This window comes from Dipteris shenzhenensis, chromosome 3 (assembly GCF_047967505.1).
Source record: "Dipteris shenzhenensis isolate YYH24624 ecotype China chromosome 3, Dip_SZ_1.0, whole genome shotgun sequence".
Classification (NCBI taxonomy): Eukaryota; Viridiplantae; Streptophyta; class Polypodiopsida; order Gleicheniales; family Dipteridaceae; genus Dipteris; species Dipteris shenzhenensis.
The window spans coordinates 44574729-44718907 of record NC_141598.1 but is presented as its reverse complement, the minus strand read 5'-3'; the positions used below and the strand labels follow the sequence as shown (position 1 = coordinate 44718907).

The 144179-nt window shown below is 41.9% G+C and overlaps 2 protein-coding genes across 3 annotated transcripts; both read left to right on the top strand.

Annotated features, from left to right (window-relative positions):
* The first annotated feature begins 13096 nt into the window (after positions 1-13096).
* On the top strand, positions 13097-14631 carry LOC147903866 (calmodulin-6). Its single transcript, XM_087401766.1, has 2 exons — positions 13097-13511; positions 14012-14631. Exons 1-2 carry the CDS (start codon positions 13436-13438, stop codon positions 14383-14385), a joined length of 450 nt encoding a protein of 149 aa, XP_087257892.1. The 5' UTR covers positions 13097-13435; the 3' UTR covers positions 14386-14631.
* Positions 14632-59616: 44985 nt separating this feature from the next.
* Positions 59617-120181, top strand: LOC147903865 (PHD finger protein ALFIN-LIKE 1-like). Of its 2 annotated transcripts, XR_015543957.1 has the most exons (6): positions 59617-59941; positions 60101-60133; positions 60410-60632; positions 97451-97577; positions 118364-119013; positions 119313-120181. XR_015543957.1 is itself a non-coding variant. In XM_087401755.1 (5 exons), the coding sequence occupies exons 1-5, from the start codon at positions 59851-59853 to the stop codon at positions 118604-118606; spliced, it is 717 nt and encodes a 238-aa protein (XP_087257881.1). In that variant the 5' UTR covers positions 59617-59850; the 3' UTR covers positions 118607-119276. The 2 variants fall into 2 exon arrangements, 1 of the variants encoding a protein (XP_087257881.1); XM_087401755.1 differs by lacking the exon at positions 119313-120181 and having other exon boundaries at positions 118364-119276.
* The last annotated feature ends 23998 nt before the right edge of the window (positions 120182-144179 follow it).

Genomic DNA, 144179 nt, shown 5'->3' with positions numbered 1-144179 from the left:
GATGATTTTAAAAAACAAGGTAAATACGTTTTTTACATTTAAATAAAAACTTCACTAACTTAAATAATATAAAACCTACCTTAAACTCTTATTTTCTTTTTTTCTTAAAGATGATTTTTAAAAATAAAATTTGAATGTTTTTTTACATTTAAATAAATACTTCACTAACTTAAATAATATAAAAGCTACCTTAAACTCTTATTTTCTTTTTTTCTTAAAGATGATTTTTAAAAATAAAATTTAAACTTTTATTAAAAAAACTAACATAAAAACTACTTTAATCTCTTTTTTTTTTAATAAATGATTTTAAAAAACAAGGTAAATACTTTTTTTACATTTAAATAAAAACTTCACTAACTTAAATAATATAAAACCTACCTTAAACTCTTATTTTCATTTTTTCTTAAAGATGATTTTTAAAAATTAAAATTAAATTTTTTTTATTTAAATATAAAAAAAACTAATTTGAAAAATAACATAAAAACTACTTTATCTCTTTTTCTTTAAATAGATGATTTTAAAAAACAAGGTAAATACTTTTTTTACATTTAAATAAAAACTTCACTAACTTAAATAATATAAAACCTACCTTAAACTCTTATTTTCTTTTTTTCTTAAAGATGATTTTTAAAAATAATATTTTAAACGTTTTTTTATTTAAATAAAAAAAGCTAACATAAAAACTACTTTAATCTGTTTTTTTTTATAGATGAATTTAAAAAATAAATTTTATGTGTTTTTTACATTTAAATAAATACTTCACTAACTTAAATAATATAAAAGCTACCTTAAACTCTTATTTTCTTTTTTTCTTAAAGATGATTTTTAAAAATAAAATTTAAATGTTTTTTATTTAAATAAAAAAAGCTAACATAAAAACTACTTTAATCTCTTTTTTTTTAATAGATGAATTTAAAAAATAAATTTTATGTGTTTTTTACATTTAAATAAAAACTTCACTAACTTAAATAATATAAAACCTAACTTAAACTCTTATTTTCTTTTTTTCTTAAAGATGATTTTTAAAAATAAAATTTAAATATTTTTTTAATAAATATTTTTTATTTAAATAAAAAAAGCATTAATTTAAAAATTAACATAAAAACTACTTTAATCTTTTTTTTTTTAAAGATAATTTTAAAAAATAAAATATATACATTTTGACATTTTAAATAAACACTTACATAATTAAAATTTTAATTTTAAAAAAGTTTAAAACACATTTGAAATTTTGAAATATTTTATAATGAAATTACAATTCATATAAACTAAAATTTAAATAAATTATTGCAAAAAAAAATGCTACATTAAAAAAACCTTACCTAGAATCTCCCGCTCTATCCATCTCCGTCGCTCCGTCGGTCCTTGTCCATCGCTCCTGCAATTCCGTCGATTTCAATGAGGAGGAGCTCGATCGAGGTATGGAGAATGAGGGGGGGTCCCTCTCTTTATATACAAAAATTTAGGGTTTCAATACCACGATCGAGGTATCGGGATGCCACGTACCTCGATCGAGGCATTGGACATGCCATCATCCATCGGTCCAGCATAATACCTACGAAGCCATATACCTCGATCATGGTATTTCACATGCCACATGCACATCGCTCCATCATACCTCGATCGAGGTATAGACATGCCACGATACCTCAATCGAGGTATTTCAGCTGTGATGTTGGATGCCAAATACCTCGATCATGGTATTTAACATGCCGCATACACATCGGTCCAACATATCTCGATCGAGGTATGTCAGCTGCCATGTCGGATGCCATATACCTCGATTGTGGTATTTGACATGCAGCCAAGTCATCGGTCCAGCACACCACGGTCGAGGTTATTGGACTTGCCATGCTACCTCGATTGAGGTATGTCATAGGCCATGTCGGATGACCTATACCTCGATCGTGGTATGTGACACGAGCGATGTCATTTGTCCACGATACCTCGATTGAGGTATAGGTGGCTTGCCACAATACCTCGATCGAGGTATAGGCTCGGTTCAGTGAAAGTAAGTCTACGACCTCGATCGAGATATTGGCTTGGTTCGGTTGTCCTCGTGTGCGAATTTCATTGGAGATGACACCTTGATCGAGGTATTTCACACCGAAGCAAAACCTTTGTATTTTCACTTGAGGGGGTGTCATACTCACCCGCAAGTGGTCCGAAAGTGGACACCCTTAGCTTGCTACCTCCCAAGCATTCTCCCTAAAACTTCTTCTTGCTGCTCCTCTTATTTTTGTCACCACTAGTAGAGGACTCACCTTTGGTGGAGGAACCACCTTTGCCTTTCGCAGTAGCAAGGAATGTGGCATCCCCATTGCCGCCTCCATCTCGAGCTTTAAGCCTCAATTCCTCCTCCATAGGACAATGGTTGGTGTCTCACTTGAGTGTTAAGTGCTGTTACCAATCCATCAAACCTTGGTGGACAAATCCGAAGACACCGTCGAGCTACCTCTTCGCTAGTCTTTTGTATCCCAACACCAGCCATTTGGTCACGCAGATTTTTGATTCGGGTTATGAACGCCTCCGCTGTCTCTCCTTCATTAAATTTCTCAGCTGCGAATTAATTCTCCAAGTTCTGGATCCTTGTTTGATTCCACGTCTCATACTGACTCTTCAATATGTTCCAGGCCATAGTTGCCTTAGTGAATCATGGTCAAAACACTATCATTAGTACTTGTAACCAAGGCACACAAAGAATCTACGTTCCTACATTTCCAAGCTCATAGAAGGTCAGCATTAGGAGGTATCATACTCCCCTGATTTGCTGGGTCGAGGGTTCCTTGTGGTTCTGGGTCACAGTCCCCAGTAGTGCCTCAAGAAGCTCATATGAATCCAGAACAGCAGTAATTTTAAACTTCCACAAAGTGTAGTTCGTACCATCTAGATTGCCTTCAGAGAAGGTTGGTGGGCAAATCCTCAATGCCTGGATTATTGGTGCAGTAGTAGTTGTTGAAGTCAAGCTGCTTCATGTTGAGCTGCTTCCTATTGCCATCACTCCATATGCTATTGAAGCACTCGCCTCTCTTTTATTCTTCGATCCTTAGAGCTGCCTGTGCTCTGATACCATGTTAAATTACACGGCGCAACGGAACAAAAACTGAACAAAGAATAGAGAGTACACAGCAAACTAAAGATGAACAAAATTTTCCTTCAATACTGATGTAGTACAGATGATGGCTTCATCCACCCGCGTACTCCCACAGTGGAGCTTAGATGGTGATTTAGACAGATACTAGGTGAAGAGCTACTAGCTAGAAGATCTGATCTGATGCAATGGACTGGGGAGGTCGCCTCTTTATAGCTATGAGGGCAGTAGTCGAATCGACGTAGTCAGTGGAACCAACTAGTCAACCTAGTCGGTGAAGCCAACCAATCAACCTAGTCAGTGGAACCGACTAGTCGTCCATGGAATATTCAGGGAATATTCACTATACCATTGCCTCAGGGGCTCTCACCCCCGAACCCCCACCAGGGGGGCCGCTGGCCCCCAGGCCCCAACAAGAATAAGGGGCTCCCATACAATCACCTTTCTACCATCAATGGTCTCATTGATAGACCTCATCTAACATGCAAGTGAGGATCCATCCAATGTCCTGGGCTCATACATGGCTTCTCCTCATATGGGGGCTTATAACTTGAGCACCTTAGACCACTGGTGGTTACCAGGAGGGTGGGGCATTAAGCATATCTAACAAGTTCATTCGGCAGCATGATGGAGGTTTGCTTTTGCTAGATCTAGAGAGCCAACAGCTTCTATTGATCCAATCAAGCATTACAAATTGGTACCGTATTTGGGAACTATCAGCAAAGTCTTCAGAAAATGCCCTCTCCACCATACAAAAGCTCTCTAGAGTCATTGGTAAAATCATATCCAATGATAAGTCTCAATACAACGACTACAAAAAGAAGTCTAATTGTGTTATCAAAGCTTTTTACTACACTATCACAATACGGAATACTTAGTAAATAATAGTGGAGGAAGAAAACGTAACGCCACTGTTACACCCTTTTATTCAAAAATGCACTCCCTTATCCCATTTGAAACTTCATCTCAGGAAGATAGGGATATCCTTACATAGGACTTTCCCACACTTGATACCATGGCCCTTAACATTAAACATGTCTCGGTAAATCCTCTCATCCCAAGGAGGATATTAGAGGGGACATTATCACATCAAGTTGACCATAAACTATGGTCTCTTAATGACAAGCATCTTAGCACCAATCACCTTTGAGATGTGGGTTGTCCTGGCAGAGATCACTGAAAATTTAGATGGTGTGAAACAAGAATTCAAGAACATGGCTATTGAAGGAAGACCAGCACATACGGATACTATTATAATACCAGAGCTCTTTGCACTAAATGAACTCGAGGAGTCTTTTTGCAGTTTAAAACAAGGAATTTTTTGTAGTCACAAACCTCTACTACCCGCAAAAAAGGTACTAGATGTTTGCAATTACATGTGGCCCTATCTAAAATATAACTGCAAAAATATGGATATACAATGTCCAAACAAAGTAATGTGGTTTGACCATGCAATATGGTATACAATTAACCACATACACCAGTTTATGAATGGTAGTACACTTGCTCTCAAAATGTACTCCTTCATTTGTTGGTGCTCTTCCTTTCTTTTATTCTCAGTTAAGCAAGCTATGGTATTTTCGTGCTACCGAGATTTGGTCAATGAAGTTTTCAAGTCTACATTTAATTATCTAGACATGGATCCTTTTCAAAGGCTAAGTGGAAAAGGAATAAACTTTATGGTCAGACCCTAAACCCAAAATGGGCTAGAAACATGGGTGACAGACATCCCAGAAATTCTACAATTCGGTACTAGGCGGGAGACGCAGTGGGGTACCAAGGAGAGGTGGATATCAATCCCCCTTAGGAAGAGGGAGAGGACAACATTCCGTGGACTCATATGGATTCAATAGAAACAATGATAATAGCAGGAAATGGGATACTGTGGAACCCACCCCAAGTAGCTCATCCATAATGGATAGCTCTAGGCATGGGAGTGCGAGATATAACTCTGAAGAAGGAAGTAGGGTCTCCTTGAGAGTTACTCTATTGGAAGAAAACGATCCTACTAAACAGATACTTTTTTGATGAGCAGGTTCACAGATGCATATCTTTATCAGTTCATGGAAGAAAGATACTGAAAAGTACAAGGGAACGTGTTTTTTTCGCACTTCATACATGTTCTTTTTTATAACCCTTTACTTGAGAACATGATTTTGAGAGACTTTTCTTACCAGGCATGTGTTTTGTGTAATGTTGTTTTAGAACAAACAATCTTTGATGATATCTTTTTTATCTGAAGGCTCCATAAAAATATTTTAGGGTTTGTTTATTCTCTGAGGGATACCTTAAATTGTACCAATGCTGAGTCACATTGCTTATGCTATAAGTATGAAAGGTTTATCATTCAGTAAGAAATGGAGTCATGTGGTTAATTGTAATGTAGGGATTGTTGAGTATGAGCCACTGAGATCAGAACTCATGAAGGGACTAAACCACATCCCTACTAAAAAACTTATGTATGCTTGATGCTCAAAGAGCACTAGAACTAGCATGGATTGAGTTGTGCCACTTACTTGGCATATCCTTACCTTCTACATTACATGTGTTTAGAAAGTTTTCTTATGATTGGTTGTGGGACCATTACAGGAAATTACCCTTGCATAAGAAATTTATGAAGAATGTATGGGGTGATCAACATTTTTGGAATAATTTGGATACTCTACTATATGGGTATTTGCTCACTGATCATGCCGATCATATACATATGTAATAATCCTAGGCAAGCAGCTTATGAGTGTCAAAACTTTTCATATGATTTTCTGAAAAGAGGTGCAATAGCATAAGGTTTAAGAGGAATGTGTACAACTATCTCAAAAATGATTTTCCTAGAACAGTGATTTGTTTGAATGTCATTTCTAAGGGTGGGACCCCCTCCCTATGAGGGTGCATGGTGATCCTCATAGGGTGTGGGATTGTGAATGTGCAGGAGGATGCTTGGGCGCATGCACACACACACACACATGCGCGCGCTTGCTTTTTATGATAGTGTCAGATGGGCAAGCAGTGATGAACCTTGGTAGTGGGGTATTGCTATTGAGCATCCGATAATCCATGATATGCTAGGGAGACAAAAGTACCTATTATATTGGGTTTGGCAACCTATGATACATAATGGAAAACTAGTCATCCAGATCGGTGATAGTTAAATACGGATTCATAAATTGGTAGGGAAAACCTTTGGATAATACGTTTTCTATGAGTCCAAAGTACAATAGGGCATGGGTGTGGAAATGTTCATTTGAGTGAGTGGCATTCATGATTAAACCATGCATTTTAAAAAAATCCATGGGTCTTTGCATGGAAATGCGTATGGGAAGATATAAGGATGCATGAATATAGACCGACTAGGTCGGCCTCCTGAAAGCGCTGATGGCTATATAAGCCTCCCACTCAAGCCATAGCGACTCAAAGAACAGCTTCATCGTTTAGGGATAGGACACGGTGCTTGGTCTTTTCACTCTCTCAAACGATAGCCTCATAGTTATACTACCACTAGTAGTCTTGTTCTCCCTTAATTGAGATTGGTAGTGGAGGAGGCAAGCTACATAAACTCGTATTCGGGTAGACTAAGAGCTGCTAGTGAAGATGCCCAAGAGACCTCTTAGCTCTTATGAGCATAGGGAGGATCTTATTCTCATGCAAAGGTTAGATAGCAACCATGGAGGGATAACCGGGTGCCTAATTGACAAGGAAGATCCATTTACAAGGACTTGTGAGACGATCAGAAAGATTGTTGGGTGACTAAACTATTGATGGATAGAAAGTGGTACGTATAGTTTTTGAGCGATAAAGTCATGCATGTGTAGAATATAAAAGCACTATAGCTACATTTTGTGATGTGTACAGAAGAAGCTGTAATATACAAGCTCTTCTTAAGCACTGCATACAGGGTAGAAGTTAGCCACCCACCGATCGAGTGGATTGGTCACACCAAGGCATACAAGTATCACTGATAGTAGCTCGACAGGGACGACGGAGCTCCAAAGCTCTCATATGTAAAGACAAGTAATGCAGAATATGGCTCTTGAAAGACTCCACAGCTAGTAGCACATGCAGGGAGTTTTTTAAACGTGGTTGGGAGAACTTACAAGATAGACTATACCACGAGTAAGTACCTTTATATCTTCTGATCAAGGTTATCCCACAAATCAAACTATTAATGGTTCTAAATAATGCCTCTACATGTACCATCTTCACATCATACTCTGACTTTGGTTCTACGGGCCTAGCTGCAAACTATTGAGCCAGGATAGGCTCTCCATCTAAGGATTAAAATATCAAGTTGATAGGTATTCTCTAATAAGTGACAAAGTCGATCTTGTCCCATTCGTCAAGGTAATTCATTTTTTTTGCAAAATGGCAACCTTTTAAAGTTGATACATACTTACACTAAGGATTCTAGTTTGTTAAACTGTCGGTTATGATGGTTGGATGCACTAAATATATATGGGGTATGTACCATAAATAGATATGGTGCCACCATGCTTGTTGTTCTATATAGAAGGTGATTCATTATACACCTCGGTAGAATAGCTTGCCATGATATGATTAAAACTACTATTTCTTTAGTGAGTATGTGTGTTATTTAAAGAATGATGAAAACAAGACCTATTACCTATAACTTATGGTATAATGACTCCCACCTTACTTTATGGGAGATATCTGACTGAAGATGACTTGGAATTTTTTGTCAACCCCTTACTTGGGTCCTTCTGAGTATTTGTGTTCTAGAAAAAGGGTGAATTAGCATGCACCATCCACATTGAGTATTTGGATACTTGTGATTTAAATATTGAGGTGCCATAGGATGCACCACTAGCAAAGGTTAATATAATTACCAATATATATAACCTATGATGATATGACATCGATAACAAGTGGAGCTGTGCTTTGAAGCCTGCAATCCCACATAGAAGGGTGATACTTCTAACTTGACCTTGTTGTGGATGGATATAGGTGAGTGGAGCTCTTTCAGTATCATTCAGTATTTATATGGCAAAAGTTATTCAATTTTTTTAAAATATTGTGTTATCGCTTCTTCATAAAGTTTATCTTGTTGCTTTAATTGAAAAGAGTGAGATGGAAAAATGTTTGTCCTGAAATGTGCACACACACACACACACACACACACACGTGCACGCATGCATGCACACACACCTCCACACACACACACACACACACAAATTTGAGTTTCAATCAAGGAATACTTCTAATGCAAAACATGTTCGTTGGGTTCTTCTTTTCAAGCCTAAGGTAAGATTTCTAGAACAAAGATGAGTGATGATATTTGATTATAGTTTATTCTCCAACAATGAAGCTTTTGTAGCTTCTAAATGAAATGGAAGATAAGAGGAATGTCTAGGAAATCTAACAATAGTAAGGATATCATTAGATGTAGGTATTTGGTTTAGAGGAGTCCTTGGGATAATATATTAATTTATGGTATCTCAACTAGTTAAAACCATGTCCCTGAAACTAAGGTTGTCCTATGCAATATCCCTTCCACTACATTTCCCTGCCTAAAGAGAATAAGTTGAAGGGTTTTAGCTTTTAGATATTTAAGGAGCATTTATGCTTCTCCCTACTTTTTCATCCTCTTCAATGCATAGAGGACCTATATAAGAAATGTTGTAGTGTACCTACATGTTTAAATCATGATGAGGAAACAATTGCATCTAATGAAAGGAAGCAGATGATGTTTAAATCATGATGAGGAAACAATTGCATGTGATGACAGGAAGCAGATGATGGGGATCTAGGCATTTCTATATTAAAAGTGAAACTTGGAAGGATTGCAAATGGATTGGTATACTTGTCCCCACACTAATTCACAAACATAGTAGACTTACATTGGTTTTCATGATCAAAGACAAAACTCAAGGTGCTTGTAAGGATAGTCTTAGGTGTCATGTGTGAGTATGGTTTCTTGGTATACTAGCTAGCACAATGATCATGTGCTTTTACGACATGGAATTGGAAGCTTCTACTATTTCTCCAAACAATCAAGCAATTCTTTTACAAGTAGATGAAGATGCTTCATGCTAAGTGTGAGAAAAACTGTAGGGTGCTAGAAGTTTCCTTCTATAAGTATATGCCACTAGCAAAGCTCTAAAAACAAAATCCATGTGTGGTTCTCTTAGGGCTCTTAGACCCATTATTGCTCCTACTTTTCCATTTTGGGATTACGTGTACCTTTTGGCCTACTGCTAAAATATTGACTTTTTCGAAAAGCTACTAGAAGTTGAGTACTTGTTGTATGGATGCACAACAATAGTCTTCAACTACCCAAAATTCTCAAGTAAACAAAATACAACTTTGAATGACCATGCTATGACCATGTGACATGTGATGCAAAATAGGTACTTCACTTAATGTGAATGGGCCGTGCACATGTGACAACTATGAATGACAATGAAGGGTAGCCAAATAATTCTATATCATTCTCAATTACTCCATTGGTTTACAGTCTACTCAGGATGCTAGTCGATTCTATTCAAGGACTTATACATATCGTCGACCCATCAATCTCCTTCAAACTGAGGAGTCACAGAGAAGATTATCAAATGGTTCACTTATTGTGATTTCAAATTAGTTTGTCTTATGCTCATCCCATACCCTTGGGGCACCAACTCCCTTTAGTAAGAAAACCTATCAAAATCTTGAGTATGAGATGGATTTAACAATATGTCATGATCAGAAATTATTCAAATTAACATGGTTGTGTTCTGCACTAAAAGACCTTCAAATATGTCTTTACACATTGAAATTTGGATATTTTAGTGTATTTTTTGTTTTACTGGCTCAAAAGACTATTATAAAAAATAGACTACTTTGATGAGTCAAAGCTAACAACAATTTACGGTGAGAATCAATCGGCTCAAGCATTAGCTAAGAATCCAGTACATCACTCCAGGACAAAGCACATTGATGTTAGTAGAGCATCTAGGGATGAAAGCTCATAGTATTACTTGCAATTTGTTGTGGCCAACCTTGAGTTTTAAGCCTAGGGTCTTAGCAAACAATATAATAACTACAGATATGGATCTTGTCAATCATGCATGCAATAATAACATAAGGCCATAGTGCTACTCTTTGGCCCTAATTAGATATTATTAGATGTTGGTTGTTTTTCTCTAGTCATGGCCTAAAAGGACTATATTGAAAGCTAAATATGGCTAACATTTAGGTTAATGATAACGTAGGAATTAGCTAGTGATTGAGGTTGGATTTAGTGATTGAGGTTGGAATTAGCTAGTGATTGAGGTTGGATTTAGTATTTAACGTATCACAAATGTAGTGATTATTTAGACTAAGGATTTAGTAATTTAGGTATTAGTTTGTGATTGATGTTAGTATTGAAAATGTATGACAAGGGCTCCACTTCTAGATTCCCTAACTAATAGGCCCTTCTCTCTTCCCTTAATTGCACCTCCTTCCTTCCTCTCCTCCTTTTGACCCCTCTCCCCTTTTAATAATTAATGGAGTCCATTTTATTTCATTCTTTTAGAGAATTTGGGGACATTATAGCTTTAAAGACTAATTGAATATTAAAATTAATCAGTCATATATTTAGTAAAGCATAAATGCAATTACATGACCAATCACAAATAGCAAGGCTAGAGCAGTATCGCAAACTTGTTAGGGTAATTCTTTAATATGCATAAATAAATCCATAAAGTGTTTAATATTAAGATGGCACCTCCCATTAAATCATAGAGACTTGATACCTATTATTCTACAAATATATTAATACATCCATAAGTAATCAAAACTCTATGTCTTCAAAGCCCTAAGCTTGTTGCTTGTGGGGGCCTTTGAAAATTTACGTAGCACAAAACTTGCCAGTCGCATATGCTTTTGACTAGAAAGGGCATCTACTATCATCCCTTCTTCTTGAGATGGGGGTTTGCAAACTTGGGCAATTGTAGAGGCACTAATTGACGATATTCAAAGTGTCTCTCCAATGACAAGTGAATGTTGAATGGATCAATAGTAGCAACAACTTGTCATCTAAATTCCCACATGGCTACATGAGATTTCTTTAAGCTCATAGCCTCTATTTTGGAGTATTTTGTGGGTGCTTGAACTAGTTGAGTTTGTTTCGTATTCTAAAGGGCTTAGAGTCCCTTTATTTCTTATTTGAAAAGCCATGTGCTCCCATTTTTAAAATTTCTTATTACGTAAGGCTTATACCTCCCATTGCTTCTAGATGCATTCTTATAGCTCATATTACTAACTACTTACATCTTTTGTGTAGAAAAGTAGTTTTCAACTTATTGAAGGAAAATTCGATCGGTCCAAGTAGCCATGTGTTTTGCACATAGATATCTCAATTAATTGCATTGTGGCACATATTGAATCAAGGTTTTCCACTATTTTGGATTGCTTCAAGAAAAGTGCCAATACTCTAGTTGTCTTTTATTTTGCTTCTACTAGCCTTAAGGTCAAGTCATATTCACTACTAGTTGAGGCCACACATTTGGAATGATAAGTGGGTGAGAGTGATGTTATTGGACCCATGGTAGTTAGGTGAGTAATGGCCTCGGATGATCAAAGGCCTAGAAGATCTAGAGGTCTTGGTTGGCACTAGAGAGGTAGTTCTAAAGACACCAATGTGATATGTGGAATTCATGTCAACGTAAGTTTTATTCCCAAATGTAACCCGTTTATTCCTTATATTTGAGAGGAAATTCTCTCTTTTAAAATTAAAGTGACGTGATAGGAGGTTTAATACACATTTGCTTTGCAAGTTTGCACGGGCAAAAAGTTGGGTGGAGTAGGCCCCACACGGAGTCTCCCTAAACAGGTGGAGTACAAATATTCTATGAATAATAAAAAAACAGGTTAGCGTGGATCAAATATTTTGAGCAATTAAAAAATCAAGCGGTTATATTAAAATTTAAACAGGTTTTATCTATTGAGTTGGATTCATTGAATCTTGCAACCAATGGCGAGTAGTATTATGATAGTAGCATGTGAACGAAATCAAAATGGAGATTTTATGCAAGAGACAGCTCCGTCAGGAAATCGGTATGAGATCAATCAATCGGTATGAGATCAATCATTCAGTCAGAATAGAGGAGGGTTAAGGGTCTAAGCATGTGGTTGAGCAGATCGAGATAGAGATTAAATTAAAACTTCTGGAAGTTCGATGCAAATCCACGGATAGTGCTCTTTCGAAATTCGTTTCAGATTCAGAATTACGGAATCATAGGGAGGGTTTAGGTATTAAGGCTTCATTAAGCATCTGGTTGAGCAGGATTACAGTAAATCATGCAAAGTTCACTGCAAGTCCACGGATAGTGCACTTTGCGACGTACGTTTGACAATCAATCAAGTCGAGAGGACTAGAGGTCGAATCACGTAAAACACCAACAATCGGGTAAGTTGGTAGCATGCCATCCATGATCGTCAATGGTCAGTCATTGCTCATAACGTCTTTTAAAAAAATTAAAATAATTGAAAGTGGAAACAGTAATTTCAATCAATCGAAGCAACCAGAGCGGCGGTCGAATCACGTAAAAGAGCAATAATCAATTTGGCATCTACTCTTGTCCGTGTACTGAAAGATAGATCGGCAGCAATGAGCAGATCCATGATCTTTATCTTCTTCATTCAACCAAAAATAACCGACGTCGTCGTGTGCAGCAGCAAATTGCACATGCCCACGCAGCCTCGAAAAGCATGCTGCTTCTAACTAGTTCTTCTATTGTTTTCCATTCTGGTCCATGACCTGAGGCTTGATAGCATTTCCTGTCACTGCTTCCGCCATAGCTGGAGAGGCTTTCATTGTATGCCGCACCTCGGCCCCGCCGTCCCCCAGCGGCCAGAGTTTCATCTGAAACTTGCTGCTGTCTCACGCTACAACGCTGCGTGTCGGGCCCCCTGCACAGCAGCATACGCGTAAACGCAACCCAGTGACAGAATACGCGTTAGCCTCTCAGTTCCGGACCCAGTCACATAAAAAGCTTTGCCTCCCTCTCTCTCTCTCCATCTGCTAGAAGCAATTGACTCTCTCTCTCTCTCTCTCTTTCTCTCTCTCTCTCTTTGTACACATGTTAGTTTCTCCTCAGCTGCCAACAGTTTGCGGCTGACCCATGTAGTCCTCCCCTTCCTGCTGGACTACACCCACTCCAGTTTCTACCCCCTCCAATCCCAGATTTGCACAGCTCATTCTCTAGAGGTTCGTCCCTTCGTTGCCTTTTGGGCATACCTGCCGTGCCGTAGGCTGTATCCTCGCGGCGCGGAAAAACTCACAGCCTACAAGCGGGTCGTCAGTTGCCGAGGGCTCAACGAAGGTCGGTCTCGACTGTTTGCGTACCTACCTTATCCAGTTTTACTATGGCAGAGCAACTAACCGAGGATCAGGTGTCCGAATTCAAGGAAGCTTTCAGCCTTTTCGACAAGGATGGAGATGGTACGATCTGCGGTGTCTCCAAGCTTCTTCGAACTCTATTGCCTCTTCGTTCGTTGTTTGCCAGTGTTTTCTTTCCAACTGCTGTACTGTCTTTGCGTTTTGCGTAGTCGACTACGTTTTCGGTACTCCGGTAGTCCGATGTCTGCATGTCTGTCTTTGGGCGCCCTCATATGCGGGTAGCATTCTTTCGTGGGCGCTGGAGTTCCACTTCCCAGGCTATTTTTTTGAGGGGTGGATGCTACTCACCTGAACTTCAAGCCTTCCCTTCTGACTCCAATCGCCCTTAGACTGCCTGATAAACTTCCAATGGGCTTCCTTGGACATTGGCGCTGTGTCTTCCACGGTATTAGATTTTACAGGAGGAAAAGGGAAAGCGGTGCTTTGATTATCAAGGTTATCTAAGTATTTGTGCCCCTGCATCCCTCAAGGTTGGCTTCTAACGTCTTTTCCTATTAAGATTGGTCGGCCTTAGGGTCTGAGATCTTGACATTGTGTTCTAGGTTGTATCACCACCAAGGAGCTTGGAACCGTCATGCGTTCCTTGGGGCAAAATCCCACCGAGGCCGAGCTTCAGGACATGATCAATGAGGTAGATGCCGACGGTAATGGCACGATCGACTTTCCAGAGTTCATCAATCTTATGGCCCGCAAAATGAAAGACACCGATTCGGAAGAGGAGCTGAAGGAAGCTTTCAGGGTTTTCGATAAGGATCAGAACGGCTTCATCTCTGCTGCAGAGCTGCGTCATGTCATGACAAATTTGGGAGAGAAATTAAGCGATGAAGAAGTGGATGAGATGATCCGTGAGGCGGATGTCGATGGAGATGGGCAGATCAACTATGAAGAGTTCGTGAAAATGATGATGGGGAAGTAAGCCATGAGCATGCTTTTCTGTGCTCTTGTTGCAAAATGTGAATGAAGGACTGCGTTGGTAAGGCGAAGGTGTCTCGGCCTCATCAAAGAAAAGCTATCAATGCTTGTAGGGCGCAACGCCTCCCGTCTGCAATTGTATTTGGGGAAATTTAGTTCTTTTCGTTCAACGAACAGCTAAACAACCTGTGTTTTCTTTATTCCACAACCACGGAAGTGGTATATCTATGGCATTGGTTATTTTCCTGAAGTCTTGAGGCTCTATTTTACCATTCTGAGTTGTTGAGATGTGTAAGAAAGGGATGTCATTTGATCTTTGACATTTGATTCTCTCTAGGGTGTGTTGCCACATATAGGAAATTCGTAAATCCTTCTCTTGAAATGGAATTGTTACTCTCCTAGAAATATGTAGGTTCATATACTTGGTTGAGAGAGTCCCATGGCATAGGATGGGAGGTGGTGAGCTTTAAGAAACAATAAGTTATTAGTCTAGATGTGTCCCAAATCATATAAGTGTTCTCCCATGTGTATACAAAAATTACTTTTTTTTGTTCTCTTAAAGCATTGTGTTGCTCCTAAAATGGCATTTGCAAATACCCTGAGAAGGCGATGCATGTGTGCTTCTATATATGTATAGTTCTCATTTTGTCGAGAATTATTTGGCATTTGAAGCACTGGCCAAAATGAGGTTGCATGGGTGTTTTTTTTATTATGAGAAAAGGTACTATTTTATGCTTGAAAAGATGCCATACAAATAAGCAAAAACCAAAAATACGGTGTTGACCATGGGAAAAGTAGAGAGTTTTTTTTTTTGCGGTAAAGTTTAATATATTAAAAGAAAGGAATATTTATAAGTCACCTTCTTGTAAACCCATAGCCTTGTCAAGGCATTACAAGCTTCCTTTTTTTGGCCAAAAAGGGTAGTGAGCGCTTGAATTTCCTCAAAGCATTTATCTATTGGGATACTAGATTTTGGTACTCTATGGAAAACTATATCATTCCTATCTTTCCATATGGCAGTTAGCACTAGGGCTCTAATCACTTGGATCATCTGATATATTAGATCATTGTGCTTTTTCTTATCCCCTAGTAAGGCAATTTTCCATCTGCTCGACTTGCACATTCATTTTTGCTAATCTAGTCTTAGTTGCCTTCCATAGTTCCTAAGAAATCGAGCATTCCCACAGTAAATGCATGTGTCTCCTTGAAATTATTGCAGAACGGACAAAGTGGTGAAATTCTCGGGCTCCACTTGGCAAGTCTTGCTCTAGTCGGGAGCTTGCCCATTAGAACCCTCCAAGTCAAGAAGTTCAATTTGAAGGAAGGCGTCGACTTCCAGCTTCTCCTTAGCCTCATTTTTCGTGTCGCTTCTCTCTCCATGGGTGCATGGAATTTCCAAAGAGCCTTTGCTATCATCGCAGCATCGCTGCCTTGTCTGTCATTGAAGTCCTTTAGAGTTAGTTTAGGATATTCTTTACCTGTCCGCCATAAAAAGCCCTTGAAATCCTGAGCCCCCTTGAATACATGGCTCGTTGGCCAATCTAGTTTCAAGTTATTGATTAATCCTTGCATGAACCTCCCTTCCGCTCTGGATTGTTAGTATCTTCTGGTTGGCTGCTCCACTTCTATCCATTTCTCTCCTCTTGGATCCCATATTTGCCTGAAGGTAATTAGCCCTTTACCAAAAATCTGTGCTGCCATTCTCGAATTAGCTGTTGCATATGTTGGTGCATCTTTTAACGTCTAATTAGTCAGCCAAAGGGATCTTCCCAACGAGGCGTCACCCTGAAGTTTTCTACTTCCTCCCCAGTAGCTTCCCTCCGCTTTAGTCTTCCACAGTAGAATCAACTTTGACAGCATTTTCAACGAGGAATGACATATCCAAAGGCTAATGGTTTTAACAAGCTTCACGCAAACAAAAGAATATCCACTAGAAGAAAAACTTATATAATAGGGGCATCCATGTTCAAATACCTTGCTCTTCCAAGTAGAAATTTAACTAAGGCTATTCCAATAGCATGCCGACTCAAAGGCAATGTGATTTTCATAATCAAAGTTCTACACCGATTTGGAGGTAGATTTGATCAATAAGGAACCATTCAAGAGGTACCAACAATGTTCCAAGTAGAGACTCGAAGATAGAGTGTTGGACAACTACTACAAAGGAAGGGAAGATAACATAGAAGTTAAGATACAATTCTCCAAAAGAAATAAATTGAAACTTGGCTATAGCTCCTCAAGGTGGGCCATCTCACCTGACTGTGAATTCGTGCTTCCGCTGAGACAAATTGAGATAGTAAATCTTCATGCATCTTTTAATATTGGACACTTGAGAGGAGTATTCTCCACACGGGCCACTCTGGATATGTTCTTCCATTAAGACAAATCGAGATAATACATCTTCATGCATCTTTTAGTATTTGACACTTGACAAGAGTATTCTCCACAAGGGCCTCTCTCCACCAAAATAATGAGTCCAAACTTGGAACCCCTCTCAAATAAGGCTAACCAGCCCAAAGAGTGGTGTCTTAAATTTTCCTCTAGTAAGCTTTGATTAGAGTTTGATCATCATACAAAGTACATCTATAGCCTTAAAACAAAGAAACTTAGAGATAGGCTTGCATTTCTAGCACCGCAAGGGCAACTATGATGCCAAGTGCATTAAGTACTCTTTGAGTAGAAACCTACTAGAAGTAGTAAATTGTATTTCTAGATGAAAATGTCCCAAATTTACTATAGTTAATGGACTAAGGGGAACAACACCTTGTGCTTGTATATGTACTCATTTTCTCTTGATTTGGTTGTATTATATAACTACCTACATGTGTGTGCACTCCTCTCCTTTCCTCTCTCACTAATCCTCCTACTTTGACATGGTATCAAAGACTTCTCCATGAGGCTATGGAGTTTCCAAAGCCTTTGTGAGGCAAGGAATTTCACACTTGTGAGTGTGCATGTAGCTATGAGCTATGATGAGTTTGCATCAGAGTGAGAGTGACTCATTTTTTGAGCTTTTGTAAGTGGTTTTTTCGTCTTATACTATGATGAGTATCAGTGAGAGTGTGAGAAATATTGTTTTTGGAGTGATAATACTCCTCTACACAAGGAAGAGATAAAGGTGGAATGGTTAAAGGAGTATAATTATTGGATTCTTATAGGGCAGCATTCGATTTATGTTGCAAGGTGTTTATAACTAAAGCACATGGAGAAGCCTTCAATCAACTAAAAGGTTTCTATACACAGAGGAAGGCGAGAATTGTTGTCAATCTGCCAGTTGAAGAAAGTTGTTGGAGGCACATACCATTTTGAAAAATCATCCATATATCAATATCTTGCAACACCTAAGGGCGCAGTGGGTTGCATTTAGACGACCAAAAAAACCAACCCAAGGCCTTGTCAAAGGGCATAAAGATCAACAAAGTTCATTTTTAGATGTTGTCTAAGTGATTTTGAGCAACTATTCATGAGTGTTTCTAAGTGACAAAAAGAGTGAAGAGATCTTGTTTAGTCTCATACAACTCCCATGATTGTAAAATTAAGATATTTACTTCATATTAGCAATAGATTGGTTAAACAAGTTTGAGTTGAGAGATGGCATCCTCTAGTGATGGTAGGGATAGGACGTCTCTTAGCGATGGCAGCAACAAGACCTCCAGTGATGGCAGCAAAGATAGGGTGGGAGTTCACCCTACCAAAGTAATCCCCCTCTACCCGATTGGGCTAGAGTTACCGATGTTGAATCATGAGGACAATAGCAAAATAGATCTCATCATGCAAGATCTCGAGCGAACCAAAGAGAATGCTAAAGATGGTACGAAATTGGACTTCACATTCCATGTGGAGGGTTGTGACATGTAGAACGCCGATGGTGCAGCTTTCAAAGAAATTTTGAGCTCTCTCAAAACTGCCTCTGACAACCGCCCATAGTCTTCAAGAAAGAAAACATTAGAAAAGTCCAAAGGTGTTGCTTTTTCAGCACCAAAAAAAGCTAGACAGACCAATGGATCAAGACAAAATCTAGTGCAGCAGACACAAGCAGGGGCACCCATGCAGGACGTCCAGAGAGGACTGGGAAAGCTCTCTAGCAAAGATAAGCTTTCGATAGTAAAGGTTCACAAGGGAATGCTAAATGAAGCAACAAAATGGCTTTGTTCTTATGCAGTAGTTGGTTAGATCCCCGGTCGACACCGTCCTGCGATGTTTCTTGAGGGGTGGATCAGGAACTTCTGGTCGCGCAAAGGATTAAACATCATGAGTATTCATTTCCTTAGAAATGGTTATATTGTTTTTATCTTTGAAAAGGCAGACATGGTGACATAAAGTAGTGCAGAAAGGTACATGGACGATTAGAAACTAACCCCTCTCAATCTAGATGTGGGAGCCTTCCTTCAATCCTGACTCACCTCCGCCCACTAAAGCGCCCATCTGGGTTGAGTTCCCAGATCTTCCCCTGTCGCTCTTTCCATAGCTAGAGGTGCTTTGCTTACCCCTTGGCTAGTTTCTAGGTGTAGAAACTGATAGATTCATAAGTCATAGAGGAAACCCACTAGCTTATGTGTTGATGGACCTGTCCATAGATCCCCCCAATGCCATTCGGCTACTGAATAGAGATGGGGCTAAGTTGATACAAAAAGTCTTCTATAAAAATACCCCAAATTCCTACTTTCTCTGTGGATTGGAAGGACACTTCATTAAATATTGTCTTGCCTACAACAATCGTGGTAAAGAGAAGAAAACAGAGAAGATTAAGGAGACAGAGATGGTGGTGGTCAAGCCAAGGGTCAAGGAACCTATCCTTTTGCCATAAGAAGAGGAGCCAAAACAGACTAAACAAGGTCTGGCTGATCTAGAAAGTTAGATAAACAGATAATAGAAGAAAGAACCAGCGAAGAAAACATGGAAGATAGCTCAGAGGAAGAGGAGTTTGTCCCCAACACTCAGAACTTTGAAGCTCAGCTAGAGCAAGCAGAATTCGAGACCATCTCCTAGGATGAACAACCGTTCACCATAGTGAAGCGGAAAAGAGCCACCCAGCTTGAAAGGAAGATGAGCAGCTCCCACCTAGACAACTCGACCAAGAAGAGTCTAGCAAAAAGGGAAAAGAGGAGATTATCTAGAGGATTCGTGCTATCCCCTCAAATGATCCCAAACAACTTCAAGAAGTTGAGGAACAAAAGCTCCACCCAATGACGAGTCAAAAAAATTTTGTGTCTTTCAGTTAATGTGCAGGGGTTAACAAATGACTTGAAGCCCCTAGTTTTCAAGAGATGAATGAGAACAAACAAGATGACCTCTGACTTCTTAGCACTCCAAGAAGTCAAAGTTGGAGGAGATAAGCTCCACTAGCAATTAAAATAGATCGATGATAGCAGATGTTGGTACACACCTGACCACGATGAAGGGAGAGGTGGAGCTGCTATAGGTGTAGCTAAAGACCTGGCTCAAGGAGTAGGGAGTGTTCTTTAGACTTTTGGCAAATTTGGGGTAGGGGTGGAATTTCGCCATCCAAATCTCTCCTGCCAAGTCTTCTCATTGTATGCCCCGAATGCGGCTAGGGACAGCAGAGCTCTGCTGTGGGAAACCATCCATCTGACAGATAACGTGCTTCTTCTCGGAGACTATGATATGGTTGAGAGTAGAGGGGACAAGTGGGAAGGGATAGGTAGTGTAATAAGAGGCCACGAGCTAAATACGTGGTCGAATTTTAAAGAGAATTGATTGCTTGGATGGGTGGAAGGGCTCCTCCGTCCACTAAAGAATTTATGTGGGCAGGCCAGACTGAAATCTTCCCTATCCCCATCTTTGTTGAAGGGTAGGAAGAGATATTAGCTCAACTGAATTGGAGGTGGTTGAGAGCAGACTCGGAAAGAGTGGATCAAAAGATTCGAAAGAATGTGGGACAGGGAACTTCTAGAGAAAGAGGCCTACCTCTTATGGCTCATTATGTACAAAGGCATCTAGACAGTGGAACAAGCACTTATAATAGGACAAGGAGATGGTTACTACCAAAGATGTATCAGAGCTCAGGAAGATATCCCCCACCTGTTTCTAAACTGCAGATCTTCTCTAGAGAAGTTTGGGACATTGTGCACAAACAGTTTGGCTTTTTCTCGATCAATTATGCTTGCCTTCTGCTGGACGACAGACCAACAAGGTCCCTCGATTCTTTGGTCTCTATGGACTCAAAGATGTGCTAAGGTTTTTGGTAATGTCTCTATTTGTACTAAATAAAATCGTAATGAATGTATGTAGGAACACAGGAAAGAGGCACAAATCTTGAAAACATATCACGACTACAGCAGCAAATTCAGGATTGTTACAAAAAGGATGGACATTTCTCAAAGAAAGAGACCAATCTACTGACCCAGCTGCAAAAATAGGCAAAAATAGGCTGGAAAATAAGAATTCCCCAGGACCGCCGTCACCCCACCGATGGTACCTTCTCATGGCCAGGCAATGCCGATGGTCAAAGTTCCTATTCTTTCTTACCATGTGCCTTCGGGTAAATTGTTCCCTGTCTCCCTACGACGCAACCTCTCTTGCCACCTCGGCACCCCTACATGTCTCGCCGACCTGTGCTATGCCTTGTCCATTAGCACCCCCTCCCTTGGTTCTATACAAAAGACCGGTGTCACGGAATGACCCTACTAGAATTATCTTCAAGATTCGTAATGAAGTCACTTCTCCTCCCGACTTCAAGCCTTCGGAGCCTAGACCATGAACCAGAGTCCGAAAGCCATGCCCCCATCCTCGCATCCCAGGCATGATTATTCTACAGGTGGTTGCACACTTGGGGCTACAGGAGGAGCTGCAAGAGATGGCCTAGTTCACTGTTCCTCTCTATTTCTTTTACTACCAGTGGGTTTTCAGCTGAACAGATGGTTGCTGTTATAGGTAGAGGTGGCACCTTTAATGACCAGAACTTTTGTTGGAAGTATGTTGGTCTTTTTGGACTATTGTAAATATATTTGACTCCATAATAATAGAAACCCGCATTTTCAACCAAAAAAAAGATTGGTTCAACCTATAATAGAAGAATAATAGCCCAAGCATCAAGTTTTGCTCATCATATGTCTATATATTTTTAAAGTCCACAAACAACACAGCGAGCCATGAAAAATGACAACGAGTCATGAGTTGTCGTTTGCAACATGTTATCTAGATTTTTTGATGCTCTTAAATTTTAATCAATTTTACAATCTTTTGCTGACATTAAAGAGAACTAATTTCATAAATTTTGCAAACTTATACTTTTGATTATTATTTTTTAATGTACATATTGCTAGTTTAAAGGTGCGATTTTTTTCGGTTTTCATGTCAAACAAAGAAAAACTTAAAAACCAAGTTAATGGCATGATCTAATATTTTAAGAGCTATTAGTAATTCATGCATGAGTTCTGGGGCACCAACTCAATATGTAATATGTTACTACCCTCGTCCAAAATCCAGGGTATGGGATGATAAGGTCCATATATAATATGCATGGATTTCCTTTTTAAAAATCATTTCCTTTTTTAAAATCAAATATGCAAGGGAAAAATTTCATGTCCCCCCTCCCATAAAATATAAGGTATGTACCTTGAAAAGTCTGCAAGATTTTTAGATTTGTACATATTTTTCATAATATGTGAGGCCCAAGGGGGGGTCTTTTGGATGAGGGGAGGTACAACAAAAATAACACTAAAATATCAAAACCCATCTCCTTTCAAATTAATGTACCTTTTTCATGTGCTATCCCAATTTCAACGTGTAAAGACATATTTGAAGCTCTTTTACTATAGAATACAAATCATGGCCATGTAATGGATGCACAAGAATACTTCTGCTACTATGCATTATGGTTCTATCATGCATGAAGTTAAAGTATGTTTCTTTCATGTCTTGTGTTTTGCCCTACCTCTCATCTCCCTTGTCTCAGGCCCCCCTCTTCAACTCTGTCACCTCTCCCTTGACTTAGCCCCCCCCCCCTTCCTCCACTCTGTCTCATCCTTCATCCCCTCTCCTCTCCCTCGACTCCCCCTCAACTCAGCCCCTCCTACTCAGAACCCTCTCCTTTTTCTCTCTCTCCTCTCTCTCAATGTTGCTCCCTTATTCCACTCCCTCCAACTCAACACCCCTTCCTCCATCAGCCCACTTTGCCTGCTATACAAGAGGGAATTACTACTTAGCTATGCTTAGTGAGAGGATCTATGGATAGGCACATAGGCCCCTTACCCCCGAGTCCCTCTCCCTCCATTCTACCTGCCCTTCTCCCTTTATAGGAAACTTAGGTTATACTTAGGTAATTTTTCCCATGATCACGATGCTACTAATACTAATGGACTAATAAAACTCATCATGGGAAATTATTGTGTGAAAGTACGTTTCTACTTTTACATTAGTGAGATAGCTAGAAAGTATAAAAAGCTCGAAGCTCGAACCAAATTGACACTCTCGACACAATGAGTTCCAAAACTTGCCATGTAGCCACTTTTCCCCAATGGATCCCTGTGTCTCACCATCTAGCCCCTCCTCCATAATGGATCCCTCTAGTGCACCATCCAAACCCTCCCACCTTGAAATCATGAGACATAGTCCCATCCAGCTTTCCTCCAATCTAGAAATCATGAAACATAGTCCCATCCAGCTTTAGATGCTCAATCTAGGTTCTCTTGTCAACTTCACCAATATGATGAAAGAAGTGAACATGAAGGAGGGATATATTATCTATCATAAATCAGAAAGTTTCTATCTATGAAAGCCTTATTGAAAAGGTTCACAACATCCCTAGAGGCAGTTCACATCCTCGAAGCTCAAATCAGTAGAGATGGTGGAGTCAAGTCTTCAAGCTGGCCAACAAATGTTCATGTTGTTTTAAAGGAGACAATCTGACATGAGAGGAGCCGTGAAGTTTTGACAAGTTCAAGTAGCAATAGAGCAACTGAATGAATGTCCGATCTCTTTCTCAAGGATGAGCATGCTAAATAAGTTGAAGAATGTAAAGAATGGAAAATGCTTGAAATTGACATCTAAGACCCCCAGAGTTGGAGTGCACCTCATGGGCACTTGCCTCAAAATAGTCATTTATGAACATGAGAAGGAGATGAAGAAGCTTCAAGTGGAAGCCACCCATGCAACACTGACAATGGGGAGGATGTAGAGGCCAAGATAGAGCTGGTACAAGATCTACTAGAGGAGGAAAAAGTGAAGGATGTGTAGGCAAAACAACAAGTTGAGGCTGTTTAGGACCAAAAAACAAGCGAAGATTAAAAATTGACCGACAAGGAAAGGAATAGAAAAGAATTTGCAGAGAGGTAGGTCAATCACTTGCATCATCAATAGCTAGAAGACCATGAATGGGTGAGAACTAAGTAGAGGCCAATCTAGCAAAAATGAAAGAAGCTCAGAAAGAAGAAAAGGAAGTTCTTTAACAACAGATCTACAACATGAAGAACGCATTGAACATTGAGAAAGATGATCATATAGCTCACTTGAGAAGAGACAATGCACACATTGTGGTAGTGATGCAGGGGTTGTAAGATAGCCTTAAAGCCAGGAAGGATGCAGCTCTAAAAGAGAGTAGGAAGGAGGCAGATTAGGTAGAGATTAGGGAGCTCATAGAGAGAATGAGAATGAGAAGGTGCAATATGAAAAGAGAAGATACAATATTGGGAAAAAAAGTGCAATGCCCTACAATTAAATTACAATACCATTCTAGAGGAGCATGCATGGATCTTCCTTTTTTATGCCCGAAGTACTATTGTAGTCTTGAGAAAGGTCTACACTAAAGCTGCTAAAGTATTTCAAGAGGTTTGATTGTAGATGGTAGAATGAGATACTGTTCTTGCCATTAGTGAGAACCAAGTGGAGGAGCTGAAAGATAACTTCTACACTCTCAAGATGAGGTAGGAAGGAATCAAGAAACAACTTGCTCATGTGCAAGGTGGGACTGTGATATTGATAGCTATAATAGTTAAACCAGAGGAATATCCTCTTATGATGCAATAGGGTTGTACATGAAAACTCTACCATGGTCACATTATAGGTGAGTGCCTAATTTGATGGGCCCACTGTGGCCACCCTATGCATGTGTTTTGCTTTGGGGTATTTGCACATGCAACATCTGTGTGCAAATATTGTTGCATGCCAATGCTCAAGACATGAAGAGACCATGTGTGCTTATTACAATTATCTATCTACAGAGAGCAGAGGTGTCATGTGCATTGACCACAAAAAGAAAGGCTCCCTTTGATGAAGGGAAGATACAACTCCCTAATGAAAGGAAGGAGAAGCCCCTGTTTGATGAAGGGAAGATAAATCCCTCTAACGAAAGGAAGAAGAAGCCCATTGATGAAGAGAAAAACCCGTCAGCAAAGAAGAAGACCCTATTTGATGAAGGTAAGATACAACTCCTTGGGGAAAGGAAGAGGAAGCTCATTGATGAAGGGTTCTTTCCATCATCTCATGGATCATTCTAATGGTTTTACAATACTTTTTGAAGATCTTCTTGACCACTATTTAGCACTTTCAGGCACTATGAGCACTTTTGGGCAATTTTCTAGCACCATTTGATTAATATCTAGCACTTTTTTAGCACTATTTGACCACAATAAGTCTACAATTTACTAGATAAGTGTAACTACAACCAACAGGATGGTTTTAAAAGAAACTTAAACAATAATTTTAAACACATTGTTCCAACCGCTGGACTATCTCTAAACATTAATTTTAAACTACTAATTAAATTATAACAAGTTGCAATCATTGGGCTAGTTCAACCATTGTGTGGTGGTATACTAAGATCATGAAATATTAAACTATTTAAAAACATAGTTGACAAGCAATGGTTTTAAATTATTAATTACACCATCATTTCACTATAACAAATTCTTTTCCAACCGACGGGTTAGTTTAAACAATAGGTAAACAATGGGCTGGTTCTAAATTTGTCTGATGGCACGCTAAGAACATAAATTAACAATTGTTTCAACCACACTGGAGCTAAAAAAAGCAAAGAACGTCAATCAAATTATAACAAAGCAAGAGATATGTGACATAGATGGCTCTTTATTTCTATCAAAGTGTGAATACTACCACTAGACATATATGGCATGTAGATATGATCCTTTTGCCCTAAAGGGGACCCCTCAAGGGCCATTTTGACTATGGTACTATGTAAAAATCAGTAGAGTGACAACACATGATGCAAAATATATGTGAAATTTGTATATATTAACAAGCTTGTATAAATTATTGTAGGTGTTGTGTCCCACATGAATCACCGTGATGGTCAAGCCCACCAACGAGATCCATGGAAAACATTTTTTGAACCCCTTAAGGCTAATCCTAAAAAGACATTAAGGGCAATCTTAAAGCTTAACCAAGATTGTATCCATATAAATATCATGATTTTTAAAATAAGACCAGTAAGTATTTGAAAGATCAAAATTCATAACCAATTTATATATATTAACAAGCTTATATTACAAAAAGGTGTTCTGTCGATACAAAAATGCATAGCTGAGCAAGTGCTTGAGTTTCTTAACTTCACAAAAATGCTCTGCTCACCTAGTCAGCTACTCAACTTAATCTTTATGAAGATCGATCCATTGCTCGACATTACAAAAACTCCCATTGTAAAAAAGGGGCGTATGCACTTTATGTTGGCTGATCACATGTCCCACATTCTCAATGGAGAACCAGCAATAGGACTGGAAGATGATCTTTCAGATGCCCCACCTATGCCTTGTCGATTTAATTCTGGAATGGGCCCAAGATATCGACCACTTCTTAGTAGGCAATCGATTCCCTCAAGACAAGGCCCTAAATAAAGATCGGGCAGGAAACTCATTAAGGACACTACACCATATCAACTAATAGCCGACCAACTCTTTCACATGGGAAAGGATGGTATAATGCACCCTTGCATCCATGAGGATGAATTTGTGGAGGACTTGGACAAAGCCCATTTGAGCATCACAAATGGTCATTTTACTAGGGAGCTTACAGCCCATAAGGTATTGCAAGTAGGATTGTGGTGGCCAAATCTCTTTGCAGATGAGGCAAAATTTGTTAAACATTGTGACCCCTACAACGAGCCTCCATCCCCCACAACCAGGAGTATATTCCCCCTGACATATCAGCCCTTCAAAAAGTGGGGTATAAACTTTGTAGGTCCAATGAGTCCACCAACCAAAGGGTATGGGTCATATAGGAAGCAAGTGCATGCAAAAAGAAACAATTCAAAATAGTGTTGGATTTATTAAAAGATCTTTGTACATGCACAAATTGGATATTTTTAACTTCTTCCATTTTAGGGTGAATCTAGATACCATTCTAGGGTGAAGCTAGATATGAGTACTAATAGCTATCAATGTTTTAAGCCCACCATGCAGTAGTCCCACTAGTGTGGATTCCAAACTTTTAATCCGTTTGGGTTTTCAACAAATCAAAAAAAGTTTTGGAGCGTGCCCATTCCTAAGCAGCTACTCCAAGATCTCAAGGTTACTATGAGGGTAAGAGTATATCTAGGTAGTGAGATCAAGCCTGCAAAATCATCCGATGGCAAGGTAGCAATAGTAGCACAAGAACTAGCCCCTAACATAGGGGTACAATCACAAGAACCTACCACATCAAGGAATACTCACACCAAGGCAAGAGCGCAAGAGACTTCATGAGTCCTTATGCTACAAGCAAGGCCAGTGCCCACAACTGCAATAGAAACACAAGAACATACTCCTAAAGAGGGAGCAATAACACAAGAACCTACTATCATAGTGGGGAAAGCTAAATCCCAAGGCTCGAAACTCCCCCAATGGGTGTTGAGATATGGTTCCATGAGCACATAGATTGAAAGGCAAAGGTATGTGATAAGGAAAGTATTAACGTAGCCACCCTAGGATGTGGACTACATGATGTGGAGATGTGGATCAAGGATATCCATAAGGAGAGATATGGATCAGAGGATCCCACAAGTGTTGACTATTCTAAGGGCACTCTCTATAAAGAGGCCTATCATGTATTGTTGAGTATAAGAGAGAGAGAAATGCACATTCACTCAAGATTCTGTTTATGAGTCCAAGCTAATCTATCTTGGAACCTAATTGACTTGAGGTACATGTCATGAGCATTCTTTCATCATGTTTCCACATAGGTTCCATCCACCTTAGAGCGCTCCATAGATCCTGAGGCATGCATGTTTTCACAATGGGTGGCCAAGAAAAAGTCACTAAGTTTGGCCTCTCATTCTACTCCCACATCGACGATGGTCATAGTGGATACACAAGAACCTACTCCTAAAAAAGGGGCAACACCACAAGAACCCTTTAGTGCCCCTATAATGCCCCTATAGAGAAGGTACCAACCACATGTACCAACATTTCAACAAGTGCCACAAAGTCCCAAGCACTAGCTCAAGTTTATCAGGACCTTCAAGCCATAGTGCTTTCGGTAGATGCCGATGCCCAACCCATGTAACTTGACATGAGGATGTCATCCATTTATAACTCCAAGTCATAGCTCTTTGCCATCTTCACTATGCACTCAACAAATATGCAACTCGGAGAGACACCAGGTAACCATTTACACCTCCAACTATTCACACTCATAGAGCACCTTTGGTGAATAGGTTTCATCCCCCTGTTCATCAATTTTATGTACAATCATCGAAACCATTAGGGAGTCCCTAAATGATCACACCCCTCACTAATCTGTCCCTACACAAGCCAAGTGGTTACATCCCCGGTCCATGCTGTCTTGTGATGTTTCTTGAGGGGTGGATCAGGAACTCCTGGTCGCACAAAGGATTAAACGTCATGAGTATTCATTTCCTTAGAAATGGTTATATTGTTTTTATCTTTGAAAAGGCAGACATGGTGACATAAAGTAGTGCAGAAAGGTACATGGACGATTAGAAACTAACCCCTCTCAATCCAGATGTGGGAGCCTTCCTTCAATCCTGACTCACCTCCGCCCACTATAGCGCCCATCTGTGTTGAGTTCCCAGACCTTCCCCTATTGCTCTTTACACAGCTAGAGGTGCTTTGCTTACCCCTTGGCCAGTTTCAAGATGTAGAAACTGATAGATTCATAAGTCCTAGAGGAAACCCGCTAGCCTATGTGTTGATGGACCTGTCCATAGATCCCCCCAACACCATTCGGCTACTGAATGGAGATGGGGCTGAGTTGGTACAAAAAGTCTTCTATAAAAATATTCCAAAGGACACTTCATTAAAGATTGTCCTGCCTGCAACAACCATGGTAAAGAGAAGAAAATAGAGAAGATCAAGGAGACAAAGATAGTGGTCTTCAAGCAAGGGCTCAAGGAACCTATCCTTTAACCACAAGAAGAGGAGCCAAAATAGACTAAAGAGGATCTGGCTGATCTAGAAAAGTTAGAAAAACAGATAATAGAAGAAAGAACCAGTGAAGAAAACATGGAAGATAGCTCAGAGGAAGAGGAGTTTGTTCCCAACACTCAGAAACTCCAAGCTCAGCTAGAGCAAGCAGAATTCGAGACCATCTCCCAAGATGAACAGCCATTCACCATAGTGAAGGGGAAAAGAGCCACCCAGCTTGAAAGGAAGATGAACAGCTCCCACCTAGACAACCCGACTAGGAAGAGTCTAGCAGAAAGGGAAAGGAGGAGGTTATCTAGAGGATTCGTGCTATCCCCTCAAATGATCCCAAACAACTTCAAGAAGTTGAGGAACAAAAGCTCCACCCAATGATGAGTCCAAAAAAATTTACATGTCTTTCAGTTAATGTGCAGGGGTTAACAAATGACTTGAAGCCCCTAGTTTTCAAGAGATGGATGAGAACAAACAAGATGACTCCTGACTTCTTAGCACTCCAAGAAGTCAAAGTTGGAGGAGATAAGCTCCACTAGCAATTAAAATAGATCGTTGATAGCAGATGCTGGTACACAACTGACCACAATGAAGGGAAAGGTGGAGCTGCTATAGGTGTGGCTAAACACCTAGCTCAAGGAGAAGGGAGTGTTCTTCAGACTTTTGGCAAATTTGGGGTTGGGATGGAATTTTTCCATCTAAATCTCTCTTGCCAAGTCTTCTCGGTGTATGCCCCGAATGCGACAAACCCTCTACTTTGGGAAACCATCCATCTAACAGATAACATGCTTCTTCTCGGAGACTATGATATGGTTGAGAGTAGAGGGGACAAGTGGGAAGGAATAGGTAGCTAAATACGTGGTCAAATTTCAAAGAAAGGGCCGAGCTCTTAGACGTTTCAAAAGATACTGCCTTTACCTAAACAAACAACCAGGTGGGGCCCCTCCACAGGAAAGGGCGGCTTGATAGAACTTACTACTTGAAGGAATTATTGAGGAGATGTTGTGTATTAAGATCAGAGCATTGGGTACCCTTCCCTTCTCGGATCATAAACCAATATCCATAGTTTTGGAAAAGGAAGAAAGGAGCATTGGCTGATCATGGTTCAAAGCCAATCCATTCCTTTTTCAACTCCCCTATGTCAAGGACAAGATAGATAAAATATGGATCAATGCCTTTGGGGGAATAGCTAATGCAACTGATAAGTGGATCAGAGCCATCCAGAGGAGCTTCAGGTCAGGAAAAACTGGGGACAGTCAGAGTAAAACTCAGGGCAGAAACTGAAATAGTAGCCAATCATGCTAGAATTTACACTAGATATTGGTGGGCCGGAAGAGGAGACAATGCTAACAAAGATATGTTTAAAAGCCTGAAAGAAAAACACGCCCAAGAATCCCTTGATGCCCTTCTAGTTAGCAACAGGCACATCCAAGACCCAGAGGAAATCCTTGAAGTTATTTTAGAACACTTTAAACAGTCTCTTGGAGAAGAGGAGGTCATCACAATAGAAAAGGTTATAGCCCGTGGAAAGTGCTCTAGAGCGAGAGAAAGAAAAGTCTCTGTGTTTGATAGCATTTACTTGGATACAGATCTCTCTCTAGAGGAATTAAAAGGGGCAGTATACCAAATGGGGAAGGGCAAGACCCTAGGAGAGGATGGACTTCCTATAGAGTTCTATCAAGTCTTTTGGGAAATGGTAGGCCCCTTCCTCATGCTACTCTGGCAAGACTCCAAAGCAAAGGGCTCTTTCGACCCAAGAATCAACATAGGCATGATAAAACTTATTCCTAAAGGTGGACCAAAAGAGGAATTGAAAAATTGGAGACCGTTGACTATGCTGAACAGTAGCTACAAGATCTTTGCAAAGGCACTTGCTATTAGACTCAAAACTAAGATGCAATGCCGAATCAGGGAGGAACAAAAGGGATTTCTACAAGGAAGGCATATCTTGGAAGCCATTCTCACTTTGTGGTAAGGTCTTGAACTGATTGAGGAGATGCAATAGGACATCTACTTCCTCAATATAGACTTCGACAAGGCATATGACAGAATGGAGTGGGGATTCATCTTGTCTTCCCTCAAAGATATGGGAGCGGGACTTGGCTTTGTGTCTTTCGTTGAAATTCTTCTATGTCAAGCTAGAAGCAAAGTTGAAGTAAATGGCAAAACGACACAACCTTACAAGCTTAAAAGATCTATTAGACAAGGCTATTCGCAAGCCCCTCTACTCTTCGCCATAGCTACGGATGCCCTTGGTTGGCTCATCAAAGGTGAATTAGAAAAGGGTACGGTGAAAGGAATTCAGGTGGAAGGAGACAGACAGATTATGTGTCAACAATTTGCAGACGACACAAATCTAATGCCACACAATGATGAAGAGTCAGTTTAGGTCAGACTGGCTTGCCTAAACACCTTTTCCATGGCCTCGGTATCCAGGATAAACCATGATAAAATAGGTATTTATGGTACTTTGAGCATTCCCCCCCTTTTTTTATATACTAAGGGGTGCAAAGAAATCAGAAAAGGAGAGGTCTTCAGAGTACTAGGAATTCCTATGGGGTTTGGTTGCACTATGCAAGATAGATAGGATTGGGTATTTTAGATAGGGTCAAAAGCAAGGTGAACACATGGGAAGGATTGCAACCAACCCTTGTAAGAAGAAAATTTGTCCTCAACCACTACATCTACCCCTCCATTATTTACTACATCTTCTGCTGGTTCCCAACCAAGAAGTTCCTGAGACATATCAACAATTTGTTCAGATCATTTCTTTGGGGAGGGGATGAGGTCAACCACAAGGTCCCTAAAGTTAAATGGCAAACCTACACAAAACCAAAGGCTATAGGTTGACTAGGAATAGCAGATGTTGAAAAATCTGTGGCAAGATTCATGGCACAATGGATCATAAAGGCAATGCAAAACTCGGATAAAATTTGCGCCTACTTAATCCTTAGAAATATAAGTAAGGTAAAGATTATCAAGTGTAAACACTGGAAGCATCTTCCAGTTGGGTCTGCCCTCTACGGAAAAGAAGCCTGCATAGTAAAGGGCTCAGACCTTTGGAAAGGTATGTGGTTAGCTTGGGAGTCACTAAGACCATATGTGATCAGGAAAGGGTTCTCTAGGAAAACAGGCACTTTCATGGCCAATGATTCAATTTGGTTTCCAGCCATCTGGGTAGCCACCCCGCTTAGGGACGATGAAATCAAAAACACCATGTGGATCAACAAGAAAGGGATTCAGGTTTGGGGAGCTATGTGGGATAGAGAGCAAAGGAAGGAGATAGAAAATGACAAGTTAAAAGCAAAATTTAATCTGAACAGATTCGACCTAGAGATGCTAGCCGTGAGACATACGCTGTGGGATAGAGAATTGATTGCTTCGATGGGTGGAAGGGCTCCTCCATCTACTAAAGAATTTATGTGGGTAGGCCAAAGTGAACTCTTCCCTGCTCCCATCTTTGTCGAACAGTAGGAAGAGATATTAGCTCAACTGAATTGGAAGTGGTTGAGCACAGACTCAGAAAGAGTGTGGATCAAAAGATTCAAAAGAATGTGGGACAGGGAACTTCTAGAGAAAGAGGCCTACCTCTTATGGCTCATTATGCACAAAGGCATCTAAATAGTCGAACGAGCACTGATAGTAGGACAAGGAGATGGTTACTGCCAAAGATGTATCAGAGCTCAGGAAGATATCCCCCACCTATTTTTAAACTGCAAACCTTCTAGAGAAGTATGGGACATTCTGCACAAACAATTTGGCTTTTTCTCAATCAATTATGCTTGCCTTCTGCTGCACGACAGACCAACAAGGTCCCTCGAAAACTAGAACACTATGTGCAACTCCATTCTTTGATCTCTATGGGCTCTGAGATGTGCTAAGGTTTTTGGTAATGTCTCTATTTGTACTAAATGAAATTGTAATGAATGTATGCATGAACACAGGAAAGAGGTGCGAATCTTGAAAAGCTATCACGACTGCAATAGCAAATTCAGGAGTGCTGCGAAAAGGATGAACATTTCACAAAGAAAGAGACCACTCTACTGGCCCAGCTGCAAAAACAGGCTGGAAAATAAGAATTCCCCAGGACTGCCACCCCACAAATGGTACCTCCTCATGGCCAGGCAATACTGATGGTCAAAGTTCTTGCCATGCCCCCATCCTCGCATCCCAGGCATGATTGTTCTACAAGTGGTTGCACACTTGGCGCCTAAGGAGGAGCTGCAGGAGATGGCCTAGTTCATTGTTCCTCTCTGTTTCTTTTACTACCACTGGGTTTTCAGCTGAACAAATGGTTGCTGTTATAGGTAGAGGTGGCACCTTTAATGACTTGAACTTCTGTCGGAAGTATGTTGGTCTTTTTGGACTATTGTAAATATATTTGACTCCATAATAATATAAACCCGCATTTTCAAAAAAATATATATTGGTTCAACCTATAATAGATGAATAATAGCCCAAGCATCAAGTTTTGTTCATCATATGTCTATATACTTTTAAAGTCTACAAACAACAATGAGCCATGAAAAACGACAATGAGTCATGAGTTGTCGTTTGCAACATGTTATCTAGATTTTTTGCTGCTCCTAAATTTTAATCAATTTTACAATCTTTTGGTGACATTAAAGAGAACTAATTTCATAAATTTTGCAAACTTATACTTTTGATTTTTTTTTAATGTACATATTGCTAGTTTAAAGGTGAGATTTTTTTTTCTTTTCATGTCAAACAAAAAAAAACATAAAAACCAAGTTAATGACATGATCTAATATTTTAAGAGCTATTAGTAATTCATGCATGAGTCCTCGGGCACTAACTCAATATGTAATATGTTATTACCCTCGTCCAAAATCCAAGGTAACTCAATATGTAATATGTTACTACCCTCATCCAAATCCAGGGTATGGGGTGAGAAGGTCCATATATAATATGCATGGATTTCCTTTTAAAAAATCAAATATGCAAGGGAAAAATTTCATGTCCCCCCTCCCACAAAATATAAGGTATGTACCTTGAAAAGTCTATAAGATTCTTAGATTTGTACATATTTTTCATAATATGTGAGGCCCAAGGGGGGGGTCTTTTGGATGAGGGGGGGTAGAACAAAAATAATACTAAAATATGAAAACCCATCTACTTTCAAATTAATGTACCTTTTTCATGTGCTACCCAAATTTCAAGGTGTAAAGACATATTTGAAGCTCTTTTACTGTAGAACAGAAATCATGGCCATGTAATGGATGCACAAGAATACTTCTACTCCTATGCATTATGGTTCTATCATGCATGGTGTTAAAATATGTTTCTTTCATGTCTTATGTTTTTTCTCACCTCTCATCTCCCTTGTCTCAGGCCCCCCTCTTCAGCTCTGTCACCTCTCCCTTGACTTAGGCCCCCCCCTTCCTCCACTCTGTCTAGTCCTCCATCCCCTCTCCTCTCCCTTGACTCCCCCTCAACTCAGCCCCTCCTACTCAAAGCCCTCTCCTTTTGCTCTCTCTCCTCTCTCTCAATGCTGCTCCCTTATTCCACTCCCTCCAACTCAACACCCCTTCCTCCATCTACCCACTTTGTCTGCTATACAAGAGGGAATTACTACTTAGCTATGCTTAGTGAGAGGATCTATGGATAGGCACATAGGCCCCTTACACCCGAGTCCCTCTCCCTCCATTCTACCTGCCCTTCTCCCTTTATAGGAATCTTAGGTTATACTTAGGTAATTTTTCCCAATATCAAGATGCTACTAATTCTAATGGACTAATAAAACTCATCGTGGGCACCTATCGTGTGAAAGTACGTTTCTACTTTTACATTAGTGAGATAGCTAGAAAGTATGGTTTTGTGAAAAAACTATGATACTTTGCGGGCTTGTGGAATTGGTTCAATAATACAAATATGCCCCCTTTGATGATATGACCTTGAAAGCTTGAAGCTCAAACCAAACTGACACTCTCGACACAATGAGTTCCAAAACTTGCCAACTAGCCACTTTTCCCTAATCGATCTCTGTGGCTCACCATCTAGCCCATCCTCCAAAATGGATCCCTCTAGTTCACCATCCAACCCCTCCCACCTTGAAATCATGAGACATAGTCCCATCTAGCTTTCCTCCAATCTAGAAATCATGAAACATAGTACCATCCAGCTTTAGATGCTGATCTAGGTTCTCTTTTCAACTTCACCAAGATGACAAAAGAAGTGAACGTGAAGGAGGGATATATAATCTATCATAAATCAGGTAGTTTCTATCTATGAAAGCCTTATTGAAAAGGTGCTCAGCATCCCTAGAGGTAGTTCACATCCTCGAAGCTCGAATTAGTAGAGATGGTGGAGTCAAGTCTTCAAGCTGGCCAACAAATGTTCACGTTTTCTTAAAGGAGATAATCTGACATGAGAGGAGCCATGAAGTTTTGGCAAGTTCAAGTAGCAATAGAGCAACTAAATGAATGTCCAATCTCTTTCTCAAGGATGAGCATGCTAAACAAGTTGAAGAATGTAAAGGATGGAAAATGCTTGAAATTGACATCTGAGACCCCCAGAGTTGGAGTGCACCTCGTGGACACTTGCCTCAAAATAGTCATTTATGAACATGAGAAGGAGATGAAGAAGATTTAAGTGAAAGCCACCCATGCAACACTGACAACGGGGAGGATGTAGAGGCCAAGATAGAGTTAGTACAAGATCCACTAGACTATGCGAAAGTGAAGTATGTGTAGGCAAAACAACAAGTTGAGGCTGTTTAGGACCAAAAAGACATGCGAAGATTAAAAATTGACAGACAAGGAAAGGAATAGAAGAGAATTTGCAGAGAGGTAGGTCAACCACTTGCATCATCAACAGCTTGAAGACCATGAATGGGTGAGAACTAAGTAGAGGCCGATCTAGCAAAAATGAAAGAAGCTTAGAAAGAAGAAAAGGAAGTTTTTTAACAGCAGCTCTACAACATGAAGAATGCATTGAACATTGAGAAAGACGATCTTATAGCTCATCTGAGAAGACACAATGCACACATTGTGGTAGTGATGCAGGGGTAAGATAGCCTTAAAGCCAGTAAGGATGTAGCTCTAGAAGAGAGCAGGAAGGAGGCAGATTAGGTACATATTAGGGAGCTCACAGAGAGAATGAGAATGAGAAGGTGCAATATGAAAAGAGAAGATACAATATTGGAAAAGAAAGTGCAATGCCCTACAATTAAATTACAATACCATTCTAGAGGAGCATGCATGGATCTTGAAAATTTTAGGAAGCAGTCCTTCATCCTTTTTTATGCCTGAAGTACTGTTGTAGTCTTGAGAGAGGTCTACACTAAAGCTGCTAAAGTATTTCAAGAGGTTTGATTGTAGATGGTAGAATGAGATAGTGTTGTTGCCATTAGTGAGAACCAAGTGGAGGAGCTGAAAGATAACTTCTGCACTCTCAAGATGAGGTAGGAAGGAATCAAGAAACAACTTGCTCATGTGCAAGGTGAGACTGTGATATTGATAGCTATAATAGTTAAACCAGAGGAATACCCTGTTATGATGCAATAGGGTTGTACATGAAAACTCTACCATGGTCACATTATAGGTGAGTGCCAAATTTGATGGGCCCACTGTGGCCACCCTATGCATGTGTTTTGCTTTGGGGTATTTGTGCATGCAACGTCTATATGCAAATATTGTTGCATGCCAATGCTCAAGACATGAAGAGACCAATTATGTGTGCTTATTACAACTATCTATCTAGAGAGAGTAGAGGCGTCATGTGCATTGACCACAAAAAGAAAGGCTCCCTTTGATGAAGGGAAGATACAACTCCATAATGAAAGGAAGGAGAACCCCCTATTTGATGAAGGGAAGAAAAATCCCTCTAATGAAAGGAAGAAAAAGCCCATTGATGAAGAGCAGAACCCGTCAACAAAGAAGAAGACCCTATTTGATACTCCTTGGGGAAAGGAAGAGGAAGCTCATTGATGAAGGGTTCTTTCCATCATCTCATGGATCATTCTGATGGTTTTACATTACTTTTTGAAGATCTTCTTGACCACTGTTTAGAACTTTGAAGCAGTATGAGCATTTTGGGCAATTTTCTAGCACCGTTCAATTAGTCGTTCAATTAGTATCTAACACTTTTTTAGTACTATTTAACCACAATAAGTCTACAATTTACTAGATAAGTGTAACTACAACCAACAAGATGGTTTTAAAAGAAACTTAAACAATAATTTTAAACACGCTGTTCCGACCGTTGGACTATCTTTAAACATTAATTTCAAACTATTAATTAAATTATAACAAGTTGCAATCATCGGGCTAGTTCAACCATTGTGTGGTGGTGTACTAAGATCATAAAATATTAAACTATTTAAAAACATAGTTGACAAGCAATGGTTTTAAATTATTAATTACACCGTCATTTCACTATAACAAATTATTTACCAACCACTGGGTTAGTTTAAACAATACGTAAACAATGGGCTGGTTCTAAACTTGTCTGATGGCACACTAAGAACATAAATTAACAATTGTTTCAAGCACACTGGAGCTAAAAAAAGCAAAGAACATCAATCAAATTATAACAAAGCAAGAGATATGTGACATAGATGGCTATTTATTTCTATCAAACTATGAATGATGCCACCGGACATGTATGGCATGTAGATATGGTCCTTTTGCCCTAAAGGGGACCCCTCTTTAACTATGGCGCTATATTTACTAGGGAGCTTACAGCCCATAAGGTATTGCAAGTAGGATTGTGGTGGCCAACTCTCTTTGCAGATGAGGCACAATTTGTTAAACATTGTGACCCTGCCTACTATAGCACCCATCTAGGTTGAGTTCCCAGACCTTCCCCTGTCGCTCTTTCTATAGCTAGAGGTGCTTTGCTTACCCCTTGGCCAGTTTCTAGGTGTAGAAACTGATAGATTCATAAGTCCTAGAGGAAACCCGCTAGCCTATGTGTTGATGGACCTGTCCATAGATCCCCCCGGTACCATTCGGCTACTGAACGGAGATGGGGCTGAGTTGATACGAAAATTCTTCTATAAAAATATCCCAGATTCCTGCTTTCTCCGTGCATTGGGAGGACACTTCATTAAAGATTGTCTTGCCTGCAACAACTGTGGTAAAGAGAAGAAAACAGAGAAGATCAAGGAGACAGAGATAGTGGTGGTCAAGAGGAACCTATCTTTTTGCCATAAGAAGAGGAGCCAAAACAGACTAAAGAGGGTCTGGCTCATCTAGAAAAGTTGAAAAAACAGATAATAGAAGAAAGAACTAGCGAAGAAAACATGGAAGATAGCTCAGAGGACGAGGAGTTTATTCCCAACACTCAGAACTTCAAAGCTCAGCTAGAGCAAGCAGAATTCGAGACCATCTCGTATAAACTTTGTAGGTCCAATGAGTCCACCAACCAAAGGGACTCAGGCCCAATGTATTATTGTGGCCATAGATTATTTTACAAAGAGGGTAGAGGCCAAGGCCACCAGGATATCGGATGCAAGGAAAACCCCTAAGTTCCTATACAAGAATATAATATCATGCTTTGGACTTCCACTTTAAATTGTGAGTGACCTGGGAACCCATTTTATTAATGATACAATCTGCATTCCAATGAACAAGCTCCTCATCATTCATAGGAAGTCCAAACCTTATTACCCTAGAGCAAATGGCCAAACCAAGAGCTCAAATAAGACCTTATGTGCCACGCAATGACATGCACAGTAGAGGTTAATCTTGTAATGACTGGGAACATAAACTCAATGTGGCACTTTGGGCCTACCAAATGGCATATAAGGTTGCCACCAAGTGCATGCCCTTTAGCCTAGTTTTGGGATTGAAGCAATCATGCCTATGGAATTCATAGTTATGATCTTTAGAGCCTCAATTAGAGATATATTATTAGAAGAGCCGATTCCAAAAAGTCTAATTGAGCTTGAAAATCTTGATGAGACAAAATTGAGAGTAGCATATGGCAAAAAGTGGCTCGACCACAACCTTTGAAACAAGGACCAAAAGAAGGAAATCTTGCATTATGATATAGCATAAGGAACATGAAATGCAAATAGAAATATTGAGGTATGGGTCCATATAGGGTTGTGGAAATCACACCACAAGGGTCATGCAGGATCGTGACCCTTGATGGCATTGAAATGGATGGTTACATTAACAGCAAAGCAAACTCAAATGCTATTATGGTCCCTTGACCCTCGAAATGATGTAGGCCATCCACTGGCAAAAAGAGCTAAAGAAGGAAGTTGTTCATATGAAATGACAAGTGATAGAGGAAGTTGTTGACAAGCCAAGGCAAAAAACTTAGGGCTAATAACAATTTACCAAGCTTCCATGGAGGGATTAAACCCCATAAATGATCTCACTATTGCCCCGGCTAAGGTACAAGCAGACTTTCAATTGTGCAAGTAAACTATTTACTCTGTGGAAGGCGCTCTTGACCCTGGAGCAAGCCATAACCTCATATCCTATGAGATGTGCACCCAGCTCCTAATGTTTAAGGTAACCCTCAAACCCACTCCTATAATGGTATCACAGTGAATGGAAAAATCTCGACCACAACAACTTGTGTGGAATTTCCCATATCCATAAATAACCATAGCGTGTCTAGCAGATGTTATGTTATACCTGCAAGTGCCATTGACAACAAACAAGTCATTCTTGGCAAAACTTGGTGTTGGGCAGTCAATTACCAAATTGATTAGCATGAATGCATAGCAGCTTTGACAAGTGATAGACGTGCCTCGTTCATTTCGATCGGCCTTGGGATATTAGATCCATTGGCAACTATATCAAGGTGGTGTTCGACCTTCGATGTAAACACCACCACAGCATTAAGAGGATAAGTAAAGGGGCCACCCATAGCTGTATCTTCCACATCAACAGCCCCTCCCTCTACCCCTTCCTCTAAGGGAAAAGAAGCCCCCTGGACTCCAAAAGGAGTGCCTCCAACCTATACCCAAAAATCTTCAGAGAATCAATCTCAACATTAGGCTTCGCTTCCACCCTTTCTCTCCACACCGATTTGACTAAAAGTTGTGAGTCCAAGAAAATCTTGGGCCGGAAGATGCGCATCAAAAGGAAAAAAACAAAGAAACAAGCCTAGATGGATTCCTAAGTAGCTACTCCAAGCTCAAGGTTACTATGAGGGTAATGAGTACATCTAGGTAGTGAGATCAAGCATGCAAAATCATCCGATGGCAAGGCAGCGATAGTAGCACAAGAACTAGACTCTAACATAGGGGTAGAATCACAAGAACCTACCACTAGCCCATCAAGGAATACTCACACCAAGGCAAGAGCGCAAGAGACTTCATGAGTCCTTATGCTGCAAGTAAGGCCACTACCCACAACTACAACAGAAACACAAGAACATACTCCTAAAGAGGGAGCAGTAACTGTGGGGGTTAAAGGTCACTATGCCTTTACCTCGGTTATGTACAATACTCAAATACATATATAAATGAATGAAAAAGAAGATTAGGGTGTTCTGCACCCACAAAAACTTGTGTGGCTCTCTGTTTCTCTCTCTCCCTCTTTCGTTCTTGCTTTCGTTGAGAGCACTCTCAACTGGTATCAGAGCCAGGTTGATCTAGCTGAGCATGCATGAATGCTTGAAGCTCAGTAGCTCTGTGGGAGGAAGGAGAAGCTCTGTGGGAAGCTTTGTGGGTGACTTTACTTTCATCCAAGTGTGTAGAGACCTTGGAGGAACCTTTGGAAAAGTCACTTTGGTTTTGCGAAGTGGTTTTGAGAGCCTGTCAAGTGTTTTCAAAGAAAAAGTCATTTTTTGAGCTTTTCCCTGTTCTGTTCGATGACAGAGACTCCGTATTGACTTGTAGAGGCAACTATTGCTTGCTTTTGGTGTCCACTTCACTTCAGGAGCTTGGAGACACCTTCATTCTTGAATCTGGGATCATTTCATTGGATTTCTGACTCACTGTGTCAGTTTCTGCGTTTTTCTGCCCAGGTGTTGGAACTCAAGTTTGGAGCAACCATTTGCAGATCTGTTAGTTCCGGTGGACTCAGGAGGTCCTAAAACTTCTATGTTGCTCATCATTCGCACTTCGGTGGAGTTTACAAATAGCTCTGTTTCCAAAAATATTTTTCAATCCGTGTGTTGGACCCAGTGATTGAGACCACGATTTCCAAAACCGGTCTGTCCCATTGCGTTTCGGATGCCCAAAAACCCCTACCTGTCAGTTCTTACGCGATTCGGTGGAGGGTTTTTAGAGTTATAGATCTCTATGTATTCGATTTCATCTCTCTGTTATGCATTTTTCATTCTAAGGTTTTGAAACCTCATGGCAGTGGATAAGTGTTGACTCCCATTTCTCACTCATCGGTTGGGATTTTGGAGTTCCAACAGAAGAGAGATATTTGCAAATTTTCTTACTGAGTCCGATTATGCAATGGCGCCCATGTTTTGAGGCATCTTAGGTTCTATATTCAGTAGCGGTCATTACCGACTATGATTTCTTGAGCATACCTTATGCAGATCACTCTGGTTGTAGTTTGAGCAGTGTACGCTCATTCGTGGTGTGCATTGGGTTGCAGTGGATGATTTATAGGCCATTTGGATGCATTGTGGTCCTTATTGGATGTGTTGATAGGCCCAAATTGCCTTGTGGGATGCTATTTTTATGGACGCTTTGCACATGGATGCTATTTATGCTGAGGGACAGCTTTGACACATTGCAGGTGATGCACTGATAGTGCTATGCTCTCTTGGATGAGATATTATTAATGCATATGCCAGTGGACGGTGTTTATGCTTGAGTCATTTGGCACTTATTGGCATTTTGGATTGCCATTGTAGTTGGCATTTTCTTTTGGGCTAGATTTGCTCATATGGATGCATAGTATATTTTGCTCATATGGATGCATAGTAAATTCACATGAGTCAGATGCTTTGAGACATGAGTTTTGGTGATATTTCACTCTATTGTGGCATGCACATCTGGGTGCACCTGGTATTTGGTGTGATTCTCTCTTGTAGGCACTAGCATTTGGGATTTTTGCTTCATTTGCATCATGGCATCCTCTTCCATGTCTGAAAAGGAGTTTTTTAGCATTAAAAAGTTTGATGGGACAAACTTTTCTTCGTGGAAAGAACAAATAAGGGATGTGCTTATTCAAAAGAAACAAATTAAACCCTTGGTAGGGAAGGGGAAAGAAAGAGTTTGAAAAGCTTGATTTGGTGCATTCAGACGTATGTGGTCCCATGCCTACACGATCATTAGGCGGGGCTAAATACTATGTGACATTCATTGATGATGCAACTAGGAAAGTGTGGGCTTATGCTATAGCTCGGAAGAGTGGTGTTCCAGGTATTTCAGAAATGGTTGGCCTTGGTTGAGAATCAGTTAGATAGAACGCTTAAATGCCTATGGACTGACAATGGTGGAGAGTATCTCTCTCATGACTTTCAACATTTCTGTGATACACATGGGACTAAGAGGGAGCTCACATCCCCTCGTACTCCAAAGCAAAATCCAGTTGTAGAAAAGATGAACCGTAGCATTCAAGAAAGGTTGCAATGCATGCTTTCCAATGCAAGTCTTTCTGGTGGTTTTTGGGCTGAGGCAATGAAGACTGTAGTGCATGTGATCAATAGATCACCTAGTAAGAGTTTGGATGGTGGTATTCCTAAAGAGGCATGGAGTGGCAAGGAGCCCTCTTACTCTCATTTGCGTATATTTGGGTGTGAGGCATATGCACATGTGCCAAAAGAGCTTCGAAAGAAGCTAGATCCTAAGTCTAGGAAATGCATCTTTCTGGGTTATGGTGAAAGTGGAGAGATGGGTATCATCTCTGGGATCCAGAAGTAAAGAAGATCATACGCAGCCATGATGTAGTCTTCAATGAGAAGAAGATGCATAAGGCACCCATGAGGGATGTGGAAATGAGGAGAATCACTTTCCAGGATGTGAATCCACCTGCATATATTGATAGACAGCAAGCTGTCCATGCACCAAATGTGCAAGAAATGGCACCACCAAGTACTCCCACAGGTATACAATCAAGCTAGATGATGGATCATCTATTGGTGGAAATGATGAGCCAAATGTGGCTGATATGCAGGTGGGACAGCAAGCTGAAATGCCCTTGAGAAGATCATCTAGAGTGTCTAGACCGCCTGATAGGTTTGTTCCAAGGGTAGACTATGTGATGCTTACTGATTACGGGGAGCCTTCTTGCTATAGAGAGGCTATGATGCGCAAGGATCAATGCAAGTGGGAGTATGCTATGCAATCAGAGATGAGTTCACTTATGAAGAATAAGACTTGGGACTTGGTTTCTTTGCCACATGGAAAGAAAGCATTGCCATGTAAATGGGTCTACAAAATGAAGGTCAGAGGTGATGATGTGCCTAGGTACAAGGCCCATTCGGTCGCTAAAGGGTTCAAGCAAGAGAAGGGTGTGGACTTTGATGAGATATTCTCTCCGGTTGTGAAGATGACCACACTTAGATGCATGCTTGGACTAGTGGCATCAGAGGATATGGAGCTTATGCAGATGGATGTCAAGATAGCTTTCTTGCATAGGGATTTGCATGAGGAAATTTACATGGTGCAGCAGGAAGGCTTTGAAGAAAAGGGCAAAGAGCATTTAGTTTGCAAGCTAAAGAAGAGTCTCTATGGTCTTAACCAAGCGCCTAGAGAATGGTATCAGAAGTTTGATGCTTTCATTCGGTCCCAAGGTATTAGAAGGAGTGAAATTGATCACTGCCTCTACACTAAAAGGGCTAAGGATAATAGCCTCATAATCTTGGCACTATATGTGGATGATATGCTATTGGCTAGCAAGAATACTTATGAGCTAGATGCATTAAAGTCCAAGTTGCATGAGGCCTTTGATATGAAGGATTTGGGACTTGCAGGTCATATTCTTGGTATGCGCATCATGCGTGATCGGAGTAGGAAACTCCTTTGGCTTTCACAAAAAGAGTATGTTACAAAAGTATTGCAGCATTTCAATATGGATGGGGGGGAAGGCAATGAGTACTCCATTGCCTCCATATGTGAAACTGAGTCATACAGATAGTCCCAAATCAGATGAGGAAAGGGCCATGATCGCCAAGGTTCCTTATGCATCAGCAGTTGGGAGTCTTATGTATGCTATGATAGCTAATAGACTAGACATTGCATTTGCAGTGGGAGTTGTTAGCTGGTATATGGCTAATTGAGGAAAGAGGCATTGGGAGGCAGTTAAGTGCATCATGAGGTACATGAAGGGTACCAAGGAGATGTGCATCTGCTTTGGTAGAGGAGACATGCATGTACTTGGGTACACAGATTCAGACTATGCAGGGCATGTGGATAGTAGGAGATCCACTTCTGGTTATGTGTTCATCTTTGCAGGTGGTGCAGTGTCGTGGATGTCTCGTGCACAAAAGTGCATTGCTTTGTCTACCACAGAGGCTGAGTATGTTGTAGCCACGGAGGGTTGCAAGGAGGCTATATGGCTTAATCGGCTAGTGGGAGATTTGGGGATTCATACAGGTGTACCAACATTGCATAGTGATACCATGAGTGCTATTCAGCTACCATGGAATCCGGTCTTTCATGCAAAGACCAAACACATTGAGGTCAGGTACCATTTCATCAGGGAGGTACTTGAGGACAAGTGCATAGAGCTTGTCAAGGTTCATACAGATGATAACCCTGCAGATATGCTGATGAAGAGTCTACCCAGTCAACGGTTTGAGTATTGTCGTGTATCGATGGGCATTGGATAGTATGCTCACTGGTTGTTCTCCCTTAAAGGCACATTGTCCTTTAAGTGGGAGGTTGTGGGGGTTAAAGGTCACTGTGCCTTTACCCCGGTTATGTACAGTACTCAAACACATATATAAATGAATGAAAAAGAAGATTAGGGTGTTCTGCACCCACCAAAACTTGTGTGGCTCTCTGTTTCTCTCTCTCCCTCTTCCGTTCTTGCTTCTGTTGAGAGCACTCTTAGTAACACAAGAACCTACTATCATAGTGGGAAAAGCTAAATCCCAAGGCTCCAAACTGCCCCAATGAGTGTTGAGATATGGTGCCATGAGCACATAGATTAAAAGGCAAAGGTATGTGATAAGGAAAATATTAACGTAGCCACCCTAGGATGTGGAATACATGATGTGGAGATGTGGATCAAGGATATCCACAAGGAGAGAGGTGGATCAGAGGATCCCACAAGTGTTGACTATTCTAAGGGCACTCTCTATATAAAGAGGCCTATCATGTATTGTTGAGTACAAGAGAGAGAGAGATATGCACATTCACTCAAGATTCTATTCATGAGTCCAAGCTAATCTATCTTGGAACCTAATTGACTTGAGGTACATGTGATGAGCATTCTCTTCATCATGTTTCCACATAGGTTTCATCCACCATAGAGCGCTCCATAGATCCTGAGGCATGCATGTTTTCACAATGGGTGGCCAAGAAAGAGTCACTAAGTTCAGCCTCTAATTCTACTCCCACATCGATGATAGTCATAGTGGATACACAAGAACCTGCTCTCAAAAAAGGGGCGGCACCACAAGAACCCTTCAGTGCCCCTATAGAGAAGGTACCAACTACATGTACCAACTTTTCGACAAGTGCCACAAAGTCCCAAGCACTAGCTCAAGTTTATCAGGACCTTCAAGCCATAGTGCTTTTGATAGATGCCGATGCCCAACCCATGTAACTTGACATGAGGACGTCATCCATTTATAACTCCAAGTCGTAGCTCTTTGGCTTCTTCACTATGCACTCAACAAATATGCAGCTTGGAGAGACACCATGTATGGGTGAATAGAGCACCATTTGCACCTCCAACTATTCACACTCATAGAGCACCTTTGTGAATAGGCCTTATTCCCCTATTCGTCAATTTTAGGTACAATCATCTGAACCATTAGCGAGTCCCTAAATAATCACACCCCTCACTAATCTGTCCCTCACACACCTCTGGAAAATGTCAAGAAATGTCAAGAAAAAATCAAACAGAACTCTAAAATGGTCCCCCCAAAAAAAATGATGCATTAACTATAACCCCACGCACATGTTGGGTTAATAATGTAGTGCATGATGGCTTGCCAACGTAGCACACATAGGGATAGCAATGCAGTGCATGCTAGAATACTAAGGTTATGCACATCAAGTTACTAGGGTCGTGCATGCTAGATTGCTAATGCAACGTCCGTTGGGATACCTAATGCGGCATGCACTGGCTTAAATTCTATAAAAACAATACCTCTACCTCCCATCCACCCAAACATAGGAAAGTCACCCCTGCAGCCGCTCTCTATATTGAGCATTATGTGACCACTGCCAATACTTCTTGCCTAGGCCACAACTAGCTCAATGCCCGTAATGGAATTTCCATCCATTCCTCCTTCCATTACAAGTTGAATCTGGATTTTAGAATCTCCTATCATACATATACCTGCTACCAGGCTTGCCATGACATAGAAGTCAACCCATATCTTGAAGTTCTTGGCATGATGCCCCTTGTAGAATGCCTCCCCTATTATTTAGACCTAAATTTGGTCACTCAATTCATAATAGACAATTACAATCATTCATAATGAAGCTCACATTTTTCACAGATGAACAAGGAAAGACACATCATTTTTAGGTAAGCATTGATGCCATCAGGGTGGTTTTTGGGTTCTCGATGACGACCGAACCCTTCATGAAGGTCTAGCACTTGGAGCAAAAGATTGTTCAATTGGTGGATTATGACACTAGGTGCCACAAGCAGGGTATTCCATTTGATGACATTAAGAACCCCACCTATGTCAAGCCTACTCGTGTACTCAGGCTTCTCACTAAGGTTGAGATGTCCGACCATCATAATGTGGTGGTTGCCAATTTGCTACTATGACTTCTCGAACCAATCTAGTTCACGACCAATTGGGCGGATTACTTTTACAATTCTATCATGGCTACACAAGCCAAGGGCCAACAGTAAGAGCAGTAATAAGAGCAACACCAAGGGGAACACCAATCCGAGCCCTCAGCTTTACGATGACATTCTTTACTTTGAAGACCCGACTGGCCCAAATACATAGCCCGATCCCCTGACCTCTCAAGGAGATTACCTCTTTGCTCTCCTCACTTAAGGCCAAGGCCAAAATCTGCAACACCCTCTGCCACAAACTAGATTGATGTATAGGAAGCACTTAGCCATTGCACAAACCCTGCTTATGGGTCATTATCAAAATATCATTAGTTGTGGGAGCCGGCATCAATGCATGCCAAGTTGATGGAAGATAGGTTTATGGACTTCCTAATATAGGGTGTTTACATAGCCCACAATATCTTCAATATGTGGTAGGAGTCAACGCAGAAGCCCCAACCACACAGGCCTAGGATTGAGAAAGAATCCATTAGCTCACAGAGGAGCTACAGATAGCACAAGGCTGCATTATCAATTTGTAGGCCATGGGTGAAACCCTTGAAGAGACGACATGGAAAGCAAGGGAGTTGGCCACCACATTTCAGGACAAAATGAGACACTAGAGAAATAGCTATCAGCAAAAATAGCCAAAGCAAACACATCATTCATCTAGAGCATAGAGGTCAAGCGGGCTCAGGACCAATATCACAGGGACATAGAGAAGACACAAAAGGTGATGCATTGATAGATTGAAGCCTTTCATGCCTCTAATCAGGAGTAGTTGGAATGGTACAATCAAATGTGTCATCAACTAGAGCTCACACGAATGCAGCCCACCAAAGAAATTGAGATGGACAGTCCAAGGGAGGTGGATGACTAGGTCCTTGAAGCATTCGTTGACCTTAGCACTTATGCCCTCAAGCCCCACATAGTAGTAGACACCTTCCACTTTCACTTTAATATCCTTAGGATCTCCTCCATTCAACACCACCTAGATGTCACAAATCCCCTTTCCCCCACATACATTTTTGACATCGTCCACTGCCACCACTCTATCCATGCCCACCCCATCTTAGCTATGGCTTTTTTTAGTGGTGCCCTCAAATTCAAAGAGGATCACAATATCCAACACCTTCATTTGCACCCCATAATCCTCAATTTTTGTAGTTGGTGCAAGTGTCCTCTTGAGTCCTCCCTCTTTTTCCACTGAGCTAGAAATTTTAGAATTGTCTAAGCCAAGCAACCTCCCTACTTGGGTGTGCACCCCACATTCCATCACCAGAGGCCTCAGGTGGATACATTGACTCAGGAATTTTTTCGTGGTTAGACTGGTTAGTAGAAGCAAAAAAGAGGATTGAATTCGATATTTGGTTTGCTTTGCGAATAGATGGGGGAGAAAAGGGGATTCGACGAATGAGATGTAGCAATCACATCTAACTAGATGGACCAACTCGTGGGTATTGCACTCTTTTGCCTCCGACCCATATGTGGAGAGGAGGAAATCCTACAGTACCTGTCACCCATCTAGATGGATTGAAATCGACTTTCAAGGAAGCAAATGATATGTTTGACTGCACATACGTAGTCGAGAGGAAGCCCAAAAAATTTACAACTATCTTTTGGCCCACAAAGTGGTGCAATATCCTCCCACTGGTATTATCTAGCTCTATAGTCCTAGAGACTAGGAAAAGCATGCTTGATGAAGGCTTTAGCCATTTTCAAATAGAGCATGTTTCTTATTCCGTACACTTTTCGAAGAAGAAATCAATATGGTCATATCAATCTTTAACACCACAGCCCCCACTCTAACAACTTCCTTGCCCACAAGATAATCCCTTATGCCCCACTGCTTCCCCTCTAAAGACTTATCTTAACTTTCCTAACTCCACCACTTCCACCCCTTCTATGCAGCCATCTTCCTCACAAAAACCATCCACCACCACACACCTAGGGTCGGCGGATGCTTCCATGAGACTAGTACAAGACCCTCCTGATGACCTTACTCCCAAATCAAATCCAACACATTTTGTGGCCCACATTTGTGTCTCCAAAGGATCTCCCCTAGCAATGGCCTTCCACAGATCTGAACCAATTTTAAATAGATGGCTAGGATCAGAGATAGAGGATAGACTGGTAGATGATCCTAATTGGTACTGCATCCTTCACAAATACCGACCTTTTGAGGACCTGATAAATCTTAGCTTGTGGAAGGGCAAGCTAGAGTGTTTCAACATCAAGGCCATCCATATTATGGAAGTACGAATGCTCACAACTTTGATTGAGTGGACATTCCACAAGTAGGAAGCCACCCATAAGCCTGAAGAAAGAGGCAGCTACCATGAGCCTGACCCCAACATAGTGCCTCCTACCAATGTAGTCATCGGAGTATAGCATGCATGGAGAGTTCCATTTTTGAAGAAGCAGGAATATTGGCATAACTATTGTAATGCGTGCCACTCCTACCGCATTCATCCAACTTATATGCTAGTGCCTCGCTAATGGAAGTGGTCCCTTTTTCAAGAAATGCATGAGAATGACCCCAACATCATTTACAATTTTCCTTGCTTCAACTTTCCTCTCATTGGCACTGCTTACGACCTTACAATGCAAATGAAGTACTACATCGACAAGTACGAAGAAGTCCCTAATCCAATGGTGGTCGCCTTGATCCACTTCTTCCGCCTTGATCATTTTGTTATGGGACATTCCGGAGTGGTGCCCACCAACACTTGAAGAAGGAAATCTTCATATCCACCATGAGCTTGTTTTTAGCCTGGATGAAGGGCTCAGTTTCAAGCAAATCATATGCATGTACCTCCGAGTCTCCAATCTTCATGCACATCATATATATGAACATTCAAGGACATGCATGACGCGCATCTTTGGGAGCCACACTTTCCTTTTTGTAGAATCTCCCAATGGCTTTTTGACTGCCACTCCCTCATACAATTCATGCTGACAACCAACCTCCCATGATTCAAGGATGGATCAACTTCAGCAAGGGGGGCATGTTAAATCCCCAGGAGATGAGAGGAAGAAAGGCTAGAACAAGACTAGAATTCTTCCTTTCTCATGGCAAAGTGGTTGTAATATGAGAATTAGGGAGAGTGGTGAGGAGGAGTAGGGTTGTCCCTCCCTTGAAAAGGTGCTATGTATAAAAACTAGAAAGTTTGAATTTTGGTCTTTGGTTGTATGGATGCAAGTTTGAGAAATAGAAGATTTCCTTCTTTCCACATGAGGTGTTGTCTATGTTTCTCATGTTCTTGCCTTTGTGAATGCCTCTCACCCCCTTCTTGTTTCATGCATTCCCTCCCCTCCTCTCTCTCTCTCTTCTCCCCTTCTTCCATCTCCCCACATCCTCTCCTTCTCCCCTTTCTTCTCTTGAGGATTCACATTGCTACAACTCCAAAAGCCATTGAAGTGACACCCTTGGAGTGCATGGGCTTGTATTGGTCCCACAAAGGAGTAGTAGGAGATGGACAGTTTCCTCATCATTCCTCCAAGATCCCCACTATGCATGAGTCACCACCAAAGACTACATAGGATCCTTTAAGATGAATTTATCTATTAGGACATCCATTTCCCATCATAGCATATCAAACATTTTACAAGACATCTTCTTAGCTCTTGGACCATTGGGAGATAAATACCCTTGTCCCATATGCGCTAATTAGTCCCTTCAATCTATGTCTACGAAAAAATCTTCCTAGTCCCAAGCCATGTTCACAAAAAAAATTATATTTAATTGGTTCATATTTTTGTCTAGACTATTCTAGAAAATATTGTAGCATGTAGTGCAACTCAAAAGACTACAAAAGGTCCTTTTTTCTTGGGTGAGGGTGTCTCCTTCTCCATTTTTATAAGTCAAATGTCTAAGAAAGGCGGTTGGACTCACCTGCATCAATCTAGATAAACCAAGAGTTAGGATTGTTGCTTTATACCTATAGCTATAGGCTTCAATGCCCAACCATTGTTATTATACCTGTCCAACTCAACACATTCTTATAAACATCGGAACATGAGCTTGGAGTAAAATTAAAAATTAAAAATAAATTATAAATCATTTTTCTTTTGGACGTGTCCAAAAATGCTCATCAGTTAAGAAACACTTAATCAAACTCATAGTCTATGGGGATTATACACTCCCCATCCTATATGAGTGTATAAAAGTTAGAGAGCACCAACATGCCTTTCAATAGTGTCTCTATTTATGTGTAAAAGAGTTATACATCTATGATTTCTATGCAACTTTCTTTCCTTTAAGGGTCCTTCTTCGATGCATATTAAGGGTTTAAGATCCTATATAATCTTAGCTAGTATATGCCTCAAATATTCCCTTGGAGAGGCTGCCTACCATACTATCTTCTCCATGGACATTATACTACATCGTAACTATAATCAACCAATTATGCTTCCAATATTTAATGTACTGAAAAAGAGATTTACCACCATAAGAAAGGAGTAGCCCTTTCCTTGGACCCCTGAATGTTCTGAAGAGCAACAAATAAAGGAAATACTACGAAACGGTGTTTGCCTTGCATCCTTATTGCTTACGTGTTGGGCATGGTGCTGTATGTGGGCATGTGTCTTGATTCAATAAGCTTGGGCTACCTTAGAGTGAAGAGCTTTGCACCACCACCGTTTGGCATTGGCTTCTGTCAGGTCCTAAAAAGTTGCTTCCTCTTGGCTTGTTGCACTTTGCAAAGTGCCTAGAGCACCGTTTGTCATCACTGGTGCAAGAATTGTCTTCCCTCATTCCTTTCATTCAATGCTGGCAATAGACTAGAATCATTGAATATGGTACCACTACCACCATCCACCACATTCATGAATTGTCCTCCTGTTACTTGAATTTGGGGGGCACCTAAAACACATGGGCATTTCGTCGTATATCCTTTTTTATGCTAATTAGCATATCAAGGAAATTTTGGATATAAACCCATTTTCATGTTCTTCAATCTTCCATGTTTTGTATCTCTTTGTGTGTGTGTGTGTGTTTGTTCGTGTGCGTATGTGTGTGTGCATGTGTGTGCATGTGCATGTGCGTGCGTGTGTGTGCATGTGTGCATGTGTGTGTGCATGTGTGTGTGTACGTGTGCATGCGTGCATGCATGCCTGTATGTATGTATAGATATAGATATAAGTATAGATATATAGATATGTGTATGAAAAAAAATTCCATGGTTCTAATTTTGTGCCCATTATTTGTTACGGATCTAAATGAATGGATTAAAAGTAGCAAAAGATCTTTTCTTATATGGGGTAATGTACCTCCAAGAAAAATACTATTATTCATGATACTCAATAGGAGAGCATCATCTAATGGCCTCACGCTTATTATTTCAAGTATTCTAATGGCCAAGGTAAATATATTCATGATAAGGCATGCCCCTGGTCTAGAAAATGGCTGCATGGTCTTGTGGGGTTGGTCTGGCTAGTACTTACATCCCTTGTGTAGGTTCCCATTGATCATTAACTCATGCTTGCCAAAGTCATAAGCAAATGAAGATTAGAACCCCTAAATAAGGTCCAAGAATATATGCACAACGCTTAACATGAAATGATTATAAAAAAAGGTATTTATAAAAAGTAGATGTAGTTTAATCCCAAAAAGAATCCATTTTTAAGATTGAAAAGTTTCCATGGTAGAAATTTTGCACAAAACCTCAACCAACAACACTGAACCTGCCACCATCCAACAAGCTTAAGTTAGGATCATAGCTTAAACCAGAAGGGAAGACAGGTGTCATAGCATTGCTGGACTTTTTATCAATGTCCAAAGTAAAGTAAAAGATTAATCCACGAAAAATAAATGGATTGGAAAATCTCCTAATCCCGACACACAAATTACGACCACATATGCAAATAAATACAAGAATGGCCAATCAGACAATTCCAAGTCAGAGTAAAGTAATGAAGATGCCAATCACAAAGGTGAGCAACCTCCATGACATCTTAGAAGAGGAAGAAGTATTTCCCTTCCTTTTACTATTAGAGTCATTAAATTACTACACCCACTAAGACTCCACTTTTCTATATTACCCCCACGATGAAAATAAGTAGGATAATGGTTAACAAGGGAATTATGGCCATGAATAAGGAAATGAATAGTGGAATATCCATGTATATATATACAAAAATTTATCTATGTACATAGGATAATGGCCTTAAAGAAGAATTGCCATAAAATATGTCATATCCATACATTGTGTGGAGTACCATACATTCCTATAAACCTTATGGGATGCAAAGAGGATCCCTACGTAACCACCAATCACAGAGGTAAACGACCTCATGGATGTCTTTGAAGGGGAGTCAGTCTCGGGCATGTCCTAGAGTCATCCATGATTAATTCAACCAAGACCTAGGCCGATAGTTGAACCAAGCCTTATCCACAAGTCACCACCTAGGCTTCATATTATTATAACTCCATAAGCATATTAGGCATAAACGACTATGCCATAAGCACCAGCCAATGCCAAAAGCAAATTATTTGGTTTCTAGATTTTTTGACTGGACTCAAGACATAAGGATCTCATGGTTAAAGCTTACGAGCATGTAGATGAGCCACTTAAAGCTTACGAGCATGTAGATGAGCCACTTAAAGAGTATTGCATGGTGTCTATGCCCACGAGCTATGACTAGATAATATGTCAATCTAGAGAGATGTTGTGGCTACAACAAAGGCAATTAGCAATGCTAAATAAGCTATTGGTGATGCAATAGGCAATTCTATCCTTTTGTGGAGTTTACACAGTCTTCATATCCCAAAGGCATCAAAAGATAATATTACCTTCGTTGGACCTGGTGCCTCAAGTTTGCCGCTATCGTACTCAAAAGCTTAATAGTCTTAGAAGAGCCAACCCAAGTGTAGCTACTAGTGGATGGTGAGTCCTACCTTGAGAAGTATTTTGATCTCAGCTCGTAAGTCGAGTGGATGGTGAGAAAGCAATGCCTAACACTCCGATGCCATTCTATAAATATAGAGTCTGTGACCTTTTAATTGCATGGCGATTCACTACTAGGTATGATATACTATCACCAGCCTACTACTAAATCCCAACATTCCAACAAAGCCACAATGGGGACTAATTATCTTAGTTTCCCCTACCTCCTTACATACACCATTGTGAAAGACTCTACCAGTTTAATCGGAACTTTTTCACATAATTGAGGTGACCTCCCGACAATCCACTAAAAAGATATAACTCTTTCTTCATTCAAATTATTCCACTCCACGCTTGGATGTAGAAAATCTCAAATTGGCTTAGGTATGACAAAAAATACTAAGCCAAAAAAAAAAAAGGGCCCATCTATAATGTACAACAATTCTTGACAAGAAGAGCAGTTCTTTATGATGCTTCCCTCAAAGAAGTAGAGGTGGTATTTATAGAAGTACCCCCCCCCCCCCCCCCCCCCGCCCCCCCTAAATGAAGGGCCACTTCAAAAATGAAGGGTCATTTTGCCTTTTCACTGCCCGTACAAAAATGAAGGGCCATTTGCTTATCCTTTGCCCCCCCAAAAAAATAAGGGTCACTTGCTTGTTATTTATCCCTAAAACCCACGTGAGTACTTCTAATGCAAAAATTATTTTTGCCCCCTTTATAAGCAAGGGTTAATTTCATGCTTTGATCTTTTTACAACCCTTTGTGGTTGAGTGACCTTTTTAGTATCTAATGCAAAAAGATATAAGTAATTTGTTATTTGACTCATTACTTGGAAAAAAAAATTGGAACTAGCTATAACGTACATCCATTCTTGAACAAAATTGGAGAGAGAGAGAGAGTTTAGATTAAAAAGTCCCATCAATAATTGAACCATATAATTTTTTCCATCAATTGGATAAAAAGTTTTTTTAAAAGGAAACAAGGAAAAATGGTTGAGACATCTAAGTTGAAAAATGCAACAACTAGAGTTTGCAAAAATTTCCACCAAAATTGATTTTTTTTTAAATATTGAGTTTGACAAACACAATATTGAAAAAAGATGTTGAATCCTTAGTCAGTCCAGGTTCTGAGGTCACGGTCCACTTACTTGCTACCATTCCAAACAAACTCGGTGTTAGAGCATCATAGTTACATTTAGGTAGATAGGTAATGCCTATTTTCCCTAGCTTGTTATCGCTTTACCTAGGAAGATAGAGAACCATATGGATTCTTAGATATTTTTTAAAAAAAAAAGTTTAAGTCACAAGTGGAGTAAGGATAAAATGAGTGCATGGGTTGAGAAGGGATTAGAGGAGGTATGGGAGGATTAGTGTGCTTGGTGTGTGTGGTGGTTTAAAAGAGAGTGTAAAGGGGAGATTTCACGGGGGGTACATAAAAGAATAATTCATAGTTAGGGAATTATACATGTGTGTGTGTGTGTGTGTGTGTGTGCGCGCGCGCATGCATTTCAAGACAAACATTATCCATCTTAGACTTATCATTCAAGACGGTACATGAATACAAGGAGGGTTTTATGAAAAAAACATGCAATTTGCTAATTTATAAATACTGAATGATATTGAAGGCGCTCCACTCATCTGCATCCATTCACAACAAGGACAACTTAGAACAAGAACCTTAGATAGTGGGACTACAGGCTTCAAAGCACAGCTCCACTTGTTATCGATGTCACAACCTCATAAGATATCTATAATAGAAAAGGCGGTGCATCATGTGGCACTGCAATGTTTGAGTCACAGGTTTCCAAGTGCTCCATGTGTAACCCTTTCTTGAACTGGCATTATACAAATTCCCCAGTATGGGGTCATGAGAGAATTTCCATCATAATTTGTAAGGTACCCTCATCAAAGGACAAATGGTCCATTAGTCACTACACCAAATATAAAAAAACTATGATCATCATAATATAGGGTTATACCCCTATGTGATAGTTGCCCTTACTAAAATGCCTCTTTTTACTAAGGTATTTGTTACCTTACCTTCCCACATAGCCAAGGAAAAAAAGTCTTGTCAAAGTCATCTACATTTCTTATCACACACATAGATTCACTGAACACATGATGGCCAAGGCATTCCATAACCACTCTAACACATGATGGGCTTAATTCTATAGCCAAGGCATTCCATACCGAATCTATCATAGGATGGTAAGATAGACAAGTCTTGGTGAAGAGTTTGGATCCATCTACCATCCACATAATCAAGTTGTCATCTAGTAAGCTACTGCCAACTATGTATGTCGTAATTAGGAGGAGTACGTAAAGTCTCAGTAGTATATAGCCACTTTAATGTAGCAATTAGCCAAAAACAAGAGCTTGTGAGTATAATAAAAGCTTCTTATTCTCATATTAAAAAAATTACCTGGAAGGAGGATTTTAATCGTCGATGCTTGCCCATAGCTTAGACCATTGTATCACAAGTTCTTCGTACTGTGTCGCAAGGTCTTGTGTAAGGAAGCACCAGTGTACGTAGTCGATTAAATAGGCCATGGAGGACAAATGGAGAGATATGATTTGCTCATGCAAAAAAATGACGTGATTACAACACATGAGCGCCATATCTTGGCTTTGCAACATCGGTTATGGCATGAGGCCTTACCTCCTAGATTCCTTATCTTTAGTCATATATATGGCCACCCAAACCAATAAGTATGTGATGACTCAACAGCAGTATAAGTACCTTGCTACACAGTGTGCTCTAAACTTTAGGCACTTACGTTGATAGTAGCTCGTGGTGTCGATACACCAATCGTCCAACCAAGTTGTCGATGCCTTGTAGTTGACCAGTAGGCTAATCAAGTTGCCACTTGCATGGGAGGTATTGGTCACGTACTAATGGCGAGTTATAGAGAAGCGGCTTCTCATACAATACCAAATGGCTTATCTTTACTTAGCTTGTAGATGCAATAGCTCCACAGATGCTCGTGAGTAGTAGATCAGCTCTCGAGCATATTATTCCAATCGAACCTTGTTGAAAGGCTGATCACCATCTCCTACATAAGCTTGATAGTCGCTTACTGGCAAATTGTTGACACCTATCACCACTTGCTTACTGGCTCTCCAAGGCTTGTTTATTCGCCAGTGAAGCAATAGTGCATGAGAAGACTACTGGCTATGTCTACGGGCAATGAAGACTACCAGCACTTGTAGCATAAGAAGACTATCGACTGAGGCCAAAGGTAGAGAACGTCAAAAGTATATAAACCGTGTCTCATTCCCGGATAGAGAAGCTACAATTCGAGTCGTTATGTTGTGTATTGGAAGCTTATATAGCCATCTACGTGCTCAAGTCGACCTGGTCAGTTCGTCTTCATTCGTCATTTCATTTCCATACGAGCACTTCCATGAAAAGTTCCTTGTAATTTGCATGCATAGATTTCATGTGCTTTAACATCATATATTCTTTTGAGCACTCCTAAGCCTATGCCCTATAGTATTCTTTGGAATTTTTGTTATTACACAGACATATACTTTTACTGTTATCCAAAGGCTTTCATTAATACATTGTGAACCTATATTCAATCTTGACGTTGGGTTTCCATTACGTAACATAGGCTGCAAAACCTATGAAAATGCTTTTAGCATATCATAGATTATCAAATGCTTAATAGCAATACATCAATGTCAAGGTCTAGCATTGAGTGCCCATCTAATACTATCATAAAAAGTGCAAGCGCGTGCGTGGGTGTGCATGTGTATGCACACGCGTGCACGCACACTGTAAACCCAATTTTTGTCCCACGCACACTGTAAACCCAATATTATTTTCCTATGTAAGAGGCACAGGTACATGAAGATTCTCACGTGAAGGCCACCCTCCTTAAAATTTGTTCTCGTCTCACTTATCCATTAATAATAAAAAGATTAAGCATCAGAAAAATCCATAAATCACAATATATTCCTAAGTGCAAAGGACTAATTAACTGCGATAACAGCCGCCACCAAATCTCTCCATCTCAAGTAATCCTAATGGACTATCCAAGCACAAATAATTAATTAAATCTATGGAAGAGCAGCCTCATCTCCTCAGTAATCAATTATGCCTATGGAAGAACAACCTTATCCCATACACTATATAAGTATATGATCTACCTTTCTTTGTAGGAGGTCAACTTGACCAAGATCAACCTATCCCTATTATACACTTTTTAATTGCTGTAAAAAAGAACATATGGGTAGTCCAAGCAATTAAAGTGGTTGCCCAAGACCATGTTATCGGGATTGCCAAAGATCATGCAAGTAGGTAAAGGGGATTACCAAAGGCAAACTCTAATGGGCTAAAATTCATACGTGCATAATGTTTAAGGAGAGCTAATTCAGTAAGTTATCATAGAAATCCAATATCCTTTCCAAGATATAATGATGACTTAACCAAAAAATTCTTAGTTGTGTCTGACCATGCAACTTAGAGACAAATCCTGTACATGGAAAGCATCTAGCAGGCATCTATGAATGAAACTCCAATGTAAGACCCTGTAATGCATGAGAGGATGATCCTTAATTACTGAAGCTAGCCAACTACAATAGTACTCAGTTGCTGCTGCAATATCGTGTATTATGGTTCACGTGGGACGCAACACCTACAATAGTTTATACAAGCTTGTTAATATATACAAACTTCATATATATTTTGCATCATGTGTTATCACTACTCATTTTCGCATAGGGCCATAGCCAATATGGCCCTTAAGGGCCCCCCTTTAGGCCCTTTAGGGAAAAAGGACCATATTGACATGCCATATATGTTTGGTGGCATCATTCACGGTTTGCCAGAAATAAATAGCCATCAATTTCGCATATGTTGTGCTTTGTTTACATATGTTATTGACGTTCTTTTTTTTCAGCTCCAGTGTAGTTGAAACAATTGCATTTTTTAATGATTTAATTTATGTTCTTAGCAAGTTGAACTCTATTGCTTGCTTTCCCACTTTGTCAATAGATTCTAGCCAAAAGGGGGACCCCAAAAGCATGGTACGACTTCCTTTAGGTTTTGTTGACAGATTGTCAAATTAATCCACCTATCAATCATAATAGGTAACCCTCCTACTCTAGTATTCATATCCTGCTTCTTTTGCTCCTCTTGATCCTGCAATTCTCTTTTGTAATTTTGCATCCATCTTGTCTTGAACTGCTTAGCCAGTTGATCTACCATCTTGTTTTGTAATTGATTAATTAGTGCATTGGCCATTTCATTCAAAGTAGACATAAATTGAGTTGATAGAGCGGCAATACATCCCTTTATCAGCCTTAGACATTCAACGGTTTGCTCATCATACCTTGCTAGCTCCATATGCTAAAGGCATGCCTTGAGCTCCTGAATTTTCTTTTTTCTATTCTTTAAGGAGAGGTTCCATGTGTTGCCCAAAGGGTTGTGCCACATGGTGCCTTGGCCTTGCCTCTCCTTTGTGGAAGGCATGCCAGGTGCTGGATGGAGAGGGAAGACTCAAGACCTGCACCTGGAAGACTATAGACCCTGGAGTAGATGTGACATGTGGCAACAACCAATAGGATTTCTCAACACAGTAGGTTTTAGAGAATGCCCTAATGCTCCTCCATCGCTACGCCTTCTTGCAAGTCTACGATTCCAACCATATCTACAGTTAAAGACAAGGATGCAAGTGAGGAAGAAAAGACTGAAGCATGCGGCTTGAAAGAGTGATCTTGGGATAGGCATTGGAGCCAGACAATAGCGGTAGAGAGGTCATAGGAGTAGATTTGACCATGGAGGAGGATCAAGGATAGGATGATGAGTGAAGGAATTGACGAGGGAGACAAAGCCGAGGATGATGGTCCTACTTCTTTCCAAAAAAACACACACTTTTTTGTGTGAAACCAGCAACTATATTATTAACATGAAATCAATGTACATGACATTAGACTCCAAAAGAGAGCCTAATGGAAGAACTCAAAAACAGTGAGAAAACACATCAAGGCTAGTGGAATCCAAGTCCCTCGCATCCAAAAAAAAAAAAAAAAAAAAACACACACACACACGTGTGGCAAGGGAGGAGCAAAGGCGCACACGTATGAAATGTCTTGGGACACACTACAAGATACGTACTTTCTTCATCGTCTCGGACAAACTCAAAAGAAACGCAAAAACCAAAACGCCTCTCTGTTTTCAGCTCTCTCTTTGTTTTCTGAGTTCTCTGTGTTTTCTGAGTTCGCTGTGTTTTCTGCTCTCGCAGCTTCCATGGCTTCCTTCCCTTCTTCCTTCCATCCTTCTCCTCTCCTCCCTCCCTAATTCTTCCTTCCTCCCTCTCTCAATTTCATCTTTCCCTCTTCCTTTCCTCCCCTTCGCTTGCTTCTTCTCTCCTCCTCCTCCTTTTGCCCTAATGGAATCTGCCTCCATGCCTAACTCCGTCGAAGACGTCTTCCAGGATTACCGCGGTCGTCGCTCCGGCATCATCACCGCCCTTACCACCGGTGACCCCTCCCTTTTCCTTTTTGGCTTTTGCTTCATTGCCCCCCCCCCCTCTTGCATGTCGCTGCAAAATTTTTCCAAGCTTTCCGTTCGCTTCTTTGGAATGGTTTTTTGGTCTTTCTCTCTTATTGGTTCCGCCTCCCGCTCTCCTTTTGTTGCAGAGGTGGACGACTTTTACAACCATTGCGATCCAGGTTGGTGCAATGCTAGTGACATGCAGGGTTTGGATTTTATTTCAGAATTTCGTGATTTTTAAGCTATCTGGCGGGAAGCTTGCAGCTGTCCTGTTTTTCTTTCAAACTAAATTATTAACAAAGCTTGGTCCTGTCTATCGAGTAGTTGAACTGTGGAAACCTCAGACTGAGGTTGCAGAATATAGGGGGTTCTTGCATGTCCCCCGGTTTGTCCTATTTGCGCCGTGGTTTAGTTTTAAGGAATATGATCCTGATGATATTGCTGCTTGTATACAGAAAAGGAGAATTTGTGCCTTTATGGCTTCCCCGACGGGGCTTGGGAGGTAAATCTTCCTGCGGAAGAGGTGCCTTCGGAGCTTCCGGAACCAGCTTTAGGCATAAATTTTGCAAGAGATGGCATGAGACGCGAGGATTGGTTGTCTTTGGTCGCTGTCCACAGTGATTCTTGGCTCTTTGCAGTTTCTTTCTTTTATTGTGCCCGCTTCAACAAACAGGACAGGTTCGTGTTGCGTTACCTTCTTCACCAAAGCAAATCGTTTTTTTTCCCCCCGGTGGGTGCACCGTGCGCACTACATAATATCTCTCTATCACGCCGCAATGAAGAGGTCTAAGGAGTTTTTAATTTGTTGGTCCGCTCTCTCGCAACACGTTGGTGCAAAAATGGACAGGTAGCGATTGCGTGTGGTAAAAGTAACCAATTACCCAGACGCAAAACACATATGCAGCCGTGATATTATTAAGACTAGGAGCACGTCTCGTAATGCAGCTGCATCTATACTCAAGCATTTACTAACTTATAAGCACATGCACTTTAAGGACTTACCTCGTGATAAGTAAGGTACGCATATTCTGATGAATAACTGAGTCATTGCCTATTGCACATCAACTACGGATTAATTTGGGTTGATTCTCAACGCTCTCGTAAATCTTCCTTAGTTTCAACTTCCCGTTCTAGATGCCCATTGCCATTACATCTTAGAGCACGTCTTTAGTTCCAGTATGTATGTACGTACCTACCTACGTACGTCCAAAACGGTACTTGACATGATTGTGGATCTATCATGTGGAAACAAGGTTCCGTGATGCTTCCTTAGCAGATTAACGGTTCTGGATTGGCCATCTTTTAAGCATGTTTTTGATCTTGTGCCATTTTATACCTGCTGCATCAGCGGCAAATATGTTGGAGTGTTGGTGAAAGTTCTGCCCTCTGTGCAAGCTAAGTGTCCTTCATATCCAGCAAAACTTTATACGTTTTGCATTACTGAATAGCCACCTTGATAGAGCACTACACGCTGCTATGGATAGCTGTGAAATTGTGAGAGCACATGTTGCATGCTGAGTTGATATTTTTCTACCTCTTGGGTGACCAGCATAAGGTTGGACTGTACTGTCTGTTTTGATTTCACTTTACGAGTTGAGCTGCACTGTCTGTTTTTATTTCGCATTACGAGTTTGGGCATGTTCCTAGACACATACATAGACGCTTGTGCCCGAATGCATGTGCATTAGTTCATAGTAGCTAGTCCCTGCTATGCATGATGGAGTTTATGGTTTTCAACCTTGTGAGTGACTGTCATGAGATTGAAACTGCACTATGTTGTGTTTTTAGAGGATGAGTTTGGGAATGTTCCTGGATTCATCTAGGTATATGCTTCTGCCGTATTAGCGGACATGCAAATTTCACCTTGTGAAGTTTTCGTCCAAGTTGCGGCCTGCTGGTATTGTGATAATTCTTTCTATCTTAAATGGTGCGTTTCCCTATCAGCTAGATTTAGATTTAGATGCTCGTTGGGGAGAGACTAAAATGAAAATATTTAGACTTCACAAGCAGTTGTAGCTTGAATGAAGAGATTTTGGACTACCTTTTGATTAGCCTTCTCCTTTAGTGCTAGCCTTCATCATGGCTGAGTCTGCCCTTCACCTACGGAGTGCCGACAGAAACTCAGTACGAAGACTTTGTATAAATGGATGCTCAAGTATGTGTGGGTGTGTGGATTTGTATGTGTGAGAGCATATTTTTATACTATGGTCTACACCCACTGTTGGGCGCTGATGACGTCAGTGGGGATGTCATAGTAGCTAGTCCCTGCTATGCATGATGGAGTTTATGGTTTTCAACCTTGTGAGTGACTATCATGAGATTGAAACTGCACTATGTTGTGTTTTTAGAGGATGAGTTTGGGAATGTTCCTGGATTAATCTAGGTATATGCTTCTGCCGTATTAGCGGACATGTAAATTTCACCTTGTGAAGTTTTCGTCCAAGTTGCGGCCTGCTGGTATTGTGATAATTCTTTCTATCTTAAATGGTGCGTTGCCCTATCAGCTAGATTTAGATTTAGATGCTCGTTGGGGAGAGACTAAAATGAAAATGTTTAGACTTCACAAGCAGTTGTAGCTTGAATGAAGAGATTTTGGACTACCTTTTGATTAGCCTTCTCCATTAGTGCTAGCCTTCATCATGGCTGAGTCTGCCCTTCACCTCCAGAGTGCCGACAGAAACTCAGTACGAAGACTTTGTATAAATGGATGCTCAAGTATGTGTGGGTGTGTGGATTTGTATGTGTGAGAGCATATTTTTATACTATGGTCTACACCCACTGTTGGGCGCTGATGACGTCAGTGGGGATGTCATAGTAGCTAGTCCCTGCTATGCATGATGGAGTTTATGGTTTTCAACCTTGTGAGTGACTATCATGAGATTGAAACTGCACTATGTTGTGTTTTTAGAGGATGAGTTTGGGAATGTTCCTGGATTCATCTAGGTATATGCTTCTGCCGTATAAGCGGACATGCAAATTTCACCTTGTGAAGTTTTCGTCCAAGTTGCGGCCTGGTGGTATTGTGATAATTCTTTCTATCTTAAATGGTGCATTGCCCTATCAGCTAGATTTAGATTTAGATGCTCATTGGGGAGAGACTAAAATGAAAATGTTTAGACTTCACAAGCAGTTGTAGCTTGAATGAAGAGATTTTGGACTACCTTTTGATTAGCCTTCTCCTTTAGTGCTAGCCTTCATCATGGCTGAGTCTGCCCTTCACCTTCGGAGTGCCGATAGAAACTCAGTACGAAGACTTTGTATAAATGGATGCTCAAGTATGTGTGGGTGTGTGGATTTGTATGTGTGAGAGCATATTTTTATACTATGGTCTACACCCACTGTTGGGCGCTGATGACGTCAGTGGGGATGTCATAGTAGCTAGTCCCTGCTATGCATGATGGAGTTTATGGTTTTCAACCTTGTGAGTGACTATCATGAGATTGAAACTGCACTATGTTGTGTTTTTAGAGGATGAGTTTGGGAATGTTCCTGGATTCATCTAGGTATATACTTATATATGGTATATATATGACAATACATATAAACCTTGTCATGTATCACTAAATATTGCTGATACGGCTCACCGAGAGTAGCTGTTGGATAGAGAGAGAGAGAGAGAGAGAGAGAGAGAGAGAGAGGATATTAAGTGCCACTAGAGACCCAATAGAACTTTTGGGTCAGATAATCTATCACTAAATAGTGCTGATACGGCTCACTGAGAGTAGCTGTTGGATATACACATCCAAACATCCTCAAGTGATGTTCGAGAACTATCTATGTGACTAATACCTAGCCCAAAAATTTGTCTCTGAATAACCCAAAAACTCCTAAAACATGATCCTTGTGTTGACAAAAAATGCCTTATAAATTGTTGGATGATACGGCATCAATATTGTCTTTCTCCGTGATGGGCATATAAGCTTGGCAATAGAGAAGTTTGTGTTCTTCACTTTCTAGTGCCCTTGCTAGGCAGATCTTGCAGTTTGTCTTCTCCTGTCCCTTCCCAATTCAAGATCATCCGAGCTGGTCTTCATGTTACATATCATGTGTCCCTTGAAGACCGAGATATCTTTTTAAACATAATTCAGCATAGGGTCGATCTCTTCCTCGTAAATTCCATTTTCTCTCTTGGTTCATGCCATAGCTAACATTTTATTTGTTACCGATTGTGGCATTCATCCCCCAAAGCTCTCACCATCAAATTCAGTCTTTGTACTAGCCATTGTCTTCTGTTGCATCCTTAGGCCCATGTGGGAGTTTATTTGCATGTATCTTAGCCACTATGTTAAGGTGGTGGATGTGCTGACATAGTGCTTCCCGTTCCATAGGTATTATCCCTACTTTTGCTAGCATGATGGGATAAGGGGTTCATACCTTGATTTCCAATTCTACTATGAGAAATCTTTTTTGTGTTGCCGCCACTAATTCCACTATTCCTTAGAGAATCTCGGTGCCCAGGGTTGGTGATTGTAAAGATCCATGTTCGCAACAATTGTGTATAAGAACTTCCTCATGTCCTAAGACCACAAGAGCGACTATTAGTTCCCATGTAGTAATTGGTATTGTTGAAATGAAAGGGTCAATTCCCCATATGTAGGCCCTCAAATTAGGAGAGCGGGGGGAGTGATCTAAGGTGACGAGTGATAGAGAAAGGCTGCACCATGTATGATGATTCTTGTTTGTGTTTTAATGACTCTAATATTATGTCTATAGAGCACTCATATGCCAAATTTTGATGTTTGTAGTGATAGTTATGGGGCCTTTTGTGAGAGTGGCTTATGGGTAATATTAAGTTCTGCTTCTGGGTGTAATATTTATTGTCTTATTCACAACTGTGAGTTACCATTGGCTGCTATGTGTGCATGTTTTTAGAGAGACTTCTGCCCCTAATTTGGTTGAGTAAAGGAATGTGTCCTACCATTGTACATACATTGAATCATTCACATTTGTTACAATTCAATACATGATCCAACTTAGATGTTTTGGACTGTGCTCCTAGTTGCTTTCCAAGCTCTTTGCTAGTGACTTCCTATTCCTATTGAGTAGTATAAGTTTGTACAAGTGTTGAAGATGTTTGCTCATGGATAGATTAATCTCTACATCACAATAGGTGATTCTTTGTTTCAACTAATTATAGGAATTCCCATGGGCACTAATTGTGCTGTCTTTTTAGCAAACTTTTATCTTTTCACCTATGAATTTGAGTTTATGCAACGTCTTATTTCTATCAATACCTGCCCTATCATTTTACATAAGCTTAGTCAAGTTAGGTGTTTTCTAGATGATTTGTACCAGATGTTCTTGACTTTCAAGACTTTATGTACAAAGACGCTTGTGCTTTTGGAGAAGGAATCTATCCTCGTGACTCTTGTGAACTGAACTGCACTTCAATAGGGGATTCTTGTGTTTTCTTAGACACATTATAAAAATGCCTCACATTGACTCAAATATGTCTGATTTGGCAAAATATGGAGCCATTTCTTCCCAATTCCATAGATTTTCCTGCCTTTGTACAACTAAGGAGTCTTTGATCACTCAATGTAGTAATTTGATCACTTTACTATTACACAAGAGGTATAATCCAAGGAAAATAATGAAAAAAGTAGGCACAATCTTAAATATGAAGTCTTTTATGAATGGTGTATCGGCCTTAGGTATGTTTAGAATAATTGAACACAAGCTGAAAACAAAAAGCGGGGAGCTGAATAGCCCGTTTTTCTTTTAGTTTCAAAAGAGAGTTTGATTGAGTATGCTTGTGCTTTCTAAGTGAGGAATGTAATTTTGCCTCTTTGTAGGAAGCGATACAGAAGTGTAAATGGTCCATTTAGCTTTCCATTTTATGTTTTAAATGAGAGAGAGAGAGAGAGGGAGATTTTGTTCCTGTTTTTTTGGAAGATTTTGTTTCTTGACTTGCTTGTTTATTTTTGCTTAGTCACCTTCTTCCTTTCTTCTTTTTCTTGTTTTCTTTCTCTCTTGTTTATTTGATGTATTTTAGTAAGCACTAGGTTTACCTAGGAGACTTTGCAGGTCTTTAGAAACCCAGTATAGCTGCTTATGCTTGGGCATTGATGACGACATAAGTGTTGCTTTGCTTGCTAAGTATGTCTTCCTTTTGTTTTTCTTACAAGTTTTTGTTTACCTCTTTTTTCTTCTCTTTCATTTTCTCTTTTATTTTCTGTGTAGATTTTTGGTCTTTAGAAAAACAAAAAATCTAAATTTGTATGATTACAAAGTTATATATTGTACTCCCTTCCTAGGACGAGTTACTTAGTTGTTTGGTTCTTTGGTATTCCATTCTAATGCTCTCTTATTTTTGGGATTTAATATTAGAGATTGCTGTCCCACATGTGAGTTCTGATCATCGAGTGGTGACTGACAAGCCATCGAATTTGTGATTGTCAAACAGTTGTTGCCACATGGTTGAACTGGTTTTGATCGGCAATTGTTGATATGCCATCGAACATGGTTTGAACGGCAATTGGTGTTGCATGAATGAGTTGGGTTTGATTAGCAACAATTGCCACGTCTTGATTTGGCATGTTCAACAAATAGGGTTTTAACGATTGGTGCATGAGCCTCCGTCAAACAAAGATCGAGCTGATGCATAGGATTCCCACAATTGGATGTGAAGGTAGCAGTCCAAAAAATAGGTAGACCTGTAGGCATTCATGGTGATAAGCTAGGAGCCATTGAAGGCTAGCTACTTCTGCGGAGCGTAGATGTGAATCACCTTGACCTCCATTGGCACCAGTTGGGGACATATGAAATTGCCGCATTGCTTAAAAATTGGCAGGGAAGGGAACTCGCTTTATGAATAGTCATGAACGTTGGACACACAAAGCTCTGAAGAACTTAGTTTTTGGGATCAAGGTCACAGAGTGAACTCGGGGAGTCACAATGCATTGCTAGATGGAAAGAGTTCAAGCATTTAGTTGCATAACAAAGTCTTTCTAGTTCTCTGTTGAGCGAAGTCACTTAAGGAGTGAGTAGCAAAGCAAACTTAAGGAGTCACATGCTATGAGTGACTCGAAGCAGTCACAACTTGCAAGGCAAGTTGGAGCAGTCGAGAGTTGCAAGACGAGCGAGCACAAGGAGCCTGTTAAAGCCCTCATTTGAGGCACGTAGGATCCACACCATCTCTCCATTGTCATGATAGCTCTGTGTAATCAAAAGCGTTTTTTTGGTGTGATTGGATTTGTGAATTTGTGTGCATCATGTCGCTTTTTTGTTGTATTTGGTAACCGATCCAAGTAGGATGTTGGTATTGGAGAGATGCAAGCTTAATAGTCACGTATTGATTCTAGCATGAACTACTAACCCACTAACTGAGAATTTGGAATGAATAGAGAGAGAGAGCATGAAATATATTGAAAAGCTTCAAGACTAAGCACTAAACTTACACTCTAACCGATGCGCATCCTTATGGGGCTTGTTGCATCTATTTACGAAGGTCCTATCACACCAGCCACAAAGGCTGACCACAAGGAAAGACTCTTGCTCCAAAGACACGGAGTAGATAATACGAATCACTTGCACACATAGCTCTGAAGCAAGCCGACTAGTTGTAGAGGTCGTAGGAGAGATCCAGAGACAGAGAGTCGTGCTAGCAGCTACAACCAATCCCATGACGAGGTCTTGTTTCCAAAACTTCGCCCTTGCCTGCTTGTCAATCCTTGTGGCTGCTTCAAGTCCTTATATCATGACTTGAGTGCTACCAAAATCCCAACGTAGGAATTTGAAGCAAAGGAAAGAGACGTCTTTGGACTTTCACGTGGTCATCTCCCAAGAGCCACCATTACAGTGGAGATCGCAGAATTGCAAAGTCCTTGTGAGTGGTGGACACTGACCGTCGCAACTAATGCTGGTATGTAAAATTCAAAGGCTCTTCATTTTTTTATGAACATCTCCTGTAAAATGGAAGAATTGAGCTCCAAGGTTGGTAGAAGCCTTCTCATAGGAACCACATAGAATGCATGAGATTGTGCCACATGGCACATGCATTTTTGCCCCTCCATAACCTTCATATTACTCACCTCCCCTTGGAGGTTTACCACATCACACAACATTAACATATGCTAACAACCCCCCCATAATACGTGACGAGGACTCAAGCCAAATTGTTGCTAGAGTGAACACAAGAAAACAATAAAATTCCAATGCCAAAATGAAATCTATCTCCACTTATTGAAAGCACATATATCTCTCTAAAAGGCATAGTTGTTCTCGTTCTCTAGGTTGATTACTAGAGTCTCTGTATGCACACAAATAGCAAAGTTATCACTTTGACCCTCCACGTGCTTTTCAACTATGCGTGTCTTCTTATCTGACTCTTTGCTTTTTACAACAAATGCCCTCTTATAGCAGTACTTTTCAATATGACCCTCTCTACTACAATACTCACACAAAAAGTTCTCCTTTTTACCCTTACCTTTGTCTTTGATTGGAAAAGCTGGTTCACAAGTACTTTGCCATGTTTATTTCTGCTCTCCTCTCCTCATTCAAGAGCATAGAAACAATATCATGGAAATCAAGAGCATCTGAATTCAACCTGAGTATTGTGACTATCTCGAAATACCTCGGAGGGAGACTCGTGAGTAGAATGGCCTTTGCATCATCATCATCAATTCGAACACTCAATGCTTGGAGTTGCTTCCTAATTGCTTGCATTTTGTTGAGATGCGTGGCCAGGGAATCACCATCTCCCATCTGCAACCCGAACAAGTCTTGCCTCTTTGAGTTCTTCACCCTTGATCGGAATAGAGTTTCAAGCATATTCCAATGTCTTGGAAATATCAACATGGTGGAAGGAATATACTCCAACGGCACGACCAAGGAGATTGAGAGCTTTCTCATTTTTTAGATCCCATGCTTGAATTTTTTCAAGGCCTTGATTGTTGGCTGGTTTCTTTCTAGACCTGGACACCCCCCATAGGCCTTTCTCCATGAACAACAATTGAACAAACGGTTGCTAGGAGGTGAAGTTTTTCCCATGAAACCTCACTACAGTCATCTAAGGCACCCCTAATTTCGCATTCTTAGTCCATGCGTCCATGATTGCCTCTACTATAAAAGGACTCGACTACATACGTTTGCAAGAATGCCAATAGCAAAGATAGACCTTCTCTGATTAAAGCTTCGTGGTCTTCTGAGAACGTTTGGCACCTTGATGATCTTGAACCTAGGAGATCTCCTTCTTCAGGGTATGAACTCGGGTCCTCAAGAGCATCAAATATTCCCCATAGGTGACAAGCCTTGAGCAATTCTCTGATGGTGGCTTGATCGCTCACAGGCAGTACCAAATCGCTCACAGGCGGTACCGAAGCTTGCTCTGTTCTTCATAGGGAAGCATAGATGCAAGCTCAATAGTCATGTATTAATTCCAGCATGCACCACTAACTCACTAACTGAGAATTCGGAATTAATAGAGAGAGAGAGAGAGAGAGAGAGAGAGAGAGAGAGAGAGAGCATAAAATGTAAAGCACACTTTATTGAAAAGCTTCAAGTTTAAGCACTAAATTCACACTCTAACAAATGCGCATCCGTATGGGGCTTGTTGCATATGTTTATAAAGTTCCTATCACACTAGCCACAAAAGTTGACCACAAGCAAAGACCGTTGCTCCAAACACACGGAGTAGATAGCATGAATCACTTGCACACATAGCTCTGAAGCTGGTCGAATATTTGTAGAGGTCGTTGGAGAGATCCGTTCGAGGTCATGGAGAGACAAAGTCGTTTGAGCAGCTTCAACCAATCACATGACGAGGTCCAGCTTCCAAATTGGCCTGCTCGTAGAGGTCAAGAGCTCTGAGTCTCATGGAAGAATTGAGCTCAAGACCTGTTCATATCAAGAGACTTCTCCAAGGTGGTAGAAGCCTCCTCATATGAAGCATGTGGAACCATGCGTGAGATTGTGCGTCATGGCACTTGCACTTTCACCTCTCCTCTAACCTTCATATTACTCACCTGCCCTTGGAGGTTTACCACATCACACAACACTAACATACCGTCTTGCTTGGATGGGTGAGATCTTGGGGCTGGAGAGAGAAAAATCAGGAAAAGTGATGCAGGCTAGAGAGAGAAAGCCTTAGAATGGAGTAATGGTTTGGAGAGAGAGTGCTGATGCTGCTTTGAGGCAGGGGGAGAGAAAGAGGTGCTGCTGCTGCTTCCAGAGGTGAAGAGAGGGGAAGATTTCTGCAGAAAGAAAGAAAGAAAGAAAGTCTATTAACATCCACGGAAGACCAAGAAGTCTATGGGACAACATGAAAACCAATTAGTACATCAGCTTAGGGAGGGTAGTGATGGGATATCTCAAGGTGTATGCCCCAGGCACACCTTCGGTTCTATGTGTGTGTGCTAGAGGCACAGTTAGGTGCCCATAAGCACTGTTAGGTGGTGGTAGATGCCACATAGGATGATTGAGAGATTCTAGGAGCTGATTGAGGAGATGATTGTGGAGCTTGGTGACATATGGACCTCACCTTTCTTCATTCCATAAGCAAGCAAGCATTCTCATTTCGTGTTCAGCTTCATGCTTTCCTTTCACTTCTTCAACATGGTATCAGAGCACTATGATCCTCCTTGAGCCCATTTATGCCATGTCATCATCATCTTCTTCTTCTTCTTCTTCACCTTCCTCTCTATTTTGCCCCTTTCTGCCCAACCACTTGGAGGGCTGAGTTCTCTACCTACAAGCAACCATTCCCAGGTAGAGACCCTTCATATGGACGACCTTCCACGTCAGAGGAATTAGACAATGGTGCCTGTAAACCCGCGCAACAGTCGCCTTCTTCCTGACGCTATTTCGTGCAATACGACTTGCTGGAGCAACCATTTCGAAATTCCTCTGAGCCACGCTTGCACAACAGCATGAGCTAGCCCCTGTCCAGATTTGAAGTGAAATGGTCCACCAGGGAGGGAGAAACAGACGAAAAACCAGTCGACTTTAAAGCTCTTGGCTATGGTGACGTGACGCGGCATTTCGCCTCTCTTCTTCAGTGGCTCTTCTCTGGTATACCAGCTTTATTTCTACCTAGAAAGCCCTCTTTTCTTTGCTTTGAAGAGTGAGATACAAGCCCTCCAAGATCAGGCCTCTGTTTTGGACAGTTTTGACGATGTTGTGAGTTTGGTGCTACATTAGATGCTACTTTAGCATTTCTGATGTTTTAAAGTGTTGAATAGCATCAGTACAATTATGGCTACAACTTTCCTTTAGGTTGCTATACCTGGATTTGCTTGGAATACTTTCATTTAGCCACCTCTATGAAGCATGCAAGTTAAAGTTTCATTCCCATTATGATTTTTATGGAATTTGGTTACAAGTCTTTGCTACACTAAATGCTTGTACTTTGAAGCTTTTCAACTCTTTCTAGCCTTGTAAGAGAGTAGACACTGCCCATTTTGGGTTAGACCCTCTCATGGCTACTTTCTTGAATATTGATAAGTTGAATGGTAAAGCATGGCAGATGAAAGTCAAGTTTGCATTGATGAGAGAAAACCTGTGGGGACTCGTCAAACCTGCTTCAACTTCTTCTTCAACAGCCTCTAATGCTGGAGAATCCTCAGCTCCTACACGCTCGGCACGAGATCCTGCTAGAGAGGAGAAATCCTATGGCATTATTGCTCTTGGCTTAGGAGATGACTATATTCATCACATTTTTGATTTGGAGTCTCCTTCTGAAGCTTGGCAGAAGCTTGATATTATTTTTGGTGCTAGCTCTCACATCTCAAAATTGTCATTTAAGATTGCTTTCTTTGAATTGAAGATGGCTAGTGGCACTCCCTTGGCTGCCCATGTCAATCACATGCGGAGTCTCATGACTCAACTTGCTTCTATCAACTCTCTAATCACTACAGATGATGCAATGGCAGTATTGCTTAAAAGTATGCCTGAAGATTATGATCATGTTGTTACCACATTGAAAAATCTTCCTAATCCTACTCTTGAAGGTCTTATTACTGCTCTTCAAGAAGAAGAAAGGCACAAGGAACTCCGAAGAGGCAATGACACAGCCTACGCCATAAAAACTCAAATGGGTAAGTTTCAACCTTGCAAACATTGTGGGAAGACTAATCACCTTTCAAAAGATCGCTTCAAGATCAATCCTTGCAAATATTGTGGCAAAAACAATCACCATGAAAAGTTTTGTAAGGCCAAAAAGAAAGCAACTACAAAACTAGAAACTGCCAATTTACTTTCAGTTGATGTGCCTCCACAAGATGAGGCCTCCTATGATGATTATGCTTTTTGAACCATCTCCATATATGCTCCAGATCTCTTTTTTATGTTGAGTCAAGATACTCTGCTTGGATAGTCCTCCAAAATGAATGAAAAAACTATTGTGTTCTTTGTAAACACCTCTGGTCACCATATGATGTAGGCCATGTGTATGTGTTTTGCTCCATGGTACCTCCTGCAGACATTGTGTGCATGTACATGCAGGGGAAGATAACCATTGGAAGGTCTTATGTATCCCTTAGTTTACTTCACACCCTTGGGAACCCTTGCTAGCATGAGATCCTAGCCATAGATTTATCCTTGATCACCATGAGATGGCATGAGAAACTATGAGACTAGATGTATCTTTGACATAGCCTGAGGCATTCCCTTGAGGGGGGTTTGATGGGATATCTCAAGGTGTATGCCCCAGGCACACCTTAGGTTCTATGTGTGTGTGCTAGAGGCACAGTTAGGTGCCCATAAGCACTGTTAGGTGGTGGTAGATGCCACATAGGATGATTGAGAGATTCTAGGAGTTGATTGAGGAGATGATTGTGGAGCTTGGTGGCTCATGTAGAGGTGCCTACATATGGACCTCACCTTTCTTCATTCCATAAGCAAGCAAGCATTCTCATTTCGTGTTCAGCTTCATGCTTTCCTTTCACTTCTTCAACAGGTAGCTCTCAGGGAGTGCATAAAGCAGCTCCATTTATTTAGAGTACCTACATTATGACTTGGAAAGAAACATAATCGGCCATACATCAGTTCAAGACTGAGAGTCTTTTGGCTTGGATTTAAACTCTTTAATGAGTGCTACGTCCTCATGGTACACTGTCCATTTTCCATCATTCCTTGCAGCCTTGACCTTAGCTAATTCCGCTGCCTTATTTTTCAATTGATCTCGTATAAGTTCTTCAGCTATCGATATCTTAGTTCCTTTCAACTTGTAGGATTGTCGGAGAAGCTTGACTCGTAGATCCCGTGACTTAAGTGTAATGATAGCATGACCTTTAGATTGTAAGATACCAGTTGCTCTGGGTTCATCGTCATCATCAAGAGCATCATCCTTATCAAGTGTCCAATCAATATTAGGCATGGTTGCTTTGATATGTGCTAAGGTGTCGCTGAAAGAGTCCTCCTCTTTGCACCATCCTTCGGTGAGTCCCCCTATTCTAATCTTCAAATCGTTATCATGCCTAGCTGCATGTTCTTTAATCTCTTCCTGAATGTCAGCCTTGTTAACCTTTGCATCGAACTCCACAATCACTTCCTTCTTTGCGGTCTGTACTTCAGTGTGAACTAGGTCTTTGACTGTGGAGACTAGCTGGGGGGTAGAGGGGGGGGAAGCCTTGCAAGATTTCACAACCTCATCGATGACTGCTTGCTTGCTAGGTCCTTCTAGAACCTGAATTCTAGCTACTGCATTTGCCAATTGCATCTTTAACTCTCTTACTTGCTCTTGTAGATAAAAAATCTGTTCATGGTGCCAATTGATGGGTTGGTCCAAACCTCCTCGTAGGTATGTATGTGCATACAGAGAGGGTGTCATTGCCGCAACAGTGGCGTATCGGGACTTGTTGCCTGAAATGATTGGGGTTGAGGGGGGAGACTTCGAGGAGAGGCTCGGCCATTCCTTGCTGGCCATATCTTCTGCTGCCCCTTGGCCGAGCTAACCCCCTAGCTGGGCTGGGGGTTCAGCCCAACTAAGGGTTAACCTCTGTCGAGGTTCGGTTAGGTCAAAGTTAACCTAGGTTAGGTTAACTGGTGCGGTGTTGGCGGTGCTAGTGGAGTTGACGACGGACGGTGACGAGGCTGAGGTGACGGGCGAAGAGGTTGAGGTAACGGGTGAGGCTGAGAGAGAGAGAGAGAGAGAGAGAGAGAGAGAGAGAGAGAGGCTTGAACTGTAGAGAGAGAAAGTGCTGCTGTAGAGAGAGAAACGTGGGAGAGGAGATAGAAAGCTGCGGCACCACCAAGAGGGCATGAGGGGGACCAAGATGGCGGAGGAAAGAGGGCTGCTGCACCAAGGAGGGAGGAGGACTGAATTGGGCGTGGGATTTTTGTGTCAAATGAGGGAGGGGGCTGGCTTCGTTTACAGGTCCAACCCACCATCCGCCCAAGATGGCAAGTTTGTGGGGGCCAGACTGTTCCAAATTGGCAATTTTTCCAGACCACCAAATGGTGGGCTGCTCACACACTTGTCCAGTCTCTCTTGCCACTTGCCCCTTCCGGTTACCAAGTGGCTAGGCCAGCTGACCCTGGTGCCAGCTCAGCCTGCAGCTTGCCTTGTGTTAGGTGTCACTTAAAACCCTAAAAATTTAAACTTGTCAGGATTGAATTTTGACTTCACTGACAAGTTCCTAGTACGTAGTCCTAGACATTGACCTATTCTAAAGTCATTTTTGAGTTTGATTGACCTCAACTAAGAGTTTTATTCGTTTGTTGTCTTATCTTGTATCTCCATGCCTCTTGGCATGTTTCCTGGCTCACACCCAAGGCCCTCAGAACATTCTCTTCGATGGTTGCAAGCTCAGTTTGCAATCTGTGCATTTGATTGGTCCTAGAAATGGGCACTTAGGTGGGGTGTGTTTCTTGATGTCCCTCTCAAGGAGAGGACATCACTTTTGTGGGTCACTAATGCCCATAACCTCAAGCAAGGGGGTCCATCCTCAAATGCTAGACCTAGCTCCCATGACCTAACTGAACTGTAGGAAAACGTTCGCCTTTTTTTGCAAAGCAGTCTATCATAAATATTTTGAAATAAATCAAAATTCAAAAGAAAAATTATCAAGCAATTGGATACAGGTTTAAGAAGAGCGACGTTGCCCTTCACGCAAAAGATTCCACGACTTGGATTCTTGTCTCGCAACATGTATCCATCCCCAACAGAATTCAAGAACTTCGTGATTACGAGGGATGACATTTGCATTGGAGACAGTTCAACGATCAAGGTTCATGGTGAAGGTAGTCTCAACATTATTCTAGACGGCTGAGGGAGGGAGTACTCCTTGTTTGTACCGTCCCTTGGGTTTAATGTTGTTGCTAGTTCATGAGACATGCTAACTTGGCACAACGGTGTTGTTCGATGTAGCCTATGTGGAGGTTAGGGATAAAGCAATTGGCCAGGTAGTTTGCACTAGTACGGTGGATTGTGGTATTTACACATTGTCGGCACTCTCTTCAATCACTGGGACCCCTTAAGGTGACCTGTGGCACTTCAGGTTTGGTCGCTTGAAATTGATGCGCTCAACGAGCTGCTTGGAACAAATGATTCTTGTGTTACCTGGTGGTCATGTTTATGAGGGAAGCACCCTCGAGAGGCCTTTCCGAAGCAAGCTAGGGGCTTCTAAACTTCTTGAGATCGTTCATGTAGATCTCTGTGGCGGTGTGTTGTATTTCATGTTGCTGGTTGATGGTTTCAGCAAATTCACTTGCTGACTTTAAAGGCCTTGGCATATTCTTAGTTTCAAGAGTGGTGTGATCTCGTGGAGAATGAGTTCGGGTTGACTGTGAAAGACCTTAGGGCTGACAAGGCTGGTAAGTTCTGTTCCCAAGTCTTTGATGAGTTTTGTGTAGAGAAGGGCATGTAGCGGAATTTGCCAATGTAGGTACTGCTTCTGAAGCAGGGGTAGTGGAGAGGAAGAGTAGAACAGTTGTGGAGATGTCCCGGACCATGCTGGCGCATCGTGATGTTCCCCAGTTTCTGTGGACAGAAGCTATAGCTCTGGCAGTCCACATCATCAACCGGTCTCCTATCTCAGCTGTTTCTAAGATAACACCTTTTGAAGCATATTTTGGGAGGAGACCTGATGTCTCTCATTATTACAAGCCTTCAATGCCACAACAAAGGTTTTATCACATGGTTGGACACCTTCTTGACACATTCTTTCATATACCTCTAAAGCATATCTACCATCATCATGCTTCACATAGCAGTGGACTATTGCATTCTAGGAAACCACATCATGATGAGGCAAGCCACAGGCTGAAATATTGAGACTTTGCACATGTTGAGCATATCTACCACTCTATCTATCCTATTGTATATATCTCTAAATAGAGGGCTTCAATGGCTTGGAAGAAGCCCATAATATGCCCAACTCTTCAGCCTAAGAGATGATTTGCTAGGGGCTATGGATTGCTGCAAATTTAGTGTTGAAGTCATTGGTCAAATTCCCAAGTTTTTTGACTATTCTCAAGAAACAGAGGGAAAATTTGGATGTCAACTTCACCCAAATGATCTATGGTGGGGTATAACTCTCCGTCGACAGGGTTTCGCTTGTATGATCCTACGACGTGAGAGAATCTACTTAGCAGGGATGTCTTCTTTGACGAATAGATACCATCCTTAGTGGTTGATGAGCCACCCACTCTTGGCGAGCTAGCCGATGATGACGACAGTGACATAGTTGCTATGCTTAAGCCCGTGCAGGTAGTAGATGTTCTAGACAGTGATGATGCACCCCCTTAAGTGGTAGGCGAGAGTTTAGGTTTAGGTTCTCAAAGGGTGCCCAAGTGGCTGTTTGAGACTCTGTGTGATTTTGGAGTAACTGATATTCCCTCTTCATGACTAAGAAAAGAGGAGGTCCGCGCAAGTCCAAGTATGGCAAAGGAGAAGGTTTTGGAGGAAGCGCTCTCCCGGGGGCATTGTAACAGAGCTATGGAGTTGGAGATAGAAGCCATTGAGAAGAACGGGACCCCTGGTAGTTGGTTCCAAGACCGAGGCGACGGTCTGTCCTTGGGAAGCGTACATTAGATGGAGCTATGGACAAGCACAAGGCTAGACTTGTGGTTGGAGGATACACATAGTGACCAAGGATCGATAGACTCATGACACTTGAGTACATGATACTACTTTACGCTCGGGTTTGTAGAAATCACATGGATCTGTAAAAGGCAACCCATTGTAGCCTTATCTTCGACGGAGGTTGAGTATTGGCTTGCCTGTTTCACTACGTGTGGGGCAATCTGGCTTCACAGATCTCTTGGAGAGATCAGGTCCTCATAGATGTTTTTGACCATCAGCCACAGTGATAATCAAAGCTGTATAATAATGATAATCAAAGCGATATAGCACTTGCTCGTGCTCCGATTTTCATGCTCGGATGAAGCACATTGAGATACAATACCATTATGTCGTGGAGAATGTGTTGGATGATATGATCTTGCTCATCTTCTATAAGACAGAGGACAACATGGCAACTTTCATAGCAGCTGCTTGGTGCTCACTCTAGCTTCTTGAGGCTCATTCGCCATCTAGGAGATGAGAGAGGTGGCATCTCCTGATGTGTGTATCATGTGTTTTGTAGGAGTGAGGGCTGCGTTGTGGGTGTGTCCGCCTGTGTGAGGAGTATGGATGAAACAAGCTTGGATATCGAGGATAAGAAAATGAGCTGCAATAGGCACCAAGAGCTTGGATAGCGAGAATAAGAAAGTTCTTGAAGGGTGGGAGATTTGTGATAAGTGAGGCTAATCGTTCCTTAAATATACGAAAGACAAGTGCAAGAATGGTGGTGATAGTCACATATGTGGATGATTTGATAATTACAGGAAGTGATGCGGCTGAGATAGCATATGCAAAGAACATTCTATGTGTGGAATTTGATATGAAAGACCTTGGTGAGCTAAGGTACGTCTTGGAAATTGAGTGCTGCATCCTCCTCTACAGCGGTATGATATATTGGATATGCTCTAAAACTTTGGGACGACAGCGTGTAAGCCAGTTGCCAATGGAAGTGCGATTTTGAAGCTATGGCTTGATGTTGGAGAGGAATGTAGATAACTCTTGTGATAGAAGATCAACAAGATGCATTCGGTTTTGGTAGTGGCATGATGACTTGGAGCATTAAGAAGCAATCGATAGTTGCCGATAGTTGCATTGTCTATTTTGAGGTTGAGTACAGAGGTGTAGCAATGGCTACATGTGAGGTAGCTTGGTTGAGAAAGGTACTACTTGACTTAGGAGAAGATGTTGCCAAGGCAGTCACATTGTATTGTGATAATATGAGTAGCATTCAACTGGCTGCAAGTACAAAGCATATAGAAGTATAATATCATTATCAGGTCCTTGTTGGAGAGATTGATTTGACTTATGTTAGGACAGATGAGCAGGTGGTTGACATATTCACAGTCATTTGGTGTAGAGAAGCACCGAAAGTTTTGGAGCATGTTGGGTGTGATGTGGTTTGGGTTGAGCTCAAGGAAGAGTGTCCTTTCGATTGCTCGCTTGGGTAGTGGGCTCGGCAGCCATCGGCTTGATAGGTTAGTTGGTTGCAGCGTGTTTACTGGTGGAAGATTGTATTGTTAATAATGATAGTAGAGCTGGCATAGCTGTGTAGCTGGCCAGCTGTATAATTAGTCATCTATCGTTGGGATTAGACGATGTTGAGCAGCCGTAGGGTGGCCGAATAGCTGCACATACCTCCATCTCTCGTGTATGAAGAACTCCTCTCTTTTGTGCATGCTTGTGCAATGCTACCCCTCTTCTGTTGCATCATTGTTGTTGTTTTTCATTGGAAACTTTATTTTCAGTTTAAGACCGAGAGTCTTTGGGTCTAGGTTTGAAATCTCGGATGAGTGCTTGTCCATCTCGATAGATTGCCCATTTGCCCTCTTTGCGTGCTTCCTTCATTTTGTTGAGTTCATTTGTCCTTTGCTTGAGCTGAGTCGGAGTGAGCTCTTCAGATATCCAGACTCTAGTACCCTTCAGCTTATTGGTTTGTCTGAGAATCTTAATTCTCGAAATCTTTTCTTTGAAATAAACCTGTATTTGATTCCCTTTTCGGGTGATAAGGCCAATGTCCTTCTCATCCCATTTGATTTGTGGTATTGCCTTCTTGAGTTGGCTATGCTTCTCTTCTTTAGTGTAACCACCTTCATCATCAAAACAATTAGTGTAGTTGTCCTGCAATCCCCCAATGTGCAAGATCCTCTTGTTTCTTGCTATAGCTCCGTGCTCTTGTACCTCTTTATAAACATCACATTTGTCAATCTTGTTATGCATTGTTGCTGTAATTTCCTGTCCCATAGATTTGAGCTGAGTAGTGACAATTTCTTGTACCTTGGTCACAAGCTGTGGTGCAGGGGCTGCAATATTACATTGTTGTAAGACTTCTTGGACTATCTCTTGTTTGCCATTGCTCTTCATTGTTGAGATTGCCTTCTCTAGAGAAACAATGCGAAGCTTTGCATCTCTGAGTTCTTGTTGCAGGAAGTAAATCTTCTCAAGTGGGTCTCCTTTGCTTTGAAATCTGTGGTATGCTAAGGCATAGGGGGACGTTGTAGAGGCCATATCAGCGTAGGAAGGCTTCCTGTTGGCTGGAGTCGAGGGGAACAGCTTTGTCTTGGGGAACTCCATAATGACCTACACAATTATTTCTGCCCTTCGATTAGCACTAACCCCCAGGACTAGGCCAAGGGCTCACCCTAGCCTGAGGTCTCGTTTGAGTCTAGGTTTTCCTGCTGGCAGGTGATGGCGAATCTATAGGGTGTAGAGGTTGGTGGCGGTGCTTCTGGCGTAGAGGTTGGTGGCGGTGCTTCTGGCTGGTGACGCTGGCAGCACTGTTGGTAGTGGCTACAGGCAGCGTTGCTGGTGCTGCAAGCTAGCTAGCTAGTAGCACAGCTAGCAGCTGCTAGGCGGCGAACTGATTGAGCGACAGCCTGTACGAGCTGTACGGCTGACGGGAGGGAAACTATACGGCAGAGAGAGAGAGAGAGAGAGAGAGAGAGAGAGAGAGAGTTTATCAAAAGTCTTCGAAAGATCAAAGTGGGGTATGTGTGTGTGTGAGAGAGAGAGAGAGAGAGAGAGAGAGAGAGAGAGAGAGAGTTGTATTAAGGTCTTTGGAAGTCCTCAAGCGCCCATGAGACAAAATACAATCTAGAAAGTTGACTCTTACAAGCCACTGTGGGCTGAAGCAAAGGGATTGCTAAGGCCCCTGGTGATTGCTAAGCTAGTAATCTCAAAGCTCAAAGCTTAAAACTCAGCCATGTAGAGCAAGTGCTCCGAATACATATCCAGGTGCCATAGTGGCTCTCCAATGTCTCGTGTCTGCGTTTGTCGAGCCGTCTCTCGTTGTGGTGGGTGATGGAATAGCAAGGAAGGAATGGAATAGATGAACAATAAAGTGAATAGAGTGGTTTAGTCAACAGTAGAGAGGCTTTTGTTAGGGCAACTGATACAATGCATGTGTTCCAAAGGAGAGTATCTCAAGATACATAAATCACTCCATTGATCTGTCAATCGAGCCAATGATTCTCTCAATTACACGTAATAGAACCTTCTACCACCTAACCTGGTCACACTAACCAACACACAACCTCACACAAACCTTGTATCCCTTGGTGCATCCCATTACATCAATTTGTCCTTCATACCCCCCACAAATTGATGACCTCACCCTAGCAGTAGTACATGGGAAGCTTCATGGTTTGTTCACACGTAGTAACAACACTCACGACCCCAACCTCTGACTCACTCTGATTATGGCTCTTGGTTTGCAACTGGGAGATTGGACAATGGAAATCCCCATGGGTCTAACAAGGTAAAACCTCAAACATAAGACTAGCAATCATTCAAGAGGGACATCCCAAGGTAGAGAACCCTTATTGACCACACACACAAAACAACTTATAAAATATATGAGTCATCACCCTTGTCAAGATTAACTTGGGTGGTGAAAGCAGTGATAGCTTTAACATCCTCTGGTTCTATTTCTTCTTTCTTTGCTTCTTCCACAAGGTTTGCTGAAAATTTCTTCTTTGCATAGCACTTTTTCTTAAACTTTCGACAAAAGGCTTGCTCTTGCTGGTGGATCCCTTGAAGTTGCTTTTGACCAAATATGACCAATTTTCTTTGTAGTCATTTCTCTGTTTAATCTTCCTTTCTTCTTCCAAGAGGGATGCCTCTATTTCCACCAAACTAATCTCTGGTAGATTAGTGAGGGTAGTTACAATAGTGCCATATTCCTTAGGTAGACTTTTAAGCAAGATAGCTATTACAATGTGATCATCAAGTTTAAACTTGATGCTAGCTAATTGAGTCAGTATGCTTTTCATGGAGTTTAAATGTGAGGAGATTGATTCTCCTCTATCCAACTTTAGATCAAAGAACTTGATGAGCAAACTATACTTGGAACACTTCCCATGTGCTCCAAAACCAATCTCAAGATGACTCCATGCAGCATGTGCAGTGTCACAATCATCAATGTGATGAATATAGGAATCGCTCAATCTATGTGCAATATATAGCTAGTGTCTTTTCATCCCTAGGTACCCATAAAGCCTCTCCTTTCCTAGTTTCTTCTCTTTCCCATTAGCAATATTCTAGATCCCCTTCTTCATGAGAATAAACTTAAGTTTGGTCTGCCATGTGTGAAACCCCTCTCCCTCAAACTTATCTATCTTTGTTTAGGAAAGGTCTTAAATTCATTGTCACAGAACAAAGAATCATAGAGATATAGAAAAACACAAAATCAATTCATTTTACCAAAAAATGTGGTGATGAAATTACCCTTCAAATTTTGTACAAAGGAATGTGCCCAAGGAAGCATAGATGGAGATAAAGGAGCTTTGAATCAATGAGATGGCTGATCCTACCTTGCACATTTTATACTTTGTTCTTTTTACAGAAAATGGACCGTTTACACTTGCACAAAGCGTTGATAGCACTTGATGAGAAGTTGAATCTAAAATTGTATTACTCAAGACTATCCAACTCTTTGGGTCATTTTTGGCTTTGTAACAACCTAAGGTCAGAGTGGCACCCGCCGATTAGGATTTCTTGCTGTGGTTATTTGTGCTCAAGTCTTTTGCATTTTTGAACTTGATGTTCATAGTATGCAGTGGTAGCAGATGATGTAGTATTCTTCGAAAAGAGCAAGGGGAACTTGCAAGCACATTTGGATGTACTGAGAGATTTTTGCAGACACTCAGGAATGCAAGGCAATATAGAAGGGACAGTAATCGTTTACAGAAGAGAGGATTACTGTCCTAGAGTAGGGAACACAAAAAGCTGAGAGAAGAGACCTATTCTAGGACCTATTAGGGAAGAATAGGAGAGTTAGGTGTTAAGGCACAAACACCCTACCCCATCCTGTTGGCTGAGACAGGTAAGATACCTCTAGAAGGGGAGGCATCATGTCAATGCATAGTAGGATACCACACAAGGCAATCGTAGCTACGCAAATCACGGGATGGCAAGAGAGGGAATGAAGTGGATGGAATCATGGGGTATAACCGCTGCGGATATACCAGAAGATGCATGTGGAATTAGGGAGATAGTGACATAGAAACCACTGAAAAACTATCGCAAACCCCGGGGACAAAATGAAGTTCTACAGACAGGAAATTAACCCAATGAACAACTCCGGAATGCAAAAACACCTCCGGAATGACGTATCAATGTTTAAAAGGCAGAGACAATTCATATGATCTACAGGTAGAGAGGGCAGGTGCGCAAGACCTAGGATTCCCAGAGATGAAAGGACCTGTAGAATCTGCCCCACAGGGGAGGTAGAAAATGAGCTGCATGTACTCCTAAGATGTAGAGCCTACGCACACATCAGAGAAGCTTATGCGGACGGCGAGACAATTTGAAAAATTTGCTGGAGCAGCCAGCCAAAAAGCTAGGAAGCTACTTAAAAGAGGTTTTGGCTGAATATTTTCTTTCGATGAATGAAGGGGTCACTATTAGTTAATAGTGATTGCCAATCCCATAGATCCTGAAAGTTGAGAAGATGGATGCCAGCATGATAACACACAAGGCAATGAAAGCTATGTAAATCACAGGATTGCATTGAGAGGAAATAAACTGGATTGAATCATGGGGCATAACAGCTACCGAATACCCAAAGGATGCATGTGAGATCAGCGCCATAGTAGCACAGAAATGCTACAGAAACTATGGCATAACCCAGGGACAAAAATGCATTTCTACAAACAGGAAATAGCACCACAAGTACTAAGCACATGACAATTTTGTAAGAAGTTTATTTCACTTAATGTAAAAGACAACTACTAGTAACAGTGGTCACCAGAGTCCCATAAGTCCTGAAGGGCCTCATGTAGACTTTAATACAATCATATCGTATAGTATCCAAGGATGGAGTGATTATCAGGCACTGGTATCTAGAGGACAGATTGGGGTCTCACACGGGTCTCATCCCATCAGTTGAGGATCGAGGCAGGGAGAGCCACAGGCACACCTAGAGAGCAGCAATATGCAGGTTATGCATACTGATAGAGGTGAGACAAAGGGAGCACATCCTATGAATGTGCCCCACCTACTATGAGATCTGAGGACGGAACACAGTCTCTTTTAGGAGGGATGCAGGTTTGGACCCTCCCAGCTGATCGCTTCCATGAACAAGTATGTGTTGGCCTCTATTTAATGGAGATGCGGTGACACAGAGAGACCTTACTGCAGCACATCAGACACTAGAGAGAGAGAGAGAGAGAGAGAGAGAGAGAGAGAGAGAGAGCACAGCGACACGTCACCAACTTATATGCCTTCGAGTCAGCCCCCTTCGAGTCAGCCCCAAAAGACCATGGAGTAGAAGAAGAGGAGATAGGTGTCATGAGGGCAGCATGGATGAGCAGGAAGAGATGACGCAAGGCAGCCCACCACGCATGATGCAGAGGCTGAGCAGAGCACACGATAGAGGTCAAGCCCATCACTACTCTACTCTAAGGAGACCGTCAGAGTGAAGGTGTCACTCTTGATATGGCCCACCAAATACAGAGATCATAGAGAGCACGCCGCCCACTGAAAGACAAATTGATGTAATGGGGTGTACCAAGGGGTACAAGGTTTGTGTGAGGGTTTGTGTTGGTTAGTGTGACCAGGTTAAGTGCTAGAAGGTTCTATTAGGTGTAATTGAGAGATTCATGGACTTGATTGAGAGATCAGTGAAGTGATTTGTGGATCTGGAGGTGCTCTCCTTTGGGTTACATGCATTGTATCAGTTGCCCTTATAAAGGCCTCTCTACTCTTGAATAAACCACTCTATCACTTCACTGTTGATCTATTCCATTCCTTCCTTGCTGTTCCATCATGTGGGATCAGAGGTTGGTTCACCCTCCTTGAGCCGGCTTTGAGTGCCATGTCATCATCTTCCCCAAATGAAGGTTTTCTTCATTCTCGTCCCACAGAATTTGCTTACGCTTGTTCTCCTCATTCTCTGAGACATTTCCCACGCCCTCTGAGCCCAAGCATCCTCATGTTGGGGCGAATCCCTGGCTAGGAGGAATTAGAGAATAGTTGCTTCCTCTACCCGTATCGACACCTATTCCAGTCGCCGAAGTTTCGTGCAATTCTTCCCGTAGGAGCCACCATTCATAAAGTAGCTCTAGCTGTTGATGGGCGGCGCTATAAGGAGTATTCTGATGAAGTCTGAGCAACAATGCTTCCGTATATGAGGAGAAATGGTGGAAAACTCAGTCGAAAATGGCGCTATTCTCTATGACGGCATTGCGCAATTCTTCTCTAGGGGGGGATCTCTGGTAAAAGAGCTTCCATTCCATTGCAAAAGCCCCTTAAATGCTTGATTCTACAGCTCAAATTTCAGCCTCCATTCTTTGCTCGTTTCTGAGTTCACAGTTTAGCAGTTTTGTGGATTTGAGGGTTGACCAAGTCAACTAAGATCTGAGGCTTCTTATTTTGACTGCAAGAGTTTTTAGTACTGACTATGCAAACAAGAAACAAGTACCTCACTATTATCAGTACGCAAAGGACCTTGGCTTTTCAGATTTTATTGCTTGCAATATGCATCTATATGGTGATGGTTCATTTTGAAGAATTGTAAAGGGATTAGACACTACCAGTATTGGCATTGATGGACCATAAAATTGGGATAAACAGTAACCTTGCCAATGTTCTCTCTCGAAAGGCTTTCTCCTATGCTTAGAGCAATGCTTGATATCGGCTGCTTTGTGCAAGCTTTCTCTCTATAATTTTGTCTAAAAGCTACTCTGTAGGGGGTTGTATTTGTCTTTATGATATTCATTTAATGCAATGTCACTTTTGTCTATGTGATAGTTTCTTTGATCTCATATATCCAAAATTTTCAGAGCGTACTTGTCGGGATGACTTGTAAATAATAATAATGATATTTATTGCACCTTTGTGATTATTAGTGTTATGCTCTAGCCGATATAGCATGACCTCGGATAGATCGGTGGGTATTTTCTCTTAGATGACCAACTTTTGTAATAGTTAATGTGCGTAATTAAATGGTCAAGAGAAGTAACTGCCAAGGTCCTAGGTGAGGGCGTAATGGCATTGACTAGGTAGTTCTAATAGGGCTAGGGCCTAGGTGCATCTAAATGTGCAAATTGCCAAGGGGCAATTGTTTTTAAATGAACTCCAAGAGAGGGGTAAAAAAGGATGCATCTAAGAAGGGGCCTAAAATGAAGACATGTGGCCAGGAACTATCTAGGGAATTGAGGGTCTCAGGGATAAGGATGAAGAAAAACAACGATGGATATATGTAATATGACGCATCAGGTCCCTGAGAGTTGGCTGGGAGGAATAAAAAAAAAAGCCATCGCCCGTGATAATTACCAGCGACGTGGAGAGATTTATCTTCTGAGCAGCGACGAGTAGTAAGAAGACCTTTACATTTGGTATCAGAGCGAAGGTAAGGTAGAACCCGTCGATTTGTGACGGACAGCGGGTGGAGGATCAGGGGATACGTGATGAGCGACGTGCACGATCTACGACAAATTAGGATTGTTGGCTGTCCGTGACGAGGAACCCTTGGTAGCGACGTGAGTGTCAAATATATCGACGGAAGCCCGTGAGGCGTTGACGAGAAAGAAGAAAGTCCTTGAGTTGCAGGGAGCGAGTCTCGGGAGATCCTAGCTGAGAGCGGGATAGCGGAGTAGGAGGCGACGATGAAATCTGAACCGGAATGACGGCCACGAAAGACCCGAAGTTTTTTCCCAACATCCCTTGGCTTTGTTGATCAGCGCACACGTGATGGCAGACTTCTCACCACTAGATTACGGCTTCTTCGTCAGCTGTTCCCATTCCTAGACCCCGCACAACCCCAGATGTGTACGGCAGGTATTGTAAGCGTGCCGAGCTACAGCGTCTCCAGCAGGAAATCCGTATGCTTGAGGAGGAATTGCAATTTGTAGAAGGATACCCGCAGGCGTCAAAAATTTGCAAAGAGAGATCATAACCGCGAAAGTCAGGAGCGCACGAACTCGGATCGCGTGGAGATTCCAGGGAGCATTTTTTCCTCTTTAAAAAAAAAAAATTCTGAGTTGCAGTTAATTCGTTCTATACAGCAGGGATTGCCGTTTATCTTATTTATTAAAAAAAAAAAAGAAAAAGAAAAAGGAGGAGAAAGAAAAAAAAAACTTTTTTTATTTCCCTTTTCAACAAATGGAAGCAGAAGGACAGAATTCAAGAGTGAATCCTAGCGAGTCTAGAGTACAGTCTACACAACAGATGTCACATCAGGCAGCACCTACTTTGATTGGTAGGATTTCGATATTAGAGGATGCTTTGCAGCAGATTATGAACCAGCAACTTCAAGTGAATGCTGGTCAAAATGAGATTAGGGAGATGGTGCAAGCCTTGTCGGCTAGACCGTCTAGGATTGATAAGGGCAAAGCTCTAGCTGAGCCAGAGCCCAATGTACATTCCTTAGAGCGCGCAAGGGTCAAAGTGCCTAATATCGCTAATTATAGACCGGAGAAGTACGCTGGTCGGATGACCGAGCGCAGCTCTGATGTGATCGAGGTTTGGTTGCACAAGTGGGAAGAAGCCTTCGCCATTTGTGAGATTAGATCCGATCTAAAGAAAATCCGCGAGGCCACACACCTGTTTATTGAGGCAGCGGACATATGGTGGATAAAGCAACAGAAGGATCAAGTTGCTCCAACCACCTGGGAAGGGTTTAAAGCTGAGTTCAAGAAACACTTTCTCCCACCTGATGAAGAATCCCGAGCTTGGGATGCTTATAGAAATCTTCGTCAGAGGAGCTTGTCAGTGGCAAAGTACACTGACAAATTCAGAGAATGTGTCATGAAAATAACAGACCCTCTCCCTATGTCGGTTCAATTAAAAGACTATATCTATGGACTGAACGACAAGATCAAAATGGAAGTTCGGGCTAAATATGTGACTACACTAGATGAATCTATAGCAGTAGCCCTGAACTATGAGGATGTCAGAGGCAGATCTGGTGGATTTGTGCAGGCAGGGACTCAGTATGAGCACCCGAGAAAATGGGGATTTCAGAGGAAATGGGTTTCAAAGACAAGTGTCTCGCAGCCAAGTGGCCAAACCAAGCAGGTGAAGCCGGTTGAGGGACCAATAAAAACAAGTACCACCGTTGGGGTGAAAAGGAAAATAACTCCAATGGCAGCCCGGGCTTGGTCAAAGTCCTCGTTGACCCCTGAACAAAAGGAGAAAGCTAGGAAAGAAGGATTGTGCTTCGGCTGCCTTCAGCGACATCAGTGGAAGGATTGTCCACTGAATAAAGACCGTCGCACGGCTAATATGATAATATCTGAATGCGACGTAGAAATGCAGGAGAGTCCCAGTACGGAACATATGCAGATGCAACTGGCGGGACCTTCTCAGAGGTTAGTACCTTGTTTGTTATGTGTATTTGTTGCTAAGTTAGTGACGAGTGCACCTGATAACATCCTATCTAAGCCCGCAGCAACGGGGTATACAGCCTTCAATGATACGGAGTTAATTAAAATGAAAGGGCAAGTGGCCAGTCATGATGTCATTGTGTTGTTTGACTCAGCGTCAACTCACAATGTGATTAACTCCAAGCTCGTGAAGAGGCTGAAATTAAAGACAAGTCCATCTGACTATGCGTACACAGTCAGGATGGCAGATGGAAGTTCAACTGAAGTATGGGACCAAAGGGTTACCCAGTTGGAGCTTCGAATTCAGGACTAAGCTGAGAAGCTTGATTTTGAAATGACCAAGCTTGCTCATGCAGATATAGCCCTGGGAATGGCGTGGCATTCTAGGAAGAATCCAGCCATTGATTGGAAAAAGCACGTATATCAATTCAAGATGAATGATGTGCTTTATGTCTTGCGAGGTGAAAAAGATATACCTCAGGGACCGTTGGTTTCCGTGATGGAAATCAGAAAGGCTCAAGTTGAGTTTTTATTCCTTTGCACAGCATCGGTAGAGCCGGTGGATGAGTCTTCGGCTAGCACTGATGTTACGCAAAGTGGTGAGATGGCCAAGCTGGCTAATCTTATAACAGAGGAGTTCTCTGAATGTTTTAGGGATGAACTACCTTATGGGTTACCTCCAGAGCGGAAAGTTCAACATAAGATTGAACTGATCCCGGGGGCAGAACCTGTAAATAGACCTCCCTATAGAATGAGTTTTGCTGAAGAAGCGGAGGTGCGTAGGCAACTGGAAGAATACCTCAAGTTGGGGCAGATTCAACCAAGTTTCTCACCTTTTGCTTCACCAGTGATATTAAAGAGGAAAAAGGATGATACGTTTCGCCTTTGTATAGATTACAGAGCATTGAATAATATCACTGTTAAGCACAGGTATCCGATGGCTCGGATTGATGATTTGCTAGATGCATTACATGGAGCCGTGATTTTCAGCAAGATAGATCTTAAGTGCGGCTACCATCAAATCCGGATTAGAGCCGAGGATGTGCATAAAACCGCTTTCAGGAGCAGGTTTGGTCATTATGAGTTTTTGGTAATGCCCTTCGGACTTACCAATGCTCCGGCGACGTTCGTCATGCTTATGAACGATTTACTACGTCCGTATATCGGAAAGTTCGTAGTACATTTTATTGACGATATATTGATATTCAGTAAAAGTGTTACTGAGCATCGTGAACACTTAAGGATAGTGTTCAGTACTTTGAGGAAAGCCAGTCTTTATGTGAATAAGAAGAAAACTATACTGTGTATGGTTAGGCTTGAATATTTGGGTTTCATAATCACTCCACAGGGGGTAGAAATGGATCCGAAGAAAGTGGCTGCGATACTAACTTGGCCAATCCCTCAGAGTCTGACCGCGTTGCGATCATTCTTGGGATTTGTCCAGTTTTATAGAAGGCATATCAAAGGATATTCCGGAATAGTATCGCCATTGACTGATCTGACCTCAGATAAAGTACCTTTTATTTGGGGACAGAATCAACAGGAAAGTTTTAACACCATAAAACAAGCTGTGGTCTCAGGACCGGTGTTAAAAATAGTTGATCCCCAGAAACCGTTGTTCCTAGAAACCGATGCAAGTGGCATTGCGGTAGAAGTAGTCCTCCTTCAAGAGGGAAGGCCAGCAGCCTTTGAAAGCAAGAAGCTTTCTCCCTCTCAAAGGAATTGGCCAACTCATGAATTGGAGTTGTATGCAGTTATCCATGCTTTGAAAACATGGAGGCATTATCTGTATGGTTCAGAGTTTTATGTGGATGTAGATCATGATACTCTGAAACATTTTTGTAAACAGCCTGACTTGAGGGGCCGCCAAGCTAGGTGGGTAGAGCTCATGCAGGAGTTTAATCTAACGATTCGGTACCGAAGAGGAAAAGACAATAAGGTAGCTGATGCGTTGTCTCGCATTATGCACAACCTGAGTTTCACGGTATTAGAGAGTGCTCTAATGACCGAGATCAGAGAAACTCAAAAGGTGGACGAGTTTGTCCAGAGCTTATGGCCTAAAGCTCATGTGTTAAAACCCGGGGAAAGTGAAGTGGATGACCTGGCATCCAGGAAAGGCCAAACTTATGCAAGATATACCATAAGGGATGGTATGCTAGTTAGAAATGGCAAGGTTGTAGTACCTGGTCAGAATGATCTCAGGCAGAGAGTCATTCGACAGTGCCATGATAGCCCATGTGCGGGACATCCAGGAGTCGAGAAGACCTATGATCTCGTGAGGCGAGATTTCTTTTGGCCAAAGATCAAAAAGCATATTCATGAGTATGTGACACGGTGTTTCTCGTGTGAGGTAAGTAAGGCCGAGCGGGTGAAGCCACCCGGACTTTTACAGCCCTTGGAAATACCACTAAGTAAGTGGGAGAGTATTTCCATGGATTTTATTGTAGGGCTACCTGCAACACAAGGAGGGTATAATTCTATCCTTGTGGTGGTTGATCGTCTAACCAAGATGGCTCACTTCATTCCAACTAGAGAGTCTGTTAGTGCCCCGCAAGTGGCGGATTTGTTCATTAGACATATATTTCGTCTGCATGGATTGCCTAGATCCATAGTGTCAGACCGAGATGTCAGATTTATCGGTCATTTTTGGACAGCGGTATTTGAGACACTAAGGACTGAGTTGGGAATGAGTAGTGGGGATCATCCTGAGACGGATGGTCAGACGGAGAGAGTCAACCAGACTTTAGAGGATATGCTGAGAGCATATGTGTCATTGAGGCAACATACATGGGACAAGTGGTTGCCATTGTTGGAGTTTGCCTACAATGATAGGAAACATTCATCTACCGGGTTCAGTCCGTTTGAGCTGAACTATGGTTATAGACCAGCCAATCCGACTATAGTTGGAGTACCTCAGAAAGTGCCTAGTGCCGCGAACTTTGTAGTTCAGATGCGGGAGATGCTAGCACTTGCGAGAGCTAATATCCGCCAGGCTATGGATAGAGCCAAGGTGTATGCGGATGAAAATCGGTCGAGAAAAAGTTTTTCTCAGAATTCCTTCGCACTCGAAGTCGTTGACTTCAGGAGAGTGTGCTAAGTTTATCACCTCGATACTGTGGGCCGTGGTTAATTCTAAAGAGAATAGGCAGTGTAGTCTATAAATTAGAATTGCCACAGGGGTATAAGGTGCACCCGGTTTTTCATGTTTCGCGCTTAAAGAAATTTTTGCATACAGGTGACTCACTAATCGAAGGTGTGGTTTTGTTTCAGGAGATAGAGGATATTGCAAGGCGCAAACCAACAAGAATCCTGGACCGAGGAACAATGCAAATACGAAATCGGAAGATACCCACGGTGTTGGTTGCATGGCATGGTCAGCCTCTATCGGAAGCTACCTGGGAATCCGTATATCAGTTACGGACAGCGTTCCCAGATTTCATCATCGAGGACGCTGATGCTTGAAGAGGGAAGGAATGTTATGCTCTAGCCGAGATAGCATGACCTCGGATAGATCGGTAAGGTCGGGTAGGATCGGGTAATGCAAGAACGGGTGCTTCCTTGATAGAAAACTTCAAGGTTTGAAAAGCCTTGTTCATTGCATCATTCCAAGAGATCGGCTGGGTAGACCTGCGTCCACGACCTTTCAATATGTTGGTCAAGGGTGCCGTGATATGTGAATAATCACGCACTGACTTCCGAAGAAATACCGTAAATCCTAGGAAAGAACGAAGTTGTTTCACAGTCTGAGGGATAGGCCATTCTAAAACCTTCTGGATACGATCCAGATCAATGCTAATACCATCATAAGAAATCTTGTGTCCTAAGTAAATGATCTCCTTCATAAAGAAGTCACATTTACTCATCTTGGCATAAAGCTTATGCTGTCTTAGAACAACTAAGACAACCCGGAGGTGTCCTATGTGATCCTCAAGCGTTTTACTATATACCAAGATATCATCTAAGAACACTACAACAAATTTACCCAGAAAATCCCTGAACAAATCGTTCATCATCTGCTGAAAAGTAGCAGGAGCATTGGTCAACCCAAAAGGTAATACGAGAAACTCGTAATGACCATACCTAGTCCGGAATGCGGTTCTATCTATGTGTTTAGCATAGATACGGATTTGATGATAACCCGTACGCAAATCAATCTTAGTGAAATACTTCGCTCCGGCCAAACGGTCTATCAAATCATCTGAACGAGGTAAAGGATAGCGGTTCTTAATTGTGACTTTATTTAATCGTTTATAATCTATACACATTCTCGAGGAAGAATCTTTCTTCTTTCTTAAGAGGACAGGTGCACCCCAAGGTGATTTACTTGGGCGGATATAGCCCATATTCAGGTAATCCTGAAGCTGTAAAGTTAACTCATCCTCCTCTATCTGGCTCATCCTATAAGGTGGTACACTGATAGGTTGAGCCCCTGGGACTAAGTCTATGCGATGATCTACTGCCTGTTCTGGAGGTAAACCTTCCGGCAGTTGAGCTGGGAATACGTCCTTAAAATTATCTAACAACATTCTCAATTCACGGTGTTCAAACACACTTAATTCATTCTTGTTAATTACTGAAACAATAAATGAAGAAAGTGGAATCAAAACACACTGATAGACATCATAATGAGAATTGTTTAATATATTCCGAAGCTGCATCGCAGATACAATAGGCCCCTGAGAAGGGGGAATTTTATCACACTGAATACAAAATTGGGTGTCCTTATCTACAAAAGAAAGCGTATGCTCCGTCCATCAGATCTGAATATTGTGGGTTTTAAACCACTCTATCCCGATCAACAAGTCTACATGCTCCAGATGCATAACATAACATGTAAGAGCTCCCGTGTAGGCCTGAATCCGGATAGGAAGCGCTTCAACCTTGCGATCCCAAAACTGCTTCCCAGCTGGAAGCTGCACCTCATAGGTGTGGTCGCTAGGTACTGTGGACAGCCCCATGTTCTGCACAAATTTGTAATTAACAAAATTGTGAGAGCTGCCCCGATCAAAGAGAATGTGAACCTGTTGGTCCCTAACTTCTCCATAAACTCGGAAAAGATCATGGGAACCAAACAACGAAGTATTGAAAGTAAAATTACAAGAAAGTGGGCAGGTAATGACATTTACTGAAATACCTGTCATCGCGACTTGGTTTGCTCCCTTGGCTGCGGTACGTGGACCCGCCTGGAGCTTCGGTCCTAGCACCAACTTTTGGTTCTTCCGCTTAGGACACTCATTCTTTGTGTGGCCCCGCTCCTCGCAATAGAAGCATCGCCCTTCTTTCTTGAGCCTCAGAGTGCGAAGGAAACGGGCTTTACCATTCTTTGCTGGAGTTAAGCTTTTCCTGGAGGCGTTGTCTGTAGACTTCGTCTCCGCAATACCAGTCGTATGCTGAAAGAACTTGCGTTTGTTCTTTCCACTCGTATCGGTAACTGTGGTTGCCCTGGTACCGGCCATGGTATCATCATATATGCGTGCATATGTCATGGCCTCCTGCAACGTTGTGCACTTGTTCTTTATCTGCAACTTGTAGGAGTCTGGCAAACCATCCACGAAGAAACCTAACAAGGTCATTGGATCCATTTTAGTGGCCCTGGTTTGCAGATCCCTAAATCTTTGAAGATAAACTTCAAAGGTCAAGTTTAATTTTGACATATCGAGGGCCTTGAGCTTGCCAACGATATCGTAGTCATCCTCCTTCTTCAGGAACTCCTTCCTGAAGATACCCTCAAAATCTGTCCAAGTATCAGGCTTAGGCTGGAGTTCTTTCCACCATAGCAAGGCTTCACCTGACATAAACCCTGTTGCAAGCTGGATCTTTTTCTCATCTGGATAGGGGTGGAATTGGAAGTGTACGTGCCACTTGTGCAACCAAGTATCAACTACCTCCTTTGTTCTTGACTTTTGGTTACCCGGAAAAGGATCTGGAGTTATATTCGGGCCTAGCACTGAAGCCATGGCATCCACATGCGTGAGTGCCTGTACAGTGCTAGCCAGAAGGGTGAGAGTTGCTTGTATCCCCTGGAGTTGTTGTGTCAACCCCGATTGATTAGCATTGACCTGCTCGAATTTGCCATCAAGAGCAGTCGTAAATTCACTGAAGGCCTTTTTGGTTATCAGGTCATCATAGAGTCCCTGATCCTCCTCTCCCACAGGAGTGTAATCCAAGTCCTGCTCTCCCATGGTAAACTCGGGATTTGGAGCATCAGACATGGCTGAAATCTGATTTGAATACGAACTGAGAGAAATAACTGACTGAAACGAAGCACAGAGGAGAATGGAGCAGAAGAAAACCGTCCTGAAGGATGCTGACGGAAGGAGATGCTGGAACTTGGCGAATCGGAAGCCCACGAATCCCGAGACCTCTCCGAACCCGCAACCGTATGCGCGTGCTGCTGGAGTAGCTGTACGGTCTGCTGGCGTGGCTGTACGGTCGCTGACGTGGCTGTACGGCTGCTGACGGAGGCAGTACAGTTGCTGACGTGGCTGTACGGCGTCCGTACAGTCTGCAGGTACAGGTGCACAGACAGGGTTCACAGCAGTAGAAGCAGGGCTGACGCAGGTATTCCGTACAATTCCGTACGGTGCTGATGCAGAGCCTACGATGGCTGTCGCAGGCTGACGCTGGCAGGGTACGGATGCTGCAAACTGCACGATGCAGGGCAGCGCTGGCGCAGGCAGGGTCAGCTGACTCAGGCTGGCGCTGTAATCGAGGTGCTGCCTCGAAGCTGTAGGCTGGCTTGTGGGTAGGCTGGTACCCTGCCCCCACCTATGTAGGGTGCAGGGCAGCCTTATTTGGAAGCTGTGCTTCCAAAAAAGGCCAAGCCCCCCTAGCTTTGGAGGGGTGCTTTTTTAGAAAAAAGCACCCCCTGCGCAGGCTGCACGCAGCCCTATGCGCAGGCCGTACGCAGCCTTCTGCGCAGGCTGTACACAGCCTGTTGCGCAGGCTCACGAGCCTCTCTTTGCCCCAGCCTATTCCGTACCATCACAGGCGCCTCTTCCACGCCTCCCTTGCTGCTCTTCTCCGCCCCTCTCTCCTGCTTTTCTGCTCTCTCTCCCCTTCCTCTAACCTTCTCTCACAGGCCTTCAGAGATCTCGATTTTTCTCTCTCCTTTTCTTCTTCCTTTTCCCAGATATCTCTCCACCCCTTCTATCCCAGGTAGCCAACAAAAACGCAGCAACAGATTTCGAAATTTAGGGCATACCTGGAAGGAAAACTCGTCAAAAGTTCTCGCATCAGAAGTTCCTACCTCAGGAGTTGGCTCTGATACCAACTGACACATCCCAGCACTCCTGAAACCCCTGATCTGCAAACAAACCACACACAACATCAGATCTGAGCAGGCTGCTCACCACCCAACCGTGACATCTACGGGATGTGATCCCGAATCAGAAGATGTCCCCTCCGAGCCACGAGCTGAGCTACTGGCACGAACTCCCAATCAGATCCAAACCAGCCTGGTGTCCCATACCACCAGGTGGCGCTGTGAAGCCTTGGATCTGTCACTGGGCCTTGGGCTACGCTAAGATGCAGGCGCGCGTCCGCGACTCAATCCAGGATCAGACCTTGCACCTGGGAACGAGACTTGCTCCCAACTGCACACTGAGAACTGAACCCCCTGGGCCTCTTTTATAGACTCGGGCCCCGGCGCCAAAAATAGCGAAGACCTATAAATAGTTCGTACCCTTGCCACTCAACCCGAGAATCAAGCCTGCCTAGCTCTAAGCCTCCCCAGGCTAACCTGAGCTAGTTCTGTGTACCTAGTACACGTCAGATACCAATCCGTGCACATGACATCCACACTGTCCTTAAGCCTTTCCCTAGGAACACCCTTGCCTCTGGGTGCTTTCTAGAACCTGAGAGAGATCTGAAAGGACTGCAAAACACCACACATGCACTGAAAAATGCTTCAAAGCAAGAAGTGCAAACAAATGAAGTCCAAATCAAAATACCTGTTGTCTGTGGTAGAGTTGGGAGCTCTGTTCCTCGCACCTATCCCCTATTAGGCCCCCAACAGGGTGGAGTCTTCTAGAAAAAGAGAAAAGTAGCAAACAGAAGGCGGAAGGGAGGGCAAGAAAGAGCTGTAGAGGACAAAAAGCTGCCAGATCTGCCCTGAAGTCCCTGCTCTAGGATCTGTGCCAGGAAAAACTCCTTGGAAGTGTGCCCTCCTCGAATCTCACGCCCAGAAAAGTCCGTACAGCCGCCTGGATGAATGCGCCAGCTGTCCGTACAGCCTGCATGGCAGCTGTACAGCTGCCTTGGGACTCGTGCCTGCAGCCTCGGGCTGTGTGCAACAGCAGAAAAGGGGGGAAATAAGCCAGCCAAAGCGTGAGAAATGCAGCCAACAGCCAAAAGAGCAGGAAACCGAGCTTGACGCTGAAATCTGCCCAGAATGCTTCTGCTAGGCTTGGAATGCTCCAGGGTGAGGGGAGAGAGATGGTAGGTGGGAGAAGGGCATGCACCTGCATGCATGACACTTGGCCCTCCATTAAAGCACTAACCCACTTGACCAAAGACAATGTTGGTTGTCCTAGGGCCCAACTTTTAGATCCCTCTCTAGTGCCTTTGCCTTGCCCTTAGGGACTTCTAGAAAGTTTGCACTTCCTCTAGCCAGTCCCTCAACTAGAGTTAACCACGGCTAACCCTGGGTTAAGCGTGGGTTGAGTAACTAAAATACTTTACATCACTTTTTATGTCGCCATGACACTCGTAACCCTTGTAGCTTCTGTCCATCATAGGTTGCAACCAATCTAGCTTTATGCTTATCAGGGTCTCCTATGTAATCCACTAACAATTAACACATCCTTGGAGGATTTGTGTTAATCCTAGGTGTCATTTCCTATTGTTGACTTACATTCTTGTTCATGGCTGGAGTTTTCGTTTGCTTGCTTCCACAAATGTTTGAGCCATTGAGCTCTTTTAAAATTCCTGACCACCAACAGTATCGTCAGCTATCGCATTTTGCTATCATTGCGGTGACTAAGTTGAGGTGCCTCCCCTATTTCAAGAGCCATGGTGTTTGTTACTGAGTCGTAGGAACTCACAAGCTCTGTATGTATTATGCAGCTATTAGTTGGGATGAGGAGTCTTGATATTGTTTAGGTTTGCTTTGATCTTGTCACTAGAGATTACTATGAGGGTTTTGGACATTTCAGTAACTGTTCTGCTGTCACAGAAGAATTTCAAATAGAATACTTTGGAGCCTCCTCATGGCTATCTAGATTTGGCTAACCTGCAATTGGCTCACAAGAAATTTTTTCTGAAATATTGAATGCTCTTTCACAATGAACCTTTACTGTTGTGGCTTTCATTAGGTGTGGATTTGGCCAGCCTTAACTGATGATTTTAGTGCAAGGAACATTTGGTGATGTGTTACATAAGTGTGCTCAGTTACTTGGTATGCGAGCCCTTTATCTCACTTATCTTTGCTTCTAGGTAGTGTAACTTGATTGCCTGCAATGATCTATCAGCTCTGCATGGTGGTACAAGCTCACACTTTTCCTTGGGGCAAGGGGAGGAAGTCTATGTTGCGATTCACATATTTCATGTGTGCCTAAAATGTGCAAGCTTACACTTTCTTTGAGAAAGTGTTGCGATTCACCTATTTCAGGTTTTGTCATCATTATATGTCATGTCATGGATCTGATTTGAATCACTGTTGATGTACACAGGAAACACTTATTTAATATGATCACTGAACTCCCAACAGTGTATGAAGTGGTGACCGGGAGAAAGCCAGCTAAAGAGAAAACTGCTACTATTAATGGTGCCAGCAAGACCAAGTCAGGCACAAAAAGGGTAAGCTGGCGCATATGCCTTATCCGTTTGTGTTCAGCTTATAAAACTCTCAGTCAATTAGTTATCCTCGATTGGTACAAATGCGTTTCCTTCCTCAATTTGTTTGCTTTTTTCTTTTACTTTGCGATGCTGATTCCTTTCCTTTGCTATTTTCGTGCACTACAGGGTTGAATGCCCATATCCTTTATTTTCTCCACAATGACATTGTAACCTTGCTGCTGTGTTCTTGTGATATAAAGATGCAAAATCTTTGCATCCTTGTGACTGTAAAGCAGCATACTTGCCCTCAATTTAAATGTCAGAAATTTTGTACTTGAGCCTGAAATTTGTAACAAGGATAGAATTACACTCTTCATGCAGGGTTTGTTCCAACCATTAGTTTGCTTCAAGAAAGTAGTAAACTCTTTCCAGCAAAGGTCTCTTGCCCCTATTCATTAGCTCGCACTTGTGTAACTTTAAACTGCTCTCAAAGCTGTGTACAAAGATGATAAATTCCATGTTTCTTTCTCAATGAACAGTGGTTAAAAAATGGCATGTATGTTAAGATAACACATAATAGACCATTAGTGACCCAAAAGTTCACAACTTGAAACCCATTATGCCCATTATGGATAGGTAACGCCTGAGGGAAAGTTTATCACTTATTTTAATCATTATATGAAGTGACTATTTCTACTGGAAATTCGTCCTTCATCATAGCCCAACACACCATTAGAATTTAGCTGAACCACTAGAAAGCACCACCGAGAAGCACATAGTGTGGCTATGAAATGCAAGCCACATAGATCATTTTGAAGAGTTAAGACTGCTATGATAACTGGACATTTTTAAAGTTTAGAGCAACTAATTATGTGGTTGTGATAGCATGGTATTGAAAGAGAAATATTTATGAGTGGCTGTATTCATGTTGAATTGAAGGTGCAATTTGGATTTTAACGTAGGCAAGATGCATGTGCCTATGCACGAATTGGTGGCCACGATGGTGAAATCTATGCTGTTTTTGCATATTTTTAGTATAAAACATGCATGTGCATGGTCTTTTGTTCTAGGGGTCGGGTGCATTTGGTATGAATGCATTAATGGGCCTAGTTGGACTTGTAGGGATTTTAAGACCCTAAGGGTCATATATCTAGGCTAGACCATTGTGAAAGACCACTGTAGAGGGGGATTTCTTTCTATCTTTTAATTGGTTAATGATCGGCTCAATGTGCTTTCACTCTATCTCTCTTCACTCTCGCATTCTTATCAAATTACCAACAAATCTTCAAGGTGATGTTTGTTGTGGAGGGCCAGCTTTGTGTTCAAGTAAAACCGAGTTGGAGAGGAATAAAACAACTATGGCTTCACGTCAACGACGGAATTCAAACTGTCCACAGCTCTCCCTTGTCCACAGCTCTCCCTCACTCTCTCTCTCTGATCATACATTAGGGCCCAGGACAAATTGTCGGGCTGGACCCCCCCGAAGGTCTTTATTACTTTCAGAAAAAAAACTGTTACAAAAGTTCAGCAGGAAGCTGTCTCGTAAGTCTCTCTCTCTTCCATACGTGAAAAGAAATCCTTCTTTACAAGGGCTTCAAACCCCATTCAAATTGGCAACATGCCACTTGTCTACAATCTAGACTAACTCTTATTACAAGCCACTTAGGGCCATTCTGGAGTCTTCAAAGCTCTTGGTCACACGAACCGCTTCCTAGGTGCTTGTCAGGCTCCCATTTCGCTTAGGAAAAATAATCCTTCCTAGTACCTGCAACAATTAATTAAAGCGCACCACCATGGTACCCATTAATTGTTAGTGCTTTGCATGCAAATAACACACTGTGGACTAATCCTAGTCACGGTGGGCGTCCCCACTGAACACATGTGCACATCTAAACAAATATATATATATAAATATAAATATATATATATATATATTTTCTCTGGTTGACCGGAGTCAACACTCTTGATTATAATTAAAGAGCTTCGACCCAAGGTCAAGGCGCCTTAATTATAGCCAAGTCTCTCCAACCGAGGTTGGCACATCTTGGTTAACCGGGGTTATCCCCTCTTGGCGCATGCCAAGTCTTGTTGACCGAAGTCAACACTCTCTGACCATAGTCAGGTTTACTTGACTAGAGTCAAGTATCTTTGACCGTAGTCAATCCTTTGACCATTAAAATAACTCTTTGACCGTAATTAACACATATAAAACTCTTTAATTATGATCAAATAAATGGTCAACTGTACTTTGACTTAGGATATTTACATTGGTGACATCCCCTCGGCTTCTATTCAGTTGACCTCAACTGAAAAGCTTCCTTGTAAACATCCAAAAGCTGTGGATGATCGGATAACATGTCTTCGTCCATCCACTTGGCATCTAATGCCGTATAATTCTTGAATTTTACAAGATACCTGTAAAATTCTTTACCCTGAGGGCCTTTACGTACAGTATGGTACACAATTTGCTCTGGCTGAAGGACTTCCTCCAGCTCATCCACTTCTGGTGGATCTTCTGATACTGGTTCTGTAGGCTCTGGTCCCTGAAATTTCTTTAGAAGACTCACATGGAATGCATTGTGAATCCTCCAATGCTCTGGCAATGCTAATCTGTATGCAACCTCATTTATTCTCTCTGTAACCCTGAAAGGGCCATAATATCTGGGAGATAACTTTGCATACACTTTCTGTTTGCCTTTAAACTTGCGGAGCCTAGCTTTTTCAAACCTCAAAAGTATCCAGTCCCCTTCCTTGAGATCTAGCTGTCTCCTATGTTTATCTGCAGCCCTTTTATGTTTCTCTTGAGACCTTTCAATTGCTGTCCGGACTTGGCTGTAAGCTGTCTGGAGGTCTCTTACAAACTGATCAGCTGCAAATATTTCATCTTTAGTCCTCAATATAGGTGGCAAAATCACCTTCCCATATATGACTTCAAAAGGGGCTTTCCCTGTAGAGCTATGTACTGTATTATTGTAAGCAAACTCTACTAAGGGTAGGTACTTTTCCCAGTCTGAACTCTGGTCACCCACGTAGCATTTTAGCATATCCAAAATGGTAGAATTTGCTACTTCACTTTGACCATCTGTCTGGGGATGGAAAGAAGAAGAAAAATTCAGATTCGTCCCCATGTTATCAAATAAAGCTCTCCAGAATAGACTGGTCATGCCTTTATGGTTTTGCGAACCGGAATGAAATGAGCTTGCTTGCTGAATCTATCAATAATAGTCCAAATCCCATCATTCCCTGACTTTGATCTCGGCAAATCAAAAATAAAGTCCATTGTTATATTTTCCCATGGTGCCTGAGGCACGGGAAGAGGCATAAGTAGGCCAGGTGCCTTCTGTCTATCATACTTCATTTTCTGACACGTAAGGCATTCAGTAACAAACTGATGTATATCTTTCCGCATTCCTGGCCAAAAGAAATACCTCTCTAGTGCTATAGTTGTTGTTGTAATTCCTCTGTGTCCAGCATAGGGAGGTGCATGGCATTCCCCCAAAATCTTTTTCCTCATCTCCTGGGTGATGCAGAGGCAATCATCTTTCATTAAATACCCATCTTTCAGGGAATAGTGACTGGTAGATTGTCCTTCTTGCATCTGCTGTAAAATTTCACCAAAATCAGAATCATGAGCATATTGTTCCCTCATGCCTTCCAGGTCCTGATGATAAGCAATAGTTACATTATTGACCTGGGGTCTTCGGGACAAGGCATCTGCCACTCTGTTCCGAATTCCTGGAGTATGGACAATCTGAAAATGATACATTGACAGCATGTTTGCCCATTTCATATGCTTCTCTGAAAGCTTGGTCTGAGTCAAAAAGTATTTCAGACTTTGGTGATCTGTTTTGACAGTAAAATCTGCACCCAAAAGATAATGTTTCCATGTATGGATGGCATGAATTACAGCCAATAACTCTTTCTCATAGATTCCTAAATATCTTTCCGCATCCCGAAGTCGTCTGCTTTCATAGGCTACTACATGACCATTCTGATGCAATGCAGCCCCAACACATTCTCCACAAGCATCGCAATCCACATCAAAAGACTGATACAGATCCGGAACTACCAGAATAGGCTCTGTAGTCAACTTTTCCTTGAGTGTATTAAATGCTTTCTTCTGTGATAATCCCCATGTGAAAGCTGCATTTTTCTTAGTGAGGTCATGTAATGGAGCTGCGATATCAGCAAAGTGTCTGATAAATCTTCTGTAGTAAGAACACAAGCCTAAAAAGCTTCGAACTTCATGCACAGTTTTCAGCTCTGGCCATTCCTGAATGGCACGGATCTTCGCTGGATCCATTTGTATCCCATTCTTGGATATTATATGCCCCAGATAGTGGATTTCTTCCAGGAAGAATTCACTTTTCTTGCTGTTAGCATAGAGCTGATGATTTCTCAGCTCTTGAAACACTATAGCAAGATGTTCTCTGTGGTCTTCCTCTGTCTTAGAAAAAACTAAGATATCATCAAAGAAAGTACCCGTAAAATGCCTGTACTTCCGGAAGATACGATCCATCATTCTATTGAATGTGGCTGGAGCATTTGTCAACCCAAAAGGCATCACTAAGTATTCATACAACCCGAATGTAGTGCGGAATGCTGTCTTGTGCACATCCTGAGGCTGTATCCTCACTTGGTGGTAGCCACTCTTCAAGTCTATCCTGCTGAAAACTGAAGCTCCATTTAGCTGATCCAAGACATCATCAATACGCGGAATAGGGAATCTATTCTTGATGGTCATTTTGTTCAGTGCGCGATAATCGACGCACATACGGAATGAACCATCTTTCTTCTGTACTAACAGTACAGGGGAACAAAAAGGAGACGAGCTGGGCTGAATCAAGCCTTTGGACAGCAAGTCCTGTACCTGAGCCATAATCTCCTCTCTCTGAGTCGCACTGACTCTATAAGGGGGTCTGTTTGGTGGCTCACTACCAGGCATTAATTCTATCTGATGATCTTCTGGTCTCTCTGGGGGTAACTCCCCTGGTAAAACATCAGAAAAGCAATCTTTAAAGTTTACCAAAAACTGAAACTTATCTTTGTCTGCATCATTCATTTCAGCATGCGTATCATTCTCTTTTTCTTTTACAAAAACCATGTACGCAGAAATTGCAGACTTTATTGCTTTACCGCATGAAACATCAGATACAATGGGGATAGTGTCCCCTTTATTCCTGGCAATTACACGCTGATTTTTCCCCCTATGTACAAATTCCAGCACTCTTTCAGGAAGAGTCAACTTCACTGCCTTGCGGTGAAACCAAGGCATCCCCAAAACTACATCATAATGTTTCAGTGGAGAAATGAAGAAGTCTTCCTGATCCACATAACTCTGAATATGAAGACGGAGCTTCCCTATCAAGGGAGTAACTGGCACAGGATTCCCACAAAACATTTGATCGGCATCCAAAGCCCTGCCTAGCTCTTCCGTCTTTATTCCCAGCCCCAGGGCTAGATCCTCTGATATGAAATTATCAGTAGCCCCTGGATCAAATAAAATTAGCGCTTGCTGGTCTCTAACTTTGCCCCATGATAGCAGCAATTCTCGTTCTTCTGGGTTCAAAGCATGACCCAGTATATCAGGAATACCCCCCGCCATTGGCTTTTGCGGTCCTCGTGGCTTCTCTGCCTCTTTTCCCTTCGATGATGAAGGCTTTTCTGGGCACTGGGCAGCCACATGCCCCTCTTTACCGCACCTGAAGCATTTCCCATCTCTACGGAATTCCGCTATCTGTTCAGGGGTAAATAGAGATTTGCCCTTATAGGTCTTCGAGAACTGAGTACCCCTCGGCTTCTGAGGCTGAAACCCTTTCTTTTCAGCCTTAGGGGACTCTTTCTTTTCTGATTTTTGAAAATCAGTTTTCTTTTTATCAGCACGTCCTGCATGCAAGGATGGCACTGTAGATGGATCTTGTAGCGGCACAAGACTCGCTACTGAGGCTGAATGCATAAGATCTTGAATATTCTTTGCCCCCAAAGCATTCACTACTGCCTGAATTCTTGGAGTGAGACCTGCTCTGTACTTCCTCATCTGGGTACCTTTGGAGATCTTTTTGAACGGTGCAACCTGCAAATAAGCATCCCAAAACTTTTGGTTGTACCCATCCACTGTATCTCCTGCATCCATGTGCAAGCTGTCCCAGTCTTGAAGAACATGGTCTCTAAACTGTTTAGGCATGAACTGCTGGTAGAAGGCTTTCTTGAAGCCCTTCCACTTTCTTGGGGCTGACCCATCTGTGGTCAGTGCACTCCACCATGCACTAGCCGTTGCTGTTAAGTGTAGGCTGACCATTCTTAACTTGGAGGATTCTGAAAATTTCTCAGTACCGAATGCAGCATCAAACTGTCTGATAAACTGCAATGCTTTGTCTGTATGACCATACTGTCCATTGTAGGTCATAAACTTAACAGATTTTCCTCCCTCTTTAAATTCCCTGGTCGCTTTGGAAGATTTTCTCTTCCCAGACTTCTCGTGTTTCCTTCTTTTCCTGGATGGTTTATCTGATAAGGAAGAAGAAGACATAGAAGTCGAACTCGAGGTAGACGGTGATGGACTAGGAGATCGGTGATGACGCCTCGATCTCTTTTTACTATGGGACCGTCTCCTATGAGATCTATGAGATCTCTCTCTCTCAGACTGTACACGAGTGTGTGCCTCTGGCATTGGCACGTCATATACTGGATTAGGCATAGCCTCTGCTGGAAACAAATACTGAGCCCTGGGATCCCTTTTAAGATTTTCCAGTTCTTGTATACGAGTGCGTACCATTTGTTCAAATTCTTGTTGAGATTGTGGCACATTCCTCTGTCTTGGATGCACATCCCTATCTTGAGAATCCCACTGGATAGGTGATTGATCCATATTCTGAGATCTGCAGATTTTTTTTTTTTCTCACACTGTGCAAGTAACTAATGCACACTACCTTTGCTTTTCCAACAGAAAAGGTACCTCAACAAGAGGTGTTTTGCATTCACAATCTATGCCAGTACGGGCTGTCAGTTCAAGGCATGTACCCACACAACTGCCAAAGCATCATCAACTATGTTGCCCTTTTCTGGCTGCTGCAGATGGCTTCAAAAGGCATCTGTTTTTCCCTCTTTTTACTGCTCAAAGGCATGCATACTCCTTTTTCTGCAAATCTCTGTTTTCTCTGCTTTTCTCTGGTTTTCTGCTACTTTTCTGACAGTAAAAGTCTGACAGGCAGGAGAAAATTGATAGCCAAAACTGTCTCTGCAACTGTCCTTTTTTTTTTTTTTTTGAAAGAACAGTAACCAGATGGAGTAACTGCTAGTTAGTCTAACCAGACTAACTGGTTCTGGTTACACCAACCAAACTGATCTGGTTAGGCCAGATTAACTGGACCAAAGTTGAACTAGCTAGATACTGGTTCAGCTAACCAGAGTTAACTGACTGCGGTTAACTTAGCCAGGATTTCACTAACCACGGGTCAACCAACCAGGGTTTAACTTTACCAGGATTAACTTAACCACTGGTCTGCCAGGCTGGCTGCCACGTGTCAGTGCCATGTCAGCATCTGAGCTGTCTGCCACCTGTACTGCGCCATGTCAGCGCCACGTGTCACTGCCACGTCATCTGGTGCACTGTGTACCTGCTGGCTGCCACGTCAGCATCATGTCAGCGCCACGTGTCAGATCTGCCACGTCATCTTTCTGCAGCTTCAGGAAACAGGGTCTCCTTGACGGGCGATGGCGATGGTAGGCGTACAGCATTGGCGACTCGCGTAATTATGGCTATGGCTCTGAACTTCGACGAGGGCTGCTCAACGGAACAGATTGCGAAACTGCAATTCAACACAGGCGTCTATAAAGCATAGCCTTGAGCATCGATTGACGATGCGAAACCTTCACGCGGTGACGCCCATCTGTCCGGCTGCTTTTTTTTTCGTTAGTGCTTTGAATAAAAGCATTTCGTCGATCGTCCGCAGGCCTACCAGCTAGCTCCTCTTAAGCTCCTTTGCTAGAATCGTCACAGCCTTGAGAGGCTATGAGCCTACGCTCTGATACCAATAAAACCGAGTTGGAGAGGAATAAAACAACTATGGCTTCACGTCAACGACGGAATTCAAACTGTCCACAGCTCTCCCTTGTCCACAGCTCTCCCTCACTCTCTCTCTCTGATCATACATTAGGGCCCAGGACAAATTGTCGGGCTGGACCCCCCCGAAGGTCTTTATTACTTTCAGAAAAAAAACTGTTACAAAAGTTCAGCAGGAAGCTGTCTCGTAAGTCTCTCTCTCTTCCATACGTGAAAAGAAATCCTTCTTTACAAGGGCTTCAAACCCCATTCAAATTGGCAACATGCCACTTGTCTACAATCTAGACTAACTCTTATTACAAGCCACTTAGGGCCATTCTGGAGTCTTCAAAGCTCTCGGTCACACGAACCGCTTCCTAGGTGCTTGTGAGGCTCCCATTTCGCTTAGGAAAAATAATCCTTCCTAGTACCTGCAACAATTAATTAAAGCGCACCACCATGGTACCCATTAATTGTTAGCGCTTTGCATGCAAATAACACACTGTGGACTAATCCTAGTCACGGTGGGCGTCCCCACTGAACACATGTGCACATCTAAACAAATATATATATATATATATAAATATAAATATATATTTTTTCTCTGGTTGACCGGAGTCAACACTCTTGATTATAATTAAAGAGCTTCGACCCAAGGTCAAGGCGCCTTAATTATAGCCAAGTCTCTCCAACCGAGGTTGGCACATCTTGGTTAACCGGGGTTATCCCCTCTTGGCGCATGCCAAGTCTTGTTGACCGAAGTCAACACTCTCTGACCATAGTCAGGTTTACTTGACTAGAGTCAAGTATCTTTGACCGTAGTCAATCCTTTGACCATTAAAATAACTCTTTGACCGTAATTAACACATATAAAACTCTTTAATTATGATCAAATAAATGGTCAACTGTACTTTGACTTAGGATATTTACATTGGTGACATCAAGTGCATTCTATTGTAGTGTGCTCACTGCATGCATTTTATAGAGGTGCATGCTAAGAGTTTGCTTCATGCACGGTCACATGCAAACCAACTTTTCTGTTCAAAGGGTGTCATATGTGCCAAACTTGTCAAGGAACACCATGGTTTTACAATGTACATGGATGAGTCACCATTACCAAAGAGGTTTTTGTAGGATTTGGCATTTGTGCTAAATAAAGACCTAAGCAGAGACTTTTATCTTGTCTTTCCGAATTTTACATTATATTGAAATTTCACCTTGTGAAGTTTTTGTCCATGTTGCGTTGCTGCTATTGTGATAATTCTTTCAATCTTAAGTGGTGCGTTGCCCTAACAGTTAGATTTAGATGCTCGTCTGGGAGGGACTAAAATGAAATTGTTTAGTCTTCACAAGTATTTGTAGCTTGAATGAAGAGATTTTGGACTACTTTTTGATTAGCCTTCTCCTTTAGTGCTAGCCTTTGTCATGGCTGAGTTTGCCCTTCACCTCCGGAGTGTCGACAGAAACTCAGTATAAAGACTTTGTATAAATGGATGCTCAAATATGTGTGGGTGTGTGGATTTGTATGTGAGAGCATATGTTTGTACTATGGTCTACACCCACTGTTGCGCGGATGACGAGAGTGGGGATGTCATAGTAGTAGCTAGTGCCTGCTATGCGTGATGGAGTTTATGGTTTTCAAGGTTATGAGTGATTATCATGAGATTGAAACTAGTTTGGGCATGTTCCTGGATTCCTCTAGATATAAATTGCATTGGATCTTCACATTGGTGAGAACAATCTCAACGTTTTGTTCACTATGAGCTACTTAAATGAGCATCATTCCCATATGAAATGCTAAATGCTACAGTCACAAAACCATTTGTACTACATAGTCATGACATTAAAACACTACTCCTCCTCATATCACTTTAAATCCTGCCATGTCTGGTTTGGTACAACAGATATTGGAGGGCCCCTAGAAGGGAGGTCATGGTGGACCTAGTGGTTGGTGAGGTTGTGGTGGTATAAGGTCAAAGATAGAACTTTGGCGACTATCTATGGATGCGGTCCGGTGTGGCCTCTTGGCGGTAGCTCTGCTTCTGACAAGGGCCATGGTAACTGTTGTTGGCCATGTCCTAGTCCTAAACATAGAAGGGATGCCTGTAAGCATAATTTGTGCGTTTGCACTCTGTTGGGTATGTTGTGTCACTGGCTCTGGATCTCTACCTCGTTGACTGTCCGTGGAGTGGTGGTCTGTGTGGTATGGCTGGAAGAACTGTATAATCATGCTCTGAGATGAGCTTGCTTGTGTGTCTTGTCGTCTCTGTCTCTGTAATCTGAGTAAGCGGTCTTAGTGCCTAACTATGTCATGGACGAAGGCGGCTAGGCATCTCGAATATGGATAAGAAAGGGAACGGGAAAGCTGGTCAAAGCTATCTTTGAAGAGACAATAGTAGCGGCCTCGGATCTCGTAGCACACTGGGAATTTGAAGATGAAATGCTCCTCTGACTCGATCTCTTGTAGATCACACAAGGGACATATCAGCCTCTCTCAAGGTACTCTCAGCTCGCCCACTCTCAATACGGAGTTGATGCGATGGACCCAAAATTGCCCAATAGAGATCCTTAATTAATGGGGGAGGTGAATTTGAGTATACCCTGGAGGATGAATGAAGCCCTCATCAGAAATGCTTAAATAGGGATCTCTGTAGAAACTAAGCTTCACTAGGAGCTCACTTAGTGCTAACCAGTCCTGAATGTGTGTAGCTATAGAAGGTCCTCATGTACGATCTGGTTGACCCCATGATATCCGCGTGGGAGAAATGGTGCATCGATGTTGTACAGGGTCGTAGAAGAGGATAGTGCTAGCCATGGTATCTACGTCGCCTTGAAGTGCAGTCGTCGTGTCCTTTGACCCGGTATAGATATGTGATGACTTGGAATGCTGCATCAAGCTGCAGCGGAGATGACCCAAACTCAGCTGGTGGGGAACTGAAGGCTTACTACGTATCATCCACGATAACACAAGAACTTGGAGATGCTCTACTTGAGCCCACTCTTCGTCTGAGAGATCCAGTCCCCAACAAGGGCTGCTGTCCATGCCTGCTGGCCGAACCAAGGAGTCGAGAAGGAGAGCCTTGGTCTGGGGTCCCTAAAAGTGTGAGTGGAAGCATTGTCTTTTCAGCTCGGCTAAACCGGCTTGCATCACTGGTCTCATCGTAAAAATAGGACCAAAAAAATGATCCCTAGATTGGTATATAAAGAAACAATCTCAACCGGTGATCCGTCACAGGTCAACTGCTGTCACCGCTGCATAGCTGCTCAAGATGTGTTGAAGATCATGGCCTTGGTCTTACCAAGAATGACCTTCAAATCATGCGACTCACAGAATGACTGTAATATATCTAAGAGCCTCTGGAGGCCCTCTGCACAGAAATAAAGAAAGAAATATTAACGTCCGTGGGAGGCCTCGCGGGCCTATGGGACAAAGTGCAAAACACACCAAAAGGGAAAAGAACTAATACAAGCCACAAAGGGCTGGAGCAAAGGGTGAGAGAGAGAGAGAGAGAGAGGCTGGACTTGCAACAGAGCTTGTGAGGGGCTGCACAAGGACATAAAGGTTAATTCCTTCTTGAATTCAGCTGGAGCTAGGAGCTCTTACTGTTAGAATTCAAGTTGGCATTATAACAGTGTATTGATCATAAGCTGAGTACAAATGAGGTGGCCATGCCTTTTATAAGAACTAGGGCAGAGTGTTTTACAGCTTGCTTATGGGAATAACACCCCAAGGCTGCCACCTGGCAACATTATAGCATCCTAACGTACAAAGTACAAAGCCAATTAAAAAGCAAGTAACGAGCCCCACTTTGTTACAGTCCAATTTGTCCTCAAATTTTGAAGAGCCTCTGGAAGAGTAGTGGAATTGAATCAACTTCATGCAGCAACATGGTACCAAAGCCCTTAAAGATTCAGCATTATCTGATTAGGTAGGGGTACTGCTCCACAATGGATGAAGGTTCGTTTGTTAGGCCTCTCTCCGGCTACCCCCCCCCCCCGCTACCCTCTGCTACCCCCCTGCTACCCCCCTGCTCAGCCCTCCGCCACCCTCTGCTACCCCCCTGCTACCCCCCTGCTCAGCCCCCGCTACCCCTCTGCTACCCCTCGGCCACCCTCGCTCAGCCCCCCCACTACCCCCCCTGCTCAGCCCCCGCTACCCTCTAGTACCTCCCCGCTACCCCCCCGCTCTGCCATTCGCCACCCTCCGCTAACCCCCCGCTCAGCCCCCACTACCCCTCTGCCACCCTCGCTCAGCCCCCTCCCTACCCCTCTGCCACCCTCGCTGCTCCCTCACGACCCCTTTGCTACTCCTCCGCCATGCCTCTGCTACCCCTCCGCCACCCTCGCTGCTCCCTTGCCACACTCTGCTACCCCCCCCCCCTGCCACCCGCATTGCTACCTCGCCACCCCTTTGTTACTCCTCCGCCACCCCTCTGCTACCTCTCCCTCTCTTCCTTTGCCCCAACCAACTCCTCTCTTGCTCAGCCCCCGCTCGCTCAGCCTGCGCTCAGCTCTCCCGCTCGCTCAGCCCCCCTCGCTCAGCCCCCGCTTAGCTCAGCCCTGGTTCCTCGCTCAGCTCAGCTCTCCCGCTCAGCTCCCCCTCGCTCAAGTCTCCCGCCGCTTGCAGCTCCAGCCTCGCTCAGCTCTCTCGCCGCTTGCAGCTCCGACCTTTTTTTGGCTTGTAGCTCCGACCTCCTGCAATCCCTTTTTGCCCGCTGTTGGACCTGGTTGGAGTCGAGGGAGCTTCCAGTGAAGGTGAGTTTCTATAGAGATTACTGTCTTCGTATTTCAGAGGAGGGATTCATCACACCACCGGGGTACACTGAGCTTCATATGCCTCACTCACTACGGATCTCCATCGGATAGTTTCGGGTATCATCACACCGCCTCCGCATAGAGAGTGGCAGAGCAGAGGGGATTCCTATAGAGCATCTCTTGTGCATATTGTGCGACTGGCAGGAGGTTGAGGTGGAGGAGCATTTTATTTTCAGGTGCCTAGTGTACTACAAGATCTGAGGTCGCTACCACTGCCTCTTCAGAGATGGCTCCAGGATTCTTTCCAGATTCCGCGCCTACCCAGATCAGAGATGCCTCGTGGCCTTCATTCACGAGGGGGTCCGACACAGAGAGTACTTACTCAAGCGATCGGGCTTGGCCACATCATCAGACACCTCTTAGAGCAGGATCACAGAGTTCTTCCCATCGAGTGACATTGATCGTCCAGTCTCTAGCCACAGACGTGATAGAGATCCCGACCTGACGATCGCAGCACGACACATGAGACATCGAGGGGACACACAGATCACTCTTGGGGACGTCCTGTCATTGTTTAGACCCGGGATACGTCCCACGGGAGTCACGGTGGCTCTGGTCTTGCGTTGAGCCTCGTCTAGGAGACCGAGACACACGGCACCCCTTGACGGGCACCAGCGTCCCATCACCAGCTATGCACCAGCCAGGGCGACATGACATACGGAGGATTCTGCTCCGCCCCGGTCTTTTTCTTTTCATTGTTACACTGAGATGTATATGATTATGTGTGATCAGACTTAGGATTCAGCACGGGTGATGATGCTCGTTTCAGTAGCTCCACCCTTACTGTGATTTGTATTAGGTTTTCTTCCAGTCTCATAGACCCATCGGTCTTCCGAAGACTCTAATAAAATTTCTTTCTTTCTTTCTTTCTCCATTTGATGTAGTATTCCACATATGACTTATTTCTTAGCACATGAACTCTAAATCCAATGATTTTCTTTGGAATATACTCAATGTGTCCCGCCTCATCAAAATGAGGTACTTCTCTCAAACTTGCTCCATAGGCCCCAAATATTTGTTGAGCAGTACATTACCTTACGCGGGTGCAAAAGTCCCAACAACCAAAATTTCTCAACTTAGTGCAACAAAATTCTGAATTTGTACGATTGGATATATTCTAGTCTTACAAAGGTTTATTTTTCTATCACCTTAGCAAACATGCAAATTGTTTGAATCTTTGTAGGAATGTAATTTTGCATCTTTGTAGGAAGCGGTACATAAGTGTAAGGGGTCCCTTTATGTTTTAAATATAAGAGAGAGAGAGAGAGAGAGAGAGAGAGAGAGAGAGAGAGAGAGAGAGAGTTTATTCCTGTTTTTTGGAAGTTTTTGTTTCTTGATTTGCTTGTTTAATTTTGTTCAGTTACATTCTTCCTTGCTTCTTTATTTTTTGTTTTCTCTCTTTTTTGTTTCTGTGACGTATTTTAGTAAGCACTGGGTTTGCCCAAGAGACTGCGGGTCTTTAGAAACCGAGTATAGCTGCTTATGCTTGGGCACTGATGACGGCATAAGCGTTGCTTTGCTTGCTAACTATGTCTTTCTTTTATTTGAAAAAAAAGTCTTGGTTACACTTGGTATCACGGCCACTCACACTTTTTAGGGTAAGCCTTTCATTTCCATGAATTGTTGAGCAACCATCGAGGCTGAAAATTGCATCTTTGTGGCAGTGAAATGGACAGCCTTAATGAGCCTGACAACCACCACAAATATGTTGTTCCAACCTCTAGAAGTCACAGGCAGACCTGAAATAAAATCCATGGAAATGTGTGTCCAGTATCCTTTGGGGATGGGCAATGGTTGAAGAAGGCCGCAGGACTTAGGTTCACCTCCCTGTTTTGTTGACATGGCTTACAGCTTCACACATATGTATAGACATCCCTACGAAGTCCCTTCTAATACAAGCTTTGCTTGAATTTTTCGTAAGTCTTGGACAGCTCTATGTGGCCCTCCATAGGAGATGAGTGCAACTCCTGCAGAACTAGCAGCTTATAGGTTGAGTTCTCAACAAGAAATACTTTGCCATTGTACCACGATAAACCACTGTGCAAAGTAAAATTTGGATAGTTATGACAGTCAAGGTTTTGCAAGGCCTGGAATTCAATAGTAGCTTTGGAATTTGAGATACTTTTTGTGAATCCAGTGAACCCAATTCTTGTAAATCTCTGAGATTGATGATAAAATACAGGCCCACATCCTAGGAAGCGAGGCTGCCACTAGATTCTCTTTGCCCACTTTATACTCGATATCAAAGTCACCTTCTCTACTTAGGAGATAGATGATTCTGACATTAGAAGTATCTGAGAGTCCTATGGTCAGTTTTGACCTTAAAATGGCTGCCATAAATGTAATGATGCCACTTCCTAATTGCATGCAGGATAGCAAGCATCTCTCGGTCAGAAAGGTGATAGTTTGACTCCTTATCATCCAAATAAAGATTAATTGCTTGCATGATAGCAAGTAGCAAGCATCTCTCAGTCATAAATGTGATATTTTGACTCCTTATCATCCAAATTATGACTTTCATATACTGTAACTCCATGACTCTGCCTAAGAACAGCCCCAATGCCACGTCCACTAGCATCAGCGTCAATAGTAAAAGGCTGGGAAAAGTTTGGGTGTACAAGGATGGGTGCTGATTTAGGACTTGAGTTCTTGGAAACTTTCCTCTGCAAGGGCTGTCCAGAAGAAGGCGTCTTTCTTTAATTGGTCAATAAGGGGTGCAACAATTTCTGCAAATTGTTCTATGAGCCTCTTGTAGAAGGAAGCTAGCTCAAGGAATCCCCCTCGACTGTGTAGTATTAGTGGGGGTGTCTTGCACACCATCTTCTTGGGATCTGCTCATATTTCATGGCTGCTTATCAAATGGCCCAGATATTCAACTTTATCAGCCATGAAGATACACTTGCTGGCCTTGGCAAATAATTGATGTGCCCTTAGCACCTCCAAAACCTGCCTTACATGCAGTAAATACTTTTCTTTCGATTGTCTGTAGATTAATATATTGAAAAATACCAAAATAAATTTGTAGAGAAAAGGCTGCAGGATCTTGTTCATAAAAGCTTGGAAGGTTGCAAGAGCATTTATAAGGCCAAAGGCCATTAACTTGAATTGAGAGAGACCCCTTTCAGTCCTAAAAGCAGTTCCAATAACTTTGTTTTTATTTGCAAAAAGTTTTACTTAGAGTGTCTTTTGAGAGTATGCTTGGATAGCGGACTCACATTGGTTGGGCACAGTGGGACAGTGGTCCGGCCGAGTCTTTTGGCAGATGGAACAGATTACCCATGGAGGCAGAGGCGAGGCTTGGCGCTGTAGCGCATCTGCGAGGGCAGGGCAGCGGATGAGAGAGATTGACCTAGCCATCCTTGAGTCTTGGTGGGAGGGACTTCACGTTTGGAGGGACAGCATTTGGTTGTGGCAATTTTCTCGGACTGGAGTCCCCTTGAGGATGATGATGCAGCGGGGCAGCACTCACCCCGGCTTCTTCCATGTAGGACCTGGAGGCCTACTTCATCCGCTCACTGAGAGAGACCTTGAGATGGATGGGAGTCTTGATGGGATTCACTGGAAGATGATCAGAGTGGTGGGATGCTTGGGGAAGGAGTGGCACATTGACGGTCCTAGTATCTCAGAGCAGGATGCCTCCAGATGGCACCTTTGGTTGCGGGAGGGTAGACCCTTGAGGGAGGTCCAGTGGGATTCGGGAGAGTGGTTCTGGCCCTCCAGGAGCGGCCTTGCCGAGCAAATGAACAAGGTGCCCTTTTTTTCCTACACCACACGGATTGATAGGAGTTTTCAAATGGACTCTTCGAGGTGGATACCCTCGAGGGAGCGGCATTGGGTGATCCAGAGAGTGCCCTGGGATGTCCGCTCCAGGTTTTGGATGCGGTTATGGTCCAGTTTGCGGCCAAGGATGATATCCTACTTCTTTTGGCTGGCCGCCCACAGAGGCTTGCCCGTCGGACCGTGGTTGGAGCAGATGCGAGTGGAGGGGTAGTGCCATTGTTGCTCAGTTGGTTTCCTGGAGACGATTCCGCACTGCCTTTGGAGCTGTTGTAGAGCAGCGAGGATTTGGATGGAGCCCTCGGGATCATGACTCGTATGCAGAGTCTTCGGAGGGACTACACTTGGGGAATGGTGGCCTGGTTGACTGAGGGAGGACACGCGTTTTAGATCGATGAGATCCCCCCAACCTACCGGATACAAGGTCAGAGCATTCAAGAGGATAGTGCTCCATGAGGCAGCCTCTCTTGATAGCCTAGCTCCCCCTTCTCCTCCGGAGGACAGCATTTGGGAGGTGGTAGCCAGTATCATTGCTTGGAACATTTGGGTGGCTTGCTGAAGTCTCGTGATGGGTGAGCATACGGTTCCATCCTCGGCTACCATGGTCGCCATTTGGCATGATATCATCTACACTCTACACTCCACTTGGGAGCGTGGGACTCTAGGCTATAGAGCGACTATCGAGAGACGTGCTCGATTTTGCAGGGCTTGGCCTACAGGAGTTTTCTACATCTTCACTCCGTGAGGGATTCGTTGGTTGTATAGTCCCCCCACTTGGCTGTTAGTCCCAGTACCATAGATCCCCTAGGCAATGAGCTAGGTTTCTTTGGAACAGGCTGGTTCTTTTCTTTCAGCCTTTTTCGGTTTTTACCATATTCAGCACCTTCGGGGCTGCTGTTTTGTATGAAGACTTTCAAGCATTAATAGAAGGGTTCCTTTCTTTGCACCAAGAAAAAAAAAAAGAAAAGAATGTCTTTTGAGAGAAGTGAAGTCGTCTGCCAAAACTTACGCCCCTGCCTTATTATATTGGGTTTCTAAAGACCTGCAGAGTGAAGAAAACCCAGTCTCTTGGGCAAACCCTGTGCTTACTAAAATACGTCAAATAAACAAAAGAGAAAGAAAACAAGAAATAAAGAAGAAAGAAAGAAGGTGACTAAGCAAAAATAAACAAGCAAGTTAAGAAACAAAATCTTCCAAAAAACAAGAATAATCTCTCTCTCTCTCTTAAAACATAAAATTAGTGCCCATGGGATTCCTATAATTTGTTGAAATAAAGAATCACCTATTGTGATGTAAAGATTATCTAAAAGAAATTCTATCCAAGAGCAAACATCTTCAATACTTACTACCTTTGTGTATCTTTAATACTTACTACCTTTGTGTATCTTTTCTTTTTAGAACCAATGTCATGATCTTTATTATTTAGGCACAAAAAGTCAACGCATAAAGCTGTTTTCTTAACTTTTAGCACTTTGCATCTATCTTTGTCAAATCTCAGCTTGAAAACTCAGCTACTAGCTTTTTTATTCTAAACTTCAAGTGTCCCAGCTTGATCTTTGGTTAAAGCGTAGCAAAATCATAGGTTTGAAGGAGAATATGAGACTCTTTTTCTTGAATGCTTCGAGTGGAATTAACATTTTTTACAATTGGGATCACTCCTACAGAGTCATTTAAAATCGAGCTGGAGTGCGAGGGGACATTTGCCTCCTTTAATAAGTCCCACCAAAGTTCACGGACACTAGGCAACACGGCTTTGAAGTAGTAGCTTAGCCATTTAGAGACATCCGTCAAAGTAGTCACACAAGCAGCTGCAAGAAATCTTGCATTTTTTGGAGTTTTGTGAAACTTCCAAGCAGCACAAAGAAAAGGGATACTTGGATTGCAAACAAACCTAGAAGACTTGCAAAAACTTTGGTGTTTTGAGATCAAATCCTTTTGAGAAACTTGCTTATGTTTGGGCGCACTGATGACGACATAAGTGTTGCTTTGCTTGCTAAGTATGTCTTCCTTTGTTTTTTTTTAAATTTGTGTTTACCTCTTTTTTCTTGTCTTTCATTTTCTCTTTTATTTTCTGTGTAGATTTTTGGTCTTTAGAACAACCAAAAATCTAAATTTGTATGATTGGACATATTCTAGTCTTACAAAGGTATGTATCATTTTCCTTCTACGCTCTAAAGGGCAGAGAGAGAAGAAGTGGCAAGACAAATTAAGGAGTTGATGGATGCAAACTTTATCCTTTTGTTGCTCCTGTTCTTTTGGTAAAGAACGATGGCTCCTATAGAATGTGTGTTGACTACACGGATTTAAATATAGTCACTGTCAAGAACCGCTTCCCTATTTCCAGGATTGATGACCTATTGGATGAACTGATGGGGGCTAAATTCTTCACCACAATTAACCTCAGATCAAGTTATCACTTGGTAAGAATGAAGGACAATAGACTGGTCAATATCTCGCTTAATTGAAGTTGTGGAGGTAGATCAACAAATACATCTAAAAATTGCTGAAGTAACCCCCGCATGTCACTATCCCATTGCTATCTTCTGTTTTACTAAATGTGGAGCATATATACCACAAACACTTTTAAGCTCCTTGGAGCCAATTTTCTTGCAGAAATGAGAGCTAGCCTAGGGAAATTGAAGCCAGCCAATGACTTCATGACAAAACTTCATTAGCATCTTGTTCAGATCCAAAGAGACCTCACCCAATGACTTTATTCACTCACAGCCCAAAACTACATCAATAGAGCCATATCAAGTACAAATAGATCACCAACAAATGTTTAATCTCGAGATAGTTTGTTCTTGGTGGCTATGGAACATTGCTTGCTGCCATTAGCCACCTCCACTTTAATACCTTGATCCCATTATAGTGGGATGATCTTATGCGGGTGCAGAAGCAAAAAATTCTCAATTATTTGATGTTTTTAAAAATTTGTACGATTGGATATCTAGTCTTACAAAGGTATATTTTTCTATCACCTTAGCGAACATGCCAATTCGTTGAATTTTCATCCGAGTGGTGATCAGCTGTTCAACTATATAGAATTATCTTACGTGGGTGCTGAAGCCCCAACAGCTAAAAATTCTCAATTATTTAATATTTTTCTAAAGTTGTATGATTAGGATATATTCTAGTCTTACAAAGGTATACTTAGGCATGGTCACTGATGACCCTAGGCCATCATGCACCCACCCCAAGGAAAGGTCTGCACGACTACTGGGTAGAAAAACTTGCAGATAGCACAATAACACCTACAACAAAAACTTTGGGCAGTCCTAATGTCCCCCTAAAGAGGCTCCTAGGCAGGCGCTGCCCTGTTTCAACAAGACATACATTATGTTGGATGTCTACAAAGCGTGGAGTTGTATTAAAGTGTATTCCTTCATCATCCCTAGATAATACGTGCTTCCAATTTATTCAAATGCTACTTCAGATTCTTTGGGCGGCCCTGCCATTTTAGGGTCATTTTAGGGTTATGTATTTTCTGCATAGCGTTAGACAGCTTGTTGAAGGTTGTTGGACTTGAGGCTTCCACCAAGATCCACATGGTTTTTCACGGAGAGAGTCGAAGACTCGGGAAAAGTTGAAGGAATTTGCAGCTTTGCGAATCGGTTTTGCATCAAGGCTGACACTTGGGACCAACAGAGGGTGAGTTTATGATAAGTTCAAGAAGCCTTGAACTTACCAGGGCATACATACCTTGGCGGAACACCTTGGCTATGCAGGTAGCCCATGTATCTTCTCAATCAAGTAGAGCAAATACACACAATTGTGTATTTGCTCAATTGGAGTACTCTGGAGTTTCTTCCAGGGTAGGGCATAGGGCCGTGACTGGCCATGCATTCATGAGTTTGAAGCCACACACGCATGCCCCCTCCCCCGCCCCACAGCCTTCCTTATGGCTGGGGTGGTGAGTTGCAGCTGGAGTTGTTGAGATGGGTTAAGTTAGTGGATTCTAGTCAAGCAGATTCAGGGTGGCCCTTCAGTTACCGGCCCCTCAGTTACCGGCATGTGGAGTTTATGCTTGAGGCTGTTTTTACCCTGCATGTTCTTTATGAAATCTTGTTTTGCTGAATGTGGGAGAGGTCAACTTTAATTACTGGCGGCATACTTACTCAACTCCCCCCTCCCCTCTCTCACTTTTTGGCGCTTGCTTGTTGATGTATTGCAGGACAAACTTCCAAAGCAAATGGCCAAAGAAGAGGATAGTCTTGAAGAAGATGATGAAGAGCAGGGTGATACCTTTTGTGGCGCTTGTGGAGCACCTTACACAGGGGATAAGTTCTGGATAGCTTGTGATCTCTGTGAGAAGTGGTTCCATGGTAAGTGTGTGAAGATCACTCCAGCAAGGGCGGAGCAAATAAAGCAATACAAGTGCCCTTCATGCAGCAGTAACAAGAGAGCACGTCCTTGATGTCAGCTATCTAATATAAGAAGCTCTCAAAGCTTATGCCATGGCACTCCTACAGAATATACTGTCAATTGATTGCTTAGTGCGGCAGACTCTTAAGAGTAAATTCTGTGGAAGTTGTCTGCTTGTGAGTCCCAGGAGCTAGGAAGGTAATGCTACAACTGTCACAGCATGGTCCATTATGGCTAGAGATTTGAGGACATTGCACATTCCTTTGCCAGAGCAAAGCAATGGCGAGAAATTCCAGCAGCTTGGGGGTTTGTAATATCTGGGATTTCACTAATCATCATCTACAAAATGGCATAACCAACCCTGGCAAGGAATTTAGTTTGACTATCCTGAGCATTGGTCCTTGTTCAGACACGATTGCATCATCAACTTGACGAGTTGTGAGAATTTGTCAAAGAAATGTAAGTGCATACTCATTTAGTGTGATTGTGGGCAGAGTGGGTTTATAGCAGATTCTGTGGATTGAAAACCACTATATAATGGCTTGTTTTGTTGTGAAGATAAGTTTTTGCTGTGAATCCATTGCTGGATTTAGGAGTCCTGTGTGTCAGGAGCTCCTTAGTAATCCCCCAAGTAATCAGCCCCTCACTTTGCACAAGTACTCAATTAAGCTATCTGTTAGATAGGCTCAGCGTTTATTTACATTATTTGAACCAGTTAACCTAATCCCTGTAACCTCCCTGCTCATCTTATTTTTCAGGTTTGTTGGTGCATGATCTCCCACGTGATGGCCTGCCTAATTTATCCTTCCAAAATGCACATCAAAGACGAGTTTCCTGCATGGGGGTGGGATTTCAGCCCCAGGGGCCAAATCTCTCATCTCTGGCATGTAAGCTCAGCCACTAGGACTGCCCTTGTTTCAATATATGTGGGGAAGGGGACATTTAATTTTATATCTCTGGGAGCTTCTGAGGGGGGAACCTCGTCCAATAATGCCGTGGTACAAACACCTCAATGACGGTGCTATTGGAGGGCGGATTCCTCAGTAACTCTTCCCTTCTTTTTTATCCCTGTCCTCTCCCCATCAAGTAAATACTAATTGAATTTCAGTTTTAAAGTTATTAGGAGGGCATAATTGCCTCTTTGCGGATAGTAGGCAGAACTATCGATGTAGATATTTCATGCCTCTTTTATTCAGTCTCACCTCAAGCAGCGGATAGGACTCCAGAACAAACTTGTAGACGTGGTACATTGAATTGACCTTAACAGATGCATCCCCAGCAAATACTATTGGGTATCCACATTAGTCTCCATAATCAACACGTCATGCATAAAAACATCTATAGATTATGGAATTGTAGGCCACCTGTGCGACATAGCAGAAAATGGTTAATCTGCCCTGGTTTGTCGTGTGATGGGTTCATATGAGATGGTGATATGAAGGAGTTTGTCTCCTCTCTGGCTGTTGAACGAAATGCAGCTGCATGGTTGGATTGAGGGACCATGTAAAGTGCATGCCTGTTGTGGTCAAACTCCTCTAGAACAATTTGAATTATTCAGTTAACCTTCAAATGAGATTCTCATGGCTCCTTTCAATGGACTATGGTAGAAAGGGTATTGTTTATGTTGGTCCCCCAAGATTGTTTATTTAGGAACATCAAGCTTTTTTTATTTTTTCATCGGTGAACTGGTTTTGGTTCTGCAAATTCAACCTTCAAGTCTTCTTCCAAATGTCTACAGTTTTGATTATTCAAGCTGTTTAACGTGTATCAGCCTAGGTTTATGACTTTTGTGTCATTGCGCATTAGTAGATGGCAGTTGTGTAGGGGCTTAAATTAGCTGCATCAAAATTAAAGCCAAATTTGAGTGGTGATGAATTCAGGCTTTCTGCTCTTGTAAAGAATTAAGGCCTTTTGAGTTATTAGTAAATATTATACTCCTAACTAAAGCCTTACACTCTTCAAAGTGTTCTTGGATTTTTCTTTGTTGATTCTTCACTCGCAAGGTGTGGCCAAACATCCGTAGTTGCGGTTGTAGTGAATCAGAAACACGTGAGCTTTTATTGATAAGAACATAATTATAGCATGCCTTTTAACACATTGTCTACATAGGCAAATGTACATGTAGCCCGGAGAATAGTAGAACTTTCTTGGAGCATAGATATGAGCTCTTGTAAGATTTCAAGAAAAAATGAAGGCTCATTTGTATAACATAATAGTGGAAATAGAAAAAACGTTCAAAGTTTGTCATGCAACAAAGACGAGGATTTGTGAATGGGCAGGCATATACTTACATGCGTAGATGATGAAGCTTATCCAAAGGAGTTATTATTATGAGTATATTCTTGTTGATTTTACCTATGGAGGTTTATGTTAGCTATAAAATAATGCATTCTTGGTAGAATTTATCGGGAACTTATATATACTCTGATATCATTTGAAGGGGCTTGTAGAGCTCATGTCTACGTGATGGGGGAGAATAGAAGTAAACAATCTTACAAGAATTGTGAAAAAATTTCATTGTTAGCATTTTGATTCATCATTTCTCTATACAATTTTCAAACCTTCCTTAATCTCCCCCCCCCCCTCTCTCTCTCTCTCTCTCTCTCTCTCTCTCTCTCTCTCTCTCTCTTTGTGTGTTTGCGTGTGCACAGTGTTGTTCGTCGCTCGAACAACTTTCTCACCCGTCGTCCGTACAGTCGTATAGTTATAGCTTGTCGTTTGTTTGTCGTCTTTAATCGTATAGCCCATCGTTTGTACAACCCATCTTGCACCACAGCTTGTGACTAAGGTCAACAAATTCAGTACTTGGCTCAAATCTATAGGACCAGAAATTACAGCAACAGTACATAACAAGATTGACAAATGTCATGTGTATGGAGAGGTACAAGAGCAGGGAGCCATAGCAAGAAACAAGAAGATCTTACAAATTGGGGGATTGCATTGATTGTTTTGATGAGGAAGGTGAATACACTAAGGATGAGAAGTATACCCAACTCAAGAAGGCAATACAACAAATCGAATGGGATGATGAGGACATGGGCCTTATCACCCGAAAAGGGAATCAAGTACGTGTCTTTTTCAAAAAAATAAAAAAAATTAAGAACCAAGATTCCCAAACAAACCAATAAGCTGAAGGGCACTAGAGTTTGGATGTCTGAAGAGCTGACTTTGATTTAGCTCAAACAAAGAACAAATGAACTTATCAAAGTAAAGGAAGCACGCAAAGAGGGCAAATGAGCAGTTTATCGAGATGGGTAGGCACTCATTCAAGACTTCAAACTTAGATCCAAAGACTCTCAGTCTAAAATTGATGTTATCTAGACTGATTGTAGAGTAGTATTGCAATGTAGTAGTTATGCTAAAACAATTTTGAGTTGAGCCATACAAAGGTCACGGCCTCTCAACCCAAAAGTTGTATTATGGCCTTTGCTAAGACCACAAAGAGCAGATCAATGGCGGTTGCTATATGTGCACGGGAGCTCACTTTGCGTGTGACTACCTTATGCACGTGAGTTCACTTTGCCCATGACTACCCGACGCACATGAGTTTGCAATCGATTCAAGAACAACAAGAGGAGATGTCAAACCCAATGATTACCCCCATGCAGCTACTTGGGGCCATGAACAAGTCGTAGGTAGCCAGACGCTTAATGTCATTAGCGTCAAATCATCAATGGCCACCTCGTTCGATCGATGGTTGATAGTGGAACTAGCCATAATTTATGACCCATGCAAAAGGGGTGAAAAAGCTAAAGGAATAGGTCTCAAACTGCAGGATAGTCGTGGTAACATCATGAAGACCATTAACATGCTTGGACAGTGGGTCGCCAAGGGAGTACCTGTTGAAGTTGGCAACACCCCTAGTAAATGTGAATTCTCCATGGTCACCATGGACAATTTTGATATGGTGCCCTAGCAAACATGGCTATAGGCTAACCAAATCGCCTTATAAAGCTGTTGTTCTATTCATGAAGAAAAAGGAAGGTGCCTTACAAATGTGTGTCAATTATAGGCTCTCAACAAAATCATTGTGAACATGTATCTGCTACCTAGAATTGTTTGACTCAATTGTGCATGCCAGATACTTCACGAAGATAGGTCTTCGTTCAGGATACCACCAGATACAAATTGCAGAAGCCGACATCAAGAAGGCTACCATGTGAACTCGCTATGGGTCATATGACTGGCTTGTGCTAATGTTCGGGTTAACCAATGCCCCAGCGATGTTTTCCACCCTCATGACGGACGTTTTGAGGGATGTGCTCGATGAGTTCGTCGTTCCATACCTTGACAACATCCTCATATATTCTCGGACCCTTGAAGAACATTTGGATCATCTGGATCATCTCAGGGCCGTATTCGAGCGTTTAGGGGCTAATAAGCTCTACCTTAAGGAGATCAAGTGCAAATCTGCATAGGAAGCCATTTCTTTCTTGGCTTTAAGGTAACTGAAGGTTGATTAATCATGGACGAGGATAAGGTTCGAGCAATCACTGAGTGGCCAATTCCCAAAACAGTTCATGACATTTGTGCTTTTAACGGTCTAGCATCGTTCTATCGAACCTTTATTGACGTGTACTTTGAGGTAACCACATGCCTTGCACATCTTACGTGCAAGAGTGCACCGTGCCGCTGGAGGAACGAGAAACAAACCAAGGCCTTTAAGGACCTAAAGTGACTGCACATGTACTAGCTCTTCCAGGTTTGGACAAGCCCTTCGAAATACGTATTGATGCTTCAGATTATGCCATAGGTGGTGTGCTCAAGCAAGACGGGCATCTCGTGGCGTTCAAAAGGCACAAGCTCATTGATCGGGAGACTAGATACCCCCGATCGGGAGATGAGATACCCCACTCATGAAAAAGAAAGGACAATAGTTCTACATTGTCTGCGTGCTTGGAAGCACTACCTCATGGACAAGCACTTCATGATGTGCACGAACAAGGTTACCACGTCGTATTTCAATTCGTAACTCAAGCTATCAGCGAAGCAAGCCCATTGGCAAGACTTTCTGGCTAATTTTGACTTTGATTGAAAGTACAAGCCATGGCGTGATAATGTGGTAGTAAAGACTCTTTCATGACGACCCTACCTTGCTTCCATGCAAATCCTTCGAGGAGCCAATCTCCATGAGGAGAATAGGCAAGGCTGCAATCTGACGGACCACTTGGGCATCCGGCGTGGCAGTTTGCGAACTCACCTTGAGTAATGGAACGAAATCTCCACTACCTCGCTGGTTCGAGTAAGTGATGGAATGTGCCCGACCAAAGGCATCCCTAGCGTGCCTCCAACCAAGGCGCGACAACGTGGCACCCATCTAACAATACCATAGGAAGACCTTGGGATTCAAAAGCAACGAAGGAGTATGGGAGTCTAAAGAAAAGGCAGAGACCTACAGAGATGCAAAGTGGTTTGATGGCTTGCACAAAGGTTGGTTCGCTCAAATGGTTGGCCATCGTGAGAAGGTGACAGCCATCTATAGAAGAGCACAAGTGGAGGAGAGTAGTATTCCAGGTGCATAGTGTGTCAAAGCTTGTAAAAGGGTTTGGTCAACAGCTCACCAACCCTCTTGTTCTAGCCATTTGAATACGAACTCCTCCCTTGCATTAGTCTTCTAAAGTCTACATATGCGCATGGCTATAGTGAGTCTTTGAAGTAAATACCATGCGGCACCACATTGCCTTTCTATGCGGGCATGGAAATTGGTCGCGCCTTATGTTCCCTTGAGTACCCGGTTGGATGAAACTTCTTACGTTCCTGCTAGAATCTCTTGAAGTGTTGCTTGCTCTTTGGTTGTGTCCCTTCAGACTCCTGACTTCTGCTGTGTTCTAACATGAAGGGAGCTGCTTTAGCTTAATGTTGCTTTTTTTGCCAATCGGTCAGTCTATAGGCTGCTTCATAAGCTTCCATGACTGTTTTGACTTGTTGGCGCATTAGCTCGTCAGGGTTTAAGCTAGGTTATAAAGTAATAGAGGCGATCAGCCTCCAACATCTCCTTTATCTAGAGCATTAGAGAGGAGTGAGCTTTAATAAATTCGCTAAGACTTCCTATGTGTTGGAGATTACTATATGCGTCACGTGCTTTCCACTCAATGTGAGCGGGGATGAATTATAGCCTCAGGTGTTGCTATAGATCATCCCATCGTATAGGTGTTGTGATGTAGCCTCTTGTCTTCTTTGTAATTGTGCCACTATTGTTTGGCGTTATCACCCAGATAAGTTGATGCTGCTCTTTTGGATCTACAACCTTTGCAAGAGCCAAATACTGAGTCATATCGTACATAAAATTTTCCAAGACTTTTACCTCTTGTACGCCCTTGTATGGATCTGGCTCCTTGGGCTTTACTTTTGCTTTGCTCATGTCCGCTTATGTACCTTTCTCCATCAAGGCTGCCAACTGAAGGTTCAAATCGGATAATTTTTGCTAAAGTAACTCTTTGTTGGCTTGGAAAGCGACTATTATGCTTTCCAAGGCAATTAGCCAGGCTTCATGTTGTTAGAACCATAGCTTCAATTTGCCCTGCCACCATGACTCCAGCAAGCCTTATTTTAGTGGCATGACTCCAACAAGCCTTACCATTTATTAGCTCTAATACCAACTGTTACAGGAGTTATGTTTCTCCCTTAAAATCTCTCTTTTAAAAAACAAGATGAATTTCATTCATGTGGCGTGCCCGAGATGGTGCCCGAAAAAGGGGGCGAATTGAAAGATGAAAAGAAGAAGAAGAAGAAGAAGAAGAAGAAAAGGAGGGAGGGAGAGAGAGAGAGAGAGAGAGGATTTCAAGGGATACAAATAGAAAGATGGAGGATTTCAAGGGGATAGAAATAGCAAGTGCAACTTAGCCCAATGATTCGCCCCATTTTTTGTGCACCAAAATGCTTAGAACGCCATGTAAAAGTGTCCTTCACGGTGTCACTTCATTGGGACTCTACTTTGAAATTCTGAATTTGTTGTGTGCCCTGTGTGGGAACTGAATGGGGGCTGATGGGCTCATAGCTACTTGCTTAATTGTGCCTTCCTAAGCCATGAACCTTGATGGGGAAGGCGATCTACACGGTTATAACGTTAACTTTGAGCAACGGACCACATTAACAGAACCACTAGTTTCATTATCTTTTCCATTGTTTTCTGCAAGAAACTTTGTGCGCTTGGTCATAAAGCCACTATTGAACTTTCTCGGCCTATATGACTATACAACTTTGCCAATACTTACATACCTAAAAAAATGAAGTCCTAAACCCTTAAAATGTTCAAATGACAAACACCCATGTAGTGCCCCATGGCATATACTTTAGACACTCGCTACACCCAGCTTTGCTTTACACACACCTTCCTTTACCCATGGGCTCAGTGAGTCACCAACCAAACACACAGAATACTAGTCTTCTTCGACATGCACAGTTACCTAGTTGTGCTATATTGCAGATGAACACCACCTCTTGGTGATGGCCAATTGTTAGAACAAACCAACCTTTGTGCCGGCTGTTGAACTGTACAACATCTCCATTGGTCTCTGCCTTTTTGCTAGACTCCCCATTCTGCTTCGTTGCTTTTGAATCCCAAGGTCCTCCCGTGTTATCATAGCAAGAGCCTTTGGGAACCTAGCTCCTCTTAATCCATTCGATAGAATTTAGGAACTAAGGTCCTCCCTTTCCATTTAAAGCTTGTTGGAATGCTGAAAAGAAAGAGTAGAGTGGACACAAACTCAGAATACTTGCTTATAGAATGAAGAAGAAAGAGGTCCTTAAGTAGGCACCTCATACAAGGTCACTGACATCACTGATGACCTCAAAGCTCCTCAATCATCTCCTCAATCTGCTCCTAGATTCACTCAATCATCCTATGTGGCTTTTCCACCACCTAACTGTGCTTGTGGGCACCTAACTGTGCCTCTAGCACTCACACATAGAAACATAAGGTGTGCCTGAGGCATACACCTTGAGATATCCCAACAAACCCCCCCTCAAGGAAATGCCTCAGGCTATGTCAAGGATACATCTAGTCTCATAGTTTCTCATGCCATCTCATGGTGGTCAAGGATAAATCTATGGCTAGGTTCTCATGCTAGCAAGGGTTCCCTTGGGTGTAAGGTAAACAGAAAGGGATACAAACAGACCTTCCAATGGTTATCTCTCCTACATGTACATGCACACAATGTCTGTAGGAGGTACCATGGAACAAACCATACACATGGCCTACATCATAAGGTGACCAGAGGTGTTTACAAAACACACAACACACAATAGTTTATTTTCATTCATTTTGGAGGACTATCCAGGCTGAGTACCTTGACATAAAAAGAGTGATCTGGAGCATACATAGAGATGAGTTTAAAATGCATAATCTTCATGGGATGCCTCATCTTGTGGAGGCAAAATATCCATGTCAAGGCAAGGTCTTACCACATGGGCAGTGTCTAGTGCCTTATAAGATGGTACTATGATAGAACAAGTGGATCTGAAAGTCATATCCTTCATGAGAACAATTATCTTGTCATCTCCATAGTTGTGTAGAGAAGCATATCTTAGGTGTCTGACCTTCATCTTTTTCTTGTACTTGGAGTCAAATAAAAATGCCATGAGAGTGTAGATCTCTGTATTTGCTTCCTTTTTGGCAACCATTGTTTTGGCAATCTTCAATAAGGAAGTCAGGTTGGCATTTTCATCCTTTGTAGCATAACAAGACATTGCTTTATGTTTTGGCTTTTCACATATTTGGCATAAGCAAGCCATGAGAGGCTCTAACCCAAGTATTGGGTAGTGTCTTCTCTCTTACAAGGCAAAAAGAACTGAAATACTTCCAAAGTATAGCCACTTGTTGTAGCAAATAGTAGTGACTAGTTTTCAAACAATGATGCTTCTTCTAACATGCTTCATAGAAGTGGATGAAATAAAAATTTTCCAATCACAACCAGGTCTAGCAAGTCAAAACAAAACTGAATCCACACTTGTACTGAAGTTATTGAAAGCTTCAAAAAACCAGAAATGCTAGAGTAGCATTTTATGTAGCATCATCTTCAAAAACTTGTCCAAAACTGTCAAAACTGAAAAGCTGAACTTGGAGGGCTTGTAGCTCACTCTTCAAAGCAAGGAAAAGAGGGCTTTCTAAAGCAAAAGAAAGCTCATATACCAGATAAGGTCCAGCACAGAGGTTGGACGAAATGGTGCGCACTTTTGCCCGGGAGAGTTGCTACAGGCTGAAACTGAGTTTTGACGATTTCTCCCTCGTTACTGAACCAAATGACTTGAAAAATGGCTCAAAATCTTCGTCTTGAGGTCGCCCATCTACTCCTAAGAGGGCTCAGGCAATGGCAGAGTATGCAGGGAGTATTGAGCAACAGAAGAAATTCGCTGTTTGGAGAATGGCAGCCACCACAGACGTTTTTTCTTCAATTGCTTGCAGGTGGAAGTTCGCCCATACTAGAGGAGTTTCCAGCTCAGAGGGTTTGGGCAATGGCTGTTTGTAGATGGAGAACCAAGCTCTCAAAGATTTTGGGAAGAAAGAGGAAAATGGAGAAGAAGAAGATGAAGAAGAAGAAGATGATGTGGCAGAAATGGGCTCAAGGGGGATCAAAGGGCTCTGATACCATGTTGGAATGCTGAAAAGAAAGAGTAGAGTGGACACAAACTCAGAATACTTGCTTATAGAATGAAGAAGAAAGAGGTCCTTAAGTAGGCACCTCATACAAGGTCACTGACATCACTGATGACCTCAAAGCTCCTCAATCTGCTCCTAGATTCACTCAATCATCCTATGTGGCTTTTCCACCACCTAACTGTGCTTGTGGGCACCTAACTGTGCCTCTAGCACTCACACATAGAAACATAAGGTGTGCCTGAGGCATACACCTTGAGATATCCCAACAAAGCTATGGGTGACTTTGACTGTTAGATGGGCACGACATTGTCGCGCCTTGGTTAGAGGCATGCTGGGAATGCCTTTGGTTGGCCATGTCCCGCAACTTGTTTGAACCGGTGGGGTAATGGAGATTTGGTTCCATTACTCAAGGTGGGTTGGTAACCTGCCACATGTTGGATGGCCAATCGGTTCATCAGATTTCATGGTTCCCTAGTGCTAAGTGTTGCACCGCAACTTGGTCACCTTGACGCAGCTATAGATCTCCTTGGAGGATTGTGTCTGCCATGTGGACGGCTATGGTTGGTTGCTATGTCCATGTCTTGTGGGCCTAGTTGGCTCCTTCGTGCATCACACATGCTCATGACCCATTTCTTGGATTTTATTACCTATCGAAAGCTAATATGTTCTTTGAGTTGTTCTACATAGCACCTAAATATTTCTTGTAATATCTTAGGCCTCATGTCTTGACAATATCCTCTACTTCATCCATCAATCTTTTTGCCCATCTTGGCATCTTCGTAGATGATGTGGCTTTTTGGTCAAGCTCACAATGTGATGCATTCTCTAGCAGAGAATATGCAGATTGCCAAGGGTTGCTCTTCCATTCAATTAACTATTACTACTTATGCTAGGTGGCATGAGATTGTTCAAATTCCAATTTATTAAAAAGTTGTGAATGAAGTTTAATTATACTTGATAAATTCGCCCAAAAATTAACATAACTTTATCATATGAGGTCCAATTTTAGCCCTCCAAGTACTCAATCGATCGGCATAAGCCATCTAAAGTCATCTATAGGGTTAGAATTTTCAAATTCCAACTTATTAAAAACTGTGAATGAAGTTTAATTATATTTAAACCAAATTCACAGGCTAATATTTGTAACTCTACCCCATACCCTAAATCCTTAACCCTATTCCCTGTAGCCTAAACCTAAATTCCTGTACCATAAACACTATTTCCTATAACTTAAACCCCAAAACCTATACCTTAAATCCTAAACCCACCTATATCCTAAACCTTAAGCCAAAAAATAGTATTTGAGGTGTGTTATTTGACCGTGCACATAACTAATGGGCCGATCTTTTGTACATGCGTCAATCAAATCTACCTTAAAGCACATGCAAAGTATCATATGCATCGGAGATGCTTTTGATGGTCAAAGTCCCCACAAATCCCATTTTTCATCGTGTTATGCACAACCGTTAAATAGTATTTGAGGTGTGTCATTCGAACGTGCACATAACCGATGGGCATGATACTTTCTACACACATGAATCCAACCTATGTTAATGCACGTACAAATTATCATACCCATTGTATATGCTTTGGATGGTCAAAGTCACCACAAACTCCATTTTCCATCAAGTGTCATGCACAACCATTAAAAAATATTATTTGAGGTGTGTTATTTGTACGCACACATACCCGATGGACACGATAATCTTCAATTATGTCAATCCAACCTATGTTGAGTCTTGTGCAAAGTATCCTATCCATCGAATATGCTTTGGATGGTTAAACTTGCCACAAACCCCATTTTTTACCAAGTGTTATGCATAATTGCCAAAAAACATGCTCTGAGGTGTGTTATTCGAACATGCACATACCCGATGGGCATGATACTTTGCACGTGTATAAATATAATCTATTTTGAGTTGTCTGCAAAGTATCATACCCATAAAATATTCTGAAGATGGTCAAAGTCACCACAAACCCCATTTTTCACCGTGTTTTGCACAACCGTAAAAAAAATAGTATCTAAGGTGTGTCATTCAAATGCGCTCATACCCAATGGTCATGATACTTTGTACACACATCAATACAACTTGTGTTGAGGCGTGTGCAAAATATCATGTCCATCAAATATTCTTTGGATGGTCAAACATGCCACAAACACATTTTTTCATGAAGTGTTATGCACAACTGCCAAAGAAATAGTACCTGAGGTGTATTATTCAAACCTGCTCATACCCAAAGGGTACGATGCTTTGCACAAGTAAAAATAAAACCTATTTTGAGGTGTGTACAAAATATCTTACCATCGAATACGCATTGGATGGTTAAATGCATCACAAGCCCCATTTTTTACCAAGTGTTATGCACAACTACCAAAGAATAGTATTTGAGGTGTATTATTCAAATGCTCTCATACCCTATGGGTACAATACTTTTCACATGCATCAATACAATCTATTTTGAGTTGTGTGCAAAGTATTATGCCCAGTGGATATGCTTTGGATGGTCAAAGTTGTCACAAATCGCCTTTTTCATCAAGAGTTATCCACAATCGCAAAAAAATAGAATTTAAGGTGTGTTATTCGAACGCGAACATATTGGATGGACATAATACTTTGTATTCATGTCAATACAACCTATTTTTAGGTCTTTTCAAAGTATCTTGCCCATTGAATATGCTTTGGATGGTCAAATGTGCCACAAACTCCATTTTTCACTAAGTGTCATGCACAACTACCAAAAAACATGCTTTGAGGTGTGTTGTTCGAATGCGCAAATATCCGATGGCCATGATGCTTTGCAACTTCATCAATACAACCTATTTTGAGCTATGTGCAAATTATCATGCCCATCATATATGCTCTGGATAGTCAAAGTCGCCACAAATCCCTTTTTCCATCAAGTATTATGCACAACTGTCAAAAAATAGTATTTAAGGTGTGTTATTCGAACACACACATATCCAATCGGTATGATACTATTGATACAAGTCAATCTTATAGATGTTGAGGATTGTGCAATGTATTGTGTCCATCAGATATGATTTAGATGGTCAAACTCACCACAAACCTCATATTTCACCAAGTGTTATGCACAACTATAAAAAACACACGCTTTGAGGTGTGTTATTCAATTGCGCACATACCGATGGACACGATACTTTGCAAGTTAATCAATACAACCTATGTTGATCTGTATGAAAAGTATTGTGTGCATCAAATATGCTTTGGATGGTCAAAGTTGCCACATATCCTGTTTTTTAACCAAGTACTATGCACAACAGTGAAAAAATAGTATTTTAAGGTGTGTCATTCGAATGCCCTCATATCCGACGGGAGCTATACTTTGCATACACATCAATATAATATATGTTGAGGCACATGAAAAATATCATCCCCATCAGATATGCTTTCGATGGTCAAACGTGTCACAAACTCCATTTTTCACCGTGTTATGCACAAGCGCCAAAAAATAGAATCTGAGGTGTATTATTCGAATGCTCTCATACCCGATGGGCACGATGCTTTGCACACATGTTAATCTAACCTAATTAGAGATGCATGAAAAATACTGTATCCATCAGATATGCTTTGGATTGTAAAATACACCAAAAATTCCATTTATCACTAAGTGTTATGCACAATTGCCAAAGAATAGTATCCGAGGTGTGTTATTCAAATGCCCTCATACCGGATGGGTGCAATACTTTGCACACATGTCAATACAACCTATGTTGAGGTGCATGCAAAGTCTTGTGTCCATCCGATATGCTTTGGATAGTCAAAGTTGGCACAAACCCACTTTTTCATCAAGTTTTATGCACAACCGCCAAAAAATAGTATTTGAGGTGTGTTATTTAATTGCGCACATACCTGATGTGCATGATACCTTTCAATCATGTCAATTTAACCTTTTTTGAGTCTTGTGCCAAGTATCATTATCGGATATGATTTGGATGGTGAAACTCGCCACAAATCGTATTTTTCACTAAATGTCGTACACGACCACCCAAAAACACGCTCTGGATATGTTATTCAAACGTGCACACTTGATGGGTATGATACTTTGCATGTGTGTCAATCCAACCTATGTTGATCTGTGTGCAAAGTATCATGCCCATCAGATATGGTATGGGTGATCGAAGTTGCCAGAAACCCCGTTTTTCACCAAATGTTATCTACAAATGCCATAAAATGTATTTGAGGTGTGTCATTCGAATGCACTCATACCCAATGGGAATGATACTTTTTGGACACATCAATACAATATATGTCGAGTCACGTTCAAAATATCGTGCCCATCAAATTTTCTTTGGATGGTCAAACATGCCACAAACTCCGTTTTTCACCAAGTGTCATGCACAACTGCCAAAAAATAGTATTCTCATAGTATTTGAAATTCTCTCATATCTAATGGGCACGATGCTTTGCACACATATTGATCCAATATAATTAGAGACGCATGAAAAATATCGTGTCCATCAAATATGCTTTGGATGGTCAAACATGACACAAACCCCATTTTTCATCAAGTGCTATGCACAATTGCCACAGAATAGTATTTGAGGTGTGTATTTAAATGCACTCATACCCAATAGACATGATACTTTGCACACATGTCAATCCAACCTATGTTTAGGTGCGTGCAAAGTATTGTGCCCATCGAATATGCTTTGCATGGTCAAAGCTGGCACAAATCCAATTTTTCATCAAGTATTATGCACAACCATCAAAAAATAGTATTTGAGGTGTGTTATTCAAGTGCGCACATATTGGATGGACATGATACCTTGCACTCGTGTCAATTTTGCCTTTTTTGAGTCCTGTGCTAAATATCGTGCCCATTGGATATGCTTTGGATGGTCAAACTCGCTACAAACTCTATTTTTCACTAAGTTTCATGCACAACCGCCGCCAAAAAACATGATATGAGGTGTGTTATTCGAGCGTGCACATACCTGATGGACATGATTGTGTGTAGGAATTAATACTACATATTTTGATGCATGTAAAAATTATCATGCCCATCGGATATGCTTTGGATGGTCAATGTTGCCACAAACCCCGTTTTTCACCAAGTAATATGCACAACTGCCAAAAGAAACTATCTGAGATGTGTAATAAGAATGCACTCATACTTGATGGAAATGATACTTTACACATGTGAATCCAACCTATGTTGAGGTGCATGTAAATTATCGTACCCATCGTATATGCTTTGGATGGTCAAACTCGCCACAAACGCCGTTTTTCACCAAGTGTTATGAGAATCTGATGTGTGCCATTTGAATGTGCTCATACTTGACAGGCACGATACTTTACACAAGTTTTCTATAAGATGGAATTTGAAAATTCCAACCATATAGATGACTCTAAATGGCTTATGCTGATCCATTTGAGTACTTTGAGGGCTGAATTTAGGTCTCATATGAGGAAGTTATGTTAATTTTGGGGCTAATTTATCAAATTTCAAGTTTGAAATATTAGCTAAACTAGAAGGGGAAAGAGGGGGGGAGGGGGGAAAAGGAGAAACGTGGGATGGGAAGGGGGGGGAGGGGAAAGGGTGGAAAGGGGGAAGGGGGAAGGGGGGAGGGGAATGGGGGAATGGGGGGAGGGGAAGGGGGAATGGGGGAAAGGGGGGAATGGAGGAAAGGGGGGAATAGGGGAATGGGGAATGGGGGGGTATACTCCCATGTGGGTGTGCGATTTGGATTATCCAATTCTTGAAGCTCATTGAAGGAATCATTAATCGTGTCTTCTATTGAAATCTCAAGGGAGATCTAAGGAATACGTGGTCTTGGGGGGAGAGGAAGAGGTTATTGGGGAAAAGCTTGAGGTCAAAGCAAGTAGTAAATTTGAGATGGCAGAAGTAGGGATACTGGTGGAAAGTGAAGGGTGAGCAGGGCAAATGGATTTAGCGGCTTGATATTCCTCAAGGGATGGAGAAGGGATGGATTGTCAAGTGTTGGAAAAAAGGTAAGTGTAACTAGATGATAGGAGTTAGATTCTTGGATTACATAGTAGTGTTGAGAGGCATGGGTGAAGAGGCATGGCAAGGAATATGGGTTAGCATGGATTTTTAGAAAAGTATAGAGGATAGTATTGGAGTTAGGGAGGGATGTGAGAAAATCAGAATAGGGAGTCGCAAGATAGGGGAGATTAGGATAAAGGTAGACCACATATTCCTCTAGTAGAATTTTGTTGCTTCTAATAGGCATTGTCAACTTTGATGTAGGATTTTTCTAGGAGTTATATCCCAAGGAAGTTGTTGGTGATTGTTGCAATAAGGGTAGGAGGCTGGATACTACTCAAAGAGGGGGGTGGAGAGGGGTGGAGAGGGCTGAAGAGAGGTGGGGGGGTGCAGGAAAGAGGGTGGAGAGAGGTGGAGGGGGTGGAGGGTTGTTGTAGTATAATGGTGAGTATTCCTGCCTATCACATGGGTCGTTCCCTGACAATGATGTCAAAATGTTATCCGTGTTTCTCCCAAGTGTAGGTTCGGAGGGTGTTGGTCACTTATAGTAGTAGGGGAGGAGGAGGAGGAGGAAGAAAGAAGGAGAGAGGAGGAGCAGGAGGGAGTACAAGGGTAGGGAGTGCAAGGGTAAGGGCATGCTAGAACACGATAGTGTAAGAAATCATGAACCTAATGGAGATAAATCACATGAACACAATAGTGAGCTTGAACACTAAACCCCAAAGAGTGGGAGCTTCATTGCATTGAGAGATATTTATACATGTTGGTCTCTACACAATCCATAGGTACTTTCGTGGTGGGACCTCTTTTGTAGAAGACCTAAATTTGGACAAGAGTCCCTCCACTTTAGGGGGGGACCTTTTGGGTCTCTACACAAAGTGGGGGGACTTTTGAGTCTCTACACAAAGTGGGGGGACCTTTTGGGTCTCTATACAAAGTGGGGGGACCTCAAAAAGTGTAGGCTTTTAGTCTTTCTCTCTCTATATCTTGATTTTGCAAGTATGATTGGATCTTTTTTAGAGAGGATTTTGACTATCCTCATTCTTTAATATTCATCATACCATCGTTTAGGCTCAAGGTATTACAAGTGGAGCTTTGCCGCTACTCTACACATGCAATGCTCTCATCGTTGTTGTGCTAGACTGCACTTTTGGCCCTTGTTGCCACGTGGTTAACAATTGTATGAGAGGTCACGAGTGCCCATGTGGCTATTGTAGAAGTACCCTTCTAAATGGTCGAGTGCTTGTTGAAGCAGTCCCGATGCTTGTAGTTAATAGAGATTTCAATTCTCTCACACAAGTCTGATCTCTCCCTATACCTCACAAAGAATACTCAATAGAGCTCTCACACATGAGTCTCAGAAACTCTCCCTCTTTCTCTCGATATAATTTCTCCCTCTCACACAAAGAAATAACAATGGACAAAAACTCTTTCTCTTTCTCAATTGGATTTCACACTAAGTAGACCTATCTCTCCCAAAGAACTAGCACTCTCTCTCAATGCAAACCTTTCACAATCTCTTTCAATGAACATAATTTTCTCTCAAATGGTAATGAAGAGAAATCCTCACAAAGAACTCAAGCAATGAGCAAAAATATGGACGGAAATTTTATGTCACTCAAAAGAAGTGAAAGAATAGTCAAACTCTCAATCTCTTGATCTCTCACACTCTCATATGAATCACAATGCCTCAACAGAAGGCAAGGGAGCTCCGATACCATGAGCAAATATGGAGAGAGGAGAGGAGGAGAGTGGAGATGAGGAGAGAGGGCACAGCTAGAGAGCACACCACAAACGACTAATTGTACACTAGAAATGATGAATATATACAAATTCCTTTAGGGTTAGGTTTAGGATTAGGGTTTCTAGCCCTTTCCCTTTTAGCACTCTATGTGCTAGTGCTATGCACAATATCAAACACGTGATGTTGAGATGGTCCCTCAACAAAGCCTTCCATCAAAATATTTACTTAAGGGAATTAAAATTTTCCCCTTTCACAAACTATGGGTCCTTGTTCAATGTTCTCTATAACATTATTTTAATGTCTCCAAACTTGTGCTCCACACCTTGGTTTTTACTAGGCCTCTATCACTTCCAACCTTGAGCAAGGTGGCTTGACTAATAAGCACATTGCACAATTTCTAGAAACCTCATCATCATCAAGATAATTTATTTTCAATTGCTTATTACACTTAACTAAAGCTAAAGAACTCAACATTGCCTTCATGGTGCTTTGGCACAATGGGATGCACGTTTGCAAGGTATTTGATGTGGGCACACTTGATAACAACAATTCCAAGGTTCTCTTGATTGGCAAGTCCTATATTCCTAGCTTAATCACTCCATCACAACCATGAAGCCTAAGAAGGTATGTGACATGGCTTAAAGATGATGAGCTTCAATTACAAGGTCTATTGCTAATCCACAAATATATGCAAAAGACATTGCTGCAACAAACACTATGTGATACTTACAAAATAGATACAAAATTGAAGGTATTATAAAGAAAGTATATAGAATAAAGAGGAGCAACAAAATAATGGCAAGCATAAAACAAAGGACATCAAGAGCAAGTTAAACAAGAAACAATTCAATAGCATATGCAACTGGCACACATTGCAAAAGAAGTAGGGACACAAATTCACCTCAAACAATCTATAGAATAAAGATTGAGGACAGCCCTAGGTATGCTTATACTTGTTGCGGTACTTTGCCATTCTCTAGAAGACTTAAGCATGGAGTAAGCATGCCACCACAACAATAAGAACATTCTTGTAAGGGCACCACATGCTCATGCTAGACTACCATTCAAATGAGCCAAGGTTGTGTCCCATGTGCTTAAAACAAATTGAATAGGGAAAGGTGCCAATATTTTCAAGCAAAAACATAATTTCAACAAAAAGTGAAGACACAAGAAAATTGAATGATATTGAAGCCCGTCTAGTTGCAATAAGGACACCATTCGATCAAATTTGAGGGTTATCATATAACGGACAATAAAGCTTACATGGGGAGTGTTGTGGACATTTTTGCTGATGTGGAAGTGACCACAACGTGTCTTGCCAAGATTCATGCAACATAGTGCAATGATTATGGTTCCAATAAAAATGAAAATGGAGTATTCCCACAATTATATTAGTGGGATCGTGTGGCCAAATTTGACGCTATGTGAATAGGGTGAGCTGTTAATCAATTTATTACACAAGGAAAAAAACATTTGCCTTGATCCATCTTGGGCACAACATATAGCTACATTCCAAGCAATAGAAGAGAGTAGCAGCATGAGAATGAAAAGTGTAGAGAGCATTGGGAAAAAAAAAATCTCAAAATCAACACTCTTGTATACGGGGTGTACGCTAGCTAGCAAATGGAGGACTACAAAGACAAGGCTAAAGTTGTGGCTCCCTCAGAGAGACACTTTCCTGTGAGCATCTTCAAAGATGGATACTATGAGGAGCTAGCATTTCCAAAACTTTTCTATGGACACACACGCAATTATCGCATCCCCAAATGCACATCATACTAGGACATAGCACAATGGGAACTCACAAATAGAGATAGGCACTATGCCATGTCTTCAAGAATTTCTTCTTCAAGACTATGAAAATCTTAATGAACCAAGTAGTGTCATCCACATGGGTCAACATTTGCTTGGGTGTAGCCAATCACGAAACTATTTTTGGGGCCATTTTGGGGCCATGATGCGATGCGCTTCTGGGTAAATATTTAAAATTTACAAGGACCCACGCTCTCACAAAAAATTTTCCCGATGTCATGAATGCGCAATGGCGTAATAATGAGATGCAATCTTATCATGGTTAATAGCATGGAGCTCGACACATGGCACTATATGCATTTACTCATGAGCATAGAGACTATTGCTCATCACGCAGCCTTTGCCTTGCCATGTTTTCTTGTGCAACTTCGCCATCTATCACTGTGCAACCAATCTTTTTTTGCACTGACCACCATGCTAGTTCAAGCACAACTACATTGGCCTAACAACAGCATAAAACTTTTGCCTTGCCACCTGTCATTATGCAGTTTCACCATCTATCACTGCACAACACAATGTTTTGTTGCACTGACCACCGTGCTGGTTCAAGCAATGATGTTGGCATGGAGAGACCACCATGTTGGCATGAAGACCACCGTGGTAGACCACTGTGGCATGTCAATCTCTAAGGGGACTCCTCAAGCTCCATATCCACAACCACCACGCTAGATGTCGGAGGTATTTTAGTTCTATTTTAGAGATATTTTAGTCGTATTACTCCTTGTGCAATAATTTCTCAACCACTACACATGTTCTTGGAGCTATTTTATTTCCAAGGTAAGGAAAATATAGCATTTACAATTTAGTATAGTTTCCTTGCAACCACCATGCTGGTTATTGGAGTTATCATAGTTCTAAAGCACCGCGCTGGTTAGCAATGCTGGTTATTGGAACCATTTTCACTATAGTAAGAATAGTTTTTTCAACAATTTCTTGTGCAACGATCCCTATGGTTGCAGTAAAATGTAAACGAGGGTAGAAATATGCCATTTGTTCTTCATTAGAGCTAGTTTCATTACCGAAGTAATAGCCAACAATAGTTTTGGCGATAATGGTACTACATTAAAATTGAAACAAAATAAATTACATTAAGAAATTACATCCGAGAGTTTTTGCGATAATAGTATAACATCGAAATTGTAACAAAATAAATTACATCCGAAGCAAACATTTAACAAAACAGATTACATACAAAGATGCTAGCACTTTGTTTTTGTAACACTTCTTTAAGCACTTATCAACACCACCATTGTGGCAAGACTAGGTGTCACTTTTTGCCCTTGTTAGCACTTTCTTACACTTTTGACCTAGTGCCTTGTATACAGGGGACAATATGAGCAGCTCGTGGTGCTATCGTAGGTAGGAATTTCTTATAATTTTGACATAGAACTCCTCGTATGTAGGGGACAATACGAGCACCTCGTAATTGAAATAACCTTTTTCATAGCAACTTCATAAGTCAAGGCACTGGAAAAGGAAACTCAACTTGGAGGTGAGCTCAATCAAGCATAACATTTGACAGCGGATAAGGAACTCAATTTGATGTTGAGCTGCAACACATTGATGCATGCTCTCAGTGCGTTAGAGCTGATGACCAAGTTGAGTTCCTTCCCTAGTATGGAAGCTGGTTGTGTGCAATTACGAGAGGCTTAACACCAAGTTCAGTTCTCTCCCACTGCCTTATGGAACAACGATGACCCATTTCGCTTGGCTCCCCATGCTGCAACATGGTTGGTCATGAGGTTTTTCTTTCAAGTCTTTCAAGGAATTGTCTTCATAGAAACTTCTTTCAAGGCACTGGTAGAGAGTACTCAACTTGGTGGTGAGCTCAATCGAGCACAACATTCGATAGTGGACAAGGAACTCAATCTGTTGGTGAGCTCCAGCACATTGACACATGCTCTCAGTGTGTTACAGCTTATCACCAAGTTGAGTTCTCCTTCCCTAGTACCAAAGGTTGTGCTCAATTATGAGAGTCTCCTCACCAAGTTGAGTTCTCTACCAGTGCCTGACAGAACAACGATGACATGTTTCCCTTGGCTCCCCATCCTGCAACTCCCTTGATCATGGCAATGGATCCCATGACTTTGGTAGCATTATGAAGGGGCATCGAGGTTGCAGTAGAAGATTCATCATAGGGGTAGAAGGGGGCTTGGAGAGAGCGTGGAAGGGGGTATGAGAGAAAATTTCCTAGGTGCGGTGAATTGTTTCTCTGCCCTTAAGGCCTTTATATAGCTAGACTTGCCGCCCTCCCACTCTTTCCCCCTTCGTTTCTTGTGTCAGTTGTGTGACTCTGGGTGCCTATCACTGCTAAGAGCACACAATCCACTAACTGGATTTTGCCGATAGCCCAACCTAGCATAGGTAGTCATCTACATCATCGTCTAGCCATGACGTGCGATTAGATGGTTGCCATGCTAGAATTTCTTGGTCATCGGAGCCAAGATCTTGTGTCAGTTGTGTGACTCTAGGTGCCTATTGCTACTAAGAGCACACAATCCACTAGCTGGATTTTGCTGGTAGCCCAACCTAGCATAGGTAGTCATCTACATCAGCTAGAATTTCTTGGTCATCGGAGCCAATATCATGATAATTTAATAGGATGAGGGGGGAGGAGCAGTGGCACATACACCCAACTTTGCTGGTAGCCCAGCCTAGTGTAGGCGGTCATATACATCATCCACTAGCCATGACGTGCGATTAGATGGTTGCCATGGGAGAATTTCTTGGTCATCGGAGCCAAGATCATAATAATTCAATGGGATGAGGGGGGAGGAGCGGTGGCACATATACCCAGCTTTGCTCTACTGCATTAGGGAAAAAGGGAACTCATTTTGGGGCCCTGTAAGAAATTCACTATTTTTTGATTTATTTCTCTCCCAAAAGACCTCAAAAATAGTAAAATACAGAAACGTGGCTCAGAACTGTCAGTAAGGACTACAGAGCTGTCAATTCAAAAAGGAATAAGATAATCTTTTGTCTGACTAACACGATTTTGCATTAAATATCTCCTTAGATTTTTTTGTTTACCAAAGATTCCGCATCTCTTTCGCCGACATGTGCAGGCCTTTCATAAAGAGTCCATCACTGAACTTGGTGATTGCAAGTTTTCAAAATATTCACATGGATACCACCACACTTCCACGATTCATGTTACAAAATGACTATGAGATTGAAAAACAAACTTCGCAACCTGAGAAGCACAAAAAACGGCCGATACTAGTGAGTCACTATCTCAGAAGAAGCGATTACACCATCTTCACATCGACTTAGAAGAACAATATGCTCCAGCACAAAAAAGACGAAAGGATACGGTGCTGAATGCTCAACAGCGGGAAAATATGAGAAGAGAAGGGCTTCAACATATTGACTTATGGTGCGATGGAAGCATATATCCAAAATGTCAAGTAAAAAACTCTACACCTCCATTTGTCAATCCCACCACATTACTGAGGTTTGCTAGTGATGGACAAAATGGATTTCTTGGTTATATTTCAGCACAGTCTACATTTGCGGAAACATATAAAATGATGTACCTACAAGAAAAGGGGGCCAAGATGCAGGAGATAGCCATTCGTGCAAAATTGGAGTAGCAGTTGTAGAATGAAATTGAGGAGCATTCAAAGAGTAAAAAAGAGTTGACAAGAGCAAGAAAGAAGAGAACCATGCTTGGAGACAGACTACGTAGCAGGAAGATTAAAAACATTGCAAATTTGAAGGCTGGGACTGGTGGATGCAAGCGACGAATTCAAGAAGCAAGGTTAGATTGAAATTTATCATTTTGTATACTCAAAAAGGCTCTCTTCTAGACTATATCTATTTCGTCGATTGTTGCAAAATAAGAATGGAGGTGCTGAATGATATAGTCATATTGTGTTGTTACTACAGGAAATTATTAGAGCCTGCAAAAGAAAATATGGACCCGAAACTTCTTCCTGTTAAACAAATGAAAGGATTGCTTTCTTGCGGTGTAGCAAAAGGTTTGATTGAGGAAAAAAAATACAAAACAGTCAAACACAATGTTGTAGAGGACTTTGTATCCAATAATCAAGTTGATGGCACTATAATCCAAGAGGCTCTTGATGTTAGTGGAGTTAGTAGGAAGGGATATAGTTCGATTTTCCATGCAATATCCTCATCTTTGAAAGATCAAAGGATTAAACGAGTTTTACTGCCAAATCCAGCAACCGTGTGGAGGATAAGAGGTCATTTGAATGAAAGTATAGATGAATTTATTGGGCAATATATCCATATTGAAGAAATATTTCATGGTGTTAAAGGAACCACTGTGTATGATCCTTGGAACAATATATTTTTAGATCTGCAACAACTTCAAAAAAGAATGGTCGAGTTTTATGGAATAACATTTGAGGAGTGCAAAGGCATTTTGAAATTTGTTATCAAACTGGATGAGTGTGAGGTTGTAAAGGAAAAGAAAATGGAAAGAGTTACTATTACATTGATGAATGGAGCAATTGATACATCATTGACTGAAGCGAGTTCGAAGTATTTTAGTGTGCAGTCAGAGAAACACATATGGTGGTTAGGCTCGTTCCAGGTATGATCATTTTTTGTTTTATACTTGATTTTGGTCATTGTTTTCAAATCTGTTATAGTAATACTTTTGTTTTCTATAATCTGGCAGGTGAAGACCGAAGACCGTGAAACACTAGATTGGGTGTTTCACCACACGAAGATACCAAGAATAATCAAAAGACAAGTGCAAGGCGAGAATCTCCATGTTGCAGGAAAAGGTGATTTTCAAGTAGAGTGGCACATGGCCGGGGATCTTAAAACACTTAAGTGCATGTATAACATTAGTAAAGGAGGCAACTCAAAGTCTCCTTGTCTTTACTACAAAGAATCAGCTCAAGTAATGGATTCAAAATGGTGGAAGAGAGCACCTAATAGAGATAAGTTGACCCTGACTTCAAGGCCATTCTGGACATTCCACTATGTAATGTTCACATCTGCACATTGCATGGTCTATGTCGAATAATTGAGAAATTGGTATTTTTATATATTGGATTTTCTTGGAAACTCCGTCCCGAAAAAAATAGAAAGGATGCTCTTCAAGCATTGGAAAAAGTGTTATCCGATATAGGTGTGCATGGAGGAGATGTTCAAATCACAAAGGATTTTAAACAGTCTACCAATGGCAAGGAGGTACGAATCAAGCCCTCTATTGGTGGTGTTAAGGCAAGAAGATTCTTGTCTCGACCCAAACATAGTAAGCAAGTAAGGCAAGATAGAACAGTTTCAAAGATTAATTATGGATTGTGGAAGCAAGTCCATAATGCTTTGAAAGATCATGAGGCAGATGGGGAAGCACGAAATAGGAAGGCAGAGGTGTGGAGGTCTCTTGATCAACTCTTCATGTTCTGTGACAAAGTAACATGGACAAAGAGTGATTACAAGAACTTTGAGGAGGCAATTAAACATTTTGGGAAGTCAATGAAAGACGCGTGGATAGCCTACAATATAACTCACTACATGGTAAGGTTTTGTCTTTTTCTTTTACTATGTGTGATCCTCTTTTTTTTATTACTTACTATGCATTCTTATGTCTTACAGCATATCATATACAACCACCTTCCCTATTTTGTCAAAAAGTATGGATGCCCAGCTATTTGGTCTACCCAAGGCATGGAGAAGTCTCACTACATGGCATGTAATGCATTTTTTAGACACACACAACACTATGGAGGGAGTCAGAAGGCAAATAGTCTGAAGGAAGTCTTCCAATGGTTTTACCGAGGCATACTACAGAGGCTGCATGCTAAAAGAAAAGTTGCTAGCTCCAAATCAAGCTTGCTTTTCTTCTAGCCCAAAAGCAAAGACGAAGACAAGCTCAATTCAATTGCAGCAGAGAGACATAGACAATGGAGGGAATCGAAGATATTTAGAAACCATAAATGGACAAGTAAACATGAATAGGACTCATTTGTAACTTATTAATGTTATGTCCACATGTTTTCAAACTCATTCAATAGAAATTTTTTTAGTGAAACAAGTGACTCTTTGTGTTATGCATGAAAAGTATTTCTTTTGTGAAACATATGATCTAAACTTAATACAATTTGTTCACAATTTCAATATATTGTTCGTTTAATATTTAACGACACCACTCTATGTAAATGTACGAGGTGGTGTTTTCCATAGCCCTCTAGATATTTGGGCTCCTTAACACCACATGCTAATGCATAAGAAGTGTAAGACAAAAAGTAAGCGGCCCTAGAGGCCTACTTATTCACATAATCTCCAAATATATCTATGGCAGACAACCTCTCTATCAAAATGATCTTTTCCTTTTGCCATGAAAGAACATGTCCACCTAAAGCCCTGGACAAACATTTTAAGAAGTAAACAATGGCTTCTCCATTGTTGCTCAACTGCCTATGGTAAATCAAGATCTTGGCACTGCCTAGATCATGAATATAATGAGCTAGGCCTGACATTTTGCGAAACCCAACCTGCCTGCTTCCACTTGATTTCTGGAGG

What these genes read in the sequence shown, in the direction of transcription:
- LOC147903866 (XM_087401766.1), top strand. Translation starts at nt 13,436, where the DNA reads ATGGCAGAGCAACTAACCGAGGATCAGGTGTCCGAATTCAAGGAAGCT. An exon ending in TTTCGACAAGGATGGAGATG is followed by an intron (nt 13,512 to 14,011) that starts GTACGATCTGCG and finishes ATTGTGTTCTAG; the next exon opens with GTTGTATCACCACCAAGGAG.
- LOC147903865 (XM_087401755.1), top strand. Translation starts at nt 59,851, where the DNA reads ATGGAATCTGCCTCCATGCCTAACTCCGTCGAAGACGTCTTCCAGGAT. An exon ending in CGCTTCAACAAACAGGACAG is followed by an intron (nt 60,633 to 97,450) that starts GTTCGTGTTGCG and finishes TGATGTACACAG; the next exon opens with GAAACACTTATTTAATATGA. An exon ending in CCAAGTCAGGCACAAAAAGG is followed by an intron (nt 97,578 to 118,363) that starts GTAAGCTGGCGC and finishes GATGTATTGCAG; the next exon opens with GACAAACTTCCAAAGCAAAT.